The sequence below is a fragment of the Heterodontus francisci genome, chromosome 9 (genome assembly GCF_036365525.1).
Source record: "Heterodontus francisci isolate sHetFra1 chromosome 9, sHetFra1.hap1, whole genome shotgun sequence".
Lineage (NCBI taxonomy): Eukaryota > Metazoa > Chordata > Chondrichthyes > Heterodontiformes > Heterodontidae > Heterodontus > Heterodontus francisci.
The window spans coordinates 120,710,430-120,832,325 of NC_090379.1; the positions used below are offsets into that span (position 1 = coordinate 120,710,430).

The window sequence follows — 121,896 nt, forward strand, 5'->3', positions numbered from 1 at the left end:
ACCCAACAGCTAAGTCACTGCATGATCTGAAAGTAGCCAAGACAGCCGATCAGGAGAGGGAGATGCTGCACAAACAAACACTGGATCAGCTTATGTCAAGAAATCCAAACTGCATGTGACAAAGGAAGTCTATGAGCTATGTACAAAGGAATTACCAAAGTTGCTCCCCTGAAGTCAGCAGATGATGAACTACTCAACAACAGAAGTAAACAGATGTCCCACTGGGCTGAACACGACTGTGAGCTGTACTCCTGCGAGTCGGACATCTCCAAGTCTGCACTCGATGCTGTCCCACAACTTCCTGTCATGGATGAGTTAGATGAAGAACCCTCATCACTAGAGCTCGAGACGGCCATAGACTGTCTAGTGAACAGATGGGCACCAGGCAAGGATGGAATCCCAGCTGAACTGCTCAAGCACGGAAAGTCCCATCTATTGCCACACCTTTATGAGCTCCTTCTTCTCTGCTGGAAAGTCAGCTGTTGTCCACAGGAGATGCGGGATGCCAAACATCATCACACTATTCAAAAACATAGGTGACAGAGGAGACTGCAACAACTGCAGGGGCATCTCACTCCTTAGCGTCACATGGAAGACTTTTGCTAGTGTCATACTTAATACAGTTCCATTTACTTGCAGAACAAGCATACCCGTGCTGGCAGATCTACTATGGATATGATCATCTCCATACACCAGCTACAAGAGAAGTGTAGAGAACAGAGTATACCCCTTTTATCTCACTTTTGTAGATCTCACCAAGGCATCTGATACTGTCAGCAGAATAGGACTGTACAAGATTTGGGGAAAAACTGGCTGTCGACTGAAGCTCCTCAGTCTCATCCAATCCTTCCATGACAACATGCACTGCACTGTACAGTTTGATGGCTCCACTTCCAACAGTTCTGGAGTGAAGAATGGAGTGAAACAGGGTTGTGTCCTAACCCCCACTCTGTTTGGCATCTTACATAGAAACATAGAAAATAGGAGCAGGAGTAGGCCATTTGGCCCTTCGAGCCTGCTCCGCCCTTCATTATGATCATGGCTGATCATCCAACTCAGTAACCTGTTCCCGCTTTCTCCCCCCCCCCCCCCCCAACATATCCTTTGATCCGTTTAGACCCAAGAGCTATATCTAACTCCTTGAAAACATACAATGTTTTGGCCTCAACTGCTTTCTGTGGTAACGAATTCCACAGGCTCACCACTCTCTGGGTGAAGAAATTTCTCCTCATCTCAGTCCTGAAAGGTTTACCCCGTATCCTTAGACTATGACCCCTGGTTCTGGACTCCCCCCACCATCGAGAAAGTCCTTCCTGCATCTATCCTGTCAAGTCCTGTTAGAATTTTATAGGTTTCTATGAGATAACCCCTCACTCTTCTGAACTCCAATGAATATAATCTTGACTGACTCAATCTCTCCTCATACGTCAGTCTCGCCATCCCAGGAATCAATCTGGTAAACCTTCGCTGCACTCCCTCTATAGCAAGAGCATCCTTCCTCAGATAATGAGACCAAGACTGCACACAATATTCCAGGTGTGGCCTCATCAAAACCCTGTATAATTGCAGCAAGACATCCCTGCTCCTGTACTCGAGTCCTTTCGCTATAAGGGCCAACATACCATTTGCCTTTTTTACTGCCTGTTGGACCTGCATGCTTACCTTCAGCGACTGGTGTACGAGAACACCCAGGTCTCGCTGCATATTCCCCTCTCTCAATTTATAGCGGTTCAGATAATAATCTGCCTTCCTGTTTTTGCTACCAAAGTGGATAACCTCACATTTGTCCAGATTATACTGCATCTGCCATGCATCTTCTTCTACATGCTCCTGATCTTCACCTTCCCTGCAGATATGGAAGGAGTCTACTTGCACACTAGTCAGACAGCAATCTTATCAAGGCTGAAAGCGAAGACAAAAACACATCACGTCTTGATCAGAGAACTCCTCTAAGCTGATGATGCTGCGATAGTCATTTACATGGAAACTCAGCTACAAAGACTCATGGACTGTCTTGCCTATGCTTGTAACTTGTTCTCCTTGACTGTAAGTGCCAAGAAAACCGTGGTCATGGGAAAATGTGTTGCATCACTGCCCCTGATCACACTAAGTAACACCACACTGGAAGCGGTTAGCAAATTCTGCTACCTTGGGTCCACGGTTACAGACAATCTGTCCTTTGTTGCAGAGCTCAATGCACATATATGGCGGCTTACATGTACCAGGAAAGGAAGCTCAATAATTCACTGTCTGTGGCACATTCTGGGTATATCCTGGCAGGACAAAATCACAAATGTGGCAGTCTCTCAAAGGCAGAGCTCCCAAGTGTGCTGACACTAATCAAACAGCGGTGGCTTCAGTGGATTGGACACGCCGCAGGATGGAAGACATTGGCATACCCAAGGACTTTCTGTTTGGTGAGGTAGTCGGGACCAGATGACCAGTGGGGCACCCAAAGCTCCGCTTCAGGAATGCTTGCAAGCGTGACATGAAGACCCTAAATGTCAACTATCACACTTCGGAGTCACAAGCTGGTGAAAGAGGGAAATGGCACCTCATTATGTGGACTGGCATGCACTACCATGCCGACAGCAGCTTGGCAACACGCGCCATCAAAAACAACAACTTATTGCACCACTTGGCAGCTTCATGTACAACACTTGTGACAGAACATGATTTGCAAGGATTGGCCTACACAGCCATCAGCAAAGGTGCACCAAGAGAAGTCACACACTTAAATGGATTGTTTGCTGCCAGTGCATCATCTTTCGTAGATGGAAGGATGCCAACCGACCAGACACCTGTCCCAGGGTTATTCATCCTGTCTATGAAGAACTCTACGTTAGGATGATAAGGGAATTATCTGGGCATTTCATGTCAGAACACGGGGAGGGACAATGATCATCCAGTAGCAGTGCGATCAATCTGGGATAGTCACAGCTAGTAAAAAGGGTGAAGGGAGGATGGTGATGGGTGAATGGGTTAGAATAGGGACCACCCCTGGCACTGCCACTGGGAACCGCTAGGCATGTGCGGCATGCAAGTCACATGACCCCTGGCCGATGATGCTGCTCGGTGATGTCCGGATACTATTCTCAGATCTATCCAGAGGTGGAGGAGAGGGGCAGGACCTCCATCAGCGAGTTCAGTGGATCCACCCCCTGTGTGTGTATGTGTAAAACCCTGATGGAGCAGCCAGGCTGTCAATGGTATCTACACAATATCCCACACACAATTGTTCAAACTATTGATGAAATCAATGGCGTGGATTATTTTTTTATGGGATGTGGGCGTCGCTGCATAGGCGAGCATTTATTGCCCATCCCCAATTGCCCATGAGTAGCCTCTTGAACCGCTGCAGTCCATGTGGGGTAGGTACACCAACAGTGCTGTTAGGAAGGGAGTTCCAGGATTTTGACCCAGTGACAGTGAAGGAACGGCGATATCGTTCCAAGTCAGGATGGCGTGTGACTTGGAGGGGATCTTGCAGGTGGTGGTATTCCCATACATCTTCTGCCCTTGTCCTTCTAGGTGGTAGAGGTCGTGGGTTTGGAAGGTGCTGTCGAAGGAGCCTTGCTGCAGTGCATCCTGTAGATGGTACACACTGCTGCCACTGTTGAAGGTGGTGGATGGAGCGCCAGTCAAGTGGGCTACTTTGTCCTGGATGGTGTCGAGCTTCTTATGTGTTGTTGAAGCTGCACCCATCCAGGCAAGTGGAGAGTATTCCATCACACTCCTGTGCCTTGTAGATGGTGGACAGGCTTTGGAGAGTCAGGAGGCGAGTTACTCGCCACAGAATTTCCAGTCTCTGACCTGCTCTTGTAGCCATAGCTGCGTTTTTATTATAAGTTTTAGTCATTTATGGAAATGTGGGAATGGGGGCAGCTCCTAAAGGGACAGACATGGTTTCCACTTGTTTGAGTTAAAGAGGACATGTTTTCCATACCTGATATGCAGCATCAGGTCAGGTCAACATCCAGTTCCAATGTCAGATGCCCTAGAGCTCAAATGGCTTATAGACTCAGTGTCTAATATTGAGCATGTGGGTGAAACTCTGGAGGGGAACCAGTGAGTGTAGAACTGAATCCAGCCAGAGTCAGCACCTTCAGGGGTGGGAGAGAGGGGCACCAGTGAGATTTTTTTTTTTTAATTTGTTCGTGGGATGTGGGCATTGCTGGCTAGGCCATGATTCAACAAGGTAGCTCACCACCACCACCATCTCATAGGCAATTAAGGATGGACAATAAATGATGGCCTTGTGAGTGCTGTCCACCTCCCAAAGGACTTTGTTTAAAAAACTAAATCTTTACAAGTAGAAGAGCAGAGAGGGTGTAAGAGTCATGCTCATGGTTTGTCTTATAGTTAATAGGCCCAGAAGTCCATTTTCAGCAACTTTAATTCCTTATTGAGAAATATAAGCTGAGCAGATTCTATGTCGTCTATTGTACCTTTTATCAATCCATCGGTCAGAATAAACATGTAATTACCGTGTGTCCACAGTCACTTACACGAAATCAGCCCACGGGATGGAACCTCGGACATGCTGATCTTGGTCTCCGATGTCTCCAGTTCCGACTGTCCCATTACATCAGTATCCCCTGACTTTTATACCCTGTCGTGATTCAGCTCTGGAATCTGATTCTTCTTTGTCTTCGCTGCTGGGTTTTGTCAGGAAGTGAGGAAAAGACAGCTGGAACTTCTCTAATCTGTGATTTACAAGGACACATTCCCTGGTTCCCAGCAGTTACATTACTTCAGTAATTTTCTCATTATCCCTGTTAATTCTGTTATTTAATAGTTATAACCGAATCTATTCTATTACTCACGCTGGTTTCAGTTTATGTTGTGGTTAATAACAGACAAACCCTGTCCTTTCCCCTGCTCTGATACTTTCCAATGAGCTGATCCTGTGGAATGAAATGTCTTATCAGTGTTGCTATAGGAACCTGTCTGCACTGAAGTGCCTGTTTGAGTTCCTAACTCAGACTAAACTTGTCTTTCCCATAATACACGTATCAGACATTTGATGTCAATATATTTCAGCCCTGTTATGTTTCAGATACACAAACCTTTAAAAGTGGGAGGACAAGTTGATAAAGTGATTAAAAATCACACGGGATCCTAGGTTTTCTAATCCTGGTGGAGAATACAAAAGGACAGAGGTCATGTAAACCTGGACAAATCATTGGTTCGGCTGCAGTTAGAATATTGGGTCAAGTTTTGGGATCTTACACCAGGAAGGATGTCAAGGCCATGGACAGGGTGCAGAAGAGATTCACTGAGATGATACCAGGGAAGAGAGGGTTTAGTTATCAGGAGAGATTACAGAAACTGGGGCTCTTTTCATTAGAACAAAGGGTCATTGGAGATCAGAGGGAGGACTTCAAAATTTCATCAGGTGAATGAGGAAAGAAACTGGCAGGACACGTACAGCACAGGTTAGATCTGAGCTAAGCTCCCTCTATACTGTGGCTGTAAACACTCCCAGCAGAGGTACAGCACAGGTTAGAAACAGAGTAAAGCGCCCTCCACATTGTCCATGAAACACTCCCAGGACAGGTACAGCACTGGGATTGGCTGGGCAATTTGGAGCACTTCCTGCCAGCAATCAGGGGGTGCAGCTGCACCTGTGCTGCAGCAACTAGGGAGAGGAGACTGGGGTAATTGGAGAAAGTGGAGAGAGGTGAATGCAGAGTGGAGAGAAACCATCAAGGAAGGCTGCAATTGTTTTGGAGAGGTGGGTGTCAGGGCACCTGAAGAACTCTTAAGTTTGAACTGTTTGGGGGAGGGAGAAGAGGCCGGAAGACTTGGGTGGGGCTGCCAAATCCTGTAGGGGGCCCCTGTATTTGTATTGGTGCTTGCACACAGGGAGCTCCCTCCCCACCCCAACTGCCTGCTCGGGACAGCTGGAGTTGCCCGGGTGAAGACTTTCTTGTTAAAAGCAGAAGAGGAGAGTACCGGGCGGCTCCAGCCATCCCGGGCGAAGAAGCCTCCCCCAACTGGAAGACAGCAAACAGTTTTGGACTAATTGTTACAAAGGTGCTCCAACTGGCAGTTGGATCAAACATCCCTTTCAGCCTTTCTCTCCCTTCCTCCACTCAGTCGCCTCAGTCACCTGTCCCCCCCCTTTTTCCTTTACCTTCCTACCCCTACCCTCCTGTACTCCCACTCCACTTTGTTTAAAGTTTGTTTGTTTTGTTTCAATTGTGTAAAATTGCTTTGCTTCTTGGGGGTGGACGTGGCTCTTAGACCCCATGGCAAGCCCTCCTTCGCCGGTGGCGGGGCCTTCCCGTACATATGCTGCTGCAGCTGCACCTGTTGCCCCGTCACCGTTTGCATTAATAACATCGAAGCATGGGGTCAAGAGTTACGTCCACCCAAACATGACGATAGAGGCATGCGTGAAAGCAATGGCCGAGGTTGTCGGCCCTTCGGCCATTGTTGCAGCCTCTAAAATGTACGGGAAGGCAGTGTTTTTCCTGAAGACCGAGCGGGCGGTGTCCCTGGCTCTGAACAAGGGGCTCACCGTGGGCGGGACCTTTCTGCCAGTGGACCCCCTGGAGGCCACTGCGCAAAGGGTCATTTTATCCAACGTCCCGCCCTTCATTCCTGGTGAGCTCCTCCTTCCCCACCTGCACCATCTGGGGGAGGTAAAGACGGGGCTCACCCCAGTCCCGCTCGGTCTTCGGGAGAACAGCCTCCGGCATGTGTACTCCTTCCGCCGCCAGCTATTCATGCAGCTGGCGCGGGAGGAGGTTACAGAGGGCCACTTCAATACAGAGTTTCAGGGGACGGCCTACCGCGTCTTCTGGACCTTGGATGGGGTGCGGTGCCATGTCTGTAAGGGGGTGGGGCATGTTCGTAAGAACTGCCCCAACCTCCCGGCTGCCAACTCCAACTCAGCAGCCCAGGGTGGCGCCGCTGCACCTCCTCCCACCCACCACTACACCTCCACCAGATACCATTCAGTCGGTACCGGAGGCTGTGGTTTTCATGGCCTCCGGCAGGGAGGAGGGTGCCCGTCCAAGTGGAAGGAAGGCGCGGAGGAAAAATAAACGTTGAGAGGCACGTCCCCTGGACATATTGACACAACCCGAGTCTGAGCTCAGCACAAAGCCCGATCTCGGGGAGTCAACTTGCCCCAGGGCTGGGCTCAGGACCAGGGTGAATAAGAAAAAAGAGAGAGTGCGGAGGCGGAGGCCTCTGAGCCTCTGCACCCAACTGGGAAAGAGGAGAAGGCACTCCTCCACAGAGGTGCCAAGGGGCCCTGAGGCGCAGGGTCCATCTGTTGGAGGGGAGCCGTCTCCTGTTTCAGCTCCCCAGGTTTCCCCTACCACCACCACCAACATCAAGGCTGCAAAGTCTGGGCAGGAGCTCCCTATTCCTCAGGATGGAGTGGAGGGGGAGACACCTGTACGTGTGGCCCCTCCAGGGGAAGCCAGTGGAGTCCTGCTTGTTGTGGAGGAGCCTGGGTATGCCGCCCATTCTGCCACTGGGTCGGGTGCCCTGAGTAGAGGGGAGGGCAGGGCCCCAAAGGGTCGGCCCTCCCAGCTGGAGTCCACCACCAACCAGGAGACACCCGACCCGGTTATAACCGAGAATGCTGCCCCATCTGCTGGGCCTGTGGGTGCTGGCCTCCTCTCTCCGCCTCCAGTCTCGGCTCCGGCTGGATTTCCAGAGTCGGGAACTTCTGTCTCCCCTGGACCACTCATTGGCCTGGGGACGGAGGTGGAGGGGGTCCTGGACTGCTGGTACCCACAGGCTCCAGTTTCACAATAGAACCCAGAGAGGACTCCTCCGCCATCGATCCTGGGGGTGGGATCGTGACGGAAGCGGGTTCAGCTGACGCGGCCGGGATGTCCGCCCCACAGTGTGTGGTGGATGTGTCGGCCGCTGCCGGTGACGACCCGGAGGAGGATGGGGATTCGGTGCGGGGCACGGAGGATGATCTTGATTCCATCGCCAGTGTAGTGGTGGAGTCCCTCGTGCCTCCCACCGAATCTCCTCTCATCCCCACGATGGAACTCCGGGATTTCCTCGCGGCTTGCAGAGGTTGCCGCGATAAAGTTCAGCTGGCCCTCGGCCGTTGGTCGAATCTGGCGCTGATCATACAGTCTGTCCGTGCCGCCCTGAAGAAAGCGGGCAAGCGCGCGGGCGTGAAACTGGTTGACAGGCGCCGTTTTAATGTGTTCCTCAATGGGTTGTTGGGGGAGTGGAAGGCCAGGTGCACTTCCACTCCCTCCTCACAGTGAGCTGTTGGTGACGGGTTTTAAGTACCTTTGACATGAAGATAACCATAGCCAGCCTCAACATCAATGGCAGCAGGGGATCTCACCGCAGATTTCACAATCTCTCAGTCCTCAGGGAAGGGAGATACACGGTGAGCTTTCTGCAGGAAACCCACACCGTTCTGGGAGATGAAGCCACCTGGCTCCTGGAGTGGCAGGGTGGGGTCTACATGAGTCACCTCACCTCTATTTCTAGTGGGGTGGCTATCTTGTTGGCCCCGACTTTTCAGCCGGAGATCTTTGGGGTCAAGGAGCTAGTGCCAGGCTGCTCCACTTTGTGAACCGTGTACGCACCCAGGCCAGGTGCGTTGCAAGCGCGCTTCTTTGAAGCAGCAGCATCCGCTCTCGAGCGTCATCGATAGCAGCGAGTGCATCATCCTCGGTGGGGGGGGGATTCAAACTGTACACTCGAGGTGGGGGAAATAGCTCCGGTCCCTAGTGCAGCCTAGCATCGGTGGAGAAGTTGAGGGAACTGATCACCTCCCTCAACCTGGTGAACGTCTGGCGGAATCTCCATCCCAACTCCAGCGCCTTCATGTGGAGGTCTGGAGGGGGAAAGGTCCCGAATCAACCGCCTCTACTTTGCGCAAACGTATGTCTCCCGCGTCTCGGCGGCCTCCATACGACTGGTGCCGTGCTTGGACCACCACCTGGTGTGGGCAGAGTTCACTCCGCTCCGCACGCGGGGTCCGCGTACTGGCACTTTAACAACCGGCTGCTGGAGGACGAGCGATTCAGAGACTCGTTCTGTCGATTCTGGGCCGGGAGAAGGAAGCAGGGGGATTTCCCCTCCTTGAGGCTCTGGTGGGATGTGGGCAAGACTCACATCCGTGTCTTCTGTCAGGAGTACGTGAAGGGGTCGACCAAGAGGCGGGAAGCCGAGATCGTGCGCCTAGAGAGGGAGGTGCTCAACTTGGAGTCCCGCCTCGGTCATGCCGTCACGCATCCGGCCCTGTGGCAGGTGTATAAAGAGAAGGGCGCGCTGAGGGACCTGCAGCGCATAGGGTCCAGAGGCGCGTACGTGAGGTCGCGGATCCAGATCCTGGAAGATTTGGACCACGCCTCACCCTTCTTGTACTTGCTGGAAAAATGGCGGGGGGTCCGTAAGCAGCTCGTTGAGCTGCTGGCTGACGACAGGTCCTCCATCACGGACCCGGAGGGAATGGGCCTCCTGGTCTGTACTTAGTGCGTTGTTCTCTCCGGATCCATCCAGCGAGGATGCATGCGGAGTTGTGGGAAGACCTGCTGCAGGTCCGCCCGGAGGGTGCCAAAGGATTGGAGGCTCTGCTCATTTTGGCGGAGCTGACTGGCGCCCTGCACCAGCTCTCGAGGGGCAAATCGCCAGGGCTGGACGGGTTGACCGTGGAGTTCCTCAGGGCGTTCTGGGATGTCCTGGGGGACAATTACACGTGGGCCCTGGGGGAAAAGCCTGGTGACCAGGGAGATGCCCCTCTCGTGGCACAGGGTGGTCATCGTCCTGCTGAAGAGGGGCAATCTCTGCCTGCTTAAAAACTGGCGTTCGGTCTCCCTCCGCAGCACAGATTATAAGATCTTTGCCCGGGCTATGTCTACCCGCCTGGGCTCCGTGCTGGCCCACATGATCCACCCCGACCAGTCCTGCACTGTCCCGGGCTGGTCCATCCAGGACAACATCCACCTGGTCCGGGACCTGATCCATCTTTCCCAGAGGACTGGTCAGTCATTCGCCTTTCTCTCCCTCGATCAGGAGAAGGCGTTCGACAGGGTGGATCACGAATACCTGCTCGGGACTCTGCGCGCTTTTGGACTCGGGCCGCATTTTGTGGCCCGGATCCAACTTTTATACGCTGCCGCATAATGTCTAGTCAAGGTTAATGGGTCCTTGACCGCGCCCCTTCGCTTTGGGAGAGGAGTGCATCAGGGATGCCCCATGTCCGGCCAATTGTATACCATCTGCGTGGAGCCGTTCCTGTACCTGCAATTTAGGAGGTTGACTGGATTGGCTCTACGCAAACTGGCCATGCAGGTCGTGCTCTTGGCTTACGCCGATGATGTGCTCCTCGCGATCACAGATCCAGTTGATTTTGTAAGGATGCGTGACTGCCAGCAGACCTTTTCTGCCGCGTCCTCTGCAAGGATCAATTGGGAGAAATGTTCTGGTCTCCTGGTGGGTCAGTGGTGAGTGGACTCCCTGCCAGAGGAGTTAATACCTTTTGCGTGGAGCACCATGCACCTCCTCTAACTGGGAGTCCACCTTAGCCCCGCTGAGGAAGCCTGGCCAGCAAACTGGCAGGAGTTGGAGGAGAAAGTCACCATTCAGCTGGGGCGCTGGACAGGATTGCTCAGAGTGCTTTCCTACAGGGGCCGAGCACTGGTCATAAACCAACTGGTGGCCTTCATGTTGTGGTACCAGTTGGTCACTTTGGCCCCGCCCCCTACCTTTGCCATCAAGATCCAGAAGAAACTGGTCGATTTCTTCTGGGGCAAGAGGGAACACTGGGTCTCCCAATTGAGGGCAGCCAGTCGCTGGTGTGTGTCCGCACCCAGGCTGCGACTCTCCGCCTTCGGACCCTGCAGAGATACCTGTACGTTGAACGTCCTCCCAGATAGTGCGCGCTGGCGACGTATTTTTTCCGCTAGCGTCACTGCCTTCAATATGACACGCAGCTCCTGGCGGAGTCAGTTAGCCGCGCCTCTGACGGAGTTGCCTGTCTTTTACTGGGATCTATTTCGAGCCTGGAACACGGTCACCTCGTCAGAGCACTCCCCCACCAGTTTATTTATCTGTTTTTAATAAAGTTATTTTAAAAATATGTATATGAAGGGGGCCTGAGGAATAAAAGGCCCCCTCAACATAAAATATATAAAAAGGGGCCTGGGGTATAAAGGCCACCTTGTTTAAAAAAAAAGGGCTTGGCTATTGCCTGATTGGAGGTGCTGAGTACTGATTGCAGCAATGAGCTCAGCTAAAAAAAAACACAGGTTCTGATACAGAGCATGGCTCGCTCTATATTGCCCCATCAGCCCTACCAGGATAGATACGGATGTGTTACTAAGGCTAGGAGACACACTCTGGGGAGTTGAGACTTATCCATGAAAGGTTTGAGAACTGAAATGAACTAGAAATCTAGACTAAAGACGAGGTGTTAGTCGTCTATCAGTGGTTGCCTTCTCATCTCAGTCAGCGGGTTGTGGGTTCATATCCGCCTCCAGAAACTGGAGCATAAAATCTAGGCTGATATTCCACTGTAGCACTGAGGGGGTGCTGCACTGTCAGAGGTCCTGTTTTTCAGATGACACCTTCCACTGATGGGTATAAAAGATCCATTGATGTTATTCTGAAGAGCAGGGAGATCTCCCCAGAGACCTGGCCAATATACATCATCTAAATCAACATCTGTGGGCATTATCACATTGCTGTCTGTGGGAGCTTGCTGTGTACAAATTAGCTGTCGAATTTTATACAGAGGCTGCACTCCAACAGTATTTCATTTGCTGTAAAGTGCTTGGAGATGTCATGGTGCCACGAAAGGCCCTACAAAAAAATAGTCCATCTTCAAGAGGGGAAAAAGCCCAGACACGGAACAGTCGATAACAGGATTTCAATTAGTCTCTTATCCTGGATTAAGCAACTACTCGACACACTGCATTGGAAACAAAGCTGATTGATGTGACATATATCCGGAATATTAATAATCGTCTAACTAGGCTGGAGTTTATCAGCAAAAACAAGCCCCAACTGTCAGAACGAACATGGTTCAAGTCCTGGATGTGATTAACAGCAGCAACAGCAGAATCCAATCCCTGCAGTCACTTGTGAACTCACTGGTGTGTGTCAGCAGAGTGAATCCCTTTCCACACACAGAGCAGAGGAACAACCACTCCCCAGTGTGAACTCCCTGTTGGGGGTGGAATGAGTGAATGTATCCCTCCCCACACTGAGCAGGTGAACGGCCTCTGCCCAGTGTGATTGCGTTGATGAGTTTCCAGCCGGGATGGGTCATGGAATCCCTTCCCACAGTACTCACATTTCCATGGTTTCTCTGTGGTGCGGGTGCCCTCGTGTCACTCTAGGTTGGATTTTCAGTTGAACCTCATCCAAACACATGTGAATGGTGTGATGTTTTCTCAGGCTGTGTAACTGGTTAAAGCTCTTTCCACAGTCAGTGCACTGGAACACTCTTACTCAGGTGTTTGCGTCTCAATGCTTTTCCAGTCACACTGATGTTTGAAATCTTTTCCCACAGACAGAACAGACAAACCTTCCTCTTTCCACATTCAAAGGCTGAAGATATTCAGGTCCTGATGAATTGAGTCAGATCTTGATGTGATGTTTGGTTTGAGTTTCCGGTCTGCAAATCCTTCCCTTCTAATACCCTGTAAAAGGAACTGACAAAAGTAATCATGGTTAAGAAGTGGAATAAAATAAACCAAAACAAAATAATCTAAAATGACAGTTATGCTCTGAAATTGTTGAACTCAATGTTGAGTCCTGAAGGCTGTAGAGTGCCTAATCTGCAGTCACAATCAGAATAATAGTGAACAGGCCCTTTGGCCCATCGAGTCTACATCGATGCATTAAAACACCTGACCTGTCTACCTAATCCCATTTGCCAGCACTTGGCCCACAGCCTTGAATGTTATGACGTGCCAAGTGCTCATCCAGGTACTTTTTAAAGGATGTGAGGCAACCTGCCTCTACCACCCTCCCAGGCAGGGCATTCCAGACTGTCACCACCCTCTGGGTAAAAAAGTTCTTCCTCAAATCCCCCTTAAACCTCCTGTCCCTCACCTTAAACTTGTGTCCCCTCGCAACCGACCCTTCAACTAAGGGGAAACAGCTGCTTCCTATCCACCCTGTCCATGTCCCTCAATCTTGTACACCTCGATCAGGTCACCCCTCAGTCTTCTCTGCTCCAGCGACAACAACCCAAGCCTATCCAACCTCTCTTCATAGCTTAAATGGTCCATCCCAGGCAACATCCTGGTGAATTGCCTCTGCACCCCCTCTAGTGCAATCACATCCTTCCTATAATGTGGCAACCAGAATTGCACACAGTACTCCAGCTGTGGCCTTACCAAAGTTCTGTACAAATCCAACATGACCTCCCTGCTTTTGTAATCTATGCCTCGATTGATAAAGGCAAGTGTCCCATATACCTTTCTCACCACCCAATTAACCTGCCCTTCTGCCTTCAGAGATCTATGGACAAACATACCAAGGTCCCTTTGTTCCTCGGAACTTCCCAGCGTCAGGCCATTCATTGCATACTTCAGTGTCACAATACTCCTTCCAAAGTGTATCACCACACTTTTCAGCATTAAATTCCATCTGCCACTTTTCTGCCCATTTGACCATCCCGTCTATATCTTCCTGTAACCCAAGACACTCAACCTCACTGTTAACCACTCGGCCAATCTTTGGGTCATCCACGAACTTACTGATCCTACCCCCAAGAGTCATCTATGTCGTTTATATAAATGACAAACAATAGGGGACCCAGTACAGATCCCTGTGGTACACCACTAGTGACTGGAAGCCAGTGTCCAAAACAGCCATCTGTCATCACTGTCTCCTACAGAGAAGCCAATTTTGAATCCACCTTATCAAGTTACCCTGTATCCCATGTGCGTTTGCTTTCTTGATAAGTCTCCCATGTGGGACCTTGTCAAAGGCTTTGCTGAAATCCATGTAAACTACATCAACTGCACTACCCTCATCTACACACTTGGTCGCATGCTCAAAAAATTCAATCAAATTTGTTAGGCATGACCTCCCTTTAACAAAGCCATGCTGACTATTCCTAATCAAATTTTGCCTCTCCAAGTGGAGATAGATTCTCTCCTTCAGAATTTTCTCCAATAGTTTCCCTACCACTGACGTGAGACTCACTTGTCTATAGTTTCCTGGCTTATCTCGACAACCTTTCTTAAATAGTGGGACCACATTAGCTGTTCTCCAGTCCTCTGTCACCTCCCCCGTGACCAGAGAGGAATTAAAAATTTGGGTCAGACCCCTGCAATCTCCACCCTCGTCTCCCACAGCATCCTGGGACACATTGTCCAGACCTGGAGATTTGACCACTTTTAAGCCTTCCAAAACCTTGTCACTCCCTATGACAATTTGCTCAAGAACCTGTCTGACTTCCATATCCTCCTCTTGGAGGAAGACAGATGTGAAGTATTTGCTCAACACTTGTGAACTCGCTGATGGGATGACTGAGCAAATCCCTTCCCATACTCAGAACAGGTGAACGGCCTCTCCATAGTGTGAACTCTCTGCTGTCTCAGCAGGTAGGCTGACCGAGCAAATCCTGTCTCACATTCTGAGCAGATGAACGGCCTCGCCCCGGTGTAAACTCGCTGGTGCATCAGCAGGTAGGATGAAGGAGTGAATCCCTTCCCAACACAGAGCAGGTGAATGGCCTCTCCCCAGTGTGACTGTGTCGATGAATTTCCAGCTTGGATGGGTATTTGAATCCCTTCCCACAGTCCCCACATTTCCACAGTTTCTCCATGGTGCGGGTATTCTTGTGTCACTCCACGTTGGATAATCAGTTGACACCTCATCCACACATTGAACACATCTATGGTTTCTCCCCACTGTGAATGGGGTGATGTTTTTCAGGCTGTGTAACTGGTTAAAGCTCTTTCCACAGTCAGTGTACTGGAACACTCTCTCGGGTATGTGTGCCTCAATGCTTTTCCTGTCACATTGATGTTTGACATCTTTTCCCACAGACAGAACAAACATTTCTCCTTCCACATTCAAAGGCCAATGATATTCAGGTACTGATGAATTGAGCAAGATCTGGATGTGAAGTTTGGTCTGTAAATCCTCATTTAATATCCAGCAAAAGGAGTTTAAACGTCATCACCAAGTACAGGATAAAAATTCAAAAGTGAGAGTCAGAACAAGGGGCAGCAATATAAGAGACATTAACAGGTCAAATAGAGGACTTAGGAAGAATTTCTCTACTCAGAGTGGTGAGAATGTGGAACTCACTGCCACATGGAGTGGCTGAAGCTGATCACAATGATGTGTTTAAAGGGACACTCAATACATTTTATGAGGGAGAAGGGAATAAAGGGATACGGGAGCAGGATGGGACAAGGTAATTAGATGAAGATCGAGGAACAGCATCTCATCTACCGATTAGGCACACTACAGCCTGCCGGACTGAACATTGAGTTCAATAATTTCAGAGCATGACAGCCCCCCATTTTACTTTCATTTTTAGTTATTTTCTCTTTTTTTTTAACATTCTTTTTTATAATTTTTTTTTGCATTTATTTCATTTCATCTTAGTTTGTTCAGTTTGCTTACCCACTTTTTTTCAGGTTTGCACTTGCTGTTCAATATTCAGTGTATTAACACCTAATCTGTACTAATGCTTTGTCTTTCAACACACCATTAACATATTGTTTGCCTTTGCTCCATGACCTTTTGGTCAGCTATGTGGCCTGGTCCAATTTACACCTCCTTTGTTATCTCTTGCCCCACCCCCACCTCACTTGCTTATAACCTGTGACTTTTCTAATATTTGTCAGTTCCAAAGAAGGGTCACTGACCCGAAACGTTAACTCTGCTTCTCTTTTCACAGATGCTGCCAGACCTGCTGAGTGGTTCCAGCATTTCTTGTTTTTATTTCAGATTTCCAGCATCCGCAGTATTTTGCTTTTATATTAATGTAATTAGATTGGGAGAAGGCTAATGAGGATTATAAACACCAGCACAGACTAGTGGGGCCAAACAGCCTGTTTCTGGGCTATACCTCTATGTACAGCAGTGATGCACAGGTTTAACAGGGCCCAGGGGTCAATTAATGCACAGGTTTAACAGGGCCCAGCAGTGGATTAATGAAAGGTCTGGCTCCAAGTTTTAGACCAGGACCCCAGTTCAGAGTTCCCCAAACAGTGGAAATAGGGTCAACAGAGAGAAACTATCAGTTCCTACTAATAGTTTGAGTAAATTACCCCTTAATCTTCTAAATTCAAGGGAATAAATCCATCATGGTGAGGTGATGCATTCTGGCAGAAGGGACAGGGAGAGGCAATTTACATTTAATGGTATAATTCTAAAGAGTGTGCAGGGACAGAGGGACCTGGAGGTTTATGTGCATAGTTCATTAAAGGTGGCAGGACATAGAGAACAAGTATATGGGATCTTGGGCTTCATAAATAAAGGTGTTGAATGCAAAAGCAGGAAAGTTACTTAACTATTATGAAGCTCTGGTTAGGGCACAACTAGATATTGCATCCAGTTCTGGTCATCATACTTTAGGAAGGATGTCCTGGAGGGGGTGCAGGTTGGAGAAGCTGGGATTGTTCTCCTTGAAGAAAAAGAGACTGAGCGGCAATCTGAAGTGTCCAAAATTATGACTAGATAAGTTAGGCAAACCAAATCAATTCCCATTATCTGATGTTACAAGGAGCAGGGGACACAGATTAAACGTTTTGAGATAAGGAAGGAATGTGAGGAAGGTTTTTTTTAATTAAATACAGTGAGTGGTCAAGATCTGGAACTCGCTGCCTATGAGGGTGGTGGAAGCAGACATCAATGATTTCAAAAGGAAATTGGATGAGCACTTGAGGGAAATAAACCTACAGGGATAGAGCAGGGGAATGGGACTGACTGGATTACTCTACAGACAGCTGGCAGGGAATTAAAAAGCTGAATGTCCTCCTCCTGTACTATAATGAGGAGGACTCATTTGTGTAATTTCTCCTCATAATTTAACCCTCAGAATCCAGGTGTCAAGTAAATTTACACTGCACTCCCTCCAAGATTAATAGATCCTTCCAAAGGTATGGTGCCCAGGACTGAACAGTCTAACCAGGGTGTATGTGGCCAGTCACACTGATACCTAAAATCCAGGGAAGCTCCCTTTTATTCTGAAGAAAACTGGAATGTTTGATTTCCAGCTCCTTGAACTAACTTTGGAGAAAGGGAAACAAAGCTACAATACTTACCAGCCAATCAACTCACAGGCTTCCCGACTAGGTGGGAAAGTGAGACGAAACCGAGAAGCGGCGGCTAGGATGGAGGAAGCGCTGCACCATCGCTTTAATGGTGCTTTCCCCCGGCCCAACCGGCGACTCTAATTCGGGCCTAAGAGCCGCTAAGACTCTGTATTGCTGAGATTACGTTTATCCCACTCAACTTCCTAGAGCCGGACCGTGCATACTTTGCGGACAGACCAGCTTTATGGGCGGGGCCTTCCCGCGCAAGCGCGTTGTGGCCCTTCTGATGGAAATAGGTCGTATTCACCCCCGCAGAGGATTCTGGGTAGCTTTTTCTGCCATATCTAGGTAATCGAAAGGAGGGTAAATCATGTTTCATACTCGGAAAATTCCAATGGTATAAAACAGTGAAAACATATTCAGGACGTGTTTGCTGGCAACGCATCCACCAGGCGGTGCATCATTAGCACATGCGCAAAAAGAGCCTCATCGATTGAATGAAATTAAGATGGCGCAGCTCAATTTGACGCAAGAAAGCGAATTAAATCCAAATCGCCTCAACTGTCGTGATGCCGGCTCAATCGCCGCATTCTGGTCCCCGCTCAAACGCCACTTCTCTTCCCTGCTCCCTTGCACGACCGTCTGCTCACTGCTTCCCACTCGTCCCGGAACCGCACGTATTGGGAGGTACAATGGCGAAGCATTTACCCTACAATGCTTCGCGATGGAGAATATTCCCTATTCATAACACGGGAGAGCAATACGCAAGCGCAGTGCGGAACAGCATTTGGTGCATGCGCAGTGCCCAATAATATCTGGAGTTTGCGCGGTACCGAACAGTTGGAGCACGCGCATTGCGAGTGATGGCGGTAGGCCGGCGCTTTTGCAGTCTATAAGCGGTGGCGTGGCACAGTTGGCGGGTGGGCTTCAGAAACACTAGGTGTAGGTTATTCCGCGACCGATGGATGCCGAGAGTGGCATTTTAATTTGAGTTTTTTGTTTGTTTATTTGATTTAATAAAGTTATTTTAAAAATATGTATGTAAAGGGGGTCTGAGGAATAATGGCCCCCCCTCGACATAAAATATATAAGGGGCCTGGGGTATAAAGGCCACCTTAAAGAAAAACAGGGTTAGAAAAAAAACAGGTTTAGGTTAAAGGCCTGCTCGCGTCTGCAAATGAAACCAGACCCGAGCCCGACACAACCACATCTGACCCCAGCCTGAGTCCTTTCATTTTTTCCCACGCCCGACCCAGCCACCAGAATAAAGTTGGTTATGTTAAATGGTTGTGCCCCACCTTCGATGGAATCGCACACTACAGAATAGAGCGGAGTGTTTCCTGTCTTGACCCGGAAGAGTGAACCGGCCTGACCCAAACCAGACCAATGTCGTCGGGTCCTGTCGAGCTCGGGTTGGGTAGCTATGCTCTAGTGTAGGCCTCAATGCCCCCAAAAAGAAACTCCCGGTCCCGCGTTTGTGTCGAGCGGGACGGCAATTGTGGGTCTTCTCCCGGTGACAGACCGGGGTTAATGGCTGTCAGATTTCCAGTTCTTCAGGAGGAAATAAGGATTAATAAACTGTAACATCAAAGGACAAAACTTTAAAGGAAATTGAGCTCAGTTATAAAAGAGTCTGGGGGAGGGGAGGGGAGGGAGGAACCATTTGAGACACAGCACAGGGCAGGAGGTCCCTCCCTCCCCGGTTCCACAAAGACTCCCCTTGGACTGGGCCACACTTGGGCAGGCTGGCTCAAGGTGCAGGAAGCTGCTAGGCTGAGCTGTGTACTGGGAGGAGTGGGGGGTTTGACTGACAGACCTGGAGAGGGGGATATCAGGGCAGGTACACACACTGCTCCCCCTTTTCCTCCTGGAATGTTTTACTGGAGTCGTGTTGCTGAGTGTTTCTAAACTCTTGTCTCCCTATCCCAGTAATGTAGATAGATTGTCGGTTGCTGTGAGTGTTGGACTATATTGCCTCTCCTCATTCTTCCTCCTTCGCCCACTCCAAGTTCCAGGCTGCAGGCTCCGGTGGCTCGATGCTCCTGAAACATTAACTCTGTTTCTGTTTCCACAGATGCTGCCAGACCTGCTGAGTATTTCCAGCATTTTCTCCTTTTACTTCATATTTCCAGCATCCAGTATTTCCAATATTTGCTTTGTTTTATTGCAGGTGTTGCTCACAGAACTGAGTCGAGAAACACTGATGATCCAATTAAGAGCCTGATTGTATCTGGGTGAGTGTTGAATGTGGAAGTTGGTCCCTGACCTCCTGTGTAGATATTTTTTGTTGCATCAGTAACTTAAAGAGAGGGGCACCAGTGATGTGCGGTAACAAAGAAGGCAGCTCATCACCACCTTCTCAAGGGCAATTAGTAATGGGTAATAAAAGTTGCCTTGCCGGTGATGCCAACATCCCACAAACGAATATAAAAAAAAACTATAAAGGAAACTTAGCTAGATAAAACTAAAATGTCATTCCTAGTGGTGATGATACACTCCAGTCCCTCTGATGTCCACTGGTCGTGGAAGGCCTCAAGCTTACCAGCAGCCCCTGCATGCTCCCTCTCCAGGGACACCCAGGCACAGATGTAGCCACGGAAGAGTGGCATGTAGTCTGGCTGACCAACTGCCCACTGCCTGGACCTGTTGATGGCCACTTTGGCCAGGCCCAGGTGCAGTCCCAAAAGGAGGTCCCTCGACATGTCACCATATTGCTAGGGAGCAGTTTGCAGCAGGGCTCATATGAAAACATCCTGCGCCAGGAAGCAGGAGGAGAGAATGTTGTGAATTTCTATCCTGGACTGACATGGTTGGCTTTGGTAAACTCCTTTTACAGGGGCTTAGAACGGGAGGATTGACAAATGGGGAATCTCAGGCCAAACATCACATCAACATCTGACAGAGTCACTTGATTCATCAGAACATTAATACAGACAGAGAAACATCGAAAAATAGGAGCAGGAGTAGGCCATTCAGCCCTTGGAACCTGCTCCACCATTCAATACGATCATGGCTGATCATCCAAACTCGGTTCCCTGTTCCTGCTTTCTCCCCGTATCCCTTTATTCCATTAGCCCTAAGAACTATATCCAACTCTTTCTTGAATATATTTAATGATTTGGCCTCAACTGCTTTCCGTGGTAGAGAATTCCACAGGTTCACCACTCTCTGTGTGAAGAAATCTCTCCTCATCTCAGTCCTAAATGGCTTACCCCTTATTCTTAGACTGTGACCCCTGGTACTGGACTCCCCCGCCATCGGGAACATACTTCCTGCATCTAGTCTGTCCAGTCCTGTTCGAATTTTGTAGGTTTCTATGAGATCCCCTTTCATTCTTCTAAATTCTAGCAAATACAAGCCTAATCGATCCAATCTCTCTCCATACGTCAGTCTTGCCATCCCAGGAATCAGTCTGGTGAACCCTCGCTGAACTCCCTCCATTGCAAGAACATCCTTCCTCAGATAAGGAGACCAAAACTGCACACAATACTCCAGATGTGGTCTCACCAAGACCTTGTATAATTGCAGCAAGACATCCTTGCTCCCGTACTCGAATCCTCTCGCTACGAAGGCCAACATACCATTTGCCTTCTTAACTGCCTGCTGCGCCTGCATGCTTACTTTCAGTGACTGGTGCACAAGGACACCCAGGCCTCGCTGCACCTCCCCCTTTCCCAATCTATCGCCGTTAAGATAATCTGCCTTTCTGTTTTTGCCACCAAAGTGGATAACCTCACATTTATCCACATTATACTGCATCTGCCATGTATTTGCACACTCACTCAACCTGTCCAGATCACACTGGAGCTTCTCTGCATCCTCCTCACAGCTCACACTCCCACCCAGCTTTGTATCGTCTGCAAACTTGGATATATTACATTTAATTCCCACATCTACATCATTAATATATATTGTGAATAGCTGGGGTCCTAGCACTGATCCCTGCAGTACCTCATCAGTCACTGCCTGCCACTCGGAAAAAGACCCATTTATTCCTACTCTTTGTTTCCTGTCTGCCAACCAGTTCTCTATCCATGTCAGTACCTTACCCCCAATCCCATGTGCTTTAATTTTGCATGCTAATCTCTTATGTGGGATCTTATCGAAAGCCTTCTGAAAGTCCAAATACACCACATCCACTGGTTCTCCCTTATCTATTCTACTAGTTACATCCTCAAAAAATTCCAGTAGATCTGTCAAGCATGATTTCCCTTTTGTAAATCCATATTGACTTTGTCTGATCCTGTCATTGTTTTCCAAGTGCTCTGCTATTACATCTTTTATAATGGACTCTAGCATTTTACTGATGTCAGGCTAACCGGTCTACAATTCCTTGTTTGCTCTCTACCTCCTTTTTTTAAATAGTGGGGTTACATTAGCTACCCCCCAATCTGTTGGAACTGTTCCTGAGTCAATAGAATTTTGAAAAATGACCAGCAATGCATCTACTATTTCTAGGGCCACTTCCATAAGTACTCTGGGATGTAGATTATCAGGCCCTGGGGATTTATCGGCCTTCAAACCCATCAATTTCTCGAACACCATTTCCCTATTAATACGGATTTCATACAGTTCCTCCTTCTCACTAGACCCTATGTTCCCCAACATTTCTGGGAGGTAATTTGTGTCCTCCTTTGTGAAGACAGAAACAAAGTATGTATTTAATTGCTCTGCTGTTTCTTTGTTCCTGATTATAAAAATTCCCCTGTTTCTGACTGTAAGGGACCCACATTTGTCTTCACTAATCTTTTTCTCTTTACATATCTATAGAAGCTTTTACAGTCAGTTTTTATGTTCTGTGCAATCTTACTCTCATACTCTATTTTCCCCTTAATCAATCCCCTTGTCCTCCTTTGCTGAATTCTAAACTGCTCCCAATCCTCAGGTTTTCTGCTTGTTCTGGCCATTTTATATTTCTCCTCCTTGAATCTAATACTATTCCTAATTTCTTTTGTAAGCCACAGTTGAGCCGAGTTTTATTTTTGCGCCAGGCAGGATTGAACAATTCATGTGCTCTTTAAATGCTAGCCATTGCTTATCCACTGTCAACCCTTCAAGTAATGTTCCCCAATCTATCACTGGGCTTTGAACATGGAAGAATAACCGTTTGTCTGTTCTGTCTTTGGGAAAAGATTTCGGGTATCAGTGTGACTGGAAAAGCACTGAGGTACACAAAGCCCGAGTTAGACCCCACTTGGAGTATTGTGTTCAGTTCTGGGCACCACACCTTAGGAAGGATATATTGGCCTTGGAGGGAATGCAACGTAGATTTACCTGATACCTGGACACCAATGGTTGAATTACCAGGAGAGATTACATAAATGTGTCATTGAGTCATTACAGCACAGAAGTGGACATTCAGCTTTTTGATTACAGGCCAGAAGTGGGTCCTGTAAACCAGAGCATTAATCCACTCCTGGGTCCTGTAAACCAGAGCATAAATGCACCCCTGGACCCTGTAAACCTGAGCATTATTCCACTCCTGGGTCCTGTAAGCCTGAGCATTAATCCACCCCTGGACCCTGTAAACCTGAGCATTAATCCACTCCTGGGTCCAGTAAACCTGAGCATTAATCCACTCCTGGGCCCTGTAAACCTGAGCATTAATCAACTCCTGGGTCCAGTAAACCTGAGCATTAATCCACTCCTGGGCCCTGTAAACCTGAGCATTAATCCACTCCTGGGCCCTGTAAACCTGAGCATTAATCCACTCCTGGGCCCTGTAAACCTGAGCATTAATCCACTCCTGGGTCCTGTAAACCTGAGCATTAATCCACTCCTGGGCCCTGTAAACCTGAGCATTAATCCACTCCTGGGCCCTGTAAACCTGAGCATTAATCCACTCCTGGGCCCTGTAAACCTGAGCATTAATCCACTCCTGGGCCCTGTAAACCAGAGCATTAATCCACTCCTGGGTCCTGTAAACCAGAGCATAAATGCACCCCTGGACCCTGTAAACCTGAGCATTAATCCACTCCTGGGTCCTGTAAGCCTGAGCATTAATCCACCCCTGGACCCTGTAAACCTGAGCATTAATCCACTCCTGGGTCCAGTAAACCTGAGCATTAATCCACTCCTGGGCCCTGTAAACCTGAGCATTAATCCACTCCTGGGTCCAGTAAACCTGAGCATTAATCCACTCCTGGGCCCTGTAAACCTGAGCATTAATCCACTCCTGGGCCCTGTAAACCTGAGCATTAATCCACTCCTGGGCCCTGTAAACCTGAGCATTAATCCACTCCTGGGTCCTGTAAACCTGAGCATTAATCCACTCCTGGGCCCTGTAAACCTGAGCATTAATCCACTCCTGGGTCCTGTAAACCTGAGCATTAATCCACTCCTGGGTCCTGTAAACCTGAGCATTAATCCACTCCTGGGTCCTGTAAACCTGAGCATTAATCCACCCATGGGACCTGTAAACCTGAGCATTAATCCACTCCTGGGCCCTGTAAACCTGAGCATTAATCCACTCCTGGGCCCTGTAAACCTGAGCATTAATCCACTCCTGGGTCCTGTAAACCTGAGCATTAATCCACTCCTGGGCCCTGTAAACCTGAGCATTAATCCACCCCTGGGCCCTGTAAACCTGAGCATTAATCCACCCCTGGGCCCTGTAAACCCGAGCATTAATCCACTCCTGGGCCCTGTAAACCCGAGCATTAATCCACCCCTCTGTCCTGTAAACCTGAGCATTAATCCACCCCTGGGCCCTGTAAACCTGAGCATTAATCCACCCCTGGGCCCTGTAAACCTGAGCATTAATCCACCCCTGGGCCCTGTAAACCTGAGCATTAATCCACCCCTGGGCCCTGTAAACCCGAGCATTAATCCACTCCTGGGCCCTGTAAACCCGAGCATTAATCCACCCCTCTGTCCTGTAAACCTGAGCATTAATCCACCCCTGGGCCCTGTAAACCTGAGCATTAATCCACCCCTGGGCCCTGTAAACCTGAGCATTAATCCGCCCCTGGACCCTGAAAAGATCTTAAGTATTAGCAGGAGTAGGTTATTCAACCCCTTGAACCTGCTCCACCAATCAGTAAGATCATGGCTGATCTAATGGTGGCCTTAACTCCACTTTCCTGCCTGCCCCCCCATAACCCTTGACTCCCTTGTAGATCGAAAATCTATATAACTCAGCCTTGAATATATTCAATGATCCAGCTTCCACTGCTCACTGGGGAAGGGAATTCCAAAGATTAATGAGCTTGTGAGAGAAGGAATTCCTCCTCATTTCTATCTTAAACGGGAGACCCCTGATTTTTAAACTGTGCCCCATAGTTCTAGATACCCCATGAGGGGAAAATATCCTCTCCGCATCTACCCTGTCAAGTCCCCTCAGAATGTTACATGTTTCAATAAGATCACCTCTCATTCTCCTAAACTCCAATGAGCATAGGCCCAATGTGCTCAGCCCTTATAAGACAAACCTTTTCCCAGGAAATAGCCTTGTGAACCTTCTCTGAACTGCTTCCAATGCAAGTATATCCCGCCTTTAAGTAAGGAAACCAAAACTGTACACAGTACTCTGGGTGTGGTCTCACCAATGCCCTGCACAGTGTAGCAAGCATTCCCTACTTTTATATTCCATCACCTTTGCAATAAAGGGCAATATTCCATTTGCCTTCCTAATTACTTGCTGTACCTGCATGCTAACTTTTTGTGATTCCTGTACAAGGCCACCCAGATCCCTCTGTACCGCAGCATTCTGCAGTCTCTTTTCATTGAAATAACATTCTGCTTTTCTATTCTTCCCTCCAAAGTGGACAATCTGCCATGTCCCCACATTATACTCCATCTGCCAATTTTTTTCACCCCCTCAATTAGCCTATCTAAATCCATTTGCAGACCCCCAGTGTCCTTCTCACAAATGCTTTCCTAACTATCTTTGTATTGTCGGCAAATTTGGCTATAATCCACTCAGTCCCTTTATCCATGTTGTTAATATAGATTGTAGATTGTTGATCCCCAGCACTGATCCCTGTGGCACTCCACTAGTTCCAGTTTGACAAGCAGAAAATGCCCCATTTATCCCGACTCTCTGTTTCCTGTTCGTTAGAAAATCCTCTATCCATGCTGATATGTTACCCCTCAACACCATGAGCTCTGCTCTTATCTTGTGAAGTAACCTTTGATATGGCTTTTGGAAATCCAAATACACTACATCTACTGGTTCCCCTTTATCCACCCTGCACATTACATCCTCAAACAACTCGAATAAGTTTGTCAAACATGATTTCCCTTTCATAGCCAAGCAAATGTAAAATGGTTTTATTATGATTTTCTAAATGTCCTGCTATTACTTCCTTAATAATGTTCTCCAGCATTTTCCCAATGACAGATGTAAGGCTAACTGGCCTATAGTTTCCTGTTTTCTCTCACCCTCCTTTCTTGAATAAGGGTGTTACATTTGTGGTTTTCCAATCTGCTGGGGCCTTTCCAGAATTTAGGGAATTTTGGAAAATTACAACCAATGCATTCACTATCTCTGCAACCACTCCTTTTAAGGCCCTAGGATGGGGGCCACAAGGTCCAAGGCCTTTACTCCCAGTAGTTTTCCGAGTACCCTTTCTCTAGTGATTGTTATCCACAGAATCACAGAATTGTTACAGTATAGAATGAGGCCACTGTCATGTCTGCACTGGCTCTCTGAAGGAGCAGTTTACCTAGTGCCACTCCCCCACCTTCTCCCCGTAACCCTGCACATTCTGCCTTTTCAGAAAACAATCCAATTCCCTCTTGAATGATTCGATTGAACCTACATCCACCACATTCTCACACAGTGCATTCCAGATCCTGACAACACGTGTGAAAAAGGTTTTCCTCGTGTCCCCATTGCTTCTTTTGCTAATCACCTTAAATCTGTGCTCTCTCATTTTTGATCCTTTCACGAGTGGGAACAGTTTTTCATCTATCTACTCTGTCCAGACCTTCATGATTTTGAATACCTCTATTAAATCTTCTTTCAACCTTCTCTTCTCAAAGGAAAACAGTCCCAACCTCTTCACTCTATCTATGCAACTGAAGTTCCTCATCGCTGGAAATATTCTCTTGAATATTTTCTGCATTCTCTCTAATACCTTCACATCCTTCCTATAGAACTGGACACAATACTCCAGCTGAGGCCGAACTAGTCTTTTATTCAAGTTTAACATAACGTCCTTGCTATTGTACTCTATGCCTCTATTAATAAATCTTGGGATGCTATCTGCTTTATTAACTGTGCTCTCAACCTGTCCTGTCACAAGAGAAAGGACCAGTTTGCTCCTGGAGTTTGAAAGAAACTAGCTTTCAAAATGATGCAGAGTTTTAGCCAATGAGGAATATCTGGGCTCAGCCCTGTCCACTTGGTGTCTCAAGCCTCGCCCCTCATTCACTCCGATTGGTTGGAGGACTAACTGCTGCTGAGTCCTCAGCCCCGCCCCTGCTCTTCCTATTGTTTGGAGCTCCTGTCAATTACCCGGGCAGTTAGAATGTCTGTAACCGAATGAGAAATAACTCAGTGATTTTGGGAGGTTGGTTTGTGTGAACAAATCTGTCCCTGATTTTACTGAGACTCTTTTCTATGTCCCAGCTCCTGTAAATACTGGTTGTAAAGAGATCGGACCCTCAGGAGGATCCACACCGCTGGCTGCTCGTCTGTAAGTGATCTCCTATCAGATTAATGTGCTTCTGCTGTGTGTGTGTTTCATAAAGTGCCTGAAAGTCTCACTGTAACACTCACATATCCCAGTTGCGGTGTAATGTCCGTGCTGTGTGCTTCCTGTCCAATATCCCCCTGCTCAAAGTCAACGAGCAATCCCATCTCCAAAGGGAAACATCTCCTTAAAGCTGATGGTACCCACCAGGATAGGGAGAGAGTTTAGAAACACTCAGCAACACGACTCCAGTAAAACATGCCAGGAGGAAAAGGGGGAGCAGTGTGTGTACCTGCCCTGATATCCCCCTCCCCAGGCCTGTCAGTCAAACCCCCCACTCGTCCCAGTCCACAGCTCAGCCTAGCAGCTTCCTGCACCTTGAGCCAGCTCTGCCCAGGTGTGGCCCAGTCCAAGGGGAGTCTTTGTGGAACCAGCGAGGGGGGAACCTCCTGCCCTGTGCTGTGTCCCAAATGGTTCCTCTCCTCTCCCAGGCTCCTTTATAACTGAGCTCCTTTAAAGTTTTCTCCTTTGATGTTACAGTGAGCTGGACATGGTGAGCTGTCGGGTCAAAGGTCGCTGGCAGGAAAATCGAGCACCGACTGCGCAGCCGCAGTTTGGCACATTATTTGGAGCATGCGTAGTCAGAGTCGCATGTGCAGTTGGTCTCAACACCCCCAAGAAGGAGCTTCCGGTCCCGCGTTTACACCGAGCGGGGCGGCAGCTGCGCGGCTTCTTTTGGTGATAGACCCGCGTTAATGGCCGCCAGATTTCCAGCATTCTGGAGGAGATAAAGATTAGTAAACTGTGACATCAAAGAGCAAAACTATAAAGGAAACTTACCTCCGTTATAGAGGGGAGGGAGGAACCATTTGGGACACAGCACAGGGCAGGAGGTTCCCCCTCCCCCACTCCCTGGTTCCACAAAGACTCCCCTTGGACTGGGCCACACCTGGGCAGGGCTGGCTCGAGGTGCAGGAAGCTGCTAGGCTGAGCTGTGGACTGGGAGGAGTGGGGGTTTGACTGACAGGCCTGGGGAGGGGGATATCAGGGCAGGTACACACACTGCTCCCCCTTTTCCTCCTGGAATGTTTTACTGGAGTCGTGTTGCTGAGTATTTCTAAACTCTTGTCTCCCTATCCTGGTGATGTCGGTGGATTGTAGGTTGCTTTGAGTGTTGGACTATATTGCCTCTTCATTCTTTCTCCATCTCCCACTCTGAGTTCCAGGCTGCAGGCTTTGGCAGCTCGGTGCTCCTGAAACATTAACTCTGTTTCTCTCTCCACAGATGCTGCCTGACCTGCTGAGTATTTCCAATATTTTCTCCTTTTTATTTCAGATTTCCAGCATCCACGGTATTTGCTTTGATTTATTGCAGGTGCTGTGAGTTGAGAAATACAAACTGACCGTTTAAGAGGTGGTTTGTATCGGGGTGAGTGTTGGGTGTGGAAATCAGTCCTTGACCTGTGTAGGTCATTTTTGTTGTATCAGTAATTTAAAGACACCGGTAAAATGCTATCTCAAAAGCTATAAACAAAACTTGGCTAAATCAAACTAAAATGTCATTCCTAGTGGTGATGATTCTCTTCTGAATTTCCGTCCTGGACTGACAGTGACGGCATTGTCAACTCCTTTTACAGGTCTTTAGAAGGGGAGGATTTACATGCAACAAATTTAAACCAAACATCACATCAAGATCTGACGGAGTTACTCAATTCATCAGGACCTGAATATCATCGACCTTTGAAAGTGGAAGGAAATGCTTTGTCTGTGGGAAAAGATTTCAGGTATCAGTGTGACTGCAAAAGCACTGGCGCGCACACACAGCCCTGGTTAGACCTGGAGTACTGTATTCAGTTCTGGGAACCATGCCTTAGGAAGGATATATTGGCCTTGGAGGGAATGCAGTGTAGATTTGCCTGAATGCTACCTGGACTCCCAAGGATTAAATTATGAGGAGAGATTACACAAATGAGTCATTCTCATTACAGCACAGAGGACGGCATTCAGCTTTTTGATTCCATGCCAGCTCTCTGTAGAGTAATCCAGTCAGTCTCATTCCCCCGCTCTATCCCTGTTGTCCTGCAGGTTTATTTCCCTCAAGTGCCCGTCCAATTTCCTTCTGAAATCATTGATCGTCTCTGCTTCTACACCCTCTTAGGCTGCAAGTTCCAGGTCATTACTGCAGGCTTCATGAAAAAAAAACTTCTTCACATTTTTCTTGTATCTCTTTCCCAAAACTTTAATCTTGTCCCCAATCCTTATCCAATCAGCTGATGGGAACAGCTTTTCTTTGTCTACCTTATCTAAAACTGTCATAATTTTGAACACCTCTATCAGATCTCCCCTCAATCTCCTTTGCTCCAAGGAGAACAACCCCAGTCTCTACAACCTGCACCTTCTCTAGGACTTTTAATATCCTTCCTAAAATGTGATGACCAGAACTGGATGCAGTACCCTAGTTGTGACCTAACCAGAGCTTTATAAATATTCAGCATCACTTCCCTGCATTTACACTCAAAAGCTCTATGAAGCCCAAGATCCCAAATGCTTTGGCAACTACTTTCCTAAATATGTCCTACCAACTTCAATAATCTGTGCACGTGGATCCCCAGGTTCCTCTGTCCCTGCACACTCTTTAGAACTGCCACTAAGTATATAATTACCATTCCCCATCCCTTCTGCCAGAATGTATCACCTCACTATGACGGATGCATTCCCTGGAATTTAGAAGGTTAAGGGGTGATTTGATGAAAGTATTCCCGATATTAATTGCAACTGATTGGAAATAGTTTCTCTCTACTGTATCTTTGGGGACTTTTTTTTAATTCTTTCATGGAGTCTGGGTGTCACTGGCAAGACCAGCATTTGTTGCCCATCCCGAATTGCCCTTGACAACTGAATGGGTTACTAGGCCATTTCAGAGGGCAGTTAAGAGTGTGGGTCTGAAGTCACATGTAGGCCGGACCAGGTAATGACAGCAGATCTCCTTCCCTAAAGGACATTGGTGAACCAGATGGGTTTTTACTGCAATCGATAATAGTTTCATGGCACCAGCAGCACTGAGACTAACTTTCAATTCCAGGACTTTTGTTAATTAGTTGAATTTAAAGCGTGGTGGGATTTGAACTTGTCCCCAGGACATTAACCTGGGCCTCTAGATTACTAGTTCAGTAACATTACTACTACTCCACTGTCTCCCCTCAATTTATGATCTAGTATTAGTGGACATTGTCCAAAACATAGAGCCAGACCTTTCATTAACCACCCCCCTGGGCCCTGTAAACCTGAGAATTAATCCAGCCCTGAACCCTGTATACAATCTATATTAATGACTTAGATGAAGAGACAGTAAGTAATGTATGTAAGTTTACTAACATTACAAAGCTAGGTGGGAATGCAAGCTGTGGGGAGGACACAAAGAGGCTGCAAAGAGATAAAGACAGGTTAAGTGAGTGGGCAACAAGCTGGTAGATGGAGTATCATGTGGGGAAGTGTGAGATTATTCACATTGGTCATAAGAATAGAAAAGCGGAGTATTTGTTTAACGGCGTGAATCTTGAAAATGTTGATGCTCAGGGAGATTTGGGAGTACTCGTACAAAGAGCATAAAGTTAGCATGTCAAGGCAGCAAGCAATTAGGAAGACAAATGGCAAGCTGATTAGAGTACAAGATTAAAGAAGTATTACCACAATTGTACGGGGCTTTGGTGAGACCACATGTGAAATGATGTATTTGTTTATGGGATGTGCACCTCGCTGGCTAGGCCACTGTTTATTGCCCATACCTCATTGCCCTTGAGAAGTTGGTGGTGAGATGCCTTCTTGAACCGCTACAGTCCTTCTGGTGTAGGTACATCCACAGTGCTGTTAGGAAGGGAGTTCCTGTGGCTTGGAGGGGAACTTGCAGGTGGTGGTGTTCCCTTGCATCTGCTGCCCTTGTTCGTCTAGGTGGAACTGTGCCACTGTGCATCGGGGTGGAGGGAGTGTATGTTTAAGATGCTGGATGGTGTGCCAATCAAGTGGCCTGCTTTGTCCTGGATGGTGTCGAGCGTCTTGAGTGTTGTTGGAGCTGCACCCATCCAGGCAAGTGGAGAATATTCCATCACATTCCTAACATGCCTTGTAAATGTTGGACAGGCTTTGGGGAGTCAGGAGGTGAGTTACTCGCTGCAGGATTCCTAGCCTTTGACCTGTTCCTGTAGCCACAGCATTTATGTGGCTACTCCAGTTCTGTTTCTGGTCAATGGTGACTCTCAGCATGTTGATAGTGAGGGATTGACTGATCGTAATACCACTGAACGTCAAGGGGAGATGGTTATGTTCTCTCTTGTTTGAGATGGTCATTTCCTGGCATATGTATGGCGCGAATGTTACTTGCCACTTATCAGCCCAAGCCTGAAGGTTGTCCAGGTCTTGCTGCAGTCGGGCACGGATTGCTTCAGTATCTGAGGAGTTGCAAATGGTAATGAACATTGGGCAATCATCAGCGAACATCCCCACTTCTGACCTTGTGTAGAAGCTTTTAATTTGTTTTACAAGTACAGATTTTTTAACTTCATTCTTGGGATATGGGTGTCACTAGCCAGCCCAGCATATGTTGTCCAGTGCCCATTGAGAAGGTGAGGGTGGGTCTTCTTGAAGGTACCGCATGGGTTAGATGCACGGTAAAGCTCCCTCTACACTGTCCCAACAAACACACCCAGGGCAGATTGTGCATGTTATTAATACCTTCCCAGGATACCATCTTTGGAGGGTGCGATATGCAACAAGGCGCATGCGCGGCCTTCCTGGAGCAGGAGGAGAATGTTGTGAATTTCTATCCTGGACTGACAGTGAATTCCTTTTTAGAGGATATTAGAAGGGGAGGATTTGCAGACGGAAAACTCAAACCAAGCATCACATTAAGGTCTGACAGATACAATTCATCAAGACATGAATATCATCGGGCTTTGAATTTGGAAGGAAAAAAGGTTTGTCGGTTCCGTCTGAGAAAAGATTTCAGGTATCAGCATGACTGGGAAAAGCACTGAGGTACAAAAAGCCCTGGAGTATTGTGTTCAGTTCTGAACACCACACTTTGGGAAGGATATATTAGCCTTGGAGGGAGTGCAGCGTAGATTTACCCAAATGATAACTGCACTCCCAAGGGTTAAATTACACAAATGAGTCACAGTCATTAGAACACAAAAGGAAGACATTCAGCTTTTATTATTATTCATTCCTACGATGTGGGTGTCGCTGGCTAGGCCAGCATTTATTGCCCTTAAGAAGGTGGTGGTGAGCTGCCTTCTTGAACTGCTGCAGTCCATGTGGGGTAGGTACACTCACAGTGCTGTTAGGAAGGGAGTTCCAGGATTTTGACCCAGCGACAGTGAAGGAACAGCGATACAGTTCCAAGTTAGGATGGTGTATGGCTTGGAGGGGAACTTGCAGGTGGTGATGTTCCTACGCATCTGCTGCCCTTCACCTTCTAGATGATAGAGGTCACAGGTTTGGAAGGTGCTGTCTAACGAGCCTTGGTCCATCGCTGCAGTGCATCTTGTAGATGGTACATAAAACCAAAAAGTGCTGGAAATACTCCACAGATCTGGCACTACCTGTGGAGAGAGAGAAGTAAAGTTAACGTTTCATGTCAGTGACCTTTCATCAGGACTGGTGAAGGTTAGAAATGTAATCGGTTGAAAGCAAATAAAGTGGGGGTGGGGCAAAAGAGAACAAATGGGAAGGTGTTGATAGGACAGAAGACGACAGAATAACTGACAAGGAGATCATATGGCAAAGACAAAGAATGTGTTAACGGTGTGGTGAAAGACAAAGCGTTAGTGCAGAGGATGTTAAATGACAGAATAATGAAAGTCCTAGCCAAAAGCAAAAACATGAAAAAGCAGTGGGCAGGCCCATGGTTCAAAAAAAAAAGTGTAATAATGTAAAAAAAACTAAAATTTAAAAAAAAACAAAGTAAAACTTAAAAAGGGAGGCCGGTCATGCTCTGAAATTCTAGCACTTTTTGGTTTTATTTCAGATTTCCAGCATCTGCAGTATTTTACTTTTAATGTAGATGGTAGACACTGCTGCCACTGTGTATCGGTGGATTGGGTGCCAATCAAGTGGGCTGCTTTTGTCCTAGATTGTGTCGTGCTTCTTGAGTGTTGTTGGAGCTGCACCCATCCAGGCAAGTGGAGAGTATTCCATCACACTCCTGACTTCTGCCTTGTAGATGGTGGACAGGCTTTGGGGAGTCAGGTGAGTTACTCACTGCAGGATTCCTAGCCACGGTATTTATATGGCTACTCCAGTTCAGTTTCTGGTCAATGGTAAGCCCCAGGATGTTGATAGTGGGGGATTCAGCGATGGTAATGCTGTTGAATGTCAAGGGGAGATGGTTACATTCTCTCTTGTTGGAGATGGTCATTGCCTGGAGCTTGTGTGGCACGAATGTTAATAGCCACTTCTCAGCCCAAGGATATTGTCCAGGTCTTGTTGCATTTCTACATGGACTGCTTCAGTATCTGAGGAGTCGCGAATGGTGCTGAACATTGTGCAATCATCAGCGAACATCCCCACTTCTGACCTTATGATTGAAGGAAGGTCATTAATGAAGCAGCTGAGGATGGTTGGGCCTAGGACACTACCCTGAGGAACTCCTGCAGTGATGTTCAGGAGCTGAGATGCTTGACCTCCAACAACCCACAACCATCTTCCTTTGTGTTAGGTACGACTCCAACAGGGAGCTTTTACGCTCATTCCCATTGTCCCAAGTTTTGCAAGGACTCTTTGATGGCATACTCGGTCAATTGCTGCTTTGATGTCAAGGGCAGTCACTCTCACCACCCCTCGAGTTCAGCTCTTTTGTCCATGTTTGAACCAAGGCTGTAATGAGGTCAGGAGCTGTGTGGCCCTGGCAGAACCCAAACTGAGTGTCAGTGAGCAGATTATTGCCAAGCAAGTGCAGCTTGAAGGAACTATCAATGACACCTTCCATCACTTTACTGATTGAGAGGAGACTGATGGGGCTGTAATTGGCAGGGTTGGACTTGTCCTGCTTTTTGTGTACAGGACATACCTGGGCAATTTTCCTTATTGCCGGGTAGATGCCAGTGTTGTACTGGAACAGCTTGGCTAGGGGAGCAGCAAGTTCTGGAGCACAGGTCTTCAGTACTATTGCCGGAATGTTGCCAGGGCCCATAGCCTTTGTAGTTTCCAGTGCTTTCAGTCATTTCTTGATATCACACGCAGTGATTCAGATTGGCCGAAGACTGTTAGGTACAAGTGCCATGTGGATGATCCGTCTCGGCCTCCTCCTGAAGTCCCCAGCATCACAGATGCCAGACTTCAGCCAATTCGATTCACTCCACGTGATATCAAGAAACAACTGAAGGCACTGGATACTGCAAAGGCTATGGGCCCTGACAATCTTTGTCATCAGCAAATGGAGCAACCATATATTCTGTCCCTTCATCCAAGTCATTTATATAGATTGTAAATATTTGAGGCCCAGCACTGATCCCTGTGGTACTCCACTAGTTACAGTTTGCCAGCCTGAAAATTACCCATTTATGCCTTCTGTCTGTTTCCTGTTAGCTTGGATAGAGGATTGCTTAGCTAATATGTTGCCCCCTATACCATGGGCCCTTATTTTGTTCAGTAATCTTTGATGTACCACCTTGTCAAATGCCTTCTGGAAATCCAAGTACACCACATCCTCAGCTTCCCCTTTATCCACATTGCTTGTTACTTCCTCAAAGAATTCTAATAAATTATTAAACACCATTTCCCTTTCACAAAACCATGTTGACTCTGCCTGATTACATTGAGATTTTCTAAATGACCTGCTATATCCTCCTTCATAATAGATTCCAGCATTTTCCCTCTGGCAGATATTAAGCTAACTGGCCTGTAGTTTCCTGCTTTCTGTCTTCCTCCGTTTCTTGAATGGCAGTTGCATTTGCTATTTTCCAATTTGAGGGGACCTTTCCAGAATCTAAGGAATTTTGGGAAATTAAAACCAATGCATCCACGATCTCAGCAGCCACTTTTCAGACCCTAGGACGAGTCCATCAGGACCTGGGGACTTCTCAGCTTTTACTTCTAATCATTTTCTCAGTACCCTTTCTCTGGTAATTTTTTAAATTCCTGCCTCCCTTTCAACTCTTGATTCACAATTATATCGGGGATGTTATTTTTATCCTCTACAGTGAAGACAGATGTGAAAAATCTGTTCAATTCCTCTGCCATTTCCTTATTTTTCATTATTAACGCCCCATTCTCGCTCTCTAGAGGATTAACACTCACTTAAGTTACTCTTTTCCTTTTTTTAAATGCCTGTGGAACTCTTACTATCCATTTTTATATATCTAGCTAGCTTTCTCTCATCATCTAATTTCTCTCTCTCATTATTCTTTGTCATTCGTTGCTGTTTTTTAAAATATTCTGTCCAATCTTCTTACTTGCCACTACTCTTCCCTGAATTGTCCACTTTTTCTTTTAATTTGACACTATCTTTAACTTCCTTAGTTAGCCATGGACGACATGTCCTTCCCTTAGACTCTTTCTAGGGGAAAATTCTTGGAGAACGTTCTAGAGTCCATTATCAAAGATTTTATAGCAGAGCACTTGGAGAACAGTGGTAGAATCGGGCAGAGTCAGCACGGATTTACGAAAGGGAAATTATGCTTGACAAATCTACAAGAATTCTTCGAGGATGTAACTAGTAGAGTTGATGAGGGGGAGCCAGTGGATGTGTTCTTTTTGGACTTTCAGAAGGCTTTTGACAAAGTCCCACATAAGAGATTAGCATGTAAAATTAAAGTGCATGGAATTGGAGGAAGTGTATTGCGAGGGGTAGAAAATTGGTTGGCGGACAGGAAACAAAGAGTAGGGATAAATGGGTCTTTTTCCGAATGGCAGGCAGTGACTAGTGGGGTACCGCAGGGATCGGTGCTAGGACTCCAGCTATTCACAATATATATTAATGATTTAGATGAGGGAGCTAAATGTAATATCTCCAAATTTTCAGATGACACAAAACTGGGTGGGAGGGTGAGTTGTGAGGAGGATGCAGAGAGGCTTCAGGGTGATTTGGACAAGTTGAGTGAGTGGGCTAATGCATGGCAGATGCAGTATAATGTGGATAAATGTGAGGTTATCCACTTTGGTAGCAAAAACAGGAAGGCAGATTATTATCTGAATGGCTTTAAACTGAGAGGGAAATATGCAGCGAGACCTGGGTGTTCTCATACAGCTGAAGGTAAGCATGCAGGTGCAACAGGCAGTAAAAAAAAGGCAAATGGTATGTTGGCCTTCATAGCGAGAGGATTCGAGTACAGGAGCAGGGATGTCTTGCTGCAATTATACAGGGCCTTGGTGAGGCCACACCTGGTATATTGTGTGCAGTTTTGGTCTACTTATCTGAGGAAGGATGTTCTTGCTATCGAGGGAGTGTAACAAAGGTTTACCAGACTGATTCCTGGGATGGCGGGACTGACTTGTGAGGAGAAATTGAGTCGGTTAGGATTATATTCCCTGGAGTTCAGAAGAGTGAAGGGAGATCTCATAAAAACCGATAAAATTCTAACAGGACTTGACAGGGTAAATGCAGGAAGGATGTTCCCGATGGTGGGGGAATCCAGAACCGGGGGTCATAGTCTAAGGATACGGGGTAAACCTTTCAGGACTGAGATGAGGAGAAATTTCTTCACCCAGAGAGTGGTGAGCCTGTGGAATTCACAACTACAGAAAGCAGTTGAGGCCAAAACATTGTATGTTTTCAAGAAGGAGTTAGATATAGCTCTTGGGTTTAAAGGGATCAAAGGGTATGGGGGAAAGCGGGAACAGGTTACTGAGTTGGATGATCAGCCATCATAATGGATGGCGGAGCAGGCTAGAAGGGCCGAATGGCCTACTCCTGCTCCTATTTTCTATGTTTCTTTCTCACTACAATGTATCTTTTCTGAGTGTTAAGAAAAATCTCCTTCAATGTCTGCCACTGCATCTCTACTGACTTATCCCTTAACCTAATTTCTCAGTTTACTTCAGCCAGCTCTGTCTTCAAACCCTTATTTAAGTTTAAAACACCAGTCTTAGATCCACTCTTCCCACCCTCAAACTGAATGCGAAAATCAATCATGTTGTGATGTAAACCGGAGCACGACCCCACCTCGGGGCACTGTAAACCCGAGTGTTAATCCACCCCTGGGCCCTATAGGCTTAAACATTAATCCACCCCTGTTCTACATACACAGAGGTACAGCCCAGAAACGGGCTGTTCGGCCCCACTAGTCTGTGCTGGCGTTTATAATCCTCGTGAGCCTTTTCCCAATGTAATTACCTCCTCCCACCCTGCTCCCATTTCCCTGTATTCTTGCTCCCTCATAAATGTATTGTGTTTAAGGGGAGACTCATCATTGCTATCAGCTTCAACCACTCCACATGGCAGTGAGTTCCACATTCTCACCACTGAATAGAGAAATTCCTCTAAAGTTCTCTATTTGACCTGTTAATGTCTGTCTTATATTGCTGCCTCCTTGTTCTGACTCACTGATAATTTTAAAGACCTCTATCAGATCTCCTAGTCTTCTCTTTTCCAGAGAAAGGAGCCCCAGTCTGCTCAATCTTGCTGGATAGTAACATCCTCTCTGGTGACATCTTTGTAAATCTATTCTGCACTTTCTTCAATGCTTCAATATCCTTTTTTAATACGGAGACCAGAACTGCTCACAGTCCTTCTCAGTGAGGTTCTCTATAAATTTAACATTCCCTTCCTGCTGTTGCATTGTATTCCTCTAGAAAAGAACATCAGCTCTTTCTTTGCTCTCTTATCGACTTGTGTTGCTCCTTTTAGTGATTTATGTGACTCTGTTCCCAGATCTCTTTGCTCCTCTGCTCCATTTAATTTCTTACATTCTAACCAATAACTGGCCTCCTTATTCCTCCTCCCAAAATGAACCAGCTCACATTTCACTATGTTGAATTTCATTTCCCATTTATCTGTCCAGTCTGACAGCCTGTTTCTGTCTTCCTGGATTTCAGTGCAGTCCTCCACATTATTAGTTCTACCACCCAATTTGGTGTCATCTGCAAATTGTGAAATCATCCCTCTAATTCCTCAGTCCAAATGTGGGTAAAGAACAGAAGTCCCATTGTACCTCACGTCATAGTTAATGGCCCAGGCACTTGTATAATTTATTTAATAATTTTGTTAATTTGGAGTGAAGAGACAATCTCCATGGGATGACACGAAAATAATCATTCATTCAACAATTGAACCATTCAATGGCGGATTAATTACCCAGGAGTCCCCGTGGGCCAGAGGTCCCCTATCAATGTCTACAGGAGCTCAGTGTGCCTGTGCGGGATCAGATTGTGCTCTGAGTGCAGTGCGGGTGGTTATGACAGACGGAGGTGGGAGGAGGTAGTGGGCACAGGGGAGGAATTGGAGTCATGGGTGGGCTGGGAAGCTTCATAAACACCTGGGAGCGGCCTGAGGCCTCTAATAAGAGCCCACAGGCCCTGTGTTTACCCCGTAGTGACAGGCCCGGGGGAGCAGGGGCACTGGCTGCCACCTTGGTCAGGGCGCATGCGCTGCTGTCTTGGTGAGGACAGAGTGGGCGGGGCTTCAGGGTCTCTTCACAACCAGTTCCTCGTGCCCGGGAGATGGAGCTTCCTGGACAACAGGGTTTTCAGCAGCTTCACCCACTCCCAGGCTGCATGTGATGTTTGCAGCCTCAAGGAGTCCATGGGACATGTATATATTCAGTGTGAGATGTTACAGTCCCTGTATAGTTACCTGAAGGGGAAGCTCCTCAACTTAGAATCATAGAAATTTACAGCACGGAAGGGGGCCATTCAGCCCATTGTGTCCATGCTGGTTAACAAGGAGCCATCCAGCATAACCCCACTTTCCAGCTCTTGGTCCATAGCCTCGTAGGTTCGGGCACTTCAAGTGCATGTCCAAGTACTTTTTAAATGTTATGAGGGTTTCTGTCTCTACCACCCTCCCAGGCAGTAAGTTCCAGATCCCCTCACGCTGGGTGAAAACATTTCCCCTCGAATTCCCTCTCAACCTCCTACCTCTTACCCTAAATCTGTGTCCCCCATTTATAGACCCCTCAACCAAGGGGAATAGGGCCTTCCTATTCACTCTATTTAGATCTCTCAATTTTATACACTTCAATTCGCTCTCCAGTCAGAATCTTCTGCTCCAGCCCTCATCTATCCAATCTTTCCTAATAACTTAAATTCTCCAGTCCAGGCAACGTCTTTGTAAGTCTCCTTTGTACCCGCTGTAGTGCAATCACATCTTTTCTATATTGCGGTGTGTAGTGCTCAACACAAAAGGCGTTCTCTCCTCTTGTAGGGAGTCCACCCGCCAGTGACCCACCAGGCCTCCAGAACATTTCTCCCAATTGATCTTCGCGGAGGGCGCGGCAGAAAAGGCCTGCTGGCAGTTGCGCATCCTCCGCAAGTCAACGGGATCTGTGATGGTGAGCAGCATGTCATCGGCGTAAGCCAAGAGGGTGACCCGCATGGCCGGCCCACGCAAAGCCAAACCTGTCAACCATCTGTGAAGCAGACACAGGAATGGCTCCACGCAGATGGCAACAATTGGCAGGAAATGGGGCATCCCTGACGCACTCCTCCCTCAAAGCAAAGGGGTGCCATCAACTGACCAGCCACTCTGAGGTGGCCTATAAAAGTTTGATCCAGGCCACAAAATGTCTTGAAAAGATATTCGTGATCCACCCTGTCGACCACCTTCTCCTGATCGAGGGAGAGACCAGTCCTCTGGGAAAGATGGATCAGGTCCCAGACCAGGTGGATGTTGTCCTGGATGGACTGGCCCGGGACCGTGTAGGACTGGTCGGAGTGGATCATGTAGGGCAACACGGAGCCCAGGTGGGTAGACATTGTCCGGGAAAAGATCTTCTAATCCCTGCTGAGGAGGGAGACCGGATACCAGCTCTAAAGCAGAGATCACCCCTCATTGGCAGCAGGACGATGACTGCCCTGCACCACGAGAGTAGCATCCCTCCAATCACGAGGAACTTGACGGTCAGCCCGTCCAGCCCCTGGGATTTTCCCCTTGAGAGCTGGTGGAGGGCATCGGTCAGCTCCCCCAACTTGAGCGGAGCCTCCAATCCTTTGGCATCCTCCAGGCTAACCTTCGGCAGGTCCTCCCACAAAGCTCTGTGCGCATCCTCGCTGGACGAGTCCGAAGAGAACAACGTGCTGCAATAGTTACAGACCAAAAGGCCCATTCCCTCCGGATGCGAGACGGAGGATCCGTCGTCGGCCAGCAGCTCGGTGAACTGCTTACGGACCCCCTGCACTTTTTCCAGCGAGTAGAAGGGTGAGGCATGGTCCAAATCCTCCAGGATCTGGATCCACTACCTCACTTATGTGCCTCAGGACCCTATGAGCTGCAGGTCCCTCAGCACGCCCTTCTCTTTGTATGCCTGCCACAGGGCCGATTCTGCAACGGCATGACCGAGGCAGGACTCCAAGTCAAGCACCTCCTTCTCCAGGTGCCCAGTCTCGGCTTCCTGCCTTTTGGTCGCTCCTTTCGCATACTCCTGCCAAGACACAGATGGGAGTCTTGCCCACATCCCACCATAGTCTCAAGGACTGGAAGCTTCCCTGCTTCCATCTCCAGTCGGCCCAGAATCGCCGGAATGAGTCCTGGAATCACTCGTCTTCCAGTAGCCGGTTGTTAAAGTGCCAGTATGTGGACCCCGCCCTCGTATGGAGCGGAGTGAACTTCGTTCACACCAGGTGGTGGTCGGAGCACGGCACCGGCTGCATGGAGGCTGCCGAGACGCAGGAGACTTATGTCTGTGAAATGTCGAGGCAGTCGATTCAGGACCATCCTCCTCCAGACCTCCACGTGAAGGCGCTGGAGTCGGGATGGAGATTCCGCCAGACGTCCACCAAATTGAGGGAGCTGATTAGTTTCCTTAATGTCTCCACCAACATTTGGCTGCGCTGGGGACTGGAGCGATCCCTCACAGAGGATGCAGATAAAATTCCCCTTGAGAGGATGATGCAGTCGCTGCTATAGATAGAACTCGAGAGTGGACACTTCTTGAAAGAGGCGCACTTGTAATGCCCTGGGCCTGAGCGCATACTCGTCCACAAAGTGGAGTAACACGCTACCCAGGCAAACGGTGAGGTGGAGCAAGTGGCCTGGCACAAGCTCCTTGACCCCCAAGATCTCCGGCCGAAAAGTCTGGGCCAACAAGATAGCCACCCCACTAGAAATAGGGGTGAGGTGACTCATGTAGACCCCACATTGCCGCTTCAGGAGCCAGGTGGCTTTATCTCCTGGAATGGTGTGGGTTTCCTGCAGAAAGCTGACCGCATATCCCCCTTCCCTGAGGACTGAGAGATTGTGAAATCTGCGGAAAGACTCCCTGCTGCCATTGATGTTGAGGCTGGCTATGATTATCTTCATGTCAAAAGTACTTTGATCCCATCACCAACACCTCACTGTGAGAAGGGAGTAAAAGCACATCTCGCCTTCCACTCCCCCAGCCACCCATTGAGGAACATTTAAACTGACTTCTTGAGAGCGACACGGGTGGACTGAATGATGTGTCAGACTCGACAACCGGCCAAGGAACAGCTGAACTTTATTGCGGCAACCCCTGCATGCCGCGAGGAAGTCCCGGAGCTCCACGGTGAGAATGAGACTCGGTGGGAAGCCCGAGGGAGTCCACTGCCTCACTGGCGATGGATTCAAGGTCGTCCTCCATGTCCTTCACCGAGTAGTCACTGCCAGCGGCCGACACGCCCACCAAACACTAGGGCGGACGTCCCGGCTGCGCCAGCTGGTCCCGCCTCTGTCACGATCCCACCCCCAGGATCGATGACTGTGGAATCCACTCTGGCTCTTCTGTGGAACTGGAGCCTATGGACGCCAGCAGTTCCGGAACCCCCCCCCCCCCGCCCCCTCCACCTCACTCCTCAGGACAATGAGTGGGAGCAGTGAGCAGGGGAGATGGAAGTTCCTGACTCCGGAAATCCAGCTGGAGCAGAGACTGGAGATGGAGAAAGGAGGCCATCTACTGCCCCTCCAGTGCCCACAGGCCCAGCAGACGGGGCAGCATTTTCAACCATAACTGGGTCAGGTACATCCTGGTCAGGAGTGGATTTTGACTGGGAGGGGCCTTGCCCTTTCCCCCACTCAAGCCACCCCACCCAGTGGCAGAATGGGAGTCTCCTTCAGGAGTGTCCCCAGGCTTCCCCACCATAAGCAGGGCTACACTTGCTCCCTCAGAAGGGGCCACATGTACAGAGTTCCCTCCCTCCCTTCCATCCTGAGGGGCAGAGAGCTCCTGCCTCGGCTTTACAGCCTTGATGGTGGTAGTGGCAGGGGGAACCTGGGGACCTGAACCAAAAGATAGCTCCCCTCCCACAGATGGGCCCTGCACCTCAGGACCCTGTGTTAACTCTGGAGGGGTGTCTTCTCTTTTTCCTCACCAGGACACAGAGGCCTCCACACCCTCCTTTTGCTTAGTTACCCTGGGCCTGAGCCCAGCTCTGGGGCAATTGGATTCCCAGGGATCAGGCCTTGGGCTGAGCTCAGGCTCAGGGAATGCCACAGTATCCAGGTGACGGGCCTCTGTTTATTCTTTCTGTGTCTTCCTTTGTCACGGCCGTGCACCCCGCTCCCCGCCACGGGGACCACCCTGGGCTGCTGAGGCGGAGTTAGCAGCCGGGAGGTTGGGGCACCTTGGAATATTTTACTGTTTCCAGCAAGAGTCTGGATGTGGTATCCATTTGACTGTCAGTCCTGCCAGATCGTCCAGCCGCATCAAATGATGCAGTGGGAGTTACTGTCTAGAATGACCGGCCTGGACATCGCCAGCAGCAGTGGGAGCTGCTGGAAGACGGTCAGCCACTCACTGTATTGAACCGGGGTGTATGTACACGTTGATTAACCAGAGCAGAGCATTTCTGTACATTAAGTCTGTTACGAGGAGGTGATCGCCCACCACCTCCTTAACTTTGGAGATGGTGAAGTTGCCTCTGTGCAGCAAATATCCAGGCAAGAGGAACGGGAATCATTTCCCCCGACCAGATCGATGGCCCGTGGGCCCACCATCACAACCACTGCTTGTACGTGCGGTATTCCACACTCCTGCAGAAACAACAGGTCAGCTTCAACTTTGGCAAGTTTCCCCAAAGTCGCAACACATCACATAGTGGATTTAACATTCTGCACATTAAGGGAAGCAATCTTTAAACCCATTAAAACTGTATGTTGCTTACCACACCAGGTGTCATTACCAGTCCCAGTCCTTGGTTATGTTCCTGCAAACCCATAGTGTTCACAAACTGGTGCACAGTTGTTGGTCTCAACACTGGCCTGGTCACTCACAGGGGGTTTGTTCCACCGGAGTGAGATCAGGGATGGGGAGCGCTCATGTAGTGAGGTTTGTACTGTCCGCTGCTGGTGGTGTCTTTCCCTTCTGTTCCTCCTGTTTACCAGAGCTGGGGTGCACTGGGTTTCTCGCTGTGCTCTGTGCTTTGGGGTTGGGGTGCACTGGGCCTTTCTCTGCTTCCAGTGTTTCGGTCCTAGGGGACCTTCTCTTTCAGCTCCTTTGTGTTCTGCCGCTTATTTTGCTGGTGTCGTTTTCCTGCCCTTCCTCATCCAATGCGGAGCAGCCACTGTGGTCCCATTTCAGACATTGGCCTCCTCTTGCCACTGGTTCGGGTGGTGGCCTGTTCCCTTTTCTGGGCCTCCTTCATGGTTTTCCTCTTGACCACTTGTCACTCACCCAGTTGTCCCTCTGCTGTCTCCTCCTCCATTGATTCTGTCTGCTGAGGAGGAGGAGACTCCGAGCACAGGGTTGGTGTTTGGCAGCTTGCTGCAGCTCCCTCTCCTTTCTTGTCGTTTTCCTTAGACAGATCTTCCTCGCTGGGGGGCGCTCGGTGGGGGGTGGGTTGCTGATCTCCTTCACAGCACCAGCCATGTTAGCCGTTCCAGCCTCTTGCCCCTCTTTGGTTCTCACCGCCTGTGTGTAACTGGACACACCATCACCTCCCAGTCTGGATCATGTGTCTATGAAGGGAGGTTGTTGTCCTGTCTAGATCACCCTGAATTCCCTTGCTCCATGACTGTCAGGAATAGATGATCCTGGATTGTGAGAGGAGCCTCAGGCTCGGTGATCCTGTAAAAGGAACACTCGAGTGGGAGGAGGGCATTCAGCCCCTCGAGCCTGATCTGCCATTCAAACCCATCATGATTGATCTGTATTCAGTTCCATTTACCCAGTTTGGTTCCACGTCACTTAACCTTACCAACAAAAATATATCAACTTCCTGTTTTAAATTCCCCTTATCTGTCTCTCACTGTCGGTCTCAGTCTCTCTATCTGTGTCTGTCTCCCCATTTACAGATGTTCCCTGACCTGACTCCATTTCTCCTTCATTTACAGATGCTCTCTAACCAGTCCCATTTCTCCTTTCTCTACTGATGCAACCTGACCAGTTCCCATTTGTCAGTCAGGACTCCGTTGTCTCGCTCATGAGTCGGAAGGATTTGGGTTCAAGACTCACTCAAGGCCTTGAACACAAAAATCCAGGCAGGCACTCCAGTGCAGGACTGAGGGAGTGCTGCACTGTCAGATGGGACGTTAAACTGAGGCCTGGTCTGCCCTCTCAGGTGGATGTAAAATATCCCATGGCATTATTTCAAAGAGGTGCAGAGGGATATTCCTGGGGTAAAAACAAAAAATGCTGGAAATACTCAGTAGGTCTGGCAGCAGCTGTGAAGAGAGAAGCAGAGTTAATGTTTCAGCTCTGTGACCTTTCATGAGAACTGGCAAAGGTTAGAAATGTAATCGGTTTGAAGCAAATAATGGGGGGGTGGGGCAAAAGATAACAAAAGGGAAGGTATTGATAGGACAGGGTCACAGAGAATAACCGACCAGAAGGTTATGGAGCAAAGGTTGTGTTAATGGTGTGCGGAAAGACAAAGCGTTAGTGCAGAGAGGGTGTTAAATGACAGAATAATGAACAGCCCTGGCCAAAAGCGCAAGCATGTGGTAAAAAAATTAATGATGAAACTAGCTAAAATAAAAATAAAACTTAAAAATAAATTGAGGGCCCATTCACCCACAGTGGGGGGTGGGGAGGGTAATCCTTGATTGAGGAAAAAGGCAGACATAACAGAAGTGCCGTTGTGGAAGGTTGCATCATCAGAGCAGATGCGTCTGAGAGGGAGAAACTGGGAGAATGGAATGGAGTCCTTACAGGAGGCAGGGAGTGAAGAAGTGTAGTCGAGGGAGCTGATATTCCTGGTGTCCTGCCTAATATTTATTTAGCATCACATTGAACATCATGGAGATTATTTGGTCATTATCACAGTGCTGTTTGTGGGAGCTTGCTGTGCGCAAATTGACTGCTGCAATTCTGAAATTACAATGATCTGACTTGAAAACTACTTTATTGGCTCTTAAGCACTTTGGAATGTCCCTTGGTCATGAAAAACACTAGAGAAATTCAAGAATAAAAACAAAGTGCTGGAAATATTTAGCAAGTCTGGCACCATCTGTGGATGACCTTTCATCAGAAATTCAAAGCTTTTTTAAAAAAAAAACTCCTTCATTTACAGACACTCCCTGACCAGTTGGCATTTTTCTTTTATTTATAGACCCTTGCTAACAAATCCCCAGTTGTCCTCCATTTACAGACGCTCCCTGACCTACCCAAATTCCTTTTCTAGTTCAAGATGCTCCCTGACCAGTCCATTTATCTTTCATGTAGAGATGCTTCCTTTCCAGCCCCCATTTCTTCTCTATTTACAGATGCTCGCTGAGCAGTCCGAATGCTCTCCATTTAGAGACGCTCCCTGCCTCTCCTGGGTTTTGGGACAGTCTCGCCTCATTGTTGTAATCCCGCTGTTGAGATTGTCTCCTGGCTCCACACTCGGTATGTCCGCTGCCTGTGATCCCAGAGCTTTATTAACCCACCGCGCTCTCTGCCTCAGCTCACACTGCTTGTTCGGTTGATTGATAGCTGTTCTGGACCAATAGGAAGAGAGGGGCCATCGCGGGCTTGTGTCTAACCAATCGCAGCGAGTGAGGGGCGGGACTGATTTAGAGAAGCGGCTATTGGTCCAGAGCTTCCGTCAATCACCCTGACATTGTGAGTTCTGAAGTCAGAAGTCGTTGGCGGGAGCTTCGATACCGAGTGCACAGGCGCAGTTTGCTAGAGTTTGGAGCATGCGCAGTGCGAGCTGGTAAGTAGTGGAGGGAGCAATGGAGCCGGCGGGGAGGCTTCAGAAACACCCAGTGTAGGCCTCAATACCCCAATAAGAAGCTCCCGGCCCCGCGTTTGCACCGAGCGGGGCGAGAGCTGCCGGGCTTCTCCCGGTGATAGGCTCGGTTAACGACTGCTAGCTTTCCAGTTCTTCTGGAGGAAATCTTTTGGGCCTCCTTATCTCGAGAGACAATGGATACGCGCCTGGAGGTGGTCAGTGGTTTGTGAAGCAGCGCCTGGAGTGGCTATAAAGGCCAATTCTGGAGTGACAGGCTCTTCCACAGGTGCTGCAGAGAAATTTGTTTGTTGGGGCTGTTGCACAGTTGGCTCTCCCCTTGCGCCTCTGTCTTTTTTCCTGCCAACTACTAAGTCTCTTCGACTCGCCACAATTTAGCCCTGTCTTTATGGCTGCCCGCCAGCTCTGGCGAATGCTGGCAACTGACTCCCACGACTTGTGATCAATGTCACACGATTTCATGTCGCGTTTGCAGACGTCTTTATAACGGAGACATGGACGGCCGGTGGGTCTGATACCAGTGGCGAGCTCGCTGTACAATGTGTCTTTGGGGATCCTGCCATCTTCCATGCGGCTCACATGGCCAAGCCATCTCAAGCGCCGCTGACTCAGTAGTGTGTATAAGCTGGGGATGTTGGCCGCTTCAAGGACTTCTGTGTTGGAGATATAGTCCTGCCACCTGATGCCAAGTATTCTCCGAAGGCAGCGAAGATGGAATGAATTGAGACGTCGCTCTTGGCTGGCATACGTTGTCCAGGCCTCGCTGCCGTAGAGCAAGGTACTGAGGACACAGGCCTGATACACTCGGACTTTTGTGTTCCGTGTCAGTGCGCCATTTTCCCACACTCTCTTGGCCAGTCTGAACATAGCAGTGGAAGCCTTACCCATGCGCTTGTTGATTTCTGCATCTAGAGACAGGTTACTGGTGATAGTTGAGCCTAGGTAGGTGAACTCTTGAACCACTTCCAGAGCGTGGTCGCCAATATTGATGGATGGAGCATTTCTGACATCCTGCCCCATAATGTTCGTTTTCTTGAGGCTGATGGTTAGGCCAAATTCATTGCAGGCAGACGCAAACCTGTCGATGAGACTCTGCAGGCATTCTTCAGTGTGAGATGTTAAAGCAGCATCGTCAGCAAAGAGGAGTTCTCTGATGAGGACTTTCCGTACTTTGGACTTCGCTCTTAGACGGGCAAGGTTGAACAACCTGCCCCCTGATCTTGTGTGGAGGAAAATTCCTTCTTCAGAGGATTTGAACGCATGTGAAAGCAGCAGGGAGAAGAAAATCCCAAAAAGTGTGGGTGCGAGAACACAGCCCTGTTTCACACCACTCAGGATAGGAAAGGGCTCTGATGAGGAGCCACCATGTTGAATTGTGCCTTTCATATTGTCATGGAATGAGGTGATGATACTTAGTAGCTTTGGTGGACATCCGATCTTTTCTAGTAGTCTGAAGAGACCACGTCTGCTGACGAGGTCAAAGGCTTTGGTGAGATCAATGAAAGCAATGTAGAGGGGCATCTGTTGTTCACGGCATTTCTCCTGTATCTGACGAAGGGAGAACAGCATGTCAATAGTCGATCTCTCTGCACGAAAGCCACACTGTGCCTCAGGGTAGACGCGCTCGGCCAGCTTCTGGAGCCTGTTCAGAGCGACTCGAGCAAAGACTTTCCCCACTATGCTGAGCAGGGAGATTCCACGGTAGTTGTTGCAGTCACCGCGGTCACCTTTGTTTTTATAGAGGGTGATGATGTTGGCATCGCGCATGTCCTGGGGTACTGCTCCCTCGTCCCAGCACAGGCATAGCAGTTCATGTAGTGCTGAGAGTATAGCAGGCTTGGCACTCTTGATTATTTCAGGGGTAATGCTGTCCTTCCCAGGGGCTTTTCCGCTGGCTAGGGAATCAATGGCATCACTGAGTTCCGATTTGGTTGGCTGTATGTCCAGCTCATCCATGACTGGTAGAGGCTGGGCTGCATTGAGGGCAGTCTCAGTGACAGCATTCTCCCTGGAGTACAGTTCTAGGTAGTGCTCAACCCAGCGGTCCATCTGTTTGCGTTGGTCAGTGATTATGTCCCCCGATTTAGATTTGAGGGGGGTGATCTTCTTGATGGTTGGCCCAAGAGCTCTCTTCATGCCATCATACATTCCTCTGATGTTTCCGGTGTCTGAGGCCAGCTGAATATGACTGCATAGGTGTTGCCAGTAGTCGTTTGCGCAACGCCTAGCTGTTCTTTGTGCAGTACTTCTGGCTGCTTTAAGTGCTGCGGATGTTAAATCGCTGGGGGCTTTCTTGTAGTTCAAAAGTGCAATGCGCTTAGCGGCTATGACAGGTTCCAGCTCTTCATTATGAGATTGAAACCAGTCTGCATTTCTCTTCGCACTTTTGCCGTAGGTGGTCAAAGCTGACTCATAGATGGCGTCTCTGATGTGGGCCCACTTGGTCTCAGCATCCCCTGTGGGAGTGTTTTGAAGGGCTGTTACAAGTGAATTTAGAAATTTTTGTAACAGCTGTGGGTGAGAAATTCTGCTCGTGTTGATGCGCGGGTGGCCCTTCTGCTTGGAATGATGCAACTTCTTTGGTCTGAGTCTAACCTTGCTGCACACCAGGGAGTGGTCGGTGTCGCAGTCCGCACTGTGGAAGCTGCGTGTGATTTGAACACTGTTTAAGGCGGCTCGCCTTGTGACAATGAGGTCTAGCTGGTGCCAACGACGTGATCTTGGGTGCCTCCATGAAACCTGGTGACAGGGTTTAGTGTGAAAGAACGAGTTGGTGATGCAGAGGTTATGATAGGTACACAACTCAAGCAGTCTCTGCCCGTTCTCATTCATCCTTCCAACGCCATAGCGCCCAAGGCAGGAGGGCCATGAGTCATGGTCGGCCCCAACCCTGGCATTAAAGTCCCCCAGCAGGAATAGGTGTTCGGTGTTGGGGATGCTGCTAATGATGTTATGGAGTTGTTCATAGAACTGGTCTTTAGCTTCAGGTGCGGAACAGAGTGTTGGAGCATAGATGCTGAGTAGGTGTACTGGACCAGAGGTGGTGAGCAGTCGGATGGACAGTATGCGTTCCGAGCCATTTGAGGGAGGCTCTATCATGCTGAGCAAGGAGTTTCTGATGGCGAAGCCCACTCCATGCTGTCTTGGTTCTTCAGGATCCCTGCCCTGCCAGAAGAAGGTGTAGTCTTGCTCTGCTAGAGAGCCACTCGCGGGGAGGCGAGTCTCCTGAAGTGCTGCAATGTCCACATTGAGTCTACTGAGCTCGTTGTTAATGATGGCGGTCTTCCGAGAATCGTTGATTTGTGTAAGGTCTTCCGACAGGCCAGGACACATAGTTCTGACGTTCCAGCTTGCAAAGCGAAGGGCTGGTACCTTCTTTCCTTTTTTCATGTTGTTTGGTGCGGTGTATCAGTCCACCTTTCGGGCAATGACCCTGAGCTCCAAGCACCCATTGAAGCAGGCAGACTGTGGCGGGACAGAACCTTATTGACCGGGGGCTGCCCGGTTTGAGGCGGGCGGTAGCTGTCCAGTGAGGTGCAATGACCTCTCCCACCGACAAAGGCAACCCGTGGCGCCCAGTTTCTACGCCAATTTATCTGGACTTATAACCCGTAACTGCTGCCTTCCGTGTTGTTTCAGTCGCTGTGAGGCAACTATGGAGTGACCTCTCCATGGCGCATGCCTGGGCAAATTTATGGAGGTTGAGAGTTGCCCAGTCGTCAAAACCCCCCTCTCGGCCTTTCTGGTGGGGTCCAAAGGAGTGCAGGACACGACGTTTGGCACCAGTATGGCTGCAGGAACTGCCGGAAACATGCCAAAGGTGACACATGACCGCCTACGGGGTTCCGCTCCGGATTTTCTGTTAGGGTTTACTCCCTTAGCCTTGGTCTCTCCCGAGACGCCCACAAGGCAGGCAGGCTGAGGAAATGGCTTATTACCTGCACCAGATTCCACCCCCCTCCCCCCCCCCCTTTACCCCCCTTCCACCCCCCCCCACCCCCGTCCCCTTCCCTGCTCCACCCTCTCAGCTCACCCCCTCACAACCCCGTCCCAGCCCGCCCCCCCCTCGCACCATCTTCACCCCGCACCCCCTTCCCCTGCACCCCCCCCCCCACCCCCTCCCTCTAACCCTCCACCTTGCATCCCCTCCTCCCACCGGCACCATCCTACACCTGTGTAGGGGCCCCAACAGTGGAGGAAATAAGGATTAATAAACTAACATCAAAGGACAAAACTATAAAGGAGCCTGGGGGAGGGAGGAACCATTTGGGACACAGCACAGGGCAGGAGGTCTCCACTCCCTGGTTCCACAAAGACTCCCCTTGGACTGGGCCACACCTGGGCAGGGCTGGCTCAAGGTGCAGGAAGCTGCTAGGCTGAGCTGTGGACTGGGAGGAGTGGGGGGGGTTTGACTGACAGACCTGGGGAGGGGGATATCAGGGCAGGTACACACACTGCTCCCCCTTTTCCTCCTGGAATGTTTTACTGGAGTTGTGTTGCTGAGTGTTTCTGAACTCTGTTTCCCTATCCTGGTAATGTCGGTGGATTGTAAGTTACTGTGAGTGTTGGACTATATTGCCTCTCCTCATTCTTCCTCCTCCTCCCACTCTGAAATGTTAACTCTGTTTCTCTCACCACAGATGCTGTCTGACCTGCTGAGTATTTCTAGCATTTTCTCCTTTTATTTCAGGTTTCTCAGAATTGCTGTAGAGCTGGAAGAGGACATGTGGCCCATCGTGTCTGCCCTGGCCTCCGAAAGAGCAATTCACCTCGTGCCATTCCCCAGCCTTCTCCCTGTAACCCTACACATTCTTTTCATAACAGTCTAATTCCATTTTGAATGCTTCAATTGAACCTGCCACCACCACATTCTCAGGCAGTGCATTCCAGACCTTAGCTACTTGCTAGGTTAAAAAGTTTTTCCTCATGTAACTTTTGATTCTCTTGCCCATAACTTTAAATCTGTGCTGTCTCGTTCTCGATCTTTTCACGAGTGGGAACAGTTTCTCCCAGACCCCTCATAATTTTGAATACCTCTATCAAATCACATCTCTGCCTTCTCCAAGGAAAACAGTTCTAACTTCTCCAATCTATCTTCATAACTGAAGTTCCTCATCCTGGAACTATTCTTGCAAACCTTTTCTCTACTCTCTCCAATGCCCTCACGTCTTTTTTAGTGCGGCGCCCAGAACTGGACGCAATACTCCAGCTGAGGCTGAACTGGTGTCTTATGCAAATTCAACATAACTTTCTTGCTCTTGTACTGTATGCCCCTGTTCATAAAACCTGGGATACTGTATGCTTTATTTACTGCTCTCTCAACCCCAACCCCTCCTGTCACCTTCAATGACATGCATATATACAGCCAGGTCTCTCTGCTCCTGCACTCCCTTTAGAATTGTACTCTTTTTTTTTTATATTGTCTCTCCATGGTCTTCCAACCAAAATGAATCACCTCATGTTTCTCTGCATTGAACTTCATCTGCCCCTAATCCGCCTATTGCACTAATTTGTCGATATCCTTTTGTAGTTCTACACTATCCTCCTCACAGTTCACAATGCTTCCAAGTTTCGTATCATCTGCAAACTTTGAAATTGTGTCCTGTACACCAAGGCCTAGGTCATTAATGTACATTAGGAAAAGCAAGGGTCCCAACACTGACCCGTGGGGAACTCCACTACAAACCTTCCTCCGGACAGAAAAACATCTATTAACCACGACTCTTTGTTTCATGTCACTCAGCCAATTCTGTATCCATGTTGCTACTATCCCTTTTATTCCATGAGCTATAACCTTGCTCACAAGTCTGTTGTGTGGCACTGTATTAAAGGCCTTTTGAAAGTCCATGTACACCACATCAACAGCATTGCCCTCATCAACCCTCTCTGTACCACCTCAAAAACTCCAGTAAGTTAGTTAAACGTGATTTTCCCTTAAGAAATCTATGCTGGCTTTCCTTAATTAACCCACTTTTGTCCGTGTGACTATTGATTTTGTCACAAATTATTTTTTCCCTAGAAGTTTTTCCACCAACGAAGTTAAAGTGACTTGCTTGTAGTTGCTGGGCTTATCTTTACACCCTTTTTTGAACAAGAGTATGACATTTGTAATTCTCCAGTCCTCTGGCACCACTCCCGAGTCCAAAGAAGACTGAAAAATTATGGTCAGTGCCTCTGTGATTTCCACCCTCAGTATCCATGAATGCATCTCATCTAGTCCTGGTGTCTTATTCACTTTAAGTACAGACAGCTTATCTAATATGTTCTCCTTATCAATTTTAAACCCTTGTAGTGTCTGAATTACCTCCTGTTTGACCATTGCCTGGCTTGTATTTTCTTCCTTGCTAAAGACAGATGCGAAGTAGTCATTTAATACCTCAGCTATGCCCTCTGGCTCCATATGTAAATCCCCTTTACGGTCCCTAATCGGCCCAACTCCTCCTTTTACCACCCTTTTTCTATTTATTTGTCTATCAAAAACTTTGGGATTCCTTTTAATGTTTGCTGCCAGTCTCTTTTCATGCTCTCTCTTTGCTTCCCTTATTTGCTTTTTCACTTCCCCTCTGGACCTTCTGCATTCAGCCTGGTTCTCAATAGTATTTTATACCTGACATCCGTCATAAGCACACTTCTTTATCTTAATCTCTCCCTCTTGTCATCCAGGGAGAGCTGGATTTGTTCACTCTACCTTTGCTCATCGAGGGAACATACCTTGACTGTGCTCGAACTATCTCTTCTTTGAAGGTGGCCCATAGTTCAGCTACTGTTTTTCCTGCCAACCTTTGACTCCAATTTATTCATTCCAGCTCTGTTCTTACCCCATTGAAGTTGGCTTTCCCCCAGTTAATTAATCTTACTCTGGATTGTTCTTTGTTCTTTTCTATAGTCAGCTGAAACTTTATGATACAATGATCAGTGTCCCCTAAATGATCTCCTACTGATACTTGATCCAAGAGCCATGTCCAGTAGTGCCTCCTTTCTGTTGGACTAGAAACATACTGCTGTAGAAAACTTTCCTGAACACATTCTCGAAATTCTTGCCCTTCAATGCCCTTTATGCTACTACTATCCCAGTGTATGTTTGGATAATTCAAGGCCCCCATTATAACTGTCCTATGATTTTTGCACCTCTCTGTAATTTCTTTGAAAATTTGTTCCTCCATGTCCTTCCCACTAGCTGGTGGCCTATAGACAACACCGAGCAATGTAACTGCACCTTTTTTGTTCCTTAGCTCTAGCCAAATTGATTCTGTCCTCGACCCCTCTGGGATATCCTCTCTCTCTTCAGCACTGCAATGCTCTCCTTAATCAATACCACCACCTTTCCCCATTTTCCCCTTTCCTATCTTTCCTGAACACCTTGTATCCAGGAATATTCAATACCCAGACCTGCCTTTCTTTGAACCAGGTCTCTGTTAAAGACACAATCATATTTCCACATGTCAGTCTGCATCTGTAACTCACCAATGTTATTCACAACACTCACATACATGCACATTAACCCTGATTTAGACTTTATTACTTTCTCCCTTACTCTGACCCCACCTAATAATTTAATCTAGTGCCTTCTATTTCTTCAAGTATTCTGTGCACCTTGGTATTCCTTTGATATTTCCTCCTGATTCCCACACCCCTGTCAAGTTAGTTTAAACCCTCCCTGATAGCACTGGCAAATCAGCCCACAAGAAAATTTGTCCCAGCTCTGTTTAGGTGCAACCCATCCGGCTTGTACAGGTCCCACCTTCTCCAGAACTGGTCCCAGTGCTTCAGGAATCTAAAACCCTCCCTCCTGCACCATCTTTCCAGCCATGCATTTGTCTGCACTATCCTCCTATTTCTATATTCATTTGGATGTGGAGTAATCTGGGAGATTACAACTTTTGAAGTCCTGCTTGCCAATTTCTTACCTAACTCACTAAACTCTCTGTCGGACCACATCTTACTTATGGCGTTGTTACCAATGTGGACCACAATTGCTGGCTGTTCCACCCCTCTCTTCGGGATGCTTTGCAACCGTTCAGTGACATCCTTGACTGTAGCACCAGGAAGGCAACTCATCAGCCTGGATTCATGACTGCGGCTGCAGAAACGCCACAGATTTCCAGCTTTTGTTTTAATGGCGTTGCGTACAGAACTGAGTTGAGAAATACAGACAGACCAAGTAAGAGCCAGTTTGTATCAGGGTGGGTGTTGGATGTGGAAGTCGGTCCCTGACCCGTGTAGGTCATTTTTTTGCATCAGTTTGATCTGGAGGCGAAGCTACTGGGTTTAACCCTGAGTACCTCTGAGCTCAGTAGGGCCCAACTATTTCCAGTGTGAGACTGTCAAGGGAGGTAGACTCCAGGGAAGATGAGCTTGCTAAAGAAGCACCAACCATTCAATGTAAAAGTCTATTGTTTTGCTAACAAGTATTTCTGTAGAGGCTTTCAATCCATTTTAAATATACAGATTTTTTGCTTCATACTTGGGATCTGGGTGTCACTAGCCAGACCAGCATATATTGCCAATCCCCAGTTGCCCATTGAGAAGGTGATGGTGGGCCGTCTTCTTGAATCGCTGCAGTCTGTGTGGTGAAGGTGATCCTACAATGGTGTTAGGGAAGGAGTTACAGGATTTTCACCCAGTGATGATGAAGGAACGGTGATGTATGTCCAAGTTAACATCAACTTGTATTTATGTAGTGCCTTTAATAAAATGTTCCAAGGCGTTTCACGGGAACATTTAACACTGAGCCACATAAGGTGATATTAGGGCAGATGACCAAAACATTGGTCAAAGAACTAGGCTTTAAGAAGTGTCTGAATCACGGAAGGCAAAGTAAAGAGGCAGAGAGGATTAGGGAGGGATTTCCAAAGCTTATGGTGTTGGCAGCTGAAGGCACGGACACCAGTGGTGGAGCAATGAAAATCGGGAATGCTCAAGGTGCCAGAATTAGATGATCCCTGATCTCTCGGAGGGTTGTAGAGCTGGAGGAGATTATAGAGATAGTGAGGGATGAGGGCATGGAGGGATTTGAAAACAAGGATGAGAATTTTCAAATGGAGCTGCTGCTTAACTGGGAGTCTGTGTAGCCCAGCGAGCACAGTGGTAATGGTTGAACAGGACTTGTTTCGAGTAAAGAAACGGGCAGCAGAGTTTTGGATGATCTCAAGTTTACAGAGGTTAGAATGTGGGAGACCGACCAGGAGTGTGTTAGAATAGTCAAGTTGAAAGTTAAGAAATGCATGGATGTAATTCTCAGATGCAGATGAACTGAGGCAGTGGTGAATTTGGACGATGTTACAGAGGTGGAAATAGGTGGTGTGAGTGATGGTGCTGATAAGCAGTCGGAAGCTCATCTCTGGGTCAAATATTGCACCAAAGTTTTTGGTTTAGCCTCAGACAGTTGCCAGGGAGAGAGAGTTAGTTGGTGGCCAGGGAGTGGAGTTTGTAGCAGGAACTGAAGACAATGGCTTCGTTCTTCCCAATATTTAATTGGAGGAAAATTCTGTTCATCCAGTACTGAATGTCAGACAAGTCAGGATGGTGTGTGACTTGGAGGTGGAAATTGGAGGTGATGGTGTTCACATACACTTGCTACCCTGATCCTACTAGATGATGGAAGTTGAGGGTTTGGGAGGTTCTGGTCAAGTTGTACATGTATAAAATCCCTCTTCTCTCCCTCCCTCTCTCTCCTCCCATTGAGGGCAGAGTCTTTTGTAGGTCCAGACTGGTTGCAGGTTCACTTCCTTGAAGGACATTATTGAACCTGTTGGGGTTGTACGTCAATCCAGCAACTTTCATAGTGACTTTTTCCTAGTGCTGCCCCCCATAAATTACCAGCTCCATTGAGCTCCATTTCACAACCTGCCTTTGTGTTTTTTTGGTTGCTCTCACAGTCTTTTTCTGTTTTACATCAATTTCACAGGATTTTAGAAAGGAAGGACTTGCAGCTGTGAAATACAAAGCAGACATCAGATCTGAATGAGTCACCTAATTTATCAGACTATCACCAGATTTTGAACCTGCAAGGAAAGAGCACCAATCACAGTGGGGAGAAACTGTACACGTGTTGTGTGTGTGGATGAGCTTTTAGCCAATCATCTGGCCTGTCGAGAGACAAGCACAGTCACACTGGGAAGAAACCATGTAAATATGGGGATTGTGGAAAGGGATTGAATTATCCAGTTGAGCTGGAAACTCATCTACGCAGTCACAGCCTGGAGAGGCCATTCACCTGCTCCGAGTGTGGGAATGATTCACTCAATCATCCAACCTGCTGAAACACCAGTGAGTTCATACTGGGGAGAGGCCATTCACCTGCACTGTGTGTGGGAAAGGATTCACTTATTTCATCACACCTACTGAGAGATCAGCAAGTTCACACTGACGAGAGACCTTTTTAAATGTCCAAATTGCTATAAAAGTTTTGCTGAACTGATGCCCCATCAACGTGTTCACACTGATGAGAGACCGTTCAGGTGCTCTCACTGTGGGACTGGGTTCAGGCAATCGTCTGAACTCATTGTACACCAGCGTATTCACACTGGGGAGAGGCCGTTCACCTGCTCAGTGTGTGGGAAGGGGTTCACTCAGTCATCCAACCTTCTGACACACCAGCAAGTTCACACTGGAGAGAGACCATTCACCTGCTCAGAGTGTGGGAAAGGATTTGCTAGTTCATCCCACCTGCTGAGACACCAGCGAGTTCACACAGGGGAGAGGCCATTCACCTGCTCAGAGTGTGGGAAGGGGTTCACTCAGTCATCCAATCTTCTGACACACCAGAAAGTTCACACTGGGGAGAGACCGTTCACCTGCTCCGAATGTGGAAAGGGATTCACATGGTCATCCAACCTGCTGACACACCAGCGAGTTCACACTGGGGAGAGGCCATTCACTTGCTCAGAGTGTGGGAAGGGATTCACTCAGTCATCCCACCTGTTGACACACCAGCGAATTCACACTGGGGAGAGGCCATTCACCTGCTCACAATGTGGGAAGAGATTCACTACTTCGTCCGACCTGCTGGCACATCAACGAGTTCACACTGACGAGAGACCTTTTAAATGTCCAGACTGTGGGAATTGCTATAAAAGTTCTGCTGAACTTATGTCCCATCAACGTGTTCACACTGACGAGAGACCATTTAGGTGTTCTCACTGTAGGGCTGGATTTAAGCAATCATCTCGTCTTACTGAACACCAGCGTACTCACACTGGAGAGAGGCCGTTCATCTGCTTAGAGTGTGGGAAAGGATTCACTAGTTCATCCTACCTGCTGTCACACCAGCAAGTTCACACTGGGGAGAGGCCATTCACCTGCTCAGAGTGTGGGAAGAGCTTCACTCGGTCATCCAACTTTCTGACACACCGACGAGTTCACACTGGGGAGAGGCCGTTCACCTGCTCAGAGTGTGGGAAGGGATTCACTCAATTGTCCCACCTGCTAAGACACCAGCGGGTTCACACTGGGGAGAGGCCATTCACCTGCTCAGAGTGTGGAAAGGGATTCGCTCAGTCATCCAACCTTCTGACACACCAGCGAGTTCACACTGGGGAGAGACCATTCAGGTGTACTTATTGCGGGACTGGGTTCAAGCGATCATCTGATCTCACTGTACACCAGCGCACTCACACTGGGGAGAGGTCTTTCATTTGCTCAGAGTGAGGGAAGAGATTCACTCAGTCGGTCATCCAGCTGAAACACCGGCATGTTCACAAGTAACTCCGGATAAGAAATTTCTGCTAAATAGCAGATTTCCGATATTGGGGTTTTGCAAATCCACCGTTTACTTCTCCCTCTCCGACCTTAACCAAAAAGCCAGCTTTAAAAAAAAAAAATTGGAACTGTCAGTTCTGTTTTTTTTAAAGCCAGCCAACCATGAACCTGCCTGGAGGTCTTTTTACTTGTTTTTAAGTCATCTTTATTTTTATCGTCTTCCACCTTAGTGGAAATGAATTTCAACCAGGAAAGCAAGTCATTGGAACTGCAATAAAAGCAAAATACTGCGGATGCTGGAAATCTGAAACAAAAACAAGAAATGCTGGAATCACTCAGCAGGTCTGGCAGCATCTGTGGAAAGAGAAGCAGAGTTAACGTTTCGGGTCAGTGACCCTTCTTCGGAAGGGTCACTGACCCGAAACGTTAACTCTGCTTCTCTTTCCACAGATGCTGCCAGACCTGCTGAGTGATTCCAGCATTTCTTGTTTTTGTTTCATTGGAACTGCATCCTCCTTCATGACTTCAGTGTGCCAGTCTTCTGTAAATGGCCAAAAAGGAGGTGTGTGTATACACAGACCAATTCCCAATGTTTTTGTCTTCATGGGATATCTTATCAGAGACCACCTGAAAAATGACACAGCTCATTTGACATGGCTTAAAATTAATGGTGCAGGATCTGGAGCTGGCAAGTTGCTGGTCTGCAGCAAAAACATTGGTCTGTGTTATGAAAGTGATTGTGTTTTGTTAAAGGTATTTAATGTTAAGGTGAATACATGTTGGGCTAAGTTTCTTTTTTTGAAAAGAGACAACCATCAAGAGGACACTGAAGGAGCCGGATTGGCAACAGTGTTGCTGGTTGTCACATGACTTGGGTTAGCCTTGGAGCAGAAACCCTGGTAACGGGCAGAGAAATGACAAGCGCTCCTTGGATTGGACAAGTCCAGTAGTAGCAGAGCACCTGGGATGGTCAGAAAACATGACAGGTTTTTTGGTTGTTGGTCAGTCAGCGTGGTTTTATCTTCAGGAGTGAGATAAAGTCAAGTCTGCTGCAAAATGTCACGAATAGATGGGAACCTACTGTAGTTTGTGTTTTGTACATTTGAGTATGAATGTCAACAGCCATTTTATACAGCATGTTTAAGTTTTTACTTCTATGTTCCAATTGTGAAAATGGAGGAGAGAGATCATGTGGGACAGCTACTTGAACGAGTCCAAGTCACAGGACCCATGAGCCACCCTATTCAGCCTGCCTGAATTTGAAACTGTAGTAGTTGAGGGTACAGCTTGTTCCAAAGCCACAGCTGCCTTGTTCAGATCAAAACCTACGGCTGCCTGAAGACATACTTCTCTGAGACATCCCTGCAAGAAGACACAGTCTGCAAGAAGCAAGAAAATTAAAAAGACACTGTCTGCAAAAACAGCAAGAAAACCTGCTTTCTGCTAGCTTTCCTCTCTAAGAAAAAGGTGACTTCAGCAATTAAGCTGCCTCCATTTACATCTGAGTGCCAGAAGAAGAAATTCTAAGAACATAGGTATTCTCAAAGGATATCTTACATTTCCAGTCGGTGATCTCCCTTTTGGACTTCTTGATATTTTAAAAGGACTCTAGTTTTAACTGAAATCCATGTTAGCTGGTAGTTAATTATCTTAGTAAGTCCTTGCCTTTTTTATGCCTTTAACTTTTCCTTGTATGGTTGTATGCATGCGTTGCAAAGTTAATCCCCTTCCCGGGTTTGAGTGTGTGTTAATAAACCCGACTTCTTTGTTTTAACTTTAACAACCGTGTTATTGCGGTCATTTACAAGTCAGGATTTAAGGGAGAGAAAAATTCAAACATAATCTGTTTACAGCCAGGTGGTGGAAAATGCAGGGAATTTTTTTTTTATTCAATTAACTACCTGTTTGTAACAAGAAATTGGGAGCTCAAGTTCGTGATAAACCCATGTCAGACAAGATACAAGCTGAATCAGCAATTAAAAGAGTAACAGAAAATAGGAGCAGGAGTAGGCCCTTCGAGCCTGTTCCGCGATTCATTATGATCATAGCTGATCATCCAACTCAGTAGCCTGTTCCTGCTTTCGCCCCATATCCTTTGATCCCTTTAAACCCAAGAGCTATATCTAACGCCTTCTTGAAAACATACAATGTTTTGGCCTCAACTGCTCTCTGTGATAGCAAATTCCACAGGCTCACCACTCTCTAGGTGAAGAAATTTCTCCTCATCTCAGTCCTGAATGGTTTACCCCGTATCCTTAGACCACGACCCCTGGTTCTGGACTCCCTCACCATCGGGAACATCCTTCCTGCATTTACCCTGTCAAGTCCTGTTAGAATTTTATAGGTTTCAATGAGATTCCCCCCCTCACTCTTCTGAACTCTAGTGAATATAATCCTAACCAACTCAATCTCTCCTCATACGTCAGTCCCACCATCCCAGGAATCGGTCTGGTAAACCTTCGCTGCACTCCCTCTATAGCAAGAACATCCTTCCTCAGATAAGGAGACCAAAATTGCACACAATATTCCAGGTGTGGCCTCACCAAGGCTGTGTATAATTGCAGCAAGACATCCCTGCTCCTGTACTCGAATCCTCTCGCTATGAAGGCCAACATACCATTTGCCTTTTTTACCGCCTGTTGCACCTGCATGCTTACCTTCAGCAACTGGTGTACGAGAACACCCAGGTCTCGCTGCATATTCCCCTCTCTCAGTTTATAGCCGTTCAGATAATCTGCCTTCCTGTTTTTGCTACCAAAGTGGATAACCTCACATTTATCCACATTATACTGCAACTGCCATGCATTTTCCCACTCACTCAACTTGTCCAAATCACCCTGAAGCCTCTCTGCATCCTCCTCACAACTCACTCTCCCACCCAGTTTTGTGTCATCTGCAAATTTGGAGATATTACATTTAGTTTCCTTATCTAAATCATTTATGTATATTATGAATAGCTGGGATCCTAGCACCGATCCCTGCTGTACCCCACTAGTCACTGCCTGCCATTCGGAAAAATAGCCATTTATCCCTATTCTTTGTTTCCTGTCCACCAACCAATTTTCTATCCACCACAATACACTACCCCAATCCCAGCTCTTTAATTTTACAATTTTAAAAATTTTAATTTTATTTGGGACTTTGTCAAAAGCCTTCTGAAAGTCCAAATAAACCACATCCACTGGCTCCCCCTCATCAACTCTACTAGTTACATCCTCGAAGAATTCTAGTACATTTGTCAAGCATGATTTCCCTTTTGTAAATCCATGCTGACTCTGCCCGATTCTACCACTGTTCTCCAAGTGCTGTGCAATAAAATCTTTGATAATGGACTCTAGAATTTTACCCACTACCAACGTCAGGCTGACTGGCCAATAATTCCCTGCTCTCTCTCTACCTCCCTTTTTAAATAGTGGGGATACATTAGCTACCCTGCAATCTGTCGGAACTGTTCCAGAGTCTATAGAATCTTGGAAGATGACCACCAATGCATCCACTATTTCTAGGGCCACTTCCTTAAGTACTCTGGGATGCATACCATCAGGCCCTGGGAATTTATCGGCCTTCAATCCCATCAATTTCCCCAACACCATTTCTCTACTAATACTGATTTCCTTCAGTTCTTCTCTCTCACTAAGCCCTGTGTTCCTCAACATTTCTGGTATGACATTTGTGTCCTTTGGGAAGACAGAACCAAAGTATGCATTTAGTTGGTCAGCCATTTCTTTGTTCCCCATAATAAATCTCCCTGTTTCTGACTGCAAGAGACCTACATTTGTCTTCACTAATCTTTTTCTTTTCACATACCTATAGAAACGTTTACAGTCAGTTTTTATGTTCCCTGCAAGCTTGCTCTCGTACTCTATTTTCCCCTTCTTAATCAATCCCTTGGTCCTCCATAGCTGAATTCTGAACTGCTCCCAATCCTCAGGTCTGTTGTTTTTTCTGGTGAATTTATATGCCTCTTCCTTGGATTTAATGCTATCTCTAATTTCCTTTGTAAGCCATGGTTTGGCTACCTTTCCCATTTTACTTTTGCGCCAGGCAGAAGTAAACAATTGTTGCAGTTCATCCATGCGCTCTTTGAATGTTTACCATTGCCTTTCCACCATTGTCCATTTAAGTTACGTTTCTCAATCCATCATAGCCAACTCGCACCTCATACCTTCGTAGTTTCCTTTACTAAGATTCAGGACCCTAGTCTCAGAATCAACTACGTCACTCTCCATCTTGATGAAGAATTCTATCATATTATGGTCGCTCATCCCCAAGGGATCTCTCACAACTAGATTGTCAATTATTCCTCTCTCATTACACAATTCCCAGTCCAGGATGGCCTGTTCTCTAGTTGGTTCCTCAACGTATTGGTCTAGAAAACCATCCCGTATACACTCCAAGAATTCCTCCTAAACTGTATTGTGACTAATTTGATTTGCCCAATCTATTTGCAGATTAAAGTCACCCATAATTACAGACGTTCCTTTATTGCATGCATCTCTAATTTCCTGTTTAATGCCATTCCCAACATCACCACTACAGTTTGGGAGTCTATATACAACCACCACTAACGTTTTTTGCCCCTTAGTGTTTCTCAGCTCTACCCATACAGATTCCACCTCGTCAGCGCTAATATCTTTCCTCACTATTGTGTTAATTTCCTCTTTAACCAGCAATGCAATTCCACCGCCTTTTGCTTTTTGTCTGTCCTTCCTAAATACTGAATACCCCTGGATGTTCATTTCCTATCCCTGGTCACCTTGCAGCCATGTCTCCGTAATCCCGACTATATCATACCCGTCTACATTGATTTGTGCAATTAATTCATCCACTTTATTGCGAATGCTCCATGCGTTCAGGCACAAAGCCTTAAGGCTTGTCTTTTTAACATTACTTGTTCCCTTCCCACTATTTTTCACTGTGGCCCTGTCTGATTCTGGCCCTTGATTTCTCTGCCTATCACTTCTCTTATTCCCCTTACTGTCTTTTGTTCTTGTCTTTGATCCTCCCTCCTTTGATCCTTGCAAAGGTTCCCATCCCAAATAAACTGATTGGAAAATCTGGTAGCTGAAAAGATTGTTAAGACACAAACAATTGCAGCAAAACTCTATTACTCTAACACTAGAAAATGGCACATTTTGATTCAAAGATGTTTTTGGAGCTAGGTGATATGACTGCTGAAATGCTGGCAAACCTGAGTACAGACTGGTGAAAAGTATAGTTAGGGTGATACAAGTGAAACTGCCCAGCAAAGTGAGACGAATGGAGGTCCTAAAAGTGCTGGCTGAACATCTAGGACACAGTCCCATTCCAGAACAGGTAGATGAGGAATTATTTCCTGAAACTGTCCCATCTCCTGTGAGCAGAATGAAACTGGAGTTTCAGGAAAGAGAAAAGCACAGAGAAAGAGAGAGAGAGGAAGGGTTTTCCAGCTGCAGAAATTGGAAATGGAGCTGAAGGCTCAAGCAGAGAGAAAGGCGAGACAGTTGGAGGCTGTGAGGGAAAATCTCTTCACCCGGTAACTGCCCAAACCTCCCCAACCCAGAATCAGGCTTTGAGGTGCTTCAGTATGCTAAGTTCCTACCAAAATTTGAAGAGAGTGAGGTGGAATCCTTTTTTGCCACTTTTGAGAAGGTAGTGGGACAGCTACGATGGCCACAATAAATGTGGGCCCTCATCATTCAGGGTCAGTTAACAGGGAAGGTTTAAGATGTCCATTCTAGGCTGACCCTTGAAATGTCTGCTAATTACGAGCAGACCAAAGTTGCCATCCTTAGTGCTTATGAGTTGGCCCCAGAGGCATCTCACCAGCAATTCAGGAATGCTCGAAAGAAACCCATGCAGAGTTATTTGGAATTTGAAAGGCGAAAGCAAATCGCTTTCGACCAGTGGGTCAGATCTGTAAAAATACAGCGCACCTATGAAGAATTACACGAGCTAATATTGCTGGAGCAATTCAAAAATTGCCTGCACCACCACCACCCCTCCCCCCCCCCCACCCTCCTCCCCAACCTGAGAATGCACTTAGAGGAGCAGAGAGTCCGCACAGCTGGAGATGCTGCAGTCACTGCCGATATCTATGACCTCATGCATAGGCCTGGCAAGTCTGGCAGATCCTTACAAAGTCACCCCCAAAAACAGTGGGAGGATAAGAAGGGAGAGTGGGATTGAAAGGGAGCCACACCTAGAAAGGAGAATACAAGTGAGGGTGCAAAGAGTCCACCCCAAGCCCACAAAGAGAAACCCCGGAGACCAGTCTACTCCCACTGCAACAAAGTGGGTCACTCCAGGCCAGGAGTCTGGAGGCTAAATGGAAAGCCAGTGGGTCTAATACATCTCCACAAGGGCAGTCCCAAGGAGGATACCCCGGAGTTTTGTCCTCGAAGGAACAGTGTCCCCCTACTCTTCCCAGGAGATGAAAAAGTTCATTGTCTTGGTCAGGGATACAGGGGTGACTCAGTCCTTAATGTTCGAGAACAGCACAAGCCTTTCCCCTGAAACCTCCATGTAAACCAAGGCCCTGATCAGTGGAGGAGGAAGAGGTTACCTGTCTGCTCCCCTCTATCGAGTTCACATACAGTGCGACCTAGTCTCAGGCCCCGTCACCATAGGAATTGTCCCAGAATTACCGGTAGCGGGGATAAACTTCCGACTGGGAAATGATTTGGCTGGCAGCAAGATAATTGCAACCCCTCTGATCCTAGACCAACCAGGGAAGCCAAACAACTACAAGAGGAAGTACCAGGGATCTTCCCCGACTGCGTAGTGACTCGGTCCCAAGCCAGACAGGCCAGATTAGTGGAAAGGGAACCAGTGCCCCAGCTGGATGAGCCGGAGGTCTGGTTAGCTGAAATGTTCTTTAAGGATCTATCTGAATGAGAGGAGGTACTCAGCTGAGCCTCCTTAATTAATGCCCAACAGGCAGATCCTGAAATAAAGTGCATTGCACAGACTGCTTGTTCTGAGGCAGAGGCCACCCCGATCCCCAAGTGTTCGTACTTGCAAGATGAGGTAGTAATGCAGAAGTGGAGACCTCCTGGGAGACCTGTGGAGAGGAAGTGGACAGTGCTCCACCAGATCGTACTGCCCCCAAAACACCGGCCAGAGATTTTAACAATAGCCCATGCTATCCCGATGGCTGGACATGCGGGTACTCAGAAACCTTTAGCCCGGGTAAGTAAACACTTTTTCTGGCCTCGCCTCCAGTCTGATGTGGCTAAATATTGCAAAACCTGCCATGCTTGCCATGTTGCAGGCAAATCCCAGGCAACAATTAAACCCCCCCACAAACCCATTCCAGCATTTGGCGAACCCTTTGAACAAATGTTGATAGACTGTGTGGAACCATTACCCAAAACAAAGCCCAGTCAACTGGTGGGTGTTTGCCAGAAGGTGGAAATACCTGACCTCTAAAATCAGTGGTAGGGAAACTATTGGAAAAAATTCTGAGGGACAGGATTAATCTCCACTTAGAGAGGCAGGGATTAATCAGGGATAGTCAGCATAGCTTTGTCAGGGGGATATCGTGTCTAACTAACTTGATTGAATTTTTCGAGGCAGTGACTAGATGTGTAGATGAGGGTAAAGCAGTAGATGCAGTCTACATGGATTTCAGTAAGACTTTTGATAAGGCCCCACATGGGATATTGGTGAAGAAGGTAAGAGCCCATGGGCTCCAGGGCAATTAGGCAAATAGGATCCAAAATTAGCTTAGTGGCAGGAGGCAGAGGGTGATGGTTGAGAGTTGTTTTTGCGATTGGAAGTCTGTGACCAGTGGTGTACCGCATGGATCGGTGCTGGAACCCTTGCTGTTTGTAGTGTACATTAATGATTTAGACGTGAATATAGGAGGTATGATCAGTAAGTTCACAGATGACACGAACATTGGTGGTGTTGTAAATAGTGAGGAGGAAAGCCTTAGATTACAGGACGATATAGATGGGCTGGTAAGATGGGCAGAGCAGTGGCAAATGGAATTTAATCCTGAGAAGTGTGAGGTGATGCATTTTGGGAGGACTAACAAGGCAAGGGAATATACAATGGATGGTAGGACCCTAGGAAGTACAGAGGGTCAGAGGGACCTTGGTGTACTTGTCCATAGATCACTGAAGGCAGCAGCCCAGGTAGATAAAGTGGTTAGGAAAGCATATGGGATACTTGCCTTTATTAGTCGAGGCATATAAAAGCAGGGAGGTTATGATGGAGCTGTGTACAATGCTAGTTAGGCTACAGTTGGAATACTGTGTACAGTTCTGGTCACCACACTAGAGGAAGGATGTGATTGCACTGGAGAGAGCGCAGAGGAGATTCACCAGGATGTTGCCTAGGCTGGAGCATTTCAGCTATGAAGAGAGACTGGATAAGTTAAGGTTGTTTTCCTAAGAGCAGGGAAGGCTGACGGGGGGACATGATTGAGGTATACAAAATTATGAGGGGCATTGATAGGGTAGATAGGAAGAAACTTTTTCCCTTAGCAGAGGGATCAATAACCAGGGGGTATAGATTTAAGGTAAGGGGCAGGAGGCTTAGAGGGGATTTGAGGAAAACTTTTTTTCACCCAGAGGGTGGTTGGAATCTGGAACACACTGCCTGAAGGGGTGGTAGAGGCAGGAACCCTCACAACATTTAAGAAGTATTTAGATGAGCACTTGAAACGCCATAGCATGCAAGGCTACGGGCCAAGTGCTGGAAAATGGGATTAGAATAGATAGGTGCTTGATGGCCGGCACAGACACAATGGGCTGAAGGGCCTGTTTCTATGACTCTAAAACCCTGGAGTTCCCTTCGTAACAGCACTGTGGGTGTGTATCTACCCTGCATGGACTGCAGTGATTCAAGAAGGCAGCTCACCACCACCTTCTCAAGGGCAATTGGGGATGGGCAATAAATGCTGCCCTAGCCAGCAATGCCCACATCCCATAAACGAATAAAACATTTCTTTATAATGCTTTATTATCCTATATAATCCTTTACAGCCCTTTATAATAGTTTATAACGTTTTATAATCCTTTATAATCAGTCATGGAGGTGCAGACCCTGGTTGAACCCTCGGCTACCAGACTAGAAAACACAGAAGTATTGAAAGACTTAACCACCCAGCTGACACCCCTATTACAAAAGCAGTGGGAGAACATGTCCACCCTGCTGGAAAAATTCAAAGAGAGCTGTAAAGATCAGCCAGGGCGTACCACCTTAACAGTTAATGGAGTGGATGTGGAAGACACGCCACCAGTCAGGCAGGACCCCTGCCGGTTGAGCCCCAACAAGCTAGCTCATGTTAGACATGAAATCCGGTACATGCTGGATAAGGATGTAGTTGAGCAGAAGTGATTGGAGCTCCTCTGTTGTCCTGGTCCCGAAGCCGAATGGATCTGTACAGACTGCTATTCCCCTGCAGTCTCCTTACCACCCTGCAGAGCATGTGTCTACAGTCTACAGTCCAAGGTGCGCATCTGACCTGTTAGCAGACTAGTGCTCATACAGCAAATACAACATCAATGGTCAGTCAGAAAGTGGAACCAGCCTCCATAGTCCATAACTTTCCAGAGCTGTGAGAAAACACTCCTACAAAGATGACACGATCAAGCCTTTCCCTGGGTGATCCTGACTTGCTGTCCACTGAAGCAGTATCTGTAATTACATGTGTGCTTCAAGAGGTCTTAGGGGACTCGTACAAAGAGAGAGTACCTGGAGCAGGAGCACATTCATCAAAGGCCTGCGCATCTTCTGTTCCTACCTGGGATGGAGATGGATCTGAATCCACCAATGAGCCCACCTGGCTTGGTGAATCTGCTTGTAGATACAGCCACAGAAAGAACACAGACCTAACTGAATTTTATTAGAATAGTGTCAAGCAATCAGAACAAAAAATTGGAGACATTGAACCAAGGGTAGAATGGGATTTGCTCTTTTCCTGCTAGTTCTGTCACTACTTGTACCTGACACTAATCGGGAAGAAATGCTGAAACCAGGAAGGTCTGCTGACAACTTGCATTCCAGAAATCATTGCCCTGTATTAGACACTAATGTTCTGCAGCTTGGGGAAACAATATGGTGCTGTATTGATTACTGAAAGTTTGCCCCAGATTTCAGCAAACCTTTAAGTGTGAATGAGGGAATGAATGAATACCTCTTTACTTCTTTATTTCTGTTTAACGAAAAACATATAAAGAAAAAAATGAAGTAGAATTAATTTTTTCCTGAGGGGTAAAGGTGTCACGAATAGATGAGAATCCCCTTGTAAATTGTGTTTTGTGTATTTGAGTATTTATGTCAACCACTGTTTTAAGTTTTTACTTCTATATTCTAATTGTTAAAATGGAGAGAGATCATGTGGTACAGCTTGTCCATGAGCCACACTATTCAGCCTGCGTCAATTTGAAACTAACAGTTTGAGGGTACAGCCTGTCTTTTCCACAGCTGCCGTCAGGCTGCCTGGACACTTCTGTCTGAGACCTCCTTGCAAGAAGGCACAGAAATGCCTTCAAGCTGCATTGACTTCTTTCTCTAAAGCCTTTTCAGCAAATAAAATTAAAAAGAGGCCACGCTTCAAAAATTCCTGAAGGAAAAATCAAAAAAGGACAAAATAAAAGCAAAATACTGCAGATGCTGGAAATCTGAAACACAAACAAGAAATGCTGGAGATACTCAGCAGGTCTGGCAGCATCTGTGGAGAGTTCTGATGAAGGGTCACTGACCCGAAATGTTAAATCTGCTTCTCGCTCCATCGATGTTGCCAGACCTGCTGAGTATTGCCAGCATTTCTTGTTTGTGTTTCAAAAAAGGACAAGCTGCAAAAACAGCAGGAACGTCTGACTTCTGCTCTTTTCCTCTCCATCTAAAAATTAGTGACTTCAGTGAAATCAAGCTACCTCCATTTACCTTTGTGAGTGCAAAGAAGAAATTTGTGAGAGAAGAGATATTTCCAACAGCTCCTCCCCCTATTTGGCATTTCTAATCGGTGATCTCTAGGTTTTGGACTTTTCTTGACAATCAAACGGACTCTAGTTTTAACTGAAATCCCCGTATCCGTGTTAGCTTGTAGTAAAGATAATTATTTAATAAATGTGCCTTTAACTTTCTCTGCATGTTCGTATGCATGCATTACGAAGTTAATTCCCTTTCCTGAGAGTCAGACAAACCACCCCCCCACCCCCCCGAAAACCTGCCAAGACTGAGGTACACATGATTTCGCCACATAAACATGAAAACTTAAAATTGCAAGCCCCTGACTGGAAGGACATTTGCATAATACTAGCAGTGTTGGAACAATGGGGACCCAGTTGTTGCTTCCCCAATACACAGAAGAAGTGGTCAGACCAGTTTTAGTCACATGACTAGCTGGCTTTTGAGATTTGAACTTCCAGCAAAGGATTCAAACTCAGAAAGCTCCTGGATCCTGGTTTGATAAGACCTCTCTCCTGTCTGCTTTCATCTTGCTTTCACCAGCTTTGGAAACCATTGTAGACACATAAACTCAAAAAGAGAAAAAGTCTCCTACGTGAACAAGGTTTAAAAGCAACACTGGGCCCCAATGAAACACAAGACCATATCTTCAATCAAGGACTACAGTGAGCTCAAAGCACAGTAACAAGAGATTGCCTCAAACTGTTCTACTTATCTTTTCTTCTGCTCTTTTCGGTCCCTATTTGCATGTGTGTATCGCATGTGCATGCTAGCGTGGGTGCTTCATATATTCGTAGACGTTAACCATATTAGAGTTTAAAGTTAAGGTTTAATAAATTTCATCTTTCTTCTATAAAGCAAAGATAGCCTGTTTGTGCTCATTTCTTTGCCTTATAATTGGAAAGCTGTGAACAAGGATTCACAAAGGGGGAGCTCAAAACACAGTGTGTTTAAAATTAAACCCTGTTACAATAAGACCAGGTGAAGATAGTAACAGACCCCTAGATACATTGCTCACCTGGTTGTAACAGAAATTGGGTGTTAGCGTCTGGATTGTTACCCACAGACGAACGAGTGAAGTTGGGAGTGGGGAGCCAAATTGTTCCAAGTCAACAAGAGCAAATCAATATGGATGTTCTTGTGGTTGTGTGTGATTGAACACTAACATGTCTGCAACTGAAGTGAGTTGCTCTCCAAGCCAGGGTGAAGTAACGTGGGATAAGTTAAAAGCACTGTCTATGGAGGAGCTGAGAAAAATGGCTGAGCAGTGTGGGATCACTGTATGTGGCAAGGCTAGGAAGACTAAACTCCTAAGGCTAGTGATCAACCATTTTTCCCTTGAATCTGAAGATGCAGAAACAGTGATAGAAGCAGACCCAGAGAGGGTACTGCTAGCAAAGATACAATTGGAACAGAGGAAACTTGAATTAGAAGAGAGGGAACGAGAAAGAGAGAGAGAGGCAGGAGAGGGAGAAAGAGACAGCCTTCCAAAAGGAAGGTGAAGAAAGTGAAAGGCAGGAGAAAGAGAGAGAAAGGATATTCCGAAAGGAATGCAAAGAAAGAGAGTTAAGGCAGCTTGAGTTAGCTAGGGGGCGACAGAGTAACCTAGTGAAAGCATAGCCAATATGGAGGAGCACAATTCAGGACTGGGTACAAGATCACTAAACTCGCTCAACTAATTCCAAAATTCAATGAGGAAGATGTGGAAGCGTTTTTTGTGTCCTTCAAGAAACTGATAAGGCAGCTAAAATGGCCAGCTGAGACATGGTCTCTTTTGTTGCAAAGCAAACTAACTGGAAAAGCCCATGAGGTTTATTCCTTGTTGCTAGATGAGAGTTCATCAAATTATGAACTGACCAAAAAAAGCTATCCTGCATATGAATGGGCTAATGCATGGCAGTTGCAGTATAATGTGGATAAATGTGAGGTTATTCACTTTGGTAGCAATAACAGGAAGGTAGATTATTATCTGAATGGCTATAAACTGAAAGGGGAATATGCAGCGAGACCTGGGTGTTCTCGTACACCAGTCGCTGAAGGTAAGCTTGCAGGTGCAACAGGCGGTAAAAAAGGCAAATGGTATGTTGGCCTTCATAGTGAGAGGATTCGAGTACAGGAGCAGGGATGTCTTGCTGCAATTATACATGGCGTTTGGTTAGGCCACACCTGGAATATTGTGTGCAGTTTTGGTCTCCTTATCTGAGGAAGGATGTTCTTGCTATAGAGGGAGTGCAGCGAAGGTTAACCAGACTGATTCCTGGGATGGTGGGACTGACATATGAGGAGAGATTGAGTTCTTAGGATTATATTCACTGGAGTTCAGAAGAGTGAGGGGGGGAATCTCATTGAAACCTATAAAATTCTAACAGGACTTGACAGGGTAAATGCAGGAAGGATGTTCCCGATGGTGGGGGAGTCCAGAACCAGGGGTCGTGGTCTAAGGATACAGGGTAAACCATTCAGGACTGAGATGAGGAGAAATTTCTTCACCTAGAGAGTGGTGAGCCTGTGGAATTTGCTACCACAGAGAGCAGTTGAGGCCAAAACATTGCATGCTTTCAAGAAGGAGTTAGATATAACTCTTGGGGTGAAAGGGATCAAAGGGTATGGGGTGAAAGCGGGAACAGGTTACTGAGTTGGTTGATCAGCCATGGTCATAATGAAGGGCGGAGCAGATTCGAAGGGCCGAATGGCCTACTCCTGCTCCTATTTTCTATGTTTCTAGTACCCGAAGCCTATCGCCAAAAGTTTAGAACACTCAAAAAACAAGCCAATCAACCTTATCTGGAGTTTGAAAGAAGTAAGCAGCTGGCTTTTGACCAGTGGCTGAGGGCTTTAAAAATCCAGTTCAGCTATGAGACTCTCAGAGAAGTAATCCTGTTATAGAATTTTAAAACTCTCTCCCATTCTCAATAGGAGCAGCGGGTTCAGAGAGGCTGGCAAGCAGCTGTTCTGGCCGATGAATTTGCTTTAATTTATAAGTTGGTTTCCGAAGAGAGAACCTTTCCTGCTCACCCCCATAAATCTGAAAAGGACAAAGGGTGGGAAGGTGGTATCCACCCAAGCAGTCCTGGAAGAGAAAGGAAAGCAGGAGACACAGGGGGCCCTCCTCCAGCCAAAAAGGAAGGTGCTGTAAGCAAGAATGAGATCTGGAGACCTGTGTGCTTCCATTGTAATAAGGCAGGGCATTTAAAAGCTAACTGCTGGAAACTAAAGGGTTAATCAGGGCACACCCACTCAATGAAGATGAGGGCCTTATGCAATACACAGAACAAGCTGTGACTTAAACTGCAGTAAGGGTGCAACCCAGGAAGCCAGTGCAGGAAAAGTTAATAGGATTCCTGAAGGTTATCAGCGTTTTGTGTCTGAAGGGAAAGTAACCCCATATCCCTCGAGTGGGGTAAGCAAGCCCATCATGATTCTCAGCGACACAGGAGCCACCAGATCCCTTTTACTGGGAACAGGCCTGACCTTTCCCCCAGAGAGTGCAGTGAACACCAGAATGGTGGTGAATGGGGTTGGAGGGCAGTGCATGCCTGTACTGGTACACCCGGTGCATCTGGAGTGCGACCTAATTTCGGGACCGGTGACTGTAGGGATTGTCCCTAGTTTGCCTGTGGACAGGGTTAACCTGCTCCTAGGTAATGATCTGGCAGGGGTGAAGGTGGCAGCTGCACCCCCCACTGCAGGAGGTCAGAGAGATAGAGCAGTGGCAGGAGACGGTCCCCTGCAATTTTCCTGAATGTGTAGTGGCCATGATCAAACCAGCTCCCCCAGAGGAGACTATTGGCACTGCAGGCAAATGACCATGAGATCTGTCTGTCCAAGACTTTGGAAAATTAGGAGACCCAGGGAATGAATTAAATGGATTTTTCCTAGCTGAGGCTCAGCGAGCAAGAGTTAGCACAGGCTGTCCAGTCTGAAAGTGAAGCAGATGGAGTCCCTGATAGCTACTATTTAAAGAATGAGGTGCTGATGAGGAAATGGAGTTCTCCTCGCAGACCTGAGGGCAAGGAGTGGACAGTAGTTCATCAGTTAGTGGTGCCACAGAGGTACCGGGGAGAAATATTAAGAAGCACCCACGAGACTACAGTAGTTCTAAGATCAAAGCCCGCATAAGACAGCAGTTTGACTGGCCAAAACTCCACCAGGATGTGGCGGAGTACTGCAGGAGTTGCCACACGTGCCAGGTTGAGGGGAAACCCCAACCGACAGTGAAACCTGCACCCCTAAGTCCTGTATCAGTGTCAGGAGGACCCTCCAGCAGAGGGCTGGTGAACTGCAAGGGACCCCTGCCGAGAACAAAAGGGGACAGGCAGGCACATGGCTGGCAAAAGTTTAGAAAGAGAAGGGGAAAATGTGACCAAGAGGGCAGGTTAAAGGTAGTCCAGGAAGAATCCCAGATGAAAACCCCTACCATCCGGTCAACTAACCCAGAAAAATGTGAAGAGCTGGATCCCACATCCTCCTATGTAAATGCAGACTCTAGAAACATCCCACCAGAGTTGCAAACAGCATTTACAGGAACCTGCAGAGACAAACAGAGACCTCCAGGGGGCAGAGAAACTGTGAGGGTGATGCCTCACCTAGTTAAAGTGTCACAGGAGAATGCAGTTAGGTCTGCACAAATACCTGCAGGTAGGAGAGTCCCAGAGAACAAAGGGGAGAGTAACAAAGGATCCTCCCCCACAGAGGAAAATGGAACCACCTATCCCCTGAAGTAAAAAGTCTTCGCATGAATCAGGGCATTCAGGATAGACCTGCACCCCCGCCTCCCACCACCTCTGAGAAAAAGAGAAAATTAAAGCAACCCTGGCACCCAGAAAAGACCATTTTTAATAGGCTTTAAGATTGGTGAATGAATGAGAGAAATGCATGTTCTTCTTTCTGTATCTTATATTTCTCTCAAACTCAGTAACGAAATGCACCATTTTTCTTCAAATTGCGATTTATTCCGCTGGGTGTGGAGGTGTCAGGCAAACCCCCCACCTGCCAAGACTGAGGTACACATGATTTCGCCACATGAACATTAAAACTTAAAATTGCAAGACCCTGACTGGAAGGACATTTGCATAATACTAGCAGTGTTGGAACAAAAGGGACCCAGTCGTTGCTTCCCCAATACACAGAAGAAGTGGTCAGACCAGTTTTAGTCACATGATTAGCTGGCTGTTGAGATTTGAACTTGCAACAAAGGATTTGATCTCAGAAAGCTCCTGGATCCTGGTTTGATAATACCTCTCTCCTGTCTGCCCTCATCTCGCTTTCATCAGCTTTGGAAACCATTGAAGACATGTAAACTCAAAGAGAGAAAAAGTCTCCTATGTGAACAAGGTTTAAAAGGAACACTGGGCCCCAATGAAACGCAAGACCATATCTTCAATCAAGGACTACAGCGAGCTTGAAGCACAGTAACAAGAAATTGCCTCAAACTGTTCTATTTATCTTTTCTTCTGATCTTTTCTGTCCCTATTTGCATGTGTGTATTGTTACAACTGACTGCTCCAGTCAAAGCCCCCAATCTAAGTATATAATTCTGATTGTGGTGGGAGAAATGCACTGTTAATTCATACCCATCACTCCACAGATCTCCTGACATATCATTTTAAACTTTCCAAATTAAAGAAAGACCCAGTCAAATTGTACCATCAATTAACCCCCAAATGAGGCTAACCAAACCAGGTGTCTTTAAATCAACAAATTAACTCTTTAATTAGAAAAACAAAATTCTTAAACACTATGAAGATATAAACAACATTTAAAATGGAAAAGATTAGAGTCCTTGCAAACTTACAGTCCAATGTTGCTTGAAGTCTCCACAGCCGTCCAAAGGGGAAAAAAGGTTCTTCAACAGTAGAACAGTCCGTAGTCTAATTCCAGCAGTAAGTGATGCTTTCCTTCTCCAGCGATGGATTTCAACAATTAACAACTTACAAACACTTTCAATAGAATCAATCTGACTTTAGAGTTTTTGAGGGATAAAAGATTGTCACAGTCTAACTTCCCTTCCTTCAGTTTAAATTATCAAAGATCTCTGTTTTGGTTTGACTTTTTTTTAGAATTTTGAGAGATAATAATAATTAAACAGACTAAATTCTCTTCCTTCAGTTTAAATTGCTGAGAGCTCTTCTTTCAGGTGCGAACACCAGCTGCCTGTATGTTCTGTTAGAACAGACCGTCTTCAACTAAAAAGCCAGTTCAAAAAATAATTGAAACAGTGTATATCTGCTCCTTGGTTCCTGAATGGCTGTTGCCAGGTAACTAGGATGCATTCTTTGAAGCTGGTTGGTTCCCTCTCCATATGCTTATATCCAATGGCAACCAAAATGCACTTTTTCCAACTCCTGAGCCTTGTTGGTTCTTAAAGCAGGACTGATCCTTTGCTGTCTTAAAGACACACCACATATTTCCTGGAGAGAAAAGAAAGGCAGGATCATGACAGTATTGCGTGTGCATGCTAGCATGGGTGTGTGGCACCAGGAGTAATCCAGAGATTACAACCTTTGAGGTCCTGCTTTTAAATCTGCTACCTAGCTCCCTAAATTCTACCTGTCATTGGTATCAATGTGAACCACGACCTCCGACTGTTCACCCTCCCCTTTCAGAATGTCCTGCAACCGCTCTGTGACATCCTTGACCCTAGCACCAGAAAGGCAACATACCATCCTAAAGTCATGTTTGTGGCTACAGAAACACCTATCTTTACCCCTTACGATAGAATCTGCTATCACTATAGCTCTCCCACTCCTTTTCCTCCCCTCCTGTGCAGCTGAGCCACCTGTGGTGCCACAAACCTGGCTCTTGCTGCATTCCCCTGAGAAGCTATCACTCCCAACAGTATCCAAAGTGGAAAATCTGTCAGAGTGGGAGATGGACCCAGGGGACTCCTGCACTACCTGCCTAGTTCTTCTACTCTGCCTGGTGGTTACCCATTCCCTTTCTGCCAGAGCAGTCTTTACCTGCAGTGTGATCACCTCCCTGTATGTGCTATCCACAATGATCTCAGCCTCGCAGATGCTCCACAGTGTCCCCAGCCACTGTTCTTGATCCAAAATGCGGATTTCAAGAAGCTGCAGCTGGAGACACTTCCTGCACACGTGTTCGCCCTGGACACTGGAAGTGTCCCTGACTTCTCACATTGCACAGGAGGAGCACTCCACACTGCTGAGCTGCTCTGCCATGACTTACCCTTAATTTACTCCCTTTAACTACTCAAAAATTGAAGATTATTTACACTAGGGACCTTGATTTCCTAAAAAACACTATTTACTATATAAAAAAACTGTAGACCTTGCCCTTCTCTTTACTTTAGTTACTAACCCAGCTATTGAGTTATTCCCTAACAGCAGTGCCTCACCAACCAATCACCTTGCAGCTTTCCTGTGACGTTACAGTTCACTTTGTTTTCAAATTCTCGCTCTCTCTCCCGGGCTCTTTATGCTCTGCTCTCGCTGTTCCCCACTTGCTGAGTGAACTCTCTCTCTCTCGGGCTCGGGCTCTGCTCTCACTGTTTCCCGCTTTCCGAACTTCTTGAGTGTTGTTGAAGCTGCACCCATCCAGACAAGTGGAGAGTATTCCATCACACTCCTGACTTGTGCCTTGTAGATGGTGGACAGGCATTGGCGAGACAAGTGGCGAGTTACTCACCACAGAATTCCCAGCCCCAGTTCTTGTCATCACAGTATTTATGTGGCTGGTTCAGTTCAGTTTCTGGTCAATGGTAAGCCCCAGGATGTTGATAGTGGGGGATTCAGCGATGGCAATGCAATTGAATGTCAAGGGGAGATGGTTAGATTCTTTCATTTCAGATGGTCATTGCCTGGCACTTGTGTGGCGCGAATGTTACTTTCTGGGCAAATTGCTCCTTCAGATGGGCTGAATGGCCTCATTTTGAGTGGTAACAATTCTGTGAATAACTAACACTGGAGAAAAAGTAATAGGAAAACTATCCGGAGTAAAGACTGACTCATCTCCTGGACCTGATGGCCTGCATCCTCGGGTCTTAAAAGAAGTGGCTGTAAATATAGTGGTTGCATTGGTTGTAATCCTCCAAAATTCCCTAGATTCCAGGAAGATCCCAGCAGATTGGAAAATCACGAATCTAACGTCCTTATTCAAGAAAGGAGGGAGAGAGAAAGCAGGGAACTATAGGCCAGTGAACCTAACATGTCAGTGGTAAAATGCTGGAGAACATTATTAAGGATGAAATAGCAGGACATTTAGAAAATCATAATCCAATCAAGCCAAGGTATCATGGTTATATGAAAGGGAAATCAGATTTGACAAACTTATTCAAGTTGTTTGAGACTGGAACGAGCAGGGTGGATAAAAGGGAACCAGCAAATGTACTATATTGAGATTTCCAAAGGCATTGGATAAGGTGCCACATAAAAGGTTATTACACAAGAAAGGAGCTTATAGTGTTGGGGATAATATTTTAGCTTGATTAGAGGATTGGCTAACTAACAAGAAACAGAGTCAGGGTAGATGTGACATTTTCAGGATGGCAAACTGTAACTCGTTGAGTACCACAGGGATCATAGAAACATAGAAAAATAGGAGCAGGAGTAGGCCATTCGGCCCTTTGAGCCTGCTCCGCCATTCAATACAATCATGGCTGATCATCCAAACTCAGTAACCTGTTCCCGCTTTCTCCCCGTATCCCTTGATCCCATTAGCCCTAAGAACTATATCTAACTCTTTCTTGAATATAGTTAATGATTTGGCCTCAACTGCTTTCCGTGGTAGAGAATTCCACAGGTTCACCACTCTCTGGGTGAAGAAATCTCTCCTCATCTTAATCCTAAATGGCTTACCCCTTATCCTTAGACTGTGACCCCTGGTCCTGGACTCCCCCGCCATTGGGAACATCCTTCCTGCATCTAGTCTGTCCAATCCTGTTAGAATTTTGCAGGTTTCTATGAGATCCCCTCTCATTCTTCTAAACTCTAGCGAATACAAGCCTAATTGACCTAATCTCTCTTCATACGTCAGTCCCGCCATCCCAGGAATCAGTCTGGTGAACCTTCGCTGAACTCCCTCTATAGCAAGAACATCCTTCTTCAGATAAGGAGACCAAAACTGCACACAATATTCCAGGTGTGGTCTCACAAAGGCCCTGTATAATTGCAGCAAGACATTCCTGCTCCTGTGCTCGAGTCCTCTCACTATGAAGGCCAACATACCGTTTGCCTTCTTAACTGCCTGCTGAACCTGCATGCTTACTTTCAGTGACTGGTGCACAAGGCCACCCAGGTCTCACTGCACCTCCCCCTTTCCCAATCTATAATAATCTGCCTTTCTGTTTTTGCCAGTGCTGAGGCCTCAACTATTTACAACCTATATTATTGGCATGGAGAATTACTGTCTATCTATTAAGAAGAAAGTTTATGAGTAACACTAGAACAGATCATTTACTTCTTGGTGCTAATGGGGACGGAACTCTCTGGTAAGCAAAAAAACCTATACATTTCAAAATGCATGACTGTCTAGATACAGCTGCAAAACTGACTTTTTTCCCCCTTCAAGGACGTTAGTACCAGAGTACCTTGACGATGCAGAGAGACCATTCAAGTTCCGATTGAACCATCCAGTACTTTCCTTTCATATAAAAAGTATGTGCTACACCTACAATCATCTTTGTCAGTCGGTTGTGGGTTGAAATCCACATTCAGAGACTTGAGCACAAAATCTAGGCTGATATTCCAGTGCCGTACTGAGGGGATGCTGCACTGTCAGAGGCCCCATCTTTCAGATGACACCTTCAACCAAGACCCCATCTGTCCTCTCAGATGGACACAAATGATCCCATTAAGTTATTTTAAAGAACAGTGATGTTCTTCCCGATGCTGCCAATAGTTATCCCTCAACAACATCACTAAATACGACATAGCCACCTTTTTGGGACTTTGTTGTGTTCAACTTTCCAATGTTGGATGTTCTGAGTATGAAATTTGAACTTCCCCTCTGTGTAATTACTAATAAATGGCAGATTATCCTACCCAGAGTGCAATGTGAGCGTGAATGCGGCCTATAATAGAAACAAGAAATGTTGGAACCACTCAGCAGGTCTGGCAGCAACTGTGGAAAGAGAAGCAGAGTTAACGTTTCGGGTCAGTGACCCTTCTTCGGAACTAGCAAATATTAGAAATGTCAAAGGTTATAAGCAAGTGAGGCGGGGTTGGGGCAAGAGATAACAAAGGAGAAGGTGTAGATTGGACAAGGCCACATAGCTGACCAAAAGGTCATGGAGCAAAGGCAAACAATATGTTAATAGTGTGTTGAAAGACAAAGCATTAGTACAGATAGGGTGTTAACGGACTGAAGATTGAACAGCAGCAAGTACAAACATGAAAAAAACAGTGGGTAAGCAAAATGAACAAACTAAGATGAAATGAAATAAACATTAAAAAAAATTGTAAAAAATGTAAAAAAGAAAAAATAACGAAAAATAAAAGTAAAATGGGGGGCCTGTCATGCTCTGAAATTATTGAACTCAATGTTCAGTCCGGCAGGCTGTAGTGTGCCTAATCAGTAAATGAGATGCTGTTCCTCGAGCTTGCGTTGATGTTCACTGGAACACTGCAGCAAGCCCAGGATAGAGATGTGAGCATGAGAGCATGGGGGAGTGTTGAAATGGCAAGCAACCGGAAGCTCAGGGTCCTGCTTGCGGACTGAGCGGAGGTGTTCTGCAAAGCGGTCACCCAGTCTGCGTTTGGTCTCCCCAATGTAGAGAAGACCACATTGTGAGCAGCGAATACAGTATACTACATTGAAAGAAGTACAAGTAAATTGCTGCTTCACCTGAAAGGAGTGGTGGTGGGGGTAATGGAGGAGTGGACCAGGGTGTCGCGGAGGGAACGATCCCTTCGGAATGCTGACAGGGGAAGGGAGGGGAAGATGCGTTTGGTAGTGGCATCACGCTGGAGGTGGCGGAAATGGCGGAGGATGATCCTTTGGATATGGAGGCTGATGGGGTGGAAAGTGAGGACAAGGGGAACCCTGTCACGGTTCTGGGAGAGAGGGGAAGGGGTGAGGGTAGAGGTGCGGGGAATGGGTCGGACACGGTTGAGGGCCCTGTCAACAACAGTGGGGGGGAATCCTCGGTTGAGGAAAAAGGAGGTCATATCAGAAACACCATCATGGAAGGTAGCATCATCAGAGCAGATGCGTCGGAGACGGAGAAACTGGAAGAATGGAATGGAGTCCTTACAGGAGGTAGGGTGTGAAGAAGTGTAGTCGAGGTAGCTGTGGGAGTCGGTCGGCTTATAATGGATATTAGTAGACAACCTATCCCCAGAGATGGAGACAGAGAAGTCGAGGAAGGGAAGGGAAGTGTCAGAGATGGACCATGTAAAGGTGAGAGAAGGGTGGAAATTGGAAGCAAAGTTGATAACGTTTTCCAGTTCGGGGCGGGAGCAGGAAACGGCACCGATACAGTCATCAATGTACCGGAAAAAGAGTTGGGGGACGGGGTCCTGAGTAGGGTCTCTTGAGGTGCAGAGGTGACATGTACAAGAGGGACATGTTGCATTTGAACTGGAAGGGGACCAATATCCTTGCGGGGAGGTTTGCTAGTACTACTCGGGAGGGTTTAAACTAGTCTTGCAGAAGGTTGGGACCCAAAGTAGTAGACTCTCCGATGAGATAGTTGAGGCAAATGTAGAGGTTAAAGCAAGCAGGTCCAGTAGGCAGGCCGGGCAGGGGCAGGACAGGGAGTGTGGAAGGTCTGGTAGGCTAAACTGCATTTACTTTAATGCAAGAAGCCTTACAGGTAAGGCAGATGAACTCAGAGCATGGATTAGTACATGGGATTGTGATATTATTGCTATTACAGAAACGTGGTTGAGGGATGGGCAGGACTGGCAGCTCAATGTTCCGGGGTACCGTTCCTTCCGGCGTAACAGAGGTGGTGGTAAGAGAGGAGGGGGAGTTGCACTGTTGATTAGGGGGGACATCACGGCAGTACTTAGAGAGGATATCCCAGGGGGAATGTCCAGCGAGGCCATATTGGTAGAACTTTGAAATAAGAAAGGGGTGATCACTTTGATGGGATTATACTATTGGTCCCCCAATAGTCAGAGGGAATTGGAGGAGCATCTTCTTTGACCTCCTTGGCTCGAGAGACAATGGGTAAGCGCCTGGAGGTGGTCAGTGGTTTGTGAAGCAGCGCCTGGAGTGGCTATAAAGGCCAATTCTAGAGTGACAGACTCTTCCACAGGTGCTACAGATAAAATTGGTTGTCGGGGCTGTTACACAGTTGGCTCTCCGTTTGCTCTTCTGTCTTTTTTCCTGCCAACTGCTAAGTCTCTTCAACTCGCCACACTTTAGCCCCGCCTTTATGGCTGTCCGCCAGCTCTGGCGATCACTGGCAACTGACTCCCACAACTTGTGATCAATGTCACAGGACTTCATGTCGCGTTTGCAGACGTCTTTAAAGCAGAGACATGGACGGCCGGTGGGTCTGATACCAGTGACGAGCTCGCTGAACAATGTGTCCTTGGGGATCCTACCATCTTCCATGCGGCTCACATGGCCAAGCCATCTCATGCGGCGCTGGCTCAGTAGGGTGTATAAGCTGGGGATGTTGGCCGCCTCAAGGACTTCTGTGTTGGAGATACGGTCCTGCCACCTGATGCCAAGGATTCTCCAGAGGCAGCGAAGATGGAATGAATTGAGATGTCACTCTTGGCTGACATACGTTGTCCAGACCTCGCTGCCGTAGAGCAAGGTACTGAGGACACAGGCTTGATACACTCGGACTTTTGTGTTCCGTGTCAGTGCGCCATTTTCCCACTCCCTCTTGGCCAGTCTGGACATAGCAGTGGAAGCCTTTCCCATACACTTGTTGATTTCTGCATCGCGAGACAGGTTACTGGTGATAGTTGAGCCTAGGTAGGTGAACTCTTGAACCACTTCCAGAGTGTGGTCGCCGATATTGATGGATGAAGCATTTCTGATGTCCTGTCCCATGATGTTCGTTTTCTTGAGGCTGATGGTTAGGCCAAATTCATTGCAGGCAGCCGCAAACCTGTCGATGAGACTCTGCAGGCACTCTTCAGTGTGAGATGTTAATGCAGCATCGTCAGCAAAGAGGAGTTCCCTGATGAGGACTTTTCATACTTTGGTCTTCGCTCTTAGACGGGCAAGGTTGAACAACCTGATCTTCTTCTGAAGATTTGAACGCATGTGAGAGCAGCAGGAAGAAGAAAATCCCAAACAGTGTAGGTGCGAGAACACAGCCCTGTTTCACGCCACTCAGGATAGGAAAGGGGTCTAATGTGGCGCCACTATGCTGAATTGTGCCTTTCATATGGTCATGGAATGAGGTGATGATACTTAGTAGCTTTGGTGGACATCTGATGTTTTGTAGTAGTGCTGACGAGGTCAAAGGCTTTGGTGAGATCAATGAAAGCAACGTAGAGGGGCATCTGTTGTTCACGGCATTTCTCATGTAGCTGACGAAGGGAGAACAGCATGTCAATGGTGGATCTCTCTGCTCGAAAGCCACACTGTGCCTCAGGTAGACACGCTCAGCCAGCTTCTGGAGCCTGTTTAAAGTGACTCGAGCGAAGACTTTCCCCACTATGCCGAGCAGGGAGATTCCACGGTAGTTGTTGCAGTCACCGCGGTAACCCTTGTTCTTATAGAGGGTGATGATATTGGCATCGTGCATGTCCTATGGTCCCAGCACAGGCAAAGCAGTTCGTACAATGCTGAAAGTATAGCAGGCTTGGCAGTCTTGATTATTTCAGGGGAAATGCCGTCCTTCCCAGGGGCTTTTCCGCTGGCTAGAGAATCAATGGCATCACTGAGTTCCGATTTTGTTGGCTGTGAGTCCAGCTCATCCATGACTGGCAGAGACTGGGCTGCATTGAGGGCAGTCTCAGTGACAACATTTTCTCCGGAGTACAGTTCTAGGTAGTGTTCCACCCAGCGGTCCATTTTCTTGCATTGGTCAGTGATTTAGATTTGAGGGGGGCGATCATCTTGATGGTTGGCCCAAAAGCTCTCTTAATGCCATCATACATTCCTCTGATGTTTACGGTGTCAGAGGCCAGCTGGATATGACTGCATAGGTGTTGCCAGTAGTCATTTGCGTAGCACCTGGCTGTTCTTTGTGCAGCGCTTCTGGCTGCTTCAAGTGCTACGGATGTTAACTTGCTGGGGGCTTTCCTGTAGTTCAGCAGTGCAGTGTGCTTTAAGGCTATGACAGGTTCCAGCTCTTCAAAGTGAGATTGAAACCAGTCTGCATTCCGCTTCACACGTTTGCCATAGGTGGTCATTGCTGAGTCATAGATGGCGTCTCTGATGTGGGCCCACTTGGTCTCTGCATCCCCTGTAGAAGTGTTTTGAAGGGCTTTTTCAAGTGGATTTAGAAACTTGCGTAACAGCTGTGGATGAGAAATTTTGCTAGTATTGATGCGCGGGCGGCGCTTCTGCTTGCAGTGATGCAGCTTCTTTGGTCTGAGTCTAACCTTGCTGCACACCAGGGAGTGGTCGGTGTCGCAGTCTGCACTGTGGAAGCTGCGTGTTATTTGAACACTGTTTAAGGAGGCTCGCCTTGTGACGATGAAGTCCAGCTGGTGCCAACGACGTGATCTTGGGTGCCAGGGTTTAGTGTGAAAGAACGAGTTGGTGATGCAGAGGTTATGATAGATACACAACTCAAGCAGTCTCTGTCCATTCTCATTCATCCTTCCAAGGCCATAGTGCCCAAGGCAGGAGGGCCATAAATCAGAGGGAACTGGAGGAGAATATATGTAGGGAAATCACAGATAGGTGTAGGAATTATAGGATTGTAATAGTAGGCGATTTTAACTTCCCTAATATTGACTGGGACTGCCTTCGTGCTAAGGGATCAGAGGGGGAAGAATTTGTTAAGTGTGTCCAGGATAGTTTTCTGAAGCAGTATGTGGATGGCCCTACTAGAGAAGGGGCTTCACATGAACTCCTCTTCGGAAATGAGGATGGGCATGTGGTTGATGTGTCAGTGGAGGAGCAGTTTGGGACCAGTGACCATAACTCTATTAGCTTCAAGATAGTTATGGAAAAGGATAGGACTGGTCCTTGGGTTCTAAGTCCTAAATTGGGGGAAGGCTAATTTCGATGGCATCAGACAGGAACTCTCAAAAGTTGAATGGGAGAGGCTGTTTACAGGTAAAGGGACGTCTGGCAAGTGGGAGGCTTTTAAAAGTGAGATAGGAAGAGTGCAGGGCCGGCATGTTCCTGTTAGATGGAAGGGCAAGGCTGGCAAGTTTAGGGAACCTTGGTTAACGAGGGATATTGAGGGTCTGGTCAGGACAAAGAAGGAGGCATATGTCAGGTATAGGCAGCTGGGATCGAGCAAGTCCCTCGGGGAGTATAGGGGATGTAGGACTACACTTAAGAAGGAAATTAGGAGGGCGAAAAGGGGCCATGAGATTTCCCTGGCAGATAAGATAAAGGAGAATCCTAAAAGATTCTATAAGTATACTAAGAGTAAAAGGGTAGCTAGGGAGAGAGTAGGTCCCCTTAAGGATCAGTGTGGTAATCTATGTGTGGAGCCACAGGAAATGGGCGAGGTCTTAAACGAATATTTCTCATCCGTATTTACCGTGGAAAAGGTCATGGAAGCTAGTGAGTTCAAGGGAGGGAACAGTGATATCCTGGAGCATATCAACATTACAAAGGAGGAGGTGTTGGAGGTCTTGAAGCGCATTAAGGTGGATAAATCACAGGGCCTGACCAGGTGTATCCTAGGATGCTCTGGGAAGCAAGGGAGGAGATTGCTGGGGCCCTGGCAGAGATTTGTATCATCGTTAGCCACGGGTGAGGTACCGGAAGACTGGAGGATAGCTAATGTTGTGCCTTTATTTAAGAAGGGCAGCAGGGATAAGCCAGGGAACTACAGGCTGGTGATCCTTAAATCAGTGGTGGGAAAGTTATTGGAAGGGACTCTGAGAGACAGGATTTATATGCATCTGGAAAGGCATGGTCTGATTCGGGATAGTCAGCATGGCTTTGTGCATGAGAAATCATGTCTCACAAATTTGATTGAGTTTTTCGAGGAAGTGACCAAGAGGATTGACGAGGGCAGGGCAATGGACGTTGTCTACATGGACTTTAGCAAGGCCTTTGACAAGGTCCTGCATGGTAGGCTGGTCCAGAAGGTTCAAACACATGGGATCCAGGGTGAGCTAGCAAATTGGATACAAAATTGGCTTGGTGATAGGAGGCAGAGGGTGGTAGTGGAGGGTTGTTTTTCAGATTGGAGGCCGGTGACCAGTGGTGTGCCGCAGGGATCTGTGCTGGGCCCTCTGTTGTTTGTCATATATATAAATGACTTGGATGTGAATGTAAGAGGCATGATTAGTAAGTTTGCAGATGACACCAAAATTGGTGGTATAGTGGACAGTGAAGAAAGTTGTCTAAGGTTACAACAGGATATAGATCAACTGGGAAAGTGGGCAAGGGATTGGCAAATGGAATTTAACGTAGACAAGTGCGAAGTGTTGTATTTTGGGAAGTTAAACCAGGGCAGGACATATACAGTGAATGGCAAGGCCCTGGGGAGTGTTGTTGAGCAGAGAGACCTTGGGGTGCAAGTACATAGTTCCCTGAAAGTGGCAACACAGGTAGACAGGGTGGTGAAGGTGTATGGCATGCTTGCCTTCATTGGCCGAGGCATTGAGTACGGGAGTTGGGACGTCATGTTACAGTTGTACATAACGTTGGTTCGGCCGTATTTGGAGTACTGTGTGCAGTTCTGGTCACCGCACTACAGGAAAGATGTTATTAAGCTGGAGAGAGTGCAGAAAAGATTCACAAGGATGTTGCCTGGTTTGGAGGGCTTGAGTTATAAAGAGAGATTGGATAGACTGGGTCTGTTTTCCCTGGAGCGAAGGAGGCTGAGAGGGGACATGATAGAGGTATGTAAAATTATGAGAGGCATAGATAGGGTAGATAGCCAGAGTCTGTTTCCCATGGTAGGGGTGACTAAATCTAGAGGGCATAGATTTAAGGTGAGAGGGATAAGGTTTAAAGGGGATCAAAGGGGTAAATTTTTCACACAAAGAATAGTGGGTATCTGGAATGAGCTGCCTGAGGAGGTGGTGGAGGCAGGAACAGTAGCAACATTTAAGAGGCATCCGGACAGGTACTTGAATGAGCAAGACATAGAGGGATATGGAATTAATGCAGGCAGGTGGGATTAGTGTGGATAGGCATTATGGTCGGTGGGCCGAAGGGCCTGTTTCTATGCTGTACGACTCTATGACTCTATTAGGGGAATAGACAGGCATTTCTGCAGCTGCAGATGTGAATCCAGGATGGTGTGTTGCCTCCCTCAGGACAAAGTACAGCAGGGTGCATGCGTGGCCATCCTGGGCCAGGAAGCAGAGGGAGAGAATGTTGTGAATTTCTATCCTGATCTGACAGTGATGGCTTTTGTAAATTCCTTTTCCAGGGGTTTAGAAAACGGTGGTTTACAAACAGCAAAACTCAAAGCAAGCATCAGATCGACATCTGACAGAGTCACTCAATTCATCAGGACCCGAATATCATCGGCCTTGAAACTTGGAAGAAAAAGGCTTGTCTGTTCTGTCTGTGGGTAAAGATTTCTGGTTGCAGTGTGACTGGAAAAGCACTGAGACACACCAAGCCCTGGTTAGACCACACCTGGAGTACTGTGTTCAGTCCTGGACACACAACTTTGATAGGATATGGAAACCCTGGAGGGAGTGCAGTGTAGATTTACCTGAATGATACCTGGACTCCAAGGGTTAAATTACGAGGAGAGTTTACACAAATGAATCATAGTCATTACAGTACAGAAGGAGGGCATTCAGCTTCCTGATTCCATGCCAGCTCTCTGTAGAGTAATCCAGTCAGTCCCATTCCCCCGCTCTATCCCCGTAGTCCTGCAGGTTTATTTCCCTCAAGTGCCCATTCAATTTAATTTTGAAATCATTCATCATCTCCACTTCTACCACCCTCATAGGCAGTGAGTTCCAGATCATTACCACTTGCTGCAGAAAAAAAGTTCCTCCTCACATCCCTCCTGTATCTCTTTCCCAAAACCTGAATCTTCATCCCCAAGACAATTAGCTAGTGGGAACAGCTTTTCTTTGTCTACCTTACCTAAACCTGTTATAATTTTGAACACCTCGATCAAATCTCCCCTCAATCTCCTTGGCTCCAAGGAGAACAACCCCAGCTTCTCCAACATAACCTTGTGGCTAAATTCACTCATCCCTGGAACCGTTCTGGTAAATCCCCTTTACACCTTCTCAAGGACCCTCACATCCTTCCGAAAGTGTGGTGATCAGAACTGGACAGAAGACCCTAGCTGGGGCCTAACCAGAACTTTATAAAGTTTCAGCATAACTTCCCTGCTTTTGCATTCGATACCTCTATTTATGAAGCCCAAGATCCCAAATGCTTTGGCAGTTACACTCACAATATGTCCTGCCAACTTCAATAATCTATGCACATGAACCCGCAGGTCCCTCTGTCCCTTCACACACTTCAGAACTGTACCATTAAGTGTATATTACCTTTCCCTACCTCTTCTGTCAGAATGCATCACCGTGCTATCAGGGTTGTATTCCCTTGAATTTAAAAGATTAATGGGAGATTTGATTAATTGGAACTGATAGGGTAAATAGAGAGAAGCTATTTCCATTCGTTGAAAAACACAGTACTAGGAGGCATCGTCTAAAACTTAGAGTCTGACCTTTCAATAATCCACCCCTGGGCCCTGTAAACCTGAGCATTAAACGACCCCTGGGACCTGTGCTGATGTTTATAATCCACATGTGCCTTCTACCAATCACCAATCTTGTTCCCTTGGCCCCATATCCCTGTATTCCTTCTCCCTCATAAATGTATTGAGTCTCCCCTTCAACACATCATTGCTATCAGCTTCAACCACTCCACGTGGCAGTGAGTTCCACATTCTCACCACTCTCAGTAGAGAAATTCCTCCTAAGTTCTCTATTTGACCTGTTAATGTCTGTCCCCTTGTTCTGACTCACTGATAATTTTAAAGACCTCTATCAGATCTCCTAGTCTTCTCTTCTCCAGAGAAAGGAGCCCCAGTCTGCTCAGTCTTGCTGGATAGTAATATCCTCTCTGGTGACATCTTTGTAAATCTATTCCGCACTTTCTTCACTGCTTCAATATCCTGTTTTAATACGGAGACCAGAACTGCTCACAGTCCTTCTATATGAGGTTCTCTATAAATTTAACATTCCCTCCCTGCTGTTACATTGTATTCCTCTAGAAAAGAACATCAGCTCTTTCTTTGCTCTCTTATCGACTTGTGTTGCTCCTTTTAGTGATTTATGTGGCTCTGTTCCCAGATCTCTTTGCTCCTCTGCTCCATTTAATTTCTTACATTCTAACCAATAACTGGCCTCCTTATTCCTCCTCCCAAAATGAACCAGCTCACATTTCACTATGTTGAATTTCATTTCCCATTTATCTGTCCAGTCTGACAGCCTGTTTCTGTCTTCCTGGATTTCAGTGCAGTCCTCCACATTATTAGTTCTACCACCCAATTTGGTGTCATCTGCACATTGTGAAATCATCCCTCTAATTCCTGAGTCCAAATGTGGGTAAAGAACAGAAGTCCCATTGTACCTCACGTCATATTTGAAGACCGGGCACTCGGGTTTCTGTATAATTTATTTAATCATTTTGTTCATTGTCTCTCCGGCCCCAATCTCCATGATGGACACAAAAATAATCATTCATTCGACAATTGGACCATTCAATGGCAGATTAATTACCCAGGACTCCCCGTGGGTCAGTATGTCTCCTACTGATGACTACAGGAGCTCAGTGCACTGGTGTGGGATCGGACTGTGCGCTAAGCTTGTGCAGTGTGGGTGGAGATGGACTGAGGGGGGGGGGAAATCAGCCTCGAGGAGTCCATGGGCCATGTATATATTCAGTGTGAGAGGTTACAGTCCCTGTATAGTTACCTGAAGGGGAAGCTCCTCAACTTAGAATCATAGAAATTTACAGCACAGATGGAGGCCATTCGGCCCATTGTGTCGATGCTGGTCGACAAGGAGCCATCCAGCCTAATCCCACTTTACAGCTCTTGGTCTATAGCCTTGTAGGTTCGGGCACTTCAAGTGCATGTCCAAGTACTTTTAAATGTTATGAGGGTTTCTGTCTCTACCACCCTCCCAGGCAGGGAGTTCCAGATCCCACCGGCCTGTGGGTGAAAACATTTCCCCTCGAATCGCCTCTAAACCTCCTACCTCTTACCCTAAAAATATGCCCCCTTGTTATAGACCGCTCAACTAAGGGGAATAGGGCGTTCCTATTCACTCTATCGAGATCTCTCATAATTGTATACACTTCAATTAGTTCTCCACTCAGACTCCTCTCTTCCAAAGAAAACAGCCCTCACCTATCCAATCTTTCCTCATAACTAAAATTCTCCGGTCCAGGCAACATCCTCATAAATCTGCGTTGTCCCCTCTCTAGTGCAATCATATCTTTGTTTAGTGTGGTGACCAGAACTGCACACAGTACGCCAGCTGTGGCTGAACCAGATGTTTTATATCGTTCCAGCATAACCTCCATGCTCTGATATTCTGTGTCTCGGCTAATAAAGGCAAGTGTCCCATGTGCCTTCTTAACCACCTTATCAACCTGCCCAGCCACCTTCCGGGATCTATGATCATGTACACCAAGGTCCCTCTGTTCCTCTATACTTCTCAGTGTCCCACCATTTATTTTGAATTCCATTTGCCACTATTTTGCACACCTGACTAGTCCATTCATATCATCCTGCAGTCTACAGCTTTCTTCTTCATTATCAACCACACGGTCAATTTTTGTAAAATTTGCAAACTTAATTATACCCCCCTATATTAGAGTTCAAGTCATTGATATATACCACAAAAAGCAAGGAACCTAGTACTGAACCCTGCGGAACCCCACTGGAAACAGCCTTCCAGTCACAAAACACCCATTACCCTTTCCTTCCTGCCTCTGAGCCAGTTTTGGCTCCAATTTGCCACTTTGCCTTGGATCCCATGGGCTTTTACTTTCATGACCAGTCTGCCATGTGGGACTTTGTCAAAAGCCTTGGTTACACTTTAGCCCCACTCTCCTAATCTTTGACCACTCATTGTGGAGGTGGGTGGGTCAGTCGGAGGATCTTCTCCTGGACCTGCTCTTGGGCCTAGTTAAAACAGCAATGTGTAGATCCAGGATGGGCAGGGACCATGTTGGGGTTGGGGAGGTGGGGTCACTCTGGCTGCCGGCCTCTCTGCCTTGGTCTTGCCTGTGCCCAGGTGGCCCTGGAGAGGAAGCACACTTGATACCATCTGCGACTGGGGGGCACTTCTGTATCTGGAGTGTCTCATAAACACCAGGAACAACATTCTGGTTTAGTTGGGGAGGTTCCCTCTGCTTTTGGGACTTTGTTGCTATTTTTGGCTTCTTTTATATTAAATGGACTACGTTTAGAGGAGAACAAGAGAGGAGAGAATGTTTCATAGAAACTAGAATTGTCTGTTCTGACTTTCTATCCTGTACTGACAGTGAGGACTTTTGTAAACTCCTTTTACAGAATATTAAAAAGGGAGGATCGTGTTTTTGGGATCCTTAAGGGGGAGAGGGAGCAGCCCCAAGTCGTGGTCCACATAGGCACCAACGACATAGGTAGGAAGAGAGATGGGGATTTAAGACAGAAATTCAGGGAGCTAGGGTGGAAGCTTAGAGCGAGAACAAACAGAGTTGTTATCTCTGGGTTGTTGCCCGTGCCACGTGATAGCGAAGCGAGGAATAGGGAGAGAGAGGAGTTGAACACGTGGCTGCAGGGATGGTGCAGGAGGGAGGGTTTTGGTTTCCTGGATAATTGGGGCTCTTTCTGGGGTAGGTGGGACCTGTACAAACAGGATGGTCTTCACCTGAACCAGAGGGGTACCAATATCCTGGGGGGGAGATTTGCTAGTGCTCTTCGGGGGGGTTTAAACTAATTCAGCAGGGGAATGGGAACCTAAATTGTAGTGCCAGTGTACAGGATGTTGAGAGTAGTGAGGTCAGGGATAAGGTTACAAGGACGCAAGAGGGCACTGGCAAGCAAGAACCTGGTTTCAAGTGTGTCTATTTCAACGCCAGGAGCATCCGGAATAAGGTGGGTGAGCTTGCAGCATGGGTTGGTACCTGGGATCTCGATGTAGTGGCCATTTCGGAGACATGGGTAGAGCAGGGGCAGGAATGGATGTTGCAGGTTCCGGGATTTAGATGTTTCAGTAAGAACAGAGAAGATGGTAAAAGAGGGGGGGGTGTGGCATTGTTAATCAAGGAGAGTATTACAGCGACAGAAAGGACATTTGAGGACTCGTCTACTGAGGTAGTATGGGCCGAGGTTAGAAACAGGAGAGGTGAGGTCACCCTGTTGGGAGTCTTTTATAGATCTCCAAATAGTTCCAGAGATGTAGAGGAAAGGATAGCGAAGATGATTCTCGACAGGGGCGAGAGTAACAGGGTGGTTGTTATGGGGGACTTTAACTTTCCAAATATCGACTGGAAATACTATAGTTCGAGTACATTAGATGGGTCAGTTTTTGTCCAGTGTGTGCAGGAGGGTTTTCTGACACAGTATGTAGACAGGCCAACCAGGGGCGATGCCACATTGGATTTGGTACTGGGTAATGAACCCGGCCAGGTGTTAGATTTAGATGTAGGTGAGCACTTTGGTGATAGTGATCACAATTCGGTTAGGTTTACCTTAGCGATGGGCCGGGACAGGTATATACCGCAGGGCAAAAATTATAGCTGGGGGAAAGGAAATTATGATGCGATTAGGCAAGATTTAGGATGCGTAGGATGGGGAAGGAAACTGCAGGGGATGGGAACAATCGAAATGTGGAGCTTATTCAAGGAGCAGCTACTGCGTGTCCTTGATAAGTATGTACCTGTGAGGCAGGGAGGAAGTTGTCAAGCGAGGGAGCCGTGGTTTACTAAAGAAGTTGAAGCGCTTGTCAAGAGGAAGAAGAAGGCTTATGTTAGGATGAGACGTGAAGGCTCAGTTAGGGCGCTTGAGAGCTACAAGCTCGCCAGGAAGTATCTAAAGGGAGAGCTAAGAAGAGCAAGGAGAGGACGCGAGAAGTCATTGGCGGATAGGATCAGGGAAAACCCGAAGGCTTTCTATAGGTATATCAGGAATAAAAGAATGACTAGAGTTAGATTAGGGCCAATCAAGGATAGTAGTGGGAAGTTGTGTGTGGAATCAGAGGAGATAGGGGAAGTGTTAAATGAATATTTTGCGTCAGTATTTACAGTAGAGAAAGAAAATGTTGTAGAGGAGAATACTGAGATTCAGGCTACTAGGCTAGATGGGATTGAGGTTCACAAGGAGGAGGTGTTATCAATTTTGGAAAGTGTGAAAATAGATAAGTCCCCTGGGCCAGATGGAATTTACCCTAGGATTCTCTGGGAAGCTAGGGAGGAGATTGCAGAGCCTTTGTCCTTGATCTTTATGTCATCATTGTCGACAGGAATAGTGCCGGAAGACTGGAGGATAGCAAATGTTGTCCCCTTGTTCAAGAAGGGGAGTAGAGACAGCCCTGGTAATTACTTCGGTTATGGGTAAAATGTTGGAAAAGGTTATAAGAGACAGGATTTATAATCATCTTGAAAAGAATAAGTTCATTAGCGATAGTCAGCACGGTTTTGTGACGGGTAGGTCGTGCCTCACAAACCTTATTGAGTTTTTCGAGAAGGTGACCAAACAGGTGGATGAGGGTAAAGCAGTGGATGTGGTGTATATGGATTTCAGTAAGGCGTTTGATAAGGTTCCCCACGGTAGGCTATTGCAGAAAATACAGAAGTATGGGGTTGAAGGTGATTTAGAGCTTTGGATCAGAAATTGGCTAGCTGAAAGAAGACAGAGGGTGGTGGTTGATGGCAAATGTTCATCCTGGAGTTTAGTTACTAGTGGTGTACCGCAAGGATCTGTTTTGGGGCCACTGCTGTTTGTCATTTTTATAAATGACCTGGAAGAGGGTGTAGAAGGGTGGGTTAGTAAATTTGCGGATGACACTAAGGTCGGTGGAGTTGTGGATAGTGCCGAAGGATGTTGTAGGGTACAGAGGGACATAGATAGGCTGCAGAGCTGGGCTGAGAGATGGCAAATGGAGTTTAATGCGGAAAAGTGCGAGGTGATTCACTTTGGAAGGAGTAACAGGAATGCAGAGTACTGGGCTAATGGGAAGATTCTTGGTAGTGTAGATGAACAGAGAGATCTTGGTGTCCAGGTGCATAAATCCCTGAAGGTTGCTACCCAGGTTAATAGGGCTGTTAAGAAGGCATATGGTGTGTTAGCTTTTATTAGTAGGGGGATCGAGTTTCGGAGCCACGAGGTCATGCTGCAGCTGTACAAAACTCTGGTGAGACCGCACCTGGAGTATTGCGTGCAGTTCTGGTCACCGCATTATAGGAAGGATGTGGAAGCTATGGAAAGGGTGCAGAGGAGATTTACTAGGATGTTGCCTGGTATGGAGGGAAGGTCTTACGAGGAAAGGCTGAGGGACTTGAGGTTGTTTTCATTGGAGAGAAGGAGGAGGAGAGGTGACTTAATAGAGACATATAAGATAATCAGAGAGTTAGATAGGGTGGATAGTGAGAGTCTTTTTCCTCGGATGGTGATGGCAAACACGAGGGGACATAGCTTTAAGTTGAGGGGTGATAGATATAGGACAGATGTCAGAGGTAGTTTCTTTACTCAGAGAGTAGTAGGGGCGTGGAACGCCCTGCCTGCAGCAGTAGTAGACTCGCCAACTTTAAGGGCATTTAAGTGGTCATTGGATAGACATATGGATGAAAATGGAATAGTGTAGGTCAGATGGATTCACAGGTCGGTGCAACATCGAGGGCCGAAGGGCCTGTACTGCACTGTAATGTTCTAATTCTAATTCTAAATACAGATGGGAAACTTGAACCAAATATCAGGTCAAAATCTGACTGAGTCACTCGATTCATTAGGACCTGAATATCATCGGCTTTTGAATATGAAAGGAGAAAAGTTTGTCCCTTCTGTCTGTGGGAAAAGATTTCAAACATCAGTGTGACTGGAAAAGCATCGAGACACACACACAAACCCAAGTGAGAGTGTTCCAGTGAACTGATTGTGGAAAGAGCTTTAACCAGTTACACATCCTGAAAAAACATCACACCATTCACAGTGGGAGAAACTGTACACGTGTTCTGTGCGTGGATGGGGCTTCAACAGATCAACCAATGTGGAGAGACACAAGGACACCCACACCATGGAGAAACTGTGGAAATGTGAGGACTGTGGGAAAGGATTCAATTACCCATCCAAGCTGGAAACTCATCGACACAGTCACACTGGGGAGAGGCCGTTCACCTGCTGTGTGTGTGGGAAGGGATTCACTTGTTCATTAAACCTGCTGAAACACCGAGTTCACACTGGGGAGAGGCCGTTCACCTGCTGTGTGTGTGGGAAGGGATTCACTTGTTCATCAAACCTGCTGAAACACCGAGTTCACACTGGGGAGAGGCCGTTCATCTGCTCCAGGTGTGGGAAGGGATTCACTCAGCTATCCAACCTGCTGAGACACCAGCGCATGTACACTGGGCAGGGGCCGTTCACCTGCTCCACGTGTGGGAAGGGATTCACTCAGTCATCACTCCTGCAGGCACACCAGCAAGTTCACACTGGGGAGAGACCGTTCATCTGCTCCAGGTGTGGAAAGGGATTCACTCTGTCATCCTATCTACTGAGACACCAACTTGTTCACTCTGATGAGAGATGTTTTGCATGTTCTGAGTGTGAGAAGAGCTTTAAAAGCAAAAATGATCTGCTGACACACCAGCGCACTCACAGTGGGGAGGGGTTGTACACCTGCTCCGAATGTGGGAAGGGATTCACTCGGTCCACCCACCTGCTCACACACCAGCGAGTTCACACTGGGGAGAGACCGTTCACCTGCTTTGAATGTGGGAAGGGATTTACTAGTTCATCCCACCTGGTGACACACCAGCGAGTTCACACTGGGGGGAGGCCATTCACCTGCTCCAAGTGTGGGAAGGGATTCACTCAGTCATCTACCCTGCTGAGACACCAGCGAGTTCACAAGTGACTGCAGGGGTTGGATTCTGCTGTTATTGCTGCTGTTAATCGCATCCAGGACTGAACCATGTTCATTCTGACATTTGGGGTTTATTTCAGTTGATGTTTATAATCCCTGTAACTGTGTTTGAGTTTAATATTCTGGATATATGTTAAATAAATCAGCTTTGCATCAAATACACAGTGTTCGAGTCTTTGATTCCTCTAGGATAAGAGGAGACTGATGTTCTGTTACTGACTGTTACATTTTTGGTCTTTTCTCCTTTGTTAATGGAAGACTTGTATTTGTATAGCACCGTTCACAACTTCAGGATGTCCCATAGTGTTTTACAGCTAATGAAGTTTTTTTGAAACATGAAGATTCTGCTTCCTCTGCCTTTTGAGGAAGAGAGTGCCAAAGAATCTGATGCCATAATTGGAGTCAGGTGCTCTTTTGGTCTGCACTGACTGCTGCTTTGAGTGCACAGAAAGGAGTTTGGTAAATGATGGGATTTTAAGGGTTAATCTCTCAAGTCTAGTTTTGTTTACGTTTAGCAATTACTGTTTTAAGTTAAGAGGCAAGTGAAGTTTCTTACAGTTTTAAAACAGGGCTGTCAGGGTAGCTGTAGCTAGTTAATTAGGCAGATTTCTTAAACTGGTTTCTGAGCTCTAGCAGAGCTCCAGCAAGGCTGACTCATCAATGTTTTCAGACAGTATAAATTCAGGCGTCACTGAGTGCTGCTTGAGTGCACAGAGTGTGAAGATGGGAGTTTGGTGAGTGAGCGCGTTCAGTGTGGAGTGGAACTATATATTAAGAAAAATAAATTTAATTAAATTAACATAATTTAGATTGCAGGAAAGGAGAGGTGTCACAGCTGTAGTATGTGGGAGCTCCTGGATGCCATAGAGTCATAGAGTTATACAGCACAGAAACAGTCCCTTCAGCTCGTCGTGTCTGTGCTGGCCATCAAGCACCTATCTATTCTAATCCCATTTCCCAGCACTTAGCCTGTAGCCTTGTATGCTATGGCATTTCAAGTGCTCATCTAAATACTTCTCAAATGTTGTGAGGGTTCCTGCCTCTACCAGCCCTTCAGGCAGTGTGTTCCAGATTCCAACAACCCGCTGGGTGAATTTTTTTTCCTCAAATCCCCTCTAAATCTCCTGCCCCTGAAGTCTATGCCCCCTGGTTATTGATCTCTCTGCTAAGGGAAAAAGTTTCTTCCTATCTGTCCTATCTATGCCCCTCATAATTTTGTATACCTCAATCAAGTCCTCCCTCAGCCTTCTCTGCTCTAAGGAAAACAATCCTAGCCTATCCAGTCTCTCTTCATAGCTGAAATGCTCCAGCCCAGGCAACATCCTGGTGAATCTCCTCTGCACCCTCTCCAGTGCAATCACATCCTTCTTATAGTGTGGTGCCCAGAACTGTACATAGTACTTCAGCTATGGCTTAGCTAGCGTTTTATACAGCTCCATCATAACCTCCCTGCTCTTATATTCTATGCCTCTGCTAATAAAGGCAAGTATCCCATATTTCTTCCTAAACACCTTATCTACTTGTGCTGCTGCCTTCAGTGATCTATGGACAAGTACACCAAGGTCCCTCTGTACTTCCTAGGGTCCGACCATCCATTGTATATTCCCTTGCCTTGTTAGTCCTCCCAAAATGCATCACACTTCTCAGGATTAAATTCCATTTGCCACTGCTCCATACATCTTACCAGCCCATCTATATCGTCCTGTAATCTAAGGCTTTCCTCCTCACCATTTATGATACCACCAATTTTCATGTCATCTGCGAATTTACTGATCATACCTCCTACATTCACGTCTAAATCATTAATGTACGCTACAAACAGCAAGGGTCCCAGCACCGATCCCTGCAGTACACCACTGGTCACAGGCTTCCACTCGCACAAACAACCCTCAACCATCACCCTCTCCCTCCTGCCACTAAGCCAATTTTGGATCCAATTTGCCAAATTGCCCTGGATCCCATGGACTCTTACCTTCTTAACCAATCTCCCATGCGGGACCTTATCAAAAGCCTTACTGAAGTCCATGTTGACTACATCAACTGCCTTACCCTCATCTACAAATCTAGTTACCTCCTCGAAAAATTCATACAAGTTTGTTAGACACGATCTCCCCCTGACAAAGCCATGCTGACTATCCCTGATTAAACCCTGCCTCTCCAAATTCCTGTCCCCCAGAATTTTTTCCAATAGTTCCCTACCACTGATGTTGGACCACTGGCCTGTAATTACCTGGTTTATCCCTACTACCCTTCTTTGAATAATGGTACCACATTCGCTGTCCTCCAGTCCTCTGGTACCTCTTCTGTGGCCAGAGAGGATTTGAAAATTTGTGCCAGAGTCCCTGCTATCACCTCTCTTGCCTCACAAAACAGCCATGGCAATGCATGGCAACCATGTCTGTAGTAAGTTTTTGTGGCTTGAGGAGCTTTGGCTCAGAGTAGATGAGCTGGAGGCTGACCCGCAGACAATGCGAAGCATCACGAAGGGAGAAAGTTACCTGGACACTTTGTTCCAGAAGGCAGTCACACCCCTTAGGAGAGGGTCATCTATTTTGATCAGTGGTCAGGGACTGGACGGTGTGATTGTGAGTCCGACAGGTAAGGGGATGGAGAAGGTGGGAGTGGAGAAGCCTCAGCCCTTGCAATTGAACAACAAGTTTGAGGTTATTGCAGCTTGTATGGACAAGAGCGAGGGCTGCAGTTTGGATGAGGAAACTAACGATAACACCAGGGTACAGGAAATCATTCAAGAGAGGGGGAGAGAAGAGGAAGGTAGTGGTAGTAGGGGACAGTATAGTGAGGGGGATTGATGCTGTTCTCTGCAGCAAAGAGCGAGAGTCCAGATGGCTGTGTTGCCTGCCCGGTGCCAGGGTTCGGGACATTTGCTCAAGGCTGGAGAGGAACTTACAGTGGGAGGAGGCGGATCTTGTTGAATGGAGGAGCAGACTCAAGGGGCAGCTTGGCCTACCCTGCTCCTAGTTAATATGTTTGTACATTTGTATTCTCCCACAAGGGGAAACATCCTTTCCACATCCACCCTGCCAGACCCCTCAGGATCTTATATGTTTCAATCAAGTCACCTCTTAGTCTTCTGAACTCCAGCAGATATAAGCCTAGCCTGTTCAACCTTTCCTTGTAAGGCAACCCGCCCATTCCAGGTATTAGTCTAGTAAACCTTCTCTGAACTGCTTTCAACGCATTTACATCCTTCCTTAAATAAGGAGACCAATACTGTACACAGTACTCCAGATGTGGTCTCACCAATGCCCTGTATAACTGAAGCACAACCTTCATGCTTTTGTATTCAATTTCTATCACAATAAACGATAACATTCTATTAGCTTTCTTAAATACTTGCTGTACCCGCATACTAACCTTTTGTGATTCATGCATTAGGACACCCAGATCTCTCTGCATCTCAGAGCTCTACAATCTCTCACCATTTAGATATAATGTTTTTTTATTCTTCCTGCCGAAATGGACAATTTCACATTTTCCCTGATTATACTCCATTTTCCAGATCTTTGTCCACTCACTTAACCTGTCTATATCCCTTTGTCGCTTCCTTACGTCCTCTTCACAATTTACTTTCTTACCTATCTTTGCGTCATCAGCAAATTTAGCAAACATATCTTTGGTCCCTTCATCCAAGTCATTTATATAAATTGTAAGCAATTGAGGCCCCAGCACAGATCCCTGTGGCACACCACTCATTACATCTTTCCAACCAGAAAATGACCCATTTATGCCTACTCTCTGTATCCTGTTAGCTAGGCAATCTTCTATCCATGCCAATATGTTGTCCCCTACACCATGAGCTTTTATTTTCTGGAATAACCTTTGATGTGACACCTTATCAAATGCATTCTGGAAATCTAAATACAGTACATCCATCGGTTCCTCTTTATCCACAGCACATGTTACTTATTCAAAGAACTCCAATAATTTGGTTAAACATGCTATCCCTTTCACAATACCATGTTGACTCTGCCTGATTCCCTCGAATTTTTCTAAGTGTCCTGCTATGACGTCTTTCATAATAGCTTTTAACCTTTTACCTATGACGGATGTTAAGCTAACTGTCCTGTAGTTTCCTGCTTTCTGTCTCCCTTACTTTTCGAATAAAGGAGTTAAATTCGCTACTTTCCAATCTAATGACACCTTCCCCGAATTTAAGGGGAAGAGTCAGAGACTCGCCTCTGAGTCAGAAAGTTGTAGGTTCAAGTTTTCTCCAAGACTTGGGCACAAAAATCAAGGCAGACACTCCAGTGCAGCACAGAGGGAATGCTACACGTTCAAATGTGCCGTCTTTCAGATGAAACATTAAGCTGACACCCTGTCTTACCACTCAGGTGGATGTAAAAGATCCCGTGGCACTATTTCCAAGAAGAGCAAGGGAGTTATCCCCAGGTGTACTGACCAATATTTATCCCTTCATCAACATCAGTGAAACAGATGATCAGGTCATTATTATATTGCTGTTTGTGGGATCTTGCTGTGTGAAAACTAGCTGCTGTAGTTCCTCCATTACAACAGTGACAACACTTTAAAAGTACTTAATTGGCTGTAAAATACTTTGGAACATCCTGAGGTGATGAAAGGTACTATATAAATGCAAGTCCTTTTAATGTCAGAAATACGGCAGGAAAGTTGCAAACAGCAAAGTCCCACAAACAGAAAGGAGGCTATGACCACAAAATCTTTTTAAAAAAAATTATTTGTTCATGGGATGTGGGCGTCACTGGCTAGGACAGCATTTATTGCCTATCCCTAACTGCCCTTGAGAGGGTGAGCCGCTTTCTTGAACCGCTGCAGTCCATGTGGGGTCGGTCTTCTTCTTCTTTGGCCTCCTTGTCTCAAACGCCGCTGGCTCAGTAGGGTGTACATGCTGGGGATGTTGGCTGCCTCGAGGACTTCTGTGTTGGAGATACGGTCCTGCCACCTGATGGGTAGGTACATTAGATAATTGTCCTGAACATACTCTGGCGAGTCATTGTCTTCGAGCCTTGAGTTATGTTTCATCTCCCAGTTGATGTGAAAATTAACATGGTGGAATCAGTGAATTTTACAGCAGAGAAGGAAGCCAGTCAACCTGCCAAGCCCATGCCAACTCTTTGAAAGAACTGCCAGTTTAAACCCGCAATCCAGCATTTTCACATCACCCTGCAAATTAGTCTTCTCTTTTTGCTATTCTTTGATTTATGTCCCTCAGCAAATTATGTATCCACGCTGCCATTGGTCCTTTATTCCATCCACTTCAATTTTTCTAACAAGTTGATGATGTGGTATTTCACCAGATGCCTTTTGAAAGTCTATATCCACAACATCAGCTACACTACCACTACCCTCATCAACACTCATTACTTCATCAAAGAACACATTTCATGAGAAAAGCGCCTACTGCAATGAAAGAAAAACCCAGTTCCTCAGTTTGCATCCCTCGTCTCAGAAGATTCCCCAAAGGAATATTGTCAGCAACCCACCGCTGCCCTTCCAAAGGCCAGCCCTGCTTTTGTAGCGTGTGTCTGTCGAGTGGTCACTCAGATCTAAATGTATGGACTGAGTTCAAGGTCCAAATGAACATTGGTGCGAATGGAACATGTGCAACTGAGAAACTGTGGTGGGAGCTGAACAATGTTAAAGGCTTTAAGAACATGGAAGTGAATGTTACAGTTGGATGAGCCACAGTAAAATCAAATGGAAGCTGTTATGAAAGATACTCCATTGTGATAAAAATATTTTTCAAAGGAATTTATAGTTAAGCTAAATAAATGTTGGATCAGTTTTTTTTTTAATCAAGAGGGCGCTGAGGGAGCCAGATTGCCAACAGTGTTGCTGTTTGTCACATGACTCAGGCTGGGCTTCAAGCAGAAACTCTGGCAACAGGGGCAGAAAAGCCACTCGCGCTCCTTTTATTGCACCAGCCCAGTAGTAACAGAGAATCAATCTACACCTTCTCCTTTGTTATCTCTTGCCCCACCCCCACCTCACTTGCTTATAACCTGTGACATTTCTAATATTTGTCAGTTCCGAAGAATGGTCACTGATTTAAGACTGAGATGAGGAGGAATTTCTTCACTTGGGGGGTGGTGAATCTTTGGAATTCTTTATCCCAGAGGGCTGTGGAAGCTCAAGCATTGAGCATGTTTAAGACAGAAATCCATGGATATCTGAGGACAGGGTGGGAAAGTGTTGTTGAGGTAGATGATCTAACTGAATGGCGGAGCGGGCTGAATGGCCTGCTCCTGCGCCAATGTTTTTAAGTCCATGGATACTGCCAGAGATGCTGAACATTTTCTGCTTTCATTCAGCAAGTTAGGTGTGTTGGTTATGAATGTCTGCACAGAAGTGAGAATTTTTCATTTTCTGACCAGGCTGTGGTAGTGAATGTGCCAAATCCTAACCACTAGGCCACCGGGGAAGGTCTGCAATGTCCCTTCAGGTTAGCTGCTTTTCCCATTTCACTTTCAGCAGGAAATTTCTATGATTCTGTGAAGATTCGAGTTCTGCCGCAGTCATTTTACACACAGAAATCTGGATCAGATGAATGAAACCAAACAGCATTCTCACTCATTCGCTGAAGGTGCTGTTTTCCTTTGAAATATTGCAAGGGTCTTGATTAAAATACATTATTTTGCTTTTTTCAGTGTTTATTTCTCACTCATTTTTACACTTTATTTTCTAACAAATCCGCAATACCTGATTGAACTCCCTTCCTAACAGCAGATGTTATTCTGATCAATTTGCAAGTCAGTGATGTCCCTCAGCAGCTAACGAAAAAAAAGACCACGGTTTGAAACTACACACAAAATCCATCGGAATTTCAGGCCTTAGCCACTCGGCCATCACAGCTGAACAGGCACCGTCTGCTCCCGCTGTTGAGATTGTCTCCTGGCTCCACACTCGGTGTATCTGCAGCCTGTGATCCCCGGGCTTTATTAACCCACCTCCCTCCCACCTGCTGGAACCACGCTCTGTGCCTCAGCCCCAGCCGATCACGCATGCTCAACTCACATCGCCCGGCTGATTGACAGCAACTCCAGACCATTAGGAAGAGCGGGGCAGAACTGGAGGACCAAGCGGTCGGTGGGTCCTCCAGACAAACAGAGCGAGGGGCGGGGCTTTCGGGACGGTGTGTGTGGTGGGGTGGGGGGGGGGGGGGGTGGTGCGGCGTTCTCCCTTGCTATTGGTCCCGAGTTTCCGTCAATCACCCGGCCATTGTGAGCTGTCAGTGAGACGTCGCTGGCGCGCGCTTCAAGTCCCGGAAGCGCAGGCGCATTGGAGTTCGTGTTGGATCAACAGCGGGTGAGAACCGCCGAGTGCGGGAGAGCAATGGAGCTGGTGGGTGGGCGGGAGGGTTTCAGAAACACTCGGTATAGGCCTCAACATCCCCAAGAAGAGGCTCCCCGTCCCGCGCTTGCACCGAGTGGGGCGGCAGCTGCGGGGCTTCTCCCGGTGACAGGCCCGGGGTTAATGGCCGCCAGATTTCCAGCTCTTTTGGAGGAACTCGGGATTAATAAACTGTAACATCAAAGGAGAAAACTTTAAAGGAAACTGAGCTCAGTTATAAAGGAGCCTGGGGGGAGGGGAAGGAGGAACCATTTGGGACACAGCACAGGGCAGGAGGTTCCCCATCCCTGGTTCCACAAAGACTCCCCTTGGACTGGGCCACACCTGGGCAGGGCTGGCTCAAGGTGCAGGAAGCTGCTAGGCTGAGCTGTGGACTGGGAGGAGTGGGGGGTTTGACTGACAGGCCTGGGGAGGGGGCTATCAGGGCAGGTACACACACTGCTCCCCCTTTTCCTCCTGGAGTCGTGTTGCTGAGTGTTTCTGAACTCTGTCTCCCTATCCCAGTAATGTCGGTGGATTGTAGGTTGTTGTGAGTATTGGACTATATTGCTTCTCCTCAATTTTCCTCCTCCTCCTACTGATTTCCAGGCTGCAGGCTCCGGCAGTCGATGCCTGAAACATTAATTCTGTTTCCACAGATGCTGTTTCACCTGAGTGTTTCCAGCATTTTCTCCTTTTTTTTCAGATTTTCAGCATCTGCAGTATTTTTGTTTTATTTTAATGTTGGCGTTGCTCAGAGAACTGAGTTGAGAAACACTGATGGACCAATTAAGAGCCAGTTTGTATCAGGGTGGGTGTTGGATGTGGAAGTTGGTCCCTGTTTCACTCTTTTTTGTTACATCACTTTGAACTGGAGTGGACATGGAGGAGCAGCTGCTGGCTTTAATCCCAAGTACTTTTGAGCTCAGTTGCGCCCAACAATTTCAATTGCGGGACTGTCGGGGGAGGTAGATTCAAGGGAAGATGAGGTTACTAAACGGACACCAACCACTCAGTGTGAAAGAGTATTGTTTAAGTAACAAGTATTTTTGTAGTGGCTTTTAATCCATTTTACATATGCAGATATTGCCAATCCCTAGTTGTCCATTGAAAGGATGATGATGGGCCACCTTGTTGAACTGCTGCAGTCTGTGTGGTGAAGGTGATCCCACAATGGTGTTAGGGAAGGAGTTACAGGATTTTCACCCAGTGATGATGAAGGAACGGTGATATATGTCCAAGTTATCATCCACTTGTATTTATGTAGCGCCTTTAATGTAATAAAATGTTCCAAGGTGTTTCACAGGAGTGTTATAAATCAACATTTTAACACTGAGCTGCATAAGGAGATATTAGGGCAGTTGACCAAAAACTTGATCAAAGAGGTGGGTTTTAAGAAGTGTCTGAAGCACGGAAGGTGAGGTAGAGAGGCGGAGAGGATTAGGGAGGGATTTCCAAAGCTTATGGTCTTGGCAGCTGAAGGCCTGGCCACCAGTGGTGGAGCAAAGAAAGTCGGGAATTCTCAAGGTGCCAGAATTAGATGATCCCTGATCTCTCGGAGGGTTGTAGGGCTGGAGGAGATTATAGAGATAGTGAGGGGTGAGGGCGTGGAGGGATTTGAAAACAAGGCTGAGAATTTTCAAATCGAGGTGCTTCTTAACTGGGAGTCTGTGTAGGCCAGCGAGCACAGTGGTAATGGGTGAATAGGACTTGGTTCGAGTAACGGCACAGGCAGCAGAGTTTTGGATGATATCAAGTTTACGGAGGGTAGAATGTGGGAGACCAGCCAGGAGTGTGTTAAAATAGTCAAGTTGAGATGTAACAAATACATGGATGTAAGTTTCAGAGGCAGATGAGCTGAGGCAGTGGTGAAGTCGGGCGATGTTACTGAGGTGGAAATAGGTGGGTCTGAGTGATGACACCGATATGCAGTCGGAAGCTCATCTCGGGGTCAAATATCACACCAAGGTTGTGAAGGGTCTGGTTTAGCCTCAGACAGTTGCCACGGAGAGGGATAGAGTTGGTCGCTAGGACGTGGAGTTTGTAGCAGAAACTGAAGACAATGGCTTCAGACTAATTGGAGGAAATTTCTGTTCATCCAGTTCTGGATGTCCGACAAGTCAGGATGGTGTGTGACTTGGAGGGGAACTAATGGTGTTCACATACACCTGTTACCCTGGTCCTTTTCTTTTTTTCTTCTTTTGGGCCTCCTTATCTCGAGAGACAATGGATACGCGCCTGGAGGTGGTCAGTGGTTTGTGAAGCAGCGCCTGGAGTGGCTATAAAGGCCAATTCTGGAGTGACAGGCTCTTCCACAGGTGCTGCAGAGAAATTTGTTTGTTGGGGCTGTTGCACAGTTGGCTCTCCCCTTGCGCCTCTGTCTTTTTTCCTGCCAACTACTAAGTCTCTTCGACTCGCCACAATTTAGCCCTGTCTTTATGGCTGCCCGCCAGCTCTGGCGAATGCTGGCAACTGACTCCTTTTAGATTATGGAAATTGAGGGTTTGGGAGGTTCTGTCAAAGTTCTGGTCCAGTTGTACATATATACAAATTAGGAGCAGGAGTAGGCCATTCGGCCCTTCGAGCCTGCTTCGCCATTCAAAAATGGCTGAACTGATGTGAACTGCACATTTCCACTTATCCCCGATAACCTTTCACCCCCTTGCTTATCAAGAATCTGTCCACCTTTGTCTTGAAAATATTCAAAGACTCTGCTTCCACTGCCTTTTGAGGGAGAGAATTCCAAAGACTCTCAACTCTGAGAAAAAATTTCTCCTCATCTCCGTCTCAAATGGGCGACTGCTTATTTTTAAACACTGACCTCTAATTCTAGATTCTACCACAACGGAAAACCTTTCCACATCCACCCTGTCAGGACCGCTCAGGATCCTATATGTTTCAATCACACCTTTTACTCTTCTAAATTCCAGTGGATACAAGCCTAACCTGTCCAATCTTTCCTCGTAAGACAGCCTGCCCATTCCAGGTATTAGCCTAGTAAACCTCTGTACGGTCTCCAACACATTTACATCCTTCTGTAAATAAGGAGACCTTAAAATCCCTCTCCCCGTCTCTCCTCCCATCGGGGGCAGAGTCTTGTGTAGGTCCAGACTGGCTGCAGGTTCCCTTCCCTGATGGACATTATTGAACCAGTTGGTGTTGTACATCAATCCAGCAGCTTTCATGGTCGCTTTTTCAAGTGCCAACCCCATGAATTACCAGATTCATTCAGCTCCATTTCACAACCTGCCTTTGTGTTTTTGTGGGTTCTCTCACACTCTTTTTCTGTTTTTAATCAATTTCACAGGGTTATAGAAGAGGAGGATTTGCAGTCGTGAAATGCAAAGCAAACATCAGATCGGGATCTGAAGGAGTCGCCCAATTTATCGTAACTTGAATATCCCAGGATTTTGAACCGGGAAGGAATAAGCACCGATCACAGTGGGGAGAAACTGTACACGTGTTCTGTGAGTGGATGAGGTTTCAGCCGATCATCTGGCCTGTTGAAACACAAGCGCAGTCACACTGGGGAGCAACCATGTAAATATGGGGACTGTGGAAAGGGATTGAATTATCAAGTGGAGCTGGACGCTCATTCACGCAGTCACAACAGGAGAGTCCATTCACTTGCTCTGTGTATGGGAAGGGATTCACTCGATGATCTGACCTCTGAGACATCGAGTTCACATTGACAAGAGACCTTTTAAATTTCGAGACTGGAAATTGCTATAAAAGTTCTGCTGAAGTGATGTCTCATCAACGTGTTCACACTGATGAGAGACCATTCAGGTGTTCTCATTCCAGGACTGGGTTCAAGCGATCGGCTGAACTTACAGTACATCAGCGCAGTCACACTGGGGAGAGGCCATTCACCTGCTCAGAGTGTGGTAGAGGATTCACCACTTCATCCCATCTTCTGACACACAAGCGAATTCACACTGGGGAGAGGCCGTTCACCTGCTCAGAGTGTGGGAAAGGATTCACTCAGTCATCCACCCTGCTGACACACCAGCGAGTTCACACTGGGGAGAGACCATTCACCTGCTCAGAGTGTGGGAAGCAATTCACTACTTCGTCCCACCTTCTGACACACCAGCGAATTCACACTGGGGAGAAGCCATTCATCTGCTCAGAGTGTGGGAAGGGATTCACTACTTCATCCTATCTTCTGACACACCAGCGAGTTCACACTCGGGAGAGGCCCTTCACCTGCTCAGAGTGTGGGAAGAGATTCACTCAGTTATCCAACCTGCTGACACACCAGCGAGTTCACACTGGAGAGAGACCATTCACCTGCTCAGAGTGTGGGAAGAGATTCACAACTTCATCCAACCTGCTGAAACACCAGAGAGTTCACACCGGGGAGAGACCTTTTAAATGTCAAGACTGTGGGAATTGCTATAAAACTTCTGCTGAACTGATGTCTCATCAGCGAGTTCACACTGACGAGAGACCTTTTAAATGTCCAGACTGTGGGAATTGCTATAAACGTTCTACTGAACTGATGATTCATCTACGTGTTCACACTGACGAGAAACCGTTCAGGTGCTCTCACTGTGGGACTGGGTTCAAGCGATCATCTGAACTCACTGCACACCAGCGTATTCACACTGGGGAGAGGCCGTTTACCTGCTCAGAGTGTGGGAAGGGATTCAGTACTTCATCCAACCTTGTGACACACCAGCGAGTTCATACAGGGGAGAGGCCATTCATCTGCTCCGCGTGTGGGAAGAGATTCACTACTTCATCTCACCTTCTGACACACCAGCGAGTTCACACTGGGGAGAGGCCATTCACCTGCTCAGAGTGTGGGAAGAGATTCACTACTTCATCCGACCTGCTGAAACACCAGCGAGTTCACAAATAACTCGGGGGTGAGAAATTTCCACCACATTGCGCAGTTCTGACATTTGGGTTTTGGAAATTCACCATTGGTTTCTCCCTGTTGGATCTTATCCAAAAGACCTGCTTTAAAAAAAATGGAACTGTCAGTTCACAGCCCAATTTTGTTTTTTTTTTAAAGCCGGCCAATCATAAAGCTACCTGAAGGTCCTTTTACCCGTTTTTAAGTCGTCTTTATTTTTTATTGTCTTCCACCTCGGTGGAAATGAACTCTAACCAGGAAAGCAAGTGGGTGAAATTGCATACTTCTTCATAACTTCAGTGTGCCAAAAAGGAGGTGTGTGTGTATACAAACAAATATTGGGGAATTGAGGAATAGTAGATGATGACCTCGACAATAACAAGTTTGAGGTTCTGTTGCATCATCCCAAAATCAGGCTCCTAAGTTTGGTAATGACCCTGTGACAATGCAGCAGGTCCAATGGACAGCTGTATATCCCAACAGTGATGAACACTCTGGCTCCTGTTCTACTGCATCAATTGGTGCAGTGGCAGCTGCATTTAACAGCAAGGTGAGCTGAAAATCAGAACTATTGTGTGGGCTTGGAGAAAGGCAGCACTCTGTATATACATATTCATACATGTACAGAGTATTGTGCCATCAGCCTCAGAAGCTCAGTGACCATTTATAGTGACTGCAGAGAGCTCACGGGATAGTTCCACTGTAGCCGATGCACAGCACTTGTGGTGCAGGACAGCCTTTTCCAGATAATCTTAAGCAATGCCAAACCACACATTGAAGAAAGATGGCCAGAGTTATACTCCTTGCCTTGCATCACTATGGTGTAAAAGACAGCTTCACACTGACTCACGGTTTACAGTGTGACTGGGGCAGTAGACAGTGAAAGTGGAGATGAACAATGAATGGAATTCAGCCATACACCTGAGTAAACTGATAAGTGGAAATTCCAGATCACTTCAGTTGCTGCAAAGCACAGGACATATTCAGTTTATACAGCTTATGCTCACTGCAGGATATTCACATGCAGTAACCAGTGTGTGCAGGGTTTTCAGAAATTACTTCAGACACACACTGCTGTGTAAATGGAAGCAAGTTTCAAATTCCTATTGACATACCAATGTTTTTGCTGCAGACCAGCTACTTGCCAGCTACTGATCCTGCACCATTAATTTTAAGCTGTGTCAGTTCTCAGGTGGTCTCTGCTAAGATATCCCATGAAGGCAAAAACAAACATTGGGAATTGGTCTATGGATATACACACACCTCCTCAAATTGAGGGATAGCAGATGACGACTTCTGTGAGTTTCTTCAGGTCTTCAGGTGACTGAACAGGCTGATTCTCGACCCGCAGATCTTTGAGCACACGAGGCAGGACGTCCCACAAGGTGGTGGGACCCAGAGTGCAGGATTTGCTTCCGAGAGGTACAACACTAGTCTCATTACTTTTCCACTGTTGCAAGCAAGATCTGGTACAATTTTTATGTTGCATAATATCTGGACCCTTTGAAGAGGAAAACCACATTTTTAATTAGTTTTCATTAAGATCATAATGAGATTTGCACAACAAACAAGATTATTTTAGTTTAGAATCTTTATAATGTGACAAATTATTTTAAATTATAAAACTACCATGAGTCATGATATTTAAAAGCAAGGATTTTATCTATAGAGGCAGTACATTTGCTAAAATTAATTGCTAAAATTCCTCTTTTGTGCTTGGAGGTAAATAATTGTCGTAAAGCAAACTGGGTCGGGAGTATCACGTTCTCCTAACAGAATGTATGTGATATTCCTGTCCCTTTAAGTTAAGGCTGCGTTTGCTGACAACGCTTACACTAGGTGGCGCTGAAGTGGCATATGCGCAAATGCAGCCTGTGCCACTAAAACGTCACAGTCTGCGACTTCAGGCATCTGCCAGGACGAAAGATGGCGCTGCTCAAATAATCACACGAAGGCAACCTAACCTAAACACATGGCAGCATACAATGGCGGGAGGGAGAGAGTGGAACGGGGATGTGAGGGGGAGTGGAGCAGGTCGGGGGGGGTGGGTGGTGGAGCGGGCCGGGGAGGGGGCGAGCGGGCCGGGGATGGGGGGAGCAGAGCAGCCGAAAGGAGTGGAGCGGCCGGAGAGAGCAGCGAAGCGGGGAGCAGAGTGGCCGGAGAGAGCGGAGGTGGGGGCAGCGGAGCGGCCAGACAGCGCAGCGAAGGGGGGAGCAGAGCGGCCGTAGGGAGCAGCGAGTGGGGGTGGAGCGGCCGGGGAGAGCAGCGAGGGGGGGGGGGGGGAGAGCAGCGAGCGGTGGGGGGGGGGTGGAGCGGCCGGGGAGAGCAGCGAGGTGGGGGGGGAGGGGGGAGGGGAGAGGAGTGGCCGGAGAGAGCAGCGAGGGGGAGGGGGTGGGGGGGGGGGAGCGGAGCGGCCGGAGAGAGCAGCGAGGGGGTGGGGGGGGAGGAGCGGAGCGGCCGGAGAGAGCAGCGAGGTGGGGAGCGGAGCGGCCGGAGAGAGCAGCGAGGGGGGGAGCGGAGCGGCCGGGGAGAACAGCGAGGTGGGGAGCGGAGCGGCCGGGGAGAACAGCGAGGTGGGGAGCGGAGCGGCCGGGGAGAGCAGCGAGGTGGGGAGCGGAGCGTCCGGAGAGAGCAGCGAGGTGGGGAGCGGAGCGTCCGGAGAGAGCAGCGAGGAGGGGAGCGGAGCGGCCGGAGAGAGCAGCGAGGGGGGGAGCGGAGCGGCCGGAGAGAGCAGCGAGGGGGGGAGCGGAGCGGCCGGAGAGAGCAGCGAGGGGGGGAGCTATCCTGGACTGACAGTGATGACTTTTATAAACTCCTTTTAAAGCATATTAAAAGGGGAGGATTTAGACTGGACACTTAAACCAAACATCACATCAAGAACTGACACTCGCTCAATTCAGCAGGACCTGAATATCATCGGCCTTTGAATGTGGAAGGAGAAATGTTTGTCTCTGGGAAAAGATTTCAAAAGCACCGAGACACACACACACCCGAGTGAGATTGATCCAGTGCACTGACTGTGGAAAGAGCTTTAATCAGTTACACAGCCTGAAAAAACATCACACCATTTTCAGTGGGGAGAAGTCATAGATGTGCTCCTAATGACACCCGCACCATGCAGAAACCGTGGAAATGTGGCAACGGTGGAAAGGGATTCAATTACTCATCCCTGCTGGAAATTCATCAACGTTGAGGCCATTCACCTGCTCCGAGTGTGGGATGGAATTCACTCAATTATCCCCCTGAGATACCCTCACCCAGCTGAGATACCTGCACATTCACAGTGGGGAGAGGCCGTTCACCTGCTCTGTGTGTGGGAAGGGATTCACTAATTCATCCCATCTGCTGGGACACCAGTGAGTTCACACTGATAAGAGACCTTTTAAATGTTCTGACTGTGAGAAGAAATTCAAAAGCAGAAAGCATCTGCTTGAACATCAACACACTCATACTGGGGAGAAGCCGTTCACCTGCTCAGTGTGAGGGAAGAGAGTCACTCAGTCATTCAACCCTCAGACACACCAACTTGCTCACTCAGTTAAGAGGCCATTTAAATGTCCTCATATGAGAAGAGATTTAAAAGCAGAAAGGATCTGCTGAAACACCAACACACTCCCTCTGGGGAGAGGCCTTTCGCCTGCTCTGTGTGTGAGAAGGGAGTCATTAATTCATCTGACCTGACACACCAGCAAGTTCACACTGGGGAGAGGCCATTCACCAGCTCCGTGTGTGAGAAGGAATTCACTCAGTTATCCGACCTGCTGAGACACCGAGTTCACAAGTGAGCGCAGGGGTTGGATTCTGTTGTCACTGCTGTTGTTAATCATATCTACGACTGATCCATCTTCATTCTGGCAACTGAGATTTATTTCTGATGAATTTAGTAACCCTTTAACTGGTTTAGAGCTTAATATTTACGATAGATGTGAAATAAATGTGCTTTGTTTTAAACACACTGCTGTAGATTTTTGTCTTTCCCACCTGAGTGTTTAACATCACCTGGCTGGAGCTCAGAAAGGACTATCTGGGGGGAGGATCGTACGTCAGGAAGAGAACTTCAGCCGGGACACAATCCTTCAGGATCACACTGTGAGGGACACAAGGTACTTTGGTCTTTCTCATCTCTCTTCACTAACAGCAAAGTCCCCGTGTGGGTTAATCCTGAGGTGTGTAAGAAATGTGTCCCGGCCGCTCTCTTCCTTGGTTCAGAGCTCCTGGGCACAGAACAGAAGGCTCCTTTACAACTGTGCTTAGAGTCAGGAAGAACAACAGTGAATGCTGGAAACGTGCTGTCAAATCAGAGATTGGGGTAAAACTGTGATCAGTTCCTGACTGAAAGCGAAACGGCAGGTTTAAGTTTTCAGTCTGAAAATGGCTGTGGTGACTATCCTACAAAGATTTAACGTGGTTTGTGTGACAGGATTTAATACAGGTGTGAACCCATTTAACATAAACCTGTTTAAAATCAATTGGTTAAATTCTGCATTAAAATAGCAGATGGAGAAGTTCACCAGAGCCTGTTAAATGCTGTTACAATTATATAACAGAGATTTGATCTCCAGTTAAAGGAGGACCTGTCGTGTTTTTACAGGAATTCCCAGTTTTATTGAGGTGTGTTTTACATACCAGGGCTCTGTCACAGTTTCCTTCTGTATTAACTATAAGAACATAAGAAATAGGAGCAGGAGTAGATCATTCGCTGCCCAACCACCATCTCCCCCCACAGACTGTTCCTAAATACAGCACGATCAAGACTGATCCTCGGCTTGATTTCCACTTTCCCACTGTTCCCCCATATCACTTGAATCTCAGAAACCAATAATCTGTCAAACCCAGCCTTAAATATATACAATGACTGAGCAGTCTCAATGCTCTGGGGTAGGGAATTCCAAAGATTCACAACCCTTTGAGTCTCAATAGGTTTCAATCACTGAGACAAGGTGACTTTTTTTTTATTCTTTCACGGGATGTGGGCGTCGCTGGCCAGGCCAGCATTTATTGCCCATCCCTAATTGCCCTTGAGAAGCTGGTGGTGAGCTGCCTTCTTGAACCGCTGCAGTCCATGTGAGGTAGGTACACCCACATTGCTGTTAGGAAGGGAGTTCCAGGATTTTGACCCAGCGACAGTGAAGGAACGGTGATATAGTTCCAAGTCAGGATGGTGTGTGACTTGGAGGGGAACTTGCAGGTGGTGATGTTCCCATGTATCTGCTGCTGTTGTCCTTCTAGTTGGTAGAGGTCGCAGGTTTGGAAGGTGCTGTCTAAGGAGCCTTGGTGCATTGCTGCAGTGCATCTTGTAGATGGTACACACTGCTGCCACTGTGCGTCGGTGGTGGAGGGAGTGAATGTTTGTAGATGGGGTGCCAATCAAGTGGGCTGCTTTGTGCTGGATGGTGTCGAGCTTCTTGAGTGTTGTTGGAACTGCACCCATCCAGGCAAGTGGAGAGTATTCCATCACACTCCTGACTTGTGCCTTGCAGATTGTGGACAGGCTTTGGGGAGTCAGGAGGTGAGTTATTCACCTCAGGATTCCTAGCCTCTGACCTGCTCTTGTAGCCACGGTATTTATATGGCTACTCCAGTTCAGTTTTCGGTCAATGGTAACCCCTAGGATGTTGATAGTGGGGGATTCAGCGATGGTAATGCTGTTGAATGTCAAGGGGAGATGGTTAGATTCTCTCTTGTTGGAGAAGGTCATTGCCTGGCACTTGTGTGGCGTGAATGTTACTTGCCACTTATCGGCCCAAGCCTGGATATTGTCCAGGTCTTGCTGCATTTCTACACAGACTGCTTCAGTATCTGAGGAGTCGCGAATGGTGCTGAACATTGTGCAATCATCAGCGAACATCCCCACTTCTGACCTTATGATTGAAGGAATGTCATTGATGAAGCAGCTGAAGATGTTTGGGCCTAGGACACTACCCTGAGGAACTCCTGCAGTCATGTCCTGGAGCTCAGATGATTGACCTCCAACAACCACAACCATCTTCCTTTGCGCTCGGTATGACTCCAGCCAGCGGAGGGTTTCCCCCTGATTCCCATTGACCTCAGTTTTGCTAGGGCTCCTTGATGCCATACTCGGTCAAATGCTGCCTTGATGTCAAGGGCAGTCACTCTCACCTCACCTCTTGAGTTCAGCTCTTTTGTCCATGTTTGAACGAAGGCTGTAATGAGGTCAGGAGCTGAGTGACCCTGGCGGAACCCAAAATGAGCATCACTGAGCAGGTTGTTGCTAAGCAAGTGCCGCTTGATGGCACTGTTGATGACACCTTCTATCACTTTACTGATGATTGAGAGGAAGCTAATGGGGCAGTAGTTGGCCGGGTTGGATTTGTCCTGCTTTTTGTGTACAGGACATACCTGGGCAATTTTCCACATTGCAGGGTCGATGCCAGTGTTGTAGCTGTACTGGAACAGCTTGGCTAGGGGCGCGGCAAGTTCTGGAGCACAGGTCTTCAGTACTATTGCCGGAATGTTGTCAGGGCCCATAGCTTTTGTAGTATCCAGTGCTTTCAGTCGTTTCTTGATATCACGTGGAGTGAATCAAATTGGCTGAAGTTTGGCATCTGTGATGCTGGGGACTTCAGGAGGAGGCCGAGATGGATCATCAACTCGGCACTTCTGGCTGAAGATTGTTGCAAATGCTTCAGCCTTATCTTTCGCACTGATGTGGTGGGCTCCCCCATCATTGAGGATGGGGATATTTGTGGAGCCACCTCCTCCAGTTAGTTGTTTAATTTTCGACCACCATTCATGGCTGGATGTGGCAGGACTGCAGAGCTTAGATCTGATCCGTTGGTTATGGGATCGCTTAGCTCTGTCTATCGCATGCTGCTTACGCAGTTTGGCATGCAAGTAGTCCTGGGTTGTAGCTTCACCAGGTCGACACCTCATTTTGAGGTATGCCTGGTGCTGCTCCTGGCATGCCCTCCTGCACTCTTCATTGCACGAGGGTTGGTCTCCTGGCTTGATGGTAATGGTAGAGTGGGGGATATGCCGGGCCATGAGGTTACAGATTGTGGTTGAGTACAATTCTGCTGCTGCTGATGGCCCACAGCGCCTCATGGATGCCCAGTTTTGCATTGCTAGATCCGTTCGAAATCTATCCCATTTAGCACGGTGATAGTGCCACAGAACACGATGGACGGTATCCTCAATGTGAAGGCGGGACTTCGTCTCCACAAGGACTGTGCGGTGGTCACTCCTACCAATACAGTCATGGACAGATGCATCCGCGGCAGGCAGATTGTTGAGGACGAAGTCGAGTATGTTGTTCCCTCGTGTTGGTTCCCCCACCACCTGCCGCAGACCCAGTCTAGCAGCTATGTCCTTTAGGACTCGGCCAGCTTGGTCAGTAGTGGTGCTACCGAGCCACTCATGGTGATGGACATTGAACTCCCCCATCCAGAGTACATTTTGTTCCCTTGCCACCCTCAGTGCTTCCTCCAAGTGGTGTTCAACATGGAGGAGTACTAAGTCATCAGCTGAGGGAGGGCGGTAGGTGGTAATCAGTAGGAGGTTATCTTGCCCATGTTTGACCTGATGCCATGAGACTTCATGAGGTCCGGAGTCGATGTTGAGGACTCCCAGGGCAACTCCCTCCCGACTGTATACCACTGTGCCACCACCTCTGCTGGGTCTGTCCTGCCGGTGGGACAGGATGTCCCCGGGGATGGTGATGGCAGTGTCTGGGACATTGTCTGTAAGGTATGATTCCGTGAGTATGACTATGTCAGGCTGTTGCTTGACTACTCTGTGGGACAGCTCTCCCAACTTTGGCACAAGCCCCCAGATGTTAGTAAGGAGGACTTTGCAGGGTCGACAGGGCTGGGTTTTCCGTAGTCGTTTCCGGTGCCGAGGTCGATGCCGGGTGGTCCGTCTGGTTTCATTCCTTTTTATAGACTTTGTAGCGGTTAGGTCCAACTGAGTGGCTTGCTGGGCCATTTCAGAGGGCATGTAAGAATTAACCACATTGCTGTGGGTCTGGAGTCACGTGTAGGCCAGACCAGGTAAGGACAGCAGATTTCCTTCCCTCAAGGACATTAGTGAACCAGATGGGTTTTTACAACAATTGACAATGGTTTCATGGCCATCATTAGACCAGTTTTAATTCCAGATTTTTATTGTTCAGATTCCACCTTCTGCTGTGGTGGGATTCGAACCCATGTCCCCAGAGAAATACCCTGGGTCTCTGGGTTACTAGTCCAGTGATAATACCACTACGCCACCGCCTACCCTAGTACACCCTCAGATGGCAGTCTCACTCCCTGTGGTTTAACAAGTCACCCTCTATAGGTTTCAATCACTGAGACAAGGTGACTGGTGAATCCTCGCAGGGTGATTTGCTCGTGCTGTTGGGGAGGGTTTAAACTACATTGTCAGGGGGTTGGGAACCTAAGAGGGAGCTCAGATTAGAGAGAAGCAAATCTGGTTACAGGAAGTAGAGAAGCACTAAGCAAAATTGGAAGGCAGACGAGACGAAGGCAAACATCAAATAGGATTGGAATGAGGAATAATATTAAGACAAAGTTAAGGCAAATGCACAGCATTTGCAACAAGGTAGATGATTTGAAGGCACAAATAGAGGTAAATGGTTATGATTTAATTGCCATTACAGAGACGTGGTTACAGGGTGACCTGGACTGGGAACTGAATATTCAAGGATATTCGTCATTTAGGAGGGATAGGCGGAGGGGAAAAGGAGGTAGGGTAGCACTGTTAATAAGGGACGAGGTCAGTACATTAGTGAGAGAGGATCTTAGATCGAAGGAGCGAGATGTAGAATCAGTTTGGGTGGAGCTAAGGAACAGCAAGGGGCAGCAAACATTGGTGGGAGTTGTTTATAGACCACCAAACTGTAATGGTAATGTTGCGCATGGTATAAATCAGGAAATTAGAGCTGTATGTAACATGGGCAATTGAGTAATAACGCACCTCTTCAATTTACATATAGACTGGGTAAAACTAATTAGCACTAATGCTGTGGAGGATGAATTCCTGAAGTGTTTTCAAGATGGGTTTCTGGAGCAGTATATTGAAGAACCAACTAGTGATCAGGCTATTTTAGATTTAGTATTATGTATTGAGGAAGGGCTCATTAACAACCTTACTGTCAAGGAACCACTAAGAAATAATGACCACAAAATTACAGAATTTTTTCTACATGAAGTTTGAAAGAGATACAGTTTATTCTGAAACTGGGGTCTTAAATCTGAACTAAGGAAATTGTGAAGGTATGAGGGGCAAGCTGGCTATTGTGGATTGGGAAAATACATTAAAAGATTTGATGGTAGACAGGCAATGGCTAATATTTAAAGACATATTGCATGATTTACAACAAATGTACATTCCTCTAAGACACAAAAACCCAACAGGAAAGGTGAATCAACCATGGCTAACAAAAGAAATTAAGGAAGTAGCTTATAAGGTGGCCAGAACAAGTGGTAAGATTGGGAGCAATTTAGAGTCCAACAAAGGAGGACCAAGAAACTGATAAAGAAAGGGAAAAGAGATTATGAATCTAAGCTAGTTAGAAACATAAAGGCAGACTATAAAAGCTCCTTTAGGTATGTGAAAAGGAAACTATCAGTAAGGACAAATGTGGGTCCATTGCAGGCAGAGCCAGGACAGTTTGTGGTGGAGAATGAGGAAATAGCAGAGAGACTAAACAATTACTTTGTGCCTGTCTTCATGGAGGAAGAAACAGAAAATCTCCCAGAAATACTAGGGAAGAAAAGGACTTGTAAAAATGAGGAACTGAAAGTAATTAGTATCAATAAAGAGGTAGTACTGGAAAAAGTAATTGGATTGAAAGTTGATAAATCCCCTGGACCAGATGAGCTACATCCTGGAGTATTGAAGGAGGTGGCTATAGAGATAGCAGATGCATTGGTGGTTATCTTTCAAGATTCTGTAGATTCTGGAAGGTTTCCTGCAGACAGGAAAGTATAAAATGTAACCCCACTATTTAAGAAGGCAGCGAGAGAAAAAATGGAGAACAACAGACCTGTTAGTTTGACATCAGTAGTAGGGAAAATGTTAAATCTATTATAAAGGATGAGATAACTAGACACTTGGAAAATAATGTAAAAGCAAAATACTGCGGATGCTGGAAATCTGAAACAAAAACAAGAAATGCCGGATTCACTCAGCAGGTCTGGCAGCATCTGTGGAAAGAGAAGCAGAGTTAACGTTTCGGGTCACTGACATGGATTTGTGAAAGGGAAATCATGTTTGACAAACCTATTGGGAGTTTTTTGAGGATGTTAGTTGTAGCGTAGATAAAGGAGAACCTGTGGATGTGGTGTATTTGGATTTTCAGAAGGCTTTTGATAAGATCCCACACAGGAAGTTAGTAAACAAATTAGAGCACATGGGATTGGGGATAATATACTGGTATGGATTGAGAATTGGTTAACAAACAGAACAGAGAGAGTAGGAATAAATGGGTCATTCTCAGGATGGCAGGCTAGTGGGCCGCAATCTATATAAATGAGTTGGATATGGAGGACCAAGTGTAATATTTCCAAATTTGCTGATGACTCAAAACTAGGAGGGAATATAAATTGTGAGGAGGATGCAAGGAGGCTTCAAGGAGATTTGGACAGGCTAAATGAATGGGCAAGAACATGGCAGATGGAATATAATGTGAATAAGTGTGAAGGGATCCACTTTTGTAGAAAAAAAACAGAAAAGCAGAGTATTTATTAAATGGTGAGAGATTGGGAAGTGCTAATGTCCAAAGAGACGTGGGTGTCATTGTTCATGAGTCACTAAAACCTAGTATGCAGGAGCAGGAAGCAATTAAGAAGACAAATGGTATGTTGGCCTTCATCGCAATGTGATTTGAAAACAGGAGTAAAGATGTCTTGCTTCGATTGTATAGAGCCTTGGTGAGACCGCACCTGGACTATCGTGTACAGTTTTGATCTCCTTATCCAAGGAAGGATATACTTGCTGTAGAGGAAGTGTGACAGAGGTTCACCAGACTAATCCCTTGGATGGCAGGATTGTCTTATGAGGAGAGATTGCAGAAACTGGGCCTGTGTTCTTTAGAGTTTCGAAGAATGAGAGGTGATCTCATTGAAATTACAAATAATTACAAAATTATTACAGGGCGTGACAGAGTGGATGTGGATAGGATGTTTCCCCTGGCTGGTGAGTCTAGAACCAGGGGACACAGTCTCATAATAAGGGGCAGGCCATTTAAGACTGAGATGAAGAGGAATTTCTTTACTCAGGGGGTGTTGAATCCGTGGAATTCTCTACCCCAGAGAGCTGTGGAGGCTCAATCATTGAGCAGGTTCAAGACAGAAATGAATAGATTTCTGAATACTAACAACATCAAGGGATATGGGGATAGTAGGGGGAAGATGATCAGCCATGATCTGTTTGAACGGTGGAGCAGGATCAATGGGCCGAATGGCCTACTTCTCCTATTTCCTATGATCCCTCAGATGGCAGTCTCATTCCCTAACAGGTCACCCTCGATAGGTTTCAATCACTGAGACAAGGTGACTGATGCACCCTCAGATGGCAGTCTCACTCCCTGTGGTCGAACAGGCCACCTTCAATAGGTTTATGAAGCTTCCCAGCCCACCCACGGCTCCAATTCCTCCTGTGACTCCTCCCTCTTCCCGAGCAGCCCGTTCAGCCTCTGTCCCTCTCCACCACCCGCACAGAGCATGCTCAAAGCACAGTAGTCATTGTCACTGTAGTCATTAAAAGGGGATACAAAATGTATCTTTGGTCATCCCATTGAGATTGGGCTGAATGGCCTGTTTCTGTCCTGTAATCCTACACAGCATAAGTGGATGAATACTCTAGTAATGGGGCTCTTGACCAGCTGGTGGATCATTGCTCAGGCCCAAGAGGCCTCCAGCATCAATTCCTGACCTCAGTCGGAGGCTGAACCAGACTGTTTGTGACCTTGGCTTCCTATTTGACTCTGAACTGAGCTACCTACCACATAACCTCAACAATATATTGTATTTATATAGCACCTTTAACTTAGTAAAATGTTCCAAGATGCTTTACAGAGCATTATCAAACAACATTTGACACTGAGCCACATAAGGAGATATCAGAAGACATGGTGAAAGGCTTGGTAAAATGGGTGGGTATTATGGAGTTTGTTCCAGGAGAACAGATAGATAGAGAAGTGCAGAGGTTCAGGGAGGGGATTCCAGAGCCCAGGGTCCAGGTGGCTGAAGGCACGGCTGCCAATTGTGGAGCAATTCAAATCGGGGATGCTCAAGAGGCCAGAATTGGAGGAGCACAGAGATCGTAATGATAGACTCTAGTAATTACCCGACACTCTGCAGTTTAAAGGTGAGACAATGAAATCAGTTAAACTAACAACTGCTGTCGGGAAATTACTCGAGTCTATAATTCAGGATAAGGTGATTGAACAGCTTGAAAATGTTCAGCTGATCAGAGAAAGCCTGCATGGATTTATAAAGGATAGGTGATACCTGACAAACCTGATTAAATTTCTGGAACTGGTGACTAAAGTAACAGACAGGAGACTGTCTGTGGGTGTTATTTAGATAAACTACAAGAAGACATTTGGTAAATTCCCTCATATAAAACTGTTAGTTAAAGTTGAAGCTCATGGAATTGGAGTAGGGATAATGGGCAGGTAGTGTAATCGGCAGGATGTGACTAGTGATGTCCCGCAAGAGCCTCAACTATTCACTGTATTTATAAACAACTTAGATGATGAGATAGAAAGTCACATATCCAAGTTTGCTGATTGCATCAAGATAGGCAGAATTGTAAACAGTGGAGATGGAAGCATAAAATGACAAAAAGATATTGATAGATTAAATGAAGGGGAAAAACCGTAGCAAATGGATTTCAATGTTAGCAAATGTGAGGTCATCCACTTTCCACCTAAAAAGGATAGAACAGGATACTTTCAAAATGATGAAAAGCTCGAAACAGTGTTCAGAGGTTCAAAGACATTTGGGGTTCCAGGTACATAAATCATTAAAATGTTATGAATGAGTACAGAAAATAATCAAAAAGGCTAATGGAATGCTGGCCTTTATATCTCGAGGACTAGAATAAAAGGGAGTTAGAAGTCATGCTTCAGCTATACAAAGTCCTGGTTAGACCACACCTGTGTTCTGATCTGGACACCACAACATAGCAAGGATATATTGGCCTTGGAGGGTGTGCAGTGTAGATTTACCAGAAAGATACCTGGAATGCAAGGATTAAATTATGAGGAGAAATTACAAAAACTGCAGTTGTAGTCTTTAGAATTCAGAAGAATAAGAGGTGATTAGATCAAAGTTTTCGAGATATTAATTGGGACTGAGTTCTCTCCATCTTCCCTATTTCCGCTGCTTGGGAGTCTAGGACTATGGGGGGCATAGTCTAAAAACTAGAGCCAGACCTTCAGGAGTGAAATTCAGAAACACTTGTACATGCAAAAGAAGCTTGGAATTCTCTTCCACAAACTGCAACAGTTGCTTCTCAGACTGGAGGAAGGTATATAGTGGTGTTCCCCAGGGGTCAGTATTCTGTTCCAATGTTAAACAGAGGACACAGATTTCAGGTGATTGGCTAAAGGACCAGAGGTGCCATAAGAAAACATTTTACACATTGAGTTATTGTGATCTGATCTGAACTGCACTGACTGAAAGGCTGGTGGAAGCAAATTTAGTAGCAACATTCAAAAGGGAACTGGTTAAATTCCCCTTGGAGGGGGAATATTACAGGGCTATGGGGAAAGAGGAGAGTGGGATTAATTGGATAGCTTTACCAAAGAGCTGACACAGGCACGATGGGCTGAATGGCCTCCTTCTGTGCTCTATCATTCCATGATTCTATACAGTTTTTTCCAGGCAGCCTGTGGATTTCATGAGAAGCTTCTAAATGGCTGCTAAAGCCAAAGTGTTTGGAAACACGGACACTCTCCAAGGGTTAGATTGTGAAGAATGATTAGATAAACTAAACCTGTATTCCCTGGAATATAGAAGGTGAAGGGGTAATCGCTCACTCTCTTAGTCATGGGAAGACTGTACTTAAAGTTGATAAGTCACCAGAACCAGATGAGATACATGCAAGGATACTGAGGGAAGTAAGGGTGGGAATTGTGGAGGCACTGACCATAATCTTCCAATCCTCCATAGATACAGGGTGGTGCCAGAGGACTAGAGAATTGCAAATGTTACACCCTTGTTCAAAAGAGTGTGTAAAGACAAGACCAACAAATACAAACCAGTCAGTTTAACCCTGGAGGTGGGAAAGCTTTTAGAAACAATAATTCAGGACAAAATTAACAGTCATTTGGACAAATATGGATTAATTAAGAAAAGCCAGCACAGAGGTGTTCAGGGCAAATCATGTTTAACTAACTTGAGCATTTTTTGATGAGGCAGTGGAAAGTGTTGATGAGGGTTATGTGGTGGATGTGGTGTATCTGGACTTCCAAAAGGCATTTGATAAAGTGCCACATAACAGACTTGTCAGCACAGTTAGAACCCATGGAATAAAAGGGACAGTAGCAGCATGGATACGAAGTTGGCTAAGTGACAGGAGAGTAGTGGTGAACAGTCTGGAGGAAGGTATATAGTGGGGTGCCCCAGGGGTCAGTATTAGGACCACTGCTTTCCTTGATCTATATTAATGACCTGGACTTGGGTGTAAAGGGCACAATTTCAAAATTTGCAGATGGCACAAAACTTGGAAGTATTGTGATCTGTGAGGAGGATAGTGATAAACTTCAAGAGGACATAGACAGGCTGGTGGAATGGGCAGACATGGGGCAGATGGAATTTAATGAGAAGTGTGAAGTGAGGCTGTTCACCTGCTCCGTGTGT

General features: G+C 46.9%; 1 protein-coding gene and 1 pseudogene across 1 annotated transcript; both read left to right on the plus strand.

The window, feature by feature from the left end:
- Positions 1-26,680: 26,680 nt before the first annotated feature.
- On the plus strand, positions 26,681-107,253 carry LOC137373408 (zinc finger protein 721-like; annotated as a pseudogene).
- On the plus strand, positions 93,274-94,991 carry LOC137374029 (histone-lysine N-methyltransferase PRDM9-like). Its single transcript, XM_068039810.1, has one exon. The coding sequence runs from the start codon at positions 94,027-94,029 to the stop codon at positions 94,861-94,863; it is 837 nt and encodes a 278-aa protein (XP_067895911.1). The 5' UTR covers positions 93,274-94,026; the 3' UTR covers positions 94,864-94,991.
- Positions 107,254-121,896: the final 14,643 nt, after the last annotated feature.

What these genes read in the sequence shown, in the direction of transcription:
- LOC137374029 (XM_068039810.1), top strand. Translation starts at nt 94,027, where the DNA reads ATGGAGAAACTGTGGAAATGTGAGGACTGTGGGAAAGGATTCAATTAC.